Source organism: Somniosus microcephalus, chromosome 7 (assembly GCF_052327205.1).
Source record: "Somniosus microcephalus isolate GS21.2 chromosome 7, FLI_Smic_1.0, whole genome shotgun sequence".
Taxonomy (NCBI): Eukaryota; Metazoa; Chordata; class Chondrichthyes; order Squaliformes; family Somniosidae; genus Somniosus; species Somniosus microcephalus.
In genome coordinates, this window is record NC_140993.1 from 260,500,567 (window position 1) to 260,644,745 (window position 144,179).

At 48.5% G+C, this 144,179-nt stretch overlaps 2 protein-coding genes across 6 annotated transcripts; both read left to right on the forward strand.

The window, feature by feature from the left end:
* The first annotated feature begins 1,970 nt into the window (after window positions 1-1,970).
* anxa13l (annexin A13, like) lies at window positions 1,971-68,213 on the forward strand. Of its 2 annotated transcripts, none has more exons than XR_015079098.1 (11): window positions 1,971-2,076; window positions 13,774-13,849; window positions 37,535-37,629; window positions 38,834-39,004; window positions 43,983-44,016; window positions 47,186-47,265; window positions 49,586-49,654; window positions 49,740-49,841; window positions 52,602-52,699; window positions 56,157-56,269; window positions 59,329-59,418. XR_015079098.1 is itself a non-coding variant. In XM_085993661.1 (11 exons), exons 1-11 carry the CDS (start codon window positions 2,062-2,064, stop codon window positions 59,446-59,448), a joined length of 951 nt encoding a protein of 316 aa, XP_085849787.1. In that variant the 5' UTR covers window positions 1,971-2,061; the 3' UTR covers window positions 59,449-68,213. The 2 variants fall into 2 exon arrangements, 1 of the variants encoding a protein (XP_085849787.1); XM_085993661.1 differs by having other exon boundaries at window positions 52,602-52,677; window positions 59,329-68,213.
* A 23,898-nt stretch (window positions 68,214-92,111) lies between these two features.
* klhl38a (kelch-like family member 38a) lies at window positions 92,112-119,874 on the forward strand. 4 transcript variants are annotated; one of them, XM_085993662.1, is made up of 5 exons: window positions 92,124-92,442; window positions 96,448-97,813; window positions 107,916-108,021; window positions 109,768-110,053; window positions 119,389-119,874. In XM_085993662.1, exons 2-5 carry the CDS (start codon window positions 96,449-96,451, stop codon window positions 119,474-119,476), a joined length of 1,845 nt encoding a protein of 614 aa, XP_085849788.1. In that variant the 5' UTR covers window positions 92,124-92,442; window position 96,448; the 3' UTR covers window positions 119,477-119,874. The 4 variants fall into 4 exon arrangements, with proteins under 4 accessions (XP_085849791.1, XP_085849788.1, XP_085849790.1 ...); XM_085993663.1 differs by lacking the exon at window positions 92,124-92,442 and adding an exon at window positions 93,920-95,903; XM_085993665.1 differs by lacking the exons at window positions 109,768-110,053; window positions 119,389-119,874 and adding an exon at window positions 101,394-101,460 and having other exon boundaries at window positions 92,112-92,442; window positions 107,916-108,005.
* Window positions 119,875-144,179: the final 24,305 nt, after the last annotated feature.

The following is a 144,179-nucleotide window of genomic DNA, read 5'->3' on the forward strand; positions in this document are numbered from 1 at the left end:
CAAGCTCCCACAAACAGCAATGTGATGATGACCAAATACTCTGTTTTAATGATGTTGGTTGAGGGATAAATATTGTCCAGGACACCGAGGAGAACTCCCCTGCTCTTCTTCAAAATATTGCTGTGGGATCTTTTACATCCACCCAAGAGGGCAGATGGGGCCTTGGTTTAACATCTCATTCAAAAAGCGGCACCTCTGACAGTGCAGCACTCCCTCAGTACTGCACTGGAGTATCAGCCCAGATTTTGTGCTCAAGTCTCTGGAGTGGGACTTGAACCTACGACTTTTTGACTCAGAGTCAAGAATGCTACCCACTGACAATGTAAGCAATTAGAATTGATTCAAGGTCCTATGTGCATCATTGGACCTGGTTTTCATAGATTAACGAGGCTCCTGCCTAGTGGAAGACCAAAGGAAAAATGGCAGCAGCGTGGGAACATGGCTGTAAGTTGACCACTTCGCTATGGCCCCATTTTTGCAGGACAATGGAAATTAAAATCCTCCCTTTACCGAAGGTAAGTACATGAGCAATACCTCAGCTGTTGCAGTCGACAGATCATTTTTCTCCATTCATTTTTGCGATGTGGGCGTCGCTGGCAAGGCCAGCATTTATTACCCAACTGTAGTTGGCCTTGAGAAGGTGATGGAGGGCCTTCTTCTGATAGGAATGCTAGCTAGACCACTTCAGAGTAACAGTTAAGAGTCAGCCACATCGGAGTGGGCAGCATGGTGGCATGGTGGTTAGCACTGTTGCCTCACAGCGCCAGGGACCCGGGTTCGAATCCGGCCTCGGGTGACTGTCTGTGTGGAGTTTGCACATTCTCCCCGTGTTTGCGTGGGTTTCCTCCGGGTGCTCCGGTTTCCTCCCACAGTCCAAAGATGTGCGGGTTAGGATGATTGGCTATGATAAATTGACCCTTAGTGTTAGGGGGATTAAATACGTGGGGTTACGGGGATAGGGTGGGATATGTGTTGGTGTTGGGTGTAGGGGTTACGGGGATCGGGTGGGATATGTGTCGGTGCAGGCTCGATGGGCCGAAATGGCCTCTATCTGCACTGTGGGGTTTCTGTGGTTTCTGGGCCTGGATTCATAGGTAGGCCAGACCGGGTAAGAACAGCATGTTTCCTTCCCAATGGTGAACCAGTTATGTTTTACGACAATCTGATAGCTTCATGATTTTTTTTGTACTGAATTCAAATTCTCAAACTGCCATGGTGAGATTTGAACACACATTCTCTGGATTTTTAGTCCAGGCCTCTGGATTACTAGCCCAGTAACATACCCAACAGCAGCAATAATTGGCATTTATACTGCGCCTGTAACATAGTAAAACGTCCCAAGGCCCTTCACAGGAGCGTTATCAGACAAAATTTGACACCGAGCCACATATTGGGACAGGTGACCAAAAGCTTGGTCAAAAAGGTAGGTTTTAAGGATCGTCTTAATGGAGAAGAGAGAGGTAGAGAGGCGGAGAGGTTTAGGGAGGGACTTCCAGAGCTTGCGACCTAAGCAGTTGAAGGCACGGCCGCCAATGATGGAGCGATGGATATCAGGGATGCGCAAGAGGCCAGAATTGGAGGAATGTAAAGATCTTGACGGGTTGCAGGGCTGGCAGAGGTTACAGAGATAGCAAGGGGCGAGGCCATGGAGAGATTTGAAAACAAGGATGAGAATTTTAAAATTGAGGCATTGTCAGACCAGAAGCCAATGTAGGTCAGTGAGCACAGGGGTGATGGTTGAAAGGGACTTATTGCACTATGCTATTGTACCCTGTTAAACATAACAGCCCAGGTAATGATTGTGTTGCCCATGCTCTTTATTTACTTTTGAAAGCCAGACTGAATAATCGGAACTCTGTCTCTATGTGCCTGGGCATCTCGAAGTCAAGGTAATGTATCAGGTATTACTTATTAACCTTTTACCGCTGGATCCCAACCCTTTGCAGTGAAGTCACGCCCAATCAGCACACATATGGATTTTATTGCTCCCCGTATAAATGTTGCTCCACAAATATCTTACAGTTGTCTGAGTTTCGGGAAAGGATACAAAGCTGAAGCAAAATGGGCAACACTCATGTAAGTAATTATGCCAATCGGCCCTCTGCAAAACTCATTCAAACTGTATGCCACATCTGAACTCCCTGACTCTTAAATTTACCCAGCTGGTTGTCTGCCAAACAGCAGAAAGCAGTTCAAGCGAACTTGTAAATTATTTTTTTAAAGTTTCATGTAATAATTGGTGAAAATAAATTCCTTGCGTTGATTTAAAATATTTTGTTGGTCTTTCATCATGTTTATAATTTAAAGGAGCAACATGTTTGGAATGACTTGAAAGAGGAGTGGGTCAATATAAAGATTGATACGCAGAGTGTAATGCTGTCCTATACTGTAAACTTTCTAAAGGAGATTTGCCTTTTCAGCCTTGTTTTCAAATCCCTCCACAGCCTCGCTTCTCCCTATCTCTGTAACCTCCACCAGCCCTACGACCCTCCGAGCTCTCTGCGCTCCTCCAATTCTGGCCTCTTGTGCATCTCCGATTTCCAGCACCAGACCATTGGTGGCAGTGCCTTCAGCTGCCTGGGCCTTAAGCTCTGGAATTCCCTGCCTAAACCTCTCCGCCTCTCTCTCCTCCTTTAAGACGCTCATTAAAACCTCCCTCTTTGACCAAGCTTTTGGTCACCCGTCCTAATGTCTCCTTATGTGGCTCGGTGTCAACTTTTGTTTGATAACACTCCTGTGAAGCGCCTTGGAACGTTGTACTATGTAAACGGCACTATATAAATGCAAGTTGTTGTTCTTGTATCGTAACTTTAGTCAAACATACATGAAAAAAAATGAACTATTCCTTTGGGTTTTTTTTATTCGCTTATGGGATGTGGGCGTCGCTGGCAAGGCCAGCATTTATTATTTATTGCCCATCCCTAGCTGCCCTTGAGAAGGTGGTGGTGAGCCGTCTTCTTGAACCGTTGCAGTCCGTGTGGTGAAGGTACTCCCACAGTGCTGTTAGGTAGGGAGTTCCAGGATTTTGACCCAGCGACGATGAAGGATCAGCGATATATTTCTAAGTCAGGATGGTGTGTGACTTGGAGGTGAACTTGGAGGTGGTGGTGTTCCCATGCGCCTGCTGCCCTTGTCCTTCTAGGTGGAAGAAGTCGTGGGTTTGGGAGGTGCTGCCGAAGAAGCCTTGGTGAGTTGCTGCAGTGCATCTTGTAGATGGTACACACTGCAGCCACGGTACGCCGGTGGTGGAGGGAGTGAATGTTTAAGGTGGTGGATGGGGTGCCAATCAAGCGGGCTGCCTTGTCTTGGATGGTGTCGAGCTTCTTGAGTGTTGTTGGAGCTGCACTCATCCAGGCAGGTGGAGAGTATTCCATCACACTTCTGACTCGTGCCTTGTAGATGGTAGAAAGACTTTGGGGAGTCAGGAGGTGAGACACTCGCTGCAGGATACCTAGCCTCTGACCTGCTCTTGTAGCCACATTAAGGCAATGGGATGGAATAGACTATCTCATAAGTACCTTCATGTAGATATTTGACCTAAAAAACAAGATTAGAAGTTCACATTCAGCAAACAATCTGATTCTAAACTTATAGGCCTAGAAATTCAGTGGGCTGCGCCACCAGTTTGCGCCCAAAGAGGGCACTCAGTGGCTTTAGCGCCACTGGCCACACCTACCGCGATATTTAGCGGGGCGCTAATGGCGGCGTTAGCCTGTAGCGCTGCGCCGCCACCGATGACGTCATCGGTGTGCGCAGCGCCCCGCTCCCGCCCCGATGACCATATTTGGTCGCGCCCGCCTCTTTAACGCCGGTCGCAACTAGCGACCGGTTCACAGGGGCCTACCTGTGGCGGTAGTGGCGCTAGTTAAGGTGGAGGTGCGGGCGGCCGCTTTTTCGTCGGCCGCCTGCCAGCACCTCCATCCCCGGCCTCCTAAACACCCCCCACCCACCCCGTGGCATTGCCGGCTGTTTCCCGAGAGCCCGGCACTTCTCCTTGGTGCCGGGCTCATTTGCCGGCACTCGCGAGCGGGGCTCGCGCTGTTGCAGGCACCTCCCCCTTAACAGTGGGAGGAAGGCCTGCAGTACCGCTGCGTGCCGTGCCGCAGCGTGTGGCGCTGCAGCCCTTAGCACGCCGATATTCAGGGTGAGCGCCCCAAGCGGGGCGCGGGAAGCCTCGAGTAGCGGCCCGCTTCCATTTGGGGCACAGAAACTGAATATCCGGATGGCGCAAGTGGCTCCGCTCGCAGCGGTAATTCCGGCACCCAGGCGAGCTTGGCGCCCCAAATGGCGCCCAACTGAATTTTTAGCCCATAGAATCATAGAATCATACAGCACAGAAGGAGGCCATTCAGCCCATCGTGCTTGTGCTGACTCTTTGAAAGAGCTCTCCAATTAGTGCCACTCCCCCCTGCTCTTTCTTCATAGTCCTGCAATTTTGTCCTTTTTTAAACAGCGATCTAATTCCCTTTTGAAGTCATTATTAAATGTCTGAGTGTACAGTGGGAATGGGCTTTTAACAGGAATGTGTGTTCAGTGTTCTGTAAAAATACAATGGTTAATAGATTCACTTCACATCCGCACACATGACTTCAAGCCCGGCCATCGATCGACACTTCGGCCCACGTTGTAGAATATGTGATGACTCTGGGCTAATGTAGCACTTCCAGTGGTGAAGTTCCAATAAGAGGTCCTCATTTTGAGGTTTCAGTCTCTCGTGACGCTTAAATTCACCTCAGTCCACTGGATAAATTAGCAGGATAGGAACATTCAGCCCCTCAAGCCTGCTCTGCCATTCAGTTAGATCATGGCTGATGTGTACCTGAAGTCCATTTACCTATCTTAGCTCCATATCCCTCGATACCCTTACCCAACAAAAAGTCTATCAATCTAAGAACATAAGAAATAGGAGCAGGAGTAGACCATTCAGCCCCTCGAGCCTGTTCCGCCATTCAGTAAGATTGTGGCTGATCTTCTACCTCAACTCCACTTTCCCGCCCAATCCCCATATCCCTTGATTCCCTTAGTGTCCAAAAATCCATCGATCTCGGTCTTGAAAATACTCAACGACTGAGATCGCACTGATCTCAGTCCCATTCTCATCCAAGCTGCTAGACTCAGCGTTTCGCAATAGCCGTGTGATCTATCTCAGACCGCAGAAAGAACTGGTCTACTCAAACAAGAAGTGCATCGGATAACGAGCCAGTGATAGACTGAGGCAGTATTTCTAGTTTGATATGAGCTACCGTAAGACCAATAACAGAAGAAATGGCTTTTTAGCTATTTGGTACAGATAAAATCCCAGCCTGAACTCCAACAGCCCATATGTTGGAAGATATTGGTTCTGAACAATATTATCAGTCAATATTGGAAATTACAGCACCTGAGTCAGCCAGGTCAGTGTGTTTCTTCGACGTGTTTGACACTGTATGGTACCATAGCATAAAAGCAGCTTTACAACCTAATTACAGAAGGCTCTCACAAAATATTTATCAATCAGCATGGGAAATGTTGTAAAATAATAAAAATAAGGAGTTGCCCGAGCTGTTCAATGGTTAAAGGTTGTGTACGCAAGTTCCTTGATTAGAATGCTACTTCACCTTGGAAACTGTGACATCATCGATACAGTCAGGTTTAAAGTGAACGTCCAATTATTCGTAACTCTTTCTGTACTGTGCAAAATTCCGGTCTCCATTATATTAAAAGGATATGGAGGCACTGGAGAAGGCACAAGCAAGATTTACAAGGGTATTAAGGGATATGGGGCAAACCGTATATATGGAGTTAGGTCACAGATCAGCCACAATCTCATTGAATGGCGGAACAAGCTCGAGGGGGTGAAATGGCCTAGTCCTGTTCCTATACCCATCAGGAAAGACTAACCAGACCGGGGCTCTTTTCTCAAGAAAACAGAAGGCTGAGGGGTGAACTGATCGAGGTCTTTAAGATTATGAAAGGGTTCAATAGGGTAAACGTAGAGAAGATGTTTCCACTTGTGGGGGAGACCAGAACTAGGGGCCATAAATATAAGATAGTCACCAATAAATGCAATAGGGAGTTCAGGAGAAACTTCTTTACCCAGAGAGTGGTGAGAATGTAGAACAAGGCGTGCTTGAGGCGAATAGCATAGATGCATTTAAGGGGAAGCTAGATAAGTACATGAGGGAACAACGAACTGAAGGTTGTGCTAGTAGGGTTAGACGTAGTAGGGGTGGGAGGAGGCTCGTGTGGAGCATGGGCCAGTTGGGCCAAACGGCCTCTTTCTGTGCTGTAACTTTTATGTAAAAAATTAGTTGTTCGATTTTTTGATATTTTTCAATTATTTTCATTTGAACTGTAATTGCCATTATAGTAAGGGGGAGGAGAAAGGGGAATGATCTGGAGGTGTTACTCTGTCGAACAGTTTGAAGGAGCTGAATTATTATCAGAAGATACCGTCATTTACCCAGGGAGTTTCTGCGCATTCTTCATTTGAAGTTAATTGAGTTTCCTCACACTCAGTATGTCCTTCAAACCTGATGATGCCAACTACGCTCCTTGTTTAAACAAATATATATTGGTGGAAATGGATAGAAAAGGAAATACAAAAGGAATCGTAGTTTGTTGATCTTGGTTTTTAACGGATTTGGTGGCACCTCTCTTTCATTCAAAAAAGTTTTCTGGAGACTCCCTGCTTTATCACGAAATGTACCACCAAAATAGTTCTACTACCAAAACCTGCAGAGGCGATTTTACCAGAATGGTATCAAGGATGAAGGACTTCAGTGATGTGGAGAGACTAAAGAAACTAAAATAACAACAGAAAATGCTGGAAATACTCAGCAGGCCAGGCAGCATCCGTGGAGAGAGAAACAGAGTTAACGTTTCAGGTCTGGGACCCTTCATCAGAACTGGAAAAAGCTGGAGATTAACAGATATTAAGCAGGTGCAGAGACAGGGGGGGGTGGTTAGGAGGGGAGGAAGAAATAGAAAGAACATCCTGTACTTTTGTAAGAGGCAGGAAAGATAAAATGTTGCAAATGGGAATGGCAAAAATCATACTGCATGAAAAATGGGGGCAGGGATAATTATCTGAAATTGTTGAACTCAATGTTGAGTCCAGCAGACTGCAAAGTGCCCAATCGAAAGATGAGGTGCTGTTCCTCGAGCTTACGTTGAGCTTCATTGGAACAATGCAATAGCCCGAGGACAGAGAGATCAGAGTGGGAGTGAAGCGGTGAATTAAAGTGACAGGCGACCGGAAGCTCAGGGTCACCCGTACGGACTGAACGGAGGTGTTCCGCAAAGCGGTCAAACTAGGTTTATTCTCCTTAGAGCAGAGATGGTTATGGGGAGCTTTAATAGAGGTGTTCCAAATTATATGGGGTTTTGCAAGGCAGGTGGATGGAGTTTGGATACAGATCACCCATGATCTTATTGAATGGCGGAACAGGCTCGAGGGGCTGAATGGCCTACTCCTGTTCCTGTGAAACTATTTCCACTGGCAGGAGGGTCGGTAAGCAGAGGACACAGATCTAAGATAATTGACAGGCTATTAAACCTATTAGCTCTTTCTTGTACTAATAGTTTGAATACTTCACAGACCAGCCTTGTTGTTGTCCGCTCCACACTCTAGGAACTTTTATATTGCAGCCGGATCTTGGGAGAGTGAGGTAACTGCACAGTTCTCCCACATTTAGTTGTGAATATTGCAGCTTGTCTTTCTGTGAACTGGCTGCACTGTGGGCTTCGCTATTCCGCATAAGTATGGGCTGGTCTTTTTGCAATGATGTTGCTTCATGTTACAGGAAACTCTCGTTTAAACAGCACCTAAATATCCGGAATTCTCTATTAACCGGCAAAATTCTTACTCCGAAAACACCTCAATAACCGGAAATGTTGCCCAGTCTGAGTCTCCCGCGGTGGCCGAGTTAGTCAGTGGGGGTAGTTCTCCAAACTGCCACTACTCGGCTTCTTGGCGCTGTCGGAAGTCCGAACACCTCAATAACAGGAGTCTGACTCTCCCGCGCTGCCGGGAGCACCCAATTACTGTATACTGCGCATTTCTTGATTTTTTTATTTTTGTTTGTTAAAAATAGCCTCGGTAGATAACCCTCTCCGTCATCCGGAATTTTTAATCAACCGGCACCATCCCGGTCCTGTCGGTGCCGGATACCAGAGAGTTTCCTGTATCACCATAGAGAGAGCATCACTGCATGGGCGATGATGCCACAGTATTGTGTCATTACATGACTACCAAAACATGCTGCTCGCGCCAGGATGGTGCATTTATGGCAAAAGCAAAATACTGCGGATGCTGGGAATCTGAAATAAAAACAGAAAGTGATGGAAATACGCAGCAGGTCAGGCAGCATCTGTGGAGAGAGTGAGAAACGGAGTTAACGGCTGCGATTTTCCCTACCTCGGCGAGCGACGTCGGTGGCGGGTCTCGGCCCCGCTGCTGGCTCCATCCCAGCCTCTGACATGACCTTCCTCTGATTGGGCTTGCTAAACTCCGCCTAGTGAGTTTTCCGACCAATTGAAGGAAGCGGGTCTGATGACTTCATTTATGATGCATCATCAGCCAGTTTCCTTAAAGGGACGATGTGCAAATTTACTTTGACAGTTGTGTTGTCAGTGTTCTACAGCATTGAGGTGCTGCAAACACTGACAAACACTGCACAGAGGTGCACAGCTGCACCCAGGCTCTCCCATGACTCCCTCCATATGGTTATGGAGGGAGTCACAGCACACTGGGAGGTTCTCTTCCCTTCCAATGGGCAGAAGAGACCTCCCCAGGACACCAACGCAGCCTGGTTGCACATTGCACAGGAGGACACAAGCAGAGATGTCGTTAGGAGGACCAGGCTGCAGTGGCACAAACCTTTCAATAATCTCAGTAGATCTCAAAACGTTACTGCTAAGCCACACTCAACCTCATCCTGTTGTGCCACTCATCACATCCCCATCACTCTGCCTTCCCTACCCTACTCCTGCACATCCTTACTCACACCAACTTACCTTGCACCTCCACCCATCCCTCTCTATTTACATTATCACTTCCCCATCTCACTAGCCACCCCTCACACTCATCCGCATCCTAGTGCAATCATACGAACTAACAAAACATTTCTGGCCTAGAAATTCAGTGGGCCTTGCGCCCACTTAGCGCCTAAAGAGGTCTTTTGCGCCGGCGGGGTGGTAGCGCGGAAATTGAGTGCAGCGGTATTGGCGGCGGTAGCCGTTAGCGCTGCGCCGGGACCGATGACGTCATCGGTGTGCGCGGTGGCCCGTAACGCCCCGAAACCGCGCCGATCCCCATATTTATTTGCGCCCGCCTCCTCCGAAGCGGGCGCAAACAGCGAACAGAAAACGGGGCCGTCCTGCTGCCATAGTGGGGCGCTTTAAAGCTGAAGGTGCGGCCGACCGCACCTCCTTCCCCGGCCTCCTCCACCCCCCCCCCCCCCCGCGGCATTGCCGGCTGGTTTCCGTGGAGCCCGGCACTTCTCCGTTGTGCCGGGCTCTTTTGCCGGCACTCGCGATCGGGGCTCTGGCCGTTGCAGGCACCTCCCCCTTAAGAGAAGGAGGAGGCCTGCAGTACCGCAGCCTGCCGCACCGCATCGGGTGGCGCTGCGGCAACTAGCGCGCCGATATTCAGTTGCAGCGCCCCGAACGGAGACGGGCACACCCTGGTATAGCGCCCGCTTCCGAATTGTGGCGCAGAAGACGAATATACGGCGTGCGCTAATGCCTCCCCGCCCAGCGCTAACTTTTGGGCGCGAGCGAGCTGCCCGCGCCCAAGTGAATTTCTAGGCCTTCTGTGTTTTAGCCAGTGTTCAGGTGAAGTTTCTGTTAATGTGCTGTTAAACATTGAAACTTTTATTTTTAATTTGCTTTCTTGGACAGATTTGTGTGTTCCTTTGGAAGTGGCTTAATGAGTTGCAGTGAATGGTGAGACATAACGGTACCCCTCGCTGTAAGGATTTAGGGGGCTTCTTTAAACTGGTTTAAAGTAATTTTCCCGGTCTTACAGCCTTTGCCTGCACATCAGACCAATTCCAATAAAACTAATTTTAAAACAGCGGTTTCGAATCGCTACCCCACCTTCCAGTTCTGACTGCAGGGCTTATAATTATTGATATTAAAACAGACACGTAGTTTGGATGAGAGAAAAAAATCAAGTTTTATTAACTAAAAGAAACTATAATCAAAATATCAAACTATCCCACGCACACAGTAATTACAGTAAAATTGCTTAAAATGGGGTAAGGCAGACGGCAAAAACGAGGGGTAAGTGACTACAATGTTGGTTAAACAATCTTAGTAATATCCCCTTAAATTACCATCCCCCAAACTCCTGCTAGGTTGCCTTGTTGAGGAGACAGAAACTCTGCTCACCTGTGGTCCAGCGAAGTAAGAGAGAGAGCTAGCTTCCAGCCGCTATCTTTATACCTGGTGCGGCCCCTGCCTTTCTGCCTTGCAAGGGTCCAATACACAAGAGAAAGCTGTGATAGGCTAACTCAAAGTGGTTAGACTGGATTAATGTGTCTTCCGGAGCTTCCTGGGCTGAAACAAAAGGGAGATACAACTGCTCTATTGTCCAGTACTGGGTGATTTAAAACCCATTCAAATCTTAACGTTTCCCATTCAAGATACAAAAAGTCTCTTCTGCAGTTTAGACGTATCCACTCGATATACAAACAAATGCTAATAGCATTCAGTTGCTTTGTAAACAAAGCAATGTCCTTTGTCTTCATTGAACCTTACTCCCAGACACAGAAAGCTGCATTCCAAACCTCTTTTGTCTCGGCCATGTGGTGTCCGCCATTTTTATCCCTGGAAATTTAAAAGCACATCTCCCAGGGATACTTTAATCAAAAAAATGAATCTTCAGAACTGTAAATTATTGCGAATTCTTACATCGCAATGGTGATGAGTGTGAAAGGAATGGCTTGGGCATTGTAGGGATGCTTTATGGTGTTGGTGTGGGGTGGTGCCTACCTGGCACATCATGTGGCAGCCAGGGTGTACAGCATCAAGTGAAGTAAATCTGGCCATGGTGAGGCCATCCCTGGCGTCCTGGGCAGCAATGTGGTTGGGTGCTGATGCCCTGTGTCCTGTGCAGCATCAGTTGATCGTGAAGAAGGTTGGTTTGGTTGTTGGTGCTGCTGGTGTGTCTGAGGACCAAGATGAGAGAGTATAAAGTGCACCCATGCTGCTGGAATAGATGGCAGGTGAAGTAGAGATGACAGAAGTGATCTGTCAATGGTGGGAGAGGTAATGAGGTCAGACTGCACGGAGACTTGTGTAAAGACTTGCTGCATCCTGAATCTGTAGTGGAAATGCAGTTTAGAGATGCTAGTGCTTAAGGGAACATTTTTCAATCAGCTGGTAGCTTTGAGTTGACAATTGAAGCTGTCAACTCATCAGCTGATTCAATGGCCACTGACCTCCTGCCTCAGCTTCACTGACGAGGTCTAGGCATAGCGGGAAACCGGTGAGAGATCTGTGAAAGTTAAAACGTTGGGGGAAACAAAGCATTGTTAAGTGGCTGTAAACAAGCCACTAGTGATTTGAATTGGGTTCCCCGCCGCTGCCTATCGGGTCTGCTCAGCGCTGACAGACCCGACATCGGGAAATGCAGGTGTGCATGTTTGGACAGCGGGTTCCCGACCCTCTGTCAATCAGTTTAAATTTCACAGCTAACCCGCAACCAATCAGGTCCGCTGAGCGCCGGCAAAATCGCGGCCAACGTTTCAGGTTGACGACCTTTCATCAGGGCCTGATAAAGACCTGAAGGACATGGGAACACCTGCCTAGTAAAGAGTTTGCCTAAAGGGGATGGAGAGGAATTTTCCAGATTTTTTCCTTAATTGGCCTAGGTTTTTATCTTTTTTTTGTCTGCCCCGGGAGATTATATGGGGGGAAAATTCAGTATCGCCCCGTTTGGGGCGTGATTATCAGCCGTGCGCAAAGTTTAGCGCCTGGCGCTAATTATCACCTCCGACTGCAAACTTGGCTTCTATCGCCCCTGGATGTGATTGGAGCGCTAAATCAAGTGCTACACATCTGTCTTAAGGCGCTAATGCCGAGGAGCGAGGCGCTACCTCAGAGCGCTGGTGAAGCTCATGTGATGTCAGTCAGCAATGGAACACAAACACAATGGCGCCGGCCAGTTCTTAAAGGGGAGGGTCGATCTTGCTCTCCATCCACACCCTGCTCATTGCAGCCTTGAATCTCGGCCTGGAGAGACCTGCTGGAAAGAACAATGGAGAGGCCCAGGGAAAGAGCTCAGAGTGCAGCCCCCACAGTCTCTTCTAAATCGATACAAGGAAGGGCAAATCAAAATGAACCTGCAAAGTGCTGCTCAGTACCCAAAACTCCTTCACACAGCGTTGAATCTCTCCAGAAGTCTCTCTCTCTCTCAGAATGCGTGGTGCAAAAATGTCACCAACAAAAAAAAGGCAGGAAGCGGTCGCCTTTAAATAGCGCTCCCCCAGTCCCTTCCTGACTGCAAAACACTCCCCTCAACCTGTTGTTGCTAGTGGCAGGTGGTAAGGCAGGGGGCGCCACTCAATATCCGGTCCGGGGCATTGCACACTCGACTGACGTCACGATCTGCCGGTGCAGGAGATCGTGGCGGTAATGTTTAGCATCGCCGCAAAATGTCTAGTTAATTTTGTGCTTGGCACAAACATCGCTGCGCACGGGCGCTAGTTGCTTTGCACCTCATTAGTGCCCTCTTAAGGCGCTAACAGGAGGCGCAAACCAACTGAATTTTTCCCCCTATGAGTCGCGTGGAGTGTGTGTTTGTATTGTGATGTACTCGGCATCACAACTATATGGGACAACAGCAACAACAACTTGCATTTATATAGCACCTTTAACGTACTACAAATGTCCCAAGGCGCTTCAGAGGAGCGTTATCAAACAAGATTTGACACCGAGTCACATAAAGCAATATCAGGACAGGTGACCAAAAGCTTGGCCAAAGAATCACAGAAACCCCACAGTGCAGATAGAGGCCATTTCGGCCCATCGAGCCTGCACCGACACATATCCCACCCGATCCCCGTAACCCCTACACCAACACATATCCCACCCTATCCCTGTAACCCCACGTATTTAATCCCCCTAACACTAAGGGTCAATTTATCATAGCCAATCAACCTAACCCGCACATCTTTGGACTGTGGGAGGAAACCGGAGCACCCGGAGAAAACCCACGCAAACACGGGGAGAATGTGCAAACTCCACACAGACAGTTGCCCGAGGCCGGATTCGAACCCGGGTCTCTGGCGCTGTGAGGCAACAGTGCTAACCACTATGCCACCGTGCTGCCCAAAGAAGTAAGTATTAAGGAGCGTCAAAAGAGGAGGGAGAGGCGACGAGGCGGAGAGGTTTAGGGAGGGAATTCCAGAGATTAGGGCTGAGGCTGAAGGGACAGCTGCCAACGGTGGAACAACGAAAATCGGGGAAGTGTAAGAGGCCAGAATTGGAGGAGCGCCAATATCTAGGAGGGTTTAGGGCTGGAGGAGGTTCCAGAGATAGGGAGAGAGGGCAAGGTCATGGAGGGATTTGAAAACAAGGATGAGAATTTTAAAATCGAGGTGTTGCTGGACCGGGAGCCAATGTAGATGAGTGAGCACAGAGGTGATGGGTGAAAGAGACTTGTGTGAGATAGGATACGGGCGGCGGAGTTTGGGATGATTTAAAGTGGTCCGCCATTATTATACCATGCTTTGTGTATATTAAGCACTGCGTATGAATATTAATCATTTATATTTTATTTTCCAGACAAGTATTCGATATAATGTGCATTTCAGTGAAGAGGAAGATGCCAAGAGGATAAAAAAGGCTTGTAAAGGAGCAGGTAATCAAATATTTCTATCTGGACATTAAGTTTTCATTTGAATTGAACTGACATCTAACGTTTTGTGATCATGTACAGTTATGATAGAATAAAAGGCACAAGAGTTTAACTGTGGAATGTCTTGCTTGTAGTTCGACTGGGAATTAATGAAGCATTTGGAGCTGGGAGTCATCTGATAGGGTGACAGGGTTTTTCTGATTCCATGAAAAGAAAGAACAAACTTGCACGGACGACCTTCCACGACCTCAGGACATCCCAAAGCGCTTCACAGCCAATGAAGTACTTTTTGAAGTGCGGTCAATACAAAGTGTTTTATTGAAGGGAAACGTGGCAGGCAGACAACTCTCTCTAGCACTCGGGCTTAATTTTGCTGGGGAGCACTGCAGTTTCACACCACCAGTGCGGTGCTGCTGTCATATGGAGAGCAACTAACTGTGTGGCTCTGGGTTACACTTCATTGGCTTATATACTATGGTGATGATGACAATGAGAGATGACATGTTTCAATCCTAGCCAAACAGGACAAAGGATGCCCAATAAAACAGCTCCGCTGCCTAGCAACACCATTTGGGTTGCATTGTCTAACTAGCAAACAGCACCAAATGCGTACGTGAATCATAGAATCATAGAATAGTACAGCACAGAAGGAGGCCATTCGGCCCATTGAGCCTGCGCCGGCTCTTTCGAAGAGTAATCCAGTTAGTCCCACTTTCCCCCACTCTTTCCCCATGTCCCTGCAATTTTTTCTCTTTCAAGTATTTATCCAATTCCCTTTTGAAGGCTACTATTGAATCTGTTTCCACCACCCTATCAGGCAGTGCATTCCAAATCCTAACAAAGAAACATAGAAGATAGGAGCAGGAGTAGGCCATTCGGCCCCTCGAGCCCACTCCGCCATTTAAATGAGATCATGGCTGATCATCCAAATTCAGTACCCTGTCCCTGCCTTCTCCCCATATCCCTTGATCCCTTTAGCCTCAAGAAATATATCCAACTCCTTCTTGAATATATTTAATGAATTGGCCTCAACTGCCCTCTGTGGCAGAAAATTCCACAGGTTCAGCACTCTCTGGGTGAAGAAATTCCTCCTCATCTCTGTCCTAAATGGCTTACCCCTTATCCTTAGACTGTGACCCCTGGTTCTGGACTCCCCCGCCATCGGGAACATCCTTCCTGCATCTAGTCTGTCTAGTCCTGTTAGAATTTTATAAGTTTCAATGAGATCCCCTCTCATTCTTCTAAACTCTAGCGAATATAAGCCTAATCGACCCAATCTCTCCTCATACGTCATTCCTGCCATCCCAGGTATCAGTCTGGTGACCAATCATTGCATAATTTTTTTCCCTCGTGTCGTCTTTTGTTCTTTTGCCAATCACCTTAAATCTGTGCCCTCTGGTTCTCGACCCTGCAGCCACTGGAAACAGTTTCTCTTTATTTACTCTATCTAAACCCTTCATAATTTTAAACACAATTTGTGAAACCGTGTAGGGTATCTGCACTTTATTGTTATGAAAATGATTAGTACACTTCCTTCTCCCTCCTGGCAGATAAGCTACTCGTCCGATATTAATGTACCAGACAAAAAGTCATCGTAAAACCTATTGCGACACATCTAATAGGTAGCTCTTGCTTCATATTTTATTTTTTAAAAGCAGGTTGAAGATTTTTAAAGGCATAGACCACGATTGTTGGTTCATAATAGCTCAGTAGAAGCCATTCAGGGGAGAAATGAGGACTCCTGTTAACATTTTAATTTAGGTATGAGCTCTGGAATTCCCTGCCTAAACCTCTCCGCCTCTCTACCTCTCCCTCCTCCTTTAAGATGCTCCTTAAAACCTACCTCTTTGACCAAGGTTTTGGTCATCTGCCCAAATATCTCCTTATAGGTGACTTGGTGTCAAATTTTGCTTGATAGGAAGGTTCTCCTGAATTCCCGATTGGATTTATTAGTGACTGTCTTATATTTATGACCCCTAGTTCAGGTCTCACCCGCAAGTGGAAACATCTTCTCTGCAACTACCCTATCCAACTCCTTCATAATCTTCAAGATCTCTATCAGCTCACCCATAGCCTTTTTTCTAGAGAAACCCCACCAATAATATACCAACCGACAAATACCCACAGACCTCAATCCATTTTTCTTTTATTCATTCATGGGATCTGGGCGTCGCTGGCAAGGCCAGCATTTATTGCCCATCCCAAGTTGCCCTTGAGAAGGTGGCGGTGAGCCTTCTTCTTGAACCGCTGCAGTCCGTGTGGTGAAGGTGCTCCCATAGTGCTGTTAGGGCGGGAGTTCCAGGATTTTGACCCAGCGACGATGAAGGATCGGCGATATACTTCCAGGTCAGGATGGTGTGTGACTTGGAGGGGAATTTGGAGGTGGTGGTGTTCCCATGCACCTGCTGCACTTGTCCTTCTAGGTGGTAGATGTTAAGTCCGTGAATGATTGAGACACGGACCAGCAGGAGTGAACAAAATAAGTCTTTACTGGTGGAAGTCGATAGTGAAACTAAACAAACAGAGGCTCTCTAGCGCCTTTTATACAGGGGTGGTCACTGCCGGTACTGCAGTCTGAGACCAGTTATTCTCTTAAAGGTACATACACAACAATTCCTCCCCTTTTAGATAAACAGTACATAACATTCATTTAACAACTAAATGATAACTAATTACAATCACAATTACTGTTGCTAGATACATTGGTTAAGTTTAAGCAATTATAAGTTCAGTCTTTGAGGAGGCTTCCTGATTCTGTCTGGGTAACGCCTCTTTGGGGTGTCAGGTTCTTCTGGCAATGTTGAGTCGGAATCAATGTAGTTGTTTGGTTCATCTGCTTCCAATATTACCGGTTCTGCAGTAGCTGCAATTGGAACGTCGATTTCATTACCAGGTGTATCAGATCGTGGCGTGGAGTTGACGTTTTCCAGTGACTCTAGAATCTGGTCAGCATGGCGTCTTACAATGCTCTCCCCAACGTCCACGGTATACATGAGAGGTCCTTGTCATGTACAAATCGTTCCTGGCTGCCATTTCTCAGTGCGGTAGTCCCGGGCCAAAACTGGTTGACCTATCTTAAAACTCCTGGTCGGCCTTTCATTCATATTCTGAAACTGCCTGTTCTCCACATCTCTTCGGACGTTTGGCTTAACCAAATCCAAGCGGCATCGTAGTCTTCGATTGAAGAACATCATGGCTGGAGTTTGGTTGGTAACCGCATGTGTCGCATTTCGGTAGGCAAACAAGAAGTTGTCCACCTTGTGTTGTAGGGGTATATCTTCATTACACATTGCCTTGATAGCCTTCTTGAATGTTTGGACAAACCTCTCGGCCAATCCATTAGTGGCTGGATGATATGGGGCAGATGTGTAATGCTTAACACCATTGTTCTTTAAGAACCTCCGGAACTCTTCAGACACAAACTGTGGTCCATTGTCAGAGCAAATCTGTTCAGGCAGCCCATTCCTGGCGAATATGGTTTGTAAAACTGTGATCGTTTTTTCTGTGGTGGTTGAGGACATTTTTATTACCTCTGGCCACTTTGAATGTGCATCCACCGCAATTAAAAACATCGAGTCCATGAAGGGACCAGCAAAATCAATGTGCACCCTTTGCCATGGAGGTGAGGGCCACTCCCATGGATGCAGAGGAGCTTGTGGTGGGGCGTTTTGGACCTTCTGGCATCCTGCACAGCTCTTGGTCATCTCTTCGATTTCTCTATCGATTCCCGGCCACCACACAAACGCTCTGGCGAAGCTCTTCATTTTTACCCCACCCAGATGACCCTCATGAAGCTCATTGAGCACTCTATCCATCAACTTAGGTGGAATTACTACTCTGGATCCACACATCAAGGTTCCTCTGCACACTGACAGCTGTTCTCTTCTCGGCGAGAATGCTGGCAGCAGTGGTTCGCCATGTGCTGGCCATCCCTTCACCGTTAAATCATAGACCCGTGATAGTGTCGGGTCATTCCGTGTTTCCTTTTCTATATTTGCATTCGTCACGGAGACATTCGACTATGGTCGAGTGGAATAACTCCATTGGATCCACTGCAAGGTCTTCTTCTTCCACCGTCGGCAACGGTAGACGTGACAATCCATCAGCATTTCCATGCTGTTTAGTTCCTTTGTACTCGATGTCATATTGGTGTGCCCCTAGGAAAAGGGACCATCTCTGCAGCCGTTGTGCTGTCATTATCGGTACGCCCTTCTGAGGGTTGAAAATGGAGACAAGAGGTTGATGATCGGTTAGTAGAGTAAATTTTTGACCGTGCAGATAGTGATTGAACTTCTTCACCCCCCACACTAGGCTGAGGGCCTCTCTGTCAATCTGGGCGTAGTTACACTCGGCAGAAGTTAACGAACGTGACGCAAAAGCTATCGGCCTCTCCAAACCATCAAGGAATTTATGTGACAGTACCGCCCCAATGCCGTAGGGAGACGCATCACACGCCAGCCTGATTGGCAGTGCTGGGTTGTAGTGAGCCAATACTTCCTTTGAAGTGATTATGTCCTTACTCTTCTGAAAAGCACGCTTACAATCATCGCTCCATTTCCATGCTACCCCCGTTCGTAGCAGGGCGTTCAGTGGGTGCAGAATTGTCGACAAATTCGGCAAAAACTTATGATAGTAATTCAGCAACCCGAGGAATGACCTCAGTTGCGACACATTTTCAGGCACTGGGGCCTTAACAACCGCTTCAATTTTGTCAGGGGACTTATGTAACCCCTCTTCATCAATCACGTGGCCAAAATACGATATCTGTTTCTTAAAAAATTCGCACTTGGGGCGGTTGGCTCGCAGCCCATGTTCCCTGATGCACTATCAATTGCTACAAAAGACTGGAGATTGAGAAAGTAATAAACAGGCTTTTATTACCAAAGAACAGAGCATGCCTCTTGTGGTTGCCTGGTATCCAAAAGGGCCGGAGGTTTCTGAGCAGCGACCTTTATACCCAGTCATGAGGGTGGAGCCACGGGCGGAGTCAGCTGAGGCATGCACAGACAAGTACAACAATATGCAAGAGTGAACAACAGTACTAACAGTGAACAACAGTACTAACAACAGTGGTGAACAACAATACTAACAACAGTGGTTTACCACATTCACCCCTTGTTTAGAATTGAGTCCGGCGGGGTGAAGTGCACTAAAAATTCGTGTACTGAAGTCTATCAGGAGGCCTTGTAAGCCGTCCTGAGCGTCGCAGCAGCGGCGGTGATGGTGCAGCATCCAACGGTGAACCCGGTGTCTCGTTCAGAGGAGGTGTAGCAGGTGGCAGACCCTGGGGCTGCTGCATGCCGTCTACAGGGGTCAGAGCATGGGTAATGGGAGGTAGCGATGGTGGTCTCTCAGAGGCACCCGAAGGTGCGAGGTCTCGTGCGGGGACTGTGTCCTGGGGGTAGGCAGGAGTAGCGGTGGGTGGCGAAGAGGGTGTTTCAGGAGCACCTGCAGGTGCGAGGTCTCGAATGGAGACTGTGTCCTCCCGCCCGTCCGGTTACACCACGTAAGCATACTGCGGGTTGGCGTGGAGGAGGCTCACCCTCTCGACCAGGGGGTCCGCCTTATGGGTCCTCACATGCTTCCGCAGTAGGACGGGACCTGGAGAAGTCAGCCATGTTGGTAGCGAAATCCCCGACGTGGACTTCCTGGGGAAGGAGAACATTCTCTCGTGAGGAATGGCATTGGTGGGTGTACAGAGCAGCGACCGAATGGAATGGAGCGCCGCAGGGAGGACCTCCTGCCAGCGGGAGGTCGGAAGGCCCTTAGATTTTAAGTTTAAAAGGACTGCCTTCCAGACTGTCACATTCTCCCTTTCCACCTGGCCGTTACCCCGGGGGTTGTAGCTGGTGGTCCTGCTTGTAGCAATGCCTCTCGCGAGCAGGTACTGCCGAAGTTCGTCGCTCATAAAAGATGAGCCCCAGTCGCTATGGATATAGCTAGGGAAACCGAACAAGGCGAAGAGGTCATTCAGACATTTAATGACCGTGGTACTGGTCATGTCCGAGCAAGGGATGGCAAACGGGAAACGGGAGTACTCATCAATTATATTGAGGAAGTACACATTGCGGTCAGAGGAGGGGAGGGGCCCTTTAAAATCGATGCTCAGCCGCTCGAAGGGGCGCGTGGCTTTGATCAGGCTCGCTCTGTCTGGCCTATAAAAATGTGGCTTGCACTCGGCACAGATCTGGCAGTTCCTGGTCATGGTCCTGACCTCCTCGATGGAGTAGGGCAGGTTACGGGATTTGATAAAATGGAAGAACCTGGTGACCCCCGGGTGGCAGAGGTCATTGTGGAGGGTCTGTAGTCTATCAACCTGCGCGTTGGCGCACGTACCACATGATAGGGCATCTGGGGGCTCATTGAGTTTCCCGGGCCAGTACAAGATATCGTAATTGTAGGTGGAGAGTTCGATTTTCCACCTTAAGATCTTGTCATTCTTGATTTTGCCCCGCTGCTTATTATGAAACATAAAAGCCACTGAACGCTGGTCAGTGAGCAGGGTAAATCGTTTTCCGGCCAGGTAATGCCGCCAATGTCGCACGGCTTCCACAATGGCCTGGGCCTCCTTTTCGACAGAGGAGTGTCGAATCTCGGGGCCCTGGAGGGTCCTTGAGAAAAAGGCCACGGGTCTCCCCGCCTGGTTAAGGGTTGCAGCTAGGGCAAAGTCGGATGCGTCGCTCTCCACTTGAAAAGGGAGGGACTCATCCACAGCGTGCATTGTGGCCTTCGCAATGTCTCCTTTTATGAGAGTGAAGGCTGCACAGGCCTCTGCTGTCAGGGGGAAGGAGGCGGACTTGATGAGGGGTCGGGCTTTATCCGCATAGTTGGGCACCCACTGAGCATAGTAAGAGAAAAACCCCAGGCATCTCTTCAGTGCTTTCTGGCAGTGGGGGAGGGGGAGCTCCATAAGGGGGCGCATTCTATCGGGGTCTGGGCCGATGACTCCGTTCTCCACTACGCAGCCAAGAATAGCGAGGCGCGTAGTACGAAACATACATTTGTCTTTGTTGTATGTGAGATTCAGCCGCTGGGCCGTCCGGAGGAATTTCTCTAGATTAACGTCATGGTCCTGCTGGTCGTGGCCGCAGATGGTGACGTTGTCTAGATATGGGAAAGTGGCCTGGAGCGCGTTCTGGTCAACCATCCGGTCCATCTCCCGTTGGAAGACAGAAACTCCGTTGGTGACGCCGAAGGGAACTCTGAGAAAGTGATAGAGCCGACCGTCAGCTTCAAAAGCTGTGTACTGGCGGTCCTCAGCCCTGATGGGGAGCTGGTGGTATGCCGACTTCAGATCAATCGTCGAGAACACCCGGTATTGTGCTATCTGATTGACCATGTCAGATATGCGGGGGAGTGGATATGCATCCAGCTGGGTGTAGCGGTTGATCGTCTGGCTGTAGTCAATAACTAGGCGCTGTTTGCCGCCAGCCTTCACCACCACCACTTGTGCTCGCCATGGGCTATTGCTGCTCTCGATAATCCCTTCCTTCAGGAGTCTCGCTACCTCGGATTTAATGAAACCCCTATCCCCGGCACTGTAACGCCTACTTTTGGTAGCGATGGGCTTACAGTCGCGGGTGAGGTTAGCGAACAAGGAGGGGGGGGAGACTTTAAGGGTGGAGAGGCTGCAAATGGCGCGCGGCGGGCGATTTAAAAACTGCTGGCTGCAGACTGTGAGAGGGGGGAGGGGTCCGCCATACGCTAAAGTGACACTCTTAAGGTGGCACTGAAAATCCAACCCCAGTAGGACGGCAGCGCAGAGATGGGGCAGGACCAGAAGTTTAAAATTTTTGTATTCAGTACCCCGCACTGAAAGAGTCACCATACAGTAGCCACCGACGTCCGCTGACTGGGCTTTGGAAGCCATAGAGATGCGATGACGCGTCGGCAGGACCGGGAGAGAGTAACTGCGCACCGTGTCGGGGTGTATAAAACTCTCCGTGCTCCCGCTGTCAAAAAGGCAGGTAGTGGCGCGGCCGTTTACCGTAATGTCCATCATGGACCTGGACAGTTGATGCGGGAGAGATTGATCCAGCGTCACGGAAGCCAGCGTATGTTCAAGCGTGTCGATGCAGTCGTCCGATGAGGCGGTGGTGGAGTCCGGGTCCCCCGTAACCGAAGTCGGAGGCGTCCAAGATGGCGGACAAAATGGCGGCGCCCACGGTCCCGATCCCCACGCGGCTGGGGGAGCCCAAGATGGCGGACAAGATGGCTGCGCCCACGGTTCGCACGCAGCGCTGCTGGCGTTAGCGGTCTTCCCTTTGCAGGCGTTAACGTAGTGACCTTTCTTCCCGCAGCCGGAGCAGGTAGCATTCTTCGCGGGGCAGCGTGCTCTAGGGTGTTTAGCTTGGCCACAAAAATAGCATTTTTGTGCCTTGGACATCGCTGCAGCAGTCGGAGGTGGCGGTCCCATGGCCCAAGATTGCGGCGTCCACGGCGCGGGGCGATGAGGGGAGAAAGCGTCCATATTTCTGTGGGCCGCGTCGAGCGAGAGCGCGAGGGACACTGCCTTTGTCAGGTCTATTTCACCCTTCTCCAGCAGCCTCTGCCGGGAGTAGTCGGACCTTAGACCCGCAACGAAAGCGTCTCGTATCAGTCCCTCCGCATGTGCCGCGGCCGATACTTCCTTGCAGTCGCAGCCGCGTCCGAGTACCCGCAGTGCCCGTAGGAAGGCTTCCACCGATTCCCCGGGCTGCTGTCTGCGAGATCTTAAAAGGTGCCTGGCATAGACCGTGTTAACCGGGCGTGCATACTGCCCTTTCAGTAGGTCGATAGCCGCCGCGTAGGTCGTCGCATCTTGGATTAAAGTATAGACTTGGTGGCTCACCTTCGAGGCCAGGATTTTCAGTTTATTTTCATCAAGAGTCACGGTCGAGGCTTCCAGATACGCCTCAAAGCAACGCAGCCATTGTGCGAATTTAGTCGACGAACCCGCTTCTTGGGGGTCTAGGTCCAGGCATGTTGGTCTGAGGGCTCGCAGCAGCGCCTGCTGCTCAGCGTTTTGCGCCATCGGTTGATCAGCATCCGCAGCCAACATTTAACTTTGGTAATAAAATTGATGCACTATCAATTGCTACAGAAGACTGGAGATTGAGAAAGTAATAAACAGGCTTTTATTACCAAAGAACAGAGCATGCCTCTTGTGGTTGCCTGGTATCCAAAAGGGCTGGAGGCTTCTGAGCAGCGACCTTTATACCCAGCCATGAGGGTGGAGCCAGGGGCGGAGTCAGCTGAGGCATGCACAGACAAGTACAACAATATGCAAGAGTGAACAACAGTACTAACAGTGAACAACAGTACTAACAACAGTGGTGAACAACAATACTAACAACAGTGGTTTACCACATTCCCGTAGTCTAGTGAGCACCTGTTCTAGGTTGTTAAGGTGTTCACTGTCATCTTCACCTGTTACAAGGATGTCGTCCAAGTAACACTCAGTCCCCGGAATCCCTTGCAGGACTTGTTCCATCGCTCTTTGCCATATCGCCGGAGCCGATGCTACTCCGAATACCAATCGATGATACTGGTAAAGACCTTTGTGAGTGTTTATCGTGAGATACTTCCTAGAGGACTCTTCAACCTCCATCTGCAAATATGCTTGTGCTAGGTCAATTTTTGTAAAACGTTTCCCTCCAGACAGTGAGGCGAAGATGTCTTCTATCCTTGGAAGAGGATATTGTACTGTGTGAAGGACAGGGTTCACCGTCACCTTGAAATCCCCACAGATGCGAATCTTCCTTGGCTCTCCGGACTTATTGCTTAACGTTTTCTTCATGACAGGAACGATGGGTGTCGCCCACTCGCTCCAGTCGACCTTAGACAACACGCCCGCCTTCTCCAGATTCTCCAGCTCTGCCTCGACGGCTGGGCGAATTGCATATGGTACCGGTCTCGCTTTGAAAAACTTGGGAACTGCATTCTCTTCTATTTTTATCGAGGCGGTTACGCCTTTAAGCGTGCCCAGTTCTTGTTGAAATACCTCTTTGGCGTTAGCTAAGATTGTTGACAATCGTCCAGGAGTGACGTCTTCATCTTTTTTACCGTCCACCGTCAGTGCATGAATGGAATGCCAATCTAAGTTTATCTTCCTGATCCATTCCCATCCCAATAACGGTGATCCACCATTTGGCAGTATGTAGAGATACAATTTCCGTATTTTCTTGCCATTGTATTCGACAGGCACCCTTATTTTTCCTCTGGGGTATACTTTTTGCCCCGTATACGTCGTCAAGACGATGGATGTCTCTCTCAAGTGTATATGTGAAAATAGCCGCTCGTAGTCTCGTCGATTCATGACGGTTAGCGCTGATCCTGTATCCAATTCCATTTTAACTTGGGACCCTGCTATCGTGAGAGTGACCCAAATGGTTCGGTGATCCTCTTTTGCGATTACATTGTGAAGTTTGAGACAGCTTAGTCTCCTGTTTCCGGATTCACTATCGCTCATCTGGTCTTCGGAACTACTGTCTGTCATCTTTTGTACTTTCTTGTACGGTTCCTTAGTAGCCTTTTTGTTGTCGCTGGTCTTCTTCCCAGACCTACAAACTCGTGCAATGTGTCCAATCTTCCCGCATTGTCTGCATATTTTGTCTTTGGACCAGCAGTCTTTCTGGTCATGGTTAGTTCTGCTGCAGCGATAACATTTTGCAAATCCCCGTGTCATTTCGTGGGTGCCGTATTCCTGTGGTTTTTGTTGAATATCTGCAGCTCCCCTGGCTGCTGCTTCATACGATACTGCCACGCTGAAAGCCTTATCTAGCGTCAGCTCTTTTTCTGAGAGTAACTTCTTCTGTGTTCCTTCACTCAGGAGTCCACAGACAAATTTGTCCCGTAGGGTATCTGCCAGTCCTGCTCCGAACTGGCAGTGCTTTGATAGCTTGCGTAGTTCCGTAAGATACTCAGCATTGCTCTCATCTTTGTGCTGAGTTCTCCTGTGGAATTTAAATCTTTCTGCTATCAACAGCGGTGCAGGGTTTAAGTGTTCCTGTAGGACAGCAACAATTTCGTTAAAACTCTTCGCCTTCGGTTTGGCTGGAGTAATCAGGTCCCGCAATAGGCCGTACGTTCTGGCGCCCATTAAGTTTAGCAATATCGATGCCTTTTTCCCCTCCGCTATATCGTTTGCCTCAAAATATACCTCGACTCTTTCCACATACGTGGTCCAGTCCTCTAATGTATTATCAAAAGCAGTGATACAGCCAGTCTTCAGCATCTTGCAAATCTAAAATGGCGCCTCCCGCGCTTTGCCTTCTTCCCCGATTTAACAAAATGGCGCCTCCCGCGCTTTGCCTTCTTCCCCGCTGTTGTTAGCGCTGCTTTCCACGGTTTCTTGCGCGTATTCTTTTTCTTTTATTATTTTCCCGTCGTGGAGCGGACCCTCTGGGACACTTCCCTCCCTCTTCTTAGGTCCGAACGCTGCCCGGCTTCGAAACACCGGCCGCGCCCTGTGTGCTCCACCCTCTCTCTCTCTCTCTTTGCTTCCCGACTCGCTGCCCGGCCCCGTTGAAAAGCCACCCGAACGAGCTTCAGCCCGCCACAGCCCAGGAAGGATCAGAGCACTACCTGCCACCAGCCCGATTAGCTGGGAAACCACGGACCGAGGAACCCAGCCTGGCTCTGGACAGTCTCTCCTGCAAATTTTTAAACCGATGATTGACGGCCGACGCCCGTTTCTCGAGTTTCAATGGACTCTATTTTTTTTTCTTTCTGGCTCCGACCTTCAACAACGTCGTCGGAGGTGCTGCCGAGTTGCAGATAAGTTCGTTTCTTACTCGTCGCCAGTGTTAAGTCCGTGAATGATTGAGACACGGACCAGCAGGAGTGAACAAAATAAGTCTTTACTGGTGGAAGTCGATAGTGAAACTAAACAAACAGAGGCTCTCTAGCGCCTTTTATACAGGGGTGGTCACTGCCGGTACTGCAGTCTGAGACCAGTTATTCTCTTAAAGGTACATACACAACAGTAGAGGTCACAGGTTTGGGAGGTGCTGCCGAAGAAGCCTTGGCGAGTTGCTGCAGTGCATCTTGTAGATGGTACACACTGCAGCCACGGTATGCTGGTGGTGGAGGGAGTGAATGTTTAAGGTGGTGGATGGGGTACCAATCAAGCGGGCTGCTTTGTCTTGGATGGTGTCGAGCTTCTTGAGTGTTGTTGGAGCTGCACTCATCCAGACAAGTGGAGAGTATTCCATCACACTCCTGACTTGTGCCTTGTAGATGTTGGAAAGGCTTTGGGGAGTCAGAAGGTGAGACACTCCCCGCAGAATACCCAGCCTCTGACCTGCTCTTGTTGCCACAGTATTTACGTGGCTGGTCCAGTTAAGTTTCTAGTTAATGGCGACCCCCAGGATGTTGATGGTGGGGGATTTGGTGATGGTAATGCTGTTGAATGTCAAGGGGTGGTGGTTAGACTCTCACTTGTTGGAGATAGTCATTGCCTGGCACTTGTGTGGCGCGAATGTTACCTGCCACTTATCAGCCCAAGCCTGGATGTCTTCCAGGTCTTGTTGCATGTGGGCATGGACTGCTTCATTATCTGAGGAGTTGCGATTGGCACTGAACACTGTGCAGTCATCAGCAAACATCCCCACTTCTGACCTTATGATGGAGGGAAGGTCATTGATGAAGCAGCTGAAGATGGTTGAGCCGAGGACACTGCCCTGAGAAACTCCTGCAGCGATGTCCTGGGGCTGTGATGATTGACCTCCAACCATCACAACCATCTTCCTTTGTGCTAGGTATGACTCCAACCAGTGGAGAGTTTTCCTCCTGATTCCCATTGACTTCAGTTTTATTAGGGCTCCTTGATGCCACACTCGGTGAAATGCTGCCTTGATGTCAACAGCAGTCACTCTCACCTCACCTCTGGAATTCAGCTCTTTTGTCCATGTTTGGACCAAGGCTGTAATGAGGTCTGGAGCCGAGTGGTCTTGGCGGAATGCAAACTGGGCACCAGTGAGCAGGTTATTGGTGAGTAAGTGCCACTTGATAGCACTGTCAACAACACCTTCCATCACTTTGCTGATGATTGAGAGTAGACTGATGGGGCGGTAATTGGCCAGATTGGATTTGTCCTGCTTTTTGTGGACAGGACATACCTGGGCAGTTTTCCACATTGTTGGATAGATGCCAGTGTTATAGCTATACTGGAACAGCTTGGCTAAAGGCTATCTGGAGCACAAGTCTTCAGCACGAGATGTTGTCGGGGCCCACAGCCTTTGCTGTATCCAGTGCGCTCAGCCTTTTCTTAATATCATGTGGAGTGAATCGAATTGGCTGAAGACTGGCTTCTGTGGTGGTGGGGACCTCAGGAGGAGGCCGATATGGATCATCCACTCGGCACTTCTGGCTGAAGATGATTGCAAACATTTCAGCTTTGTCTTTTACACTCATGTGCTGGGCTCCACCATCATTGAGGGTAGGGATATTCATGGAGCCACCTCCTCCCATTAGTTGTTTAATGGTCCACCACCATTCACGACTGGATGTAGCAGGAATACAGAGCTTTGATCTGATCTGTTGATTGTGGGTTGGTACCCTGGCTTGATGGTAATGGTAGAGTGAGGGATATGCCAGGCCATGAGGTTACAGATTGTGGTGGAGTACAATTCTGCTGCTGCTGATGTATCAGAGCGCCTCATGGATGCCCAGTTTTGAGCTGCTAGATCTGTTTCGTTTAGCACAGTGGTAGTGCCATACAATACGATGGAGGGTGTAAGAACATAAGAAATAGGAGCAGGAGTAGGCCATTCGGCCCTTCAAGCCTGCTCCGCCATTCAATGAGATCATGGCTGATCTTCTGCCTCAACTCCATTCACCGGCCCTATCGCCATATCCCTTGATGCCCTTACTAGTCAGAAATCTATCGACTTCTGTTTTGAATATACCCAATGACTGAGCCTCCACAGCCCTCTGGGGTAGAGAATTCCAAAGATTCACCACCCTCTGTATGAAGAAATTTCTTCTCCTCTCAGTCCTGAATGGCCTACCCTTTATCCTGAGGCTGTGGCCCATGGTTCTTGACTCCCCAGCCAAGGGAAACATTCTCCCAGCATCCACCCTATCAAGCCCTGTAATAATTTTGTATGCTTCAATGAGATCACCTCTCATTGTTCTGAATTCAGGAGAATACCGGCCTAGTTTACTCAATCTCTTCTCATACGATAGTCCCGCCATCCCAGGAATCAATCTCGTGAACCTTCGTTGCACTCCCTCTGTGGCAAGTACTGTATATCCTTCCTTAGGTAAGGAGACCAAAATTGTACACAGTACTCCAGGTGTGGTCTCAACAAGGCCCTATATAATTGGAGTAAGACTTCTTTACTCCTGTACTCAAATCCTCTTGTAATGAAGGCCAGCAGACCATTTGCCTTCCTAATGGCTTGCTGCACCTGCACATTCACTTTCAGGGACTCATGTACAAGGACACCCAGGTCCCTTTGAGCTTCTGCATTCCCCAATCTTTCACCATTTAGGAAATACTCTGCCTTTCTGTTTTTTCTACCAAAGTGGATAACTTCACATTTATCCACATTATATTCCATCTGCCATGTTCTCGCCCGGTCACAGAGCCTGTCGAGATCCCCTTGAAGCCTCTTCACATCCTCTTCGCAACTGACACTGCCACCTAGCTTTGTATCATCAGCAAATTTGGAAATGTTACATTTATTCCCCTCATCGAAATCATTGATATAGATTGTGAATGCCCTCAATGTGAAGACGGGACTTTGTCTCCACAATGACTGTGCGGTGGTCACTGTTACAATACTGTCCTGGACAGATGCCTCTGCGACAGGTAGATTGGTGAGGATGAGGTCAAGCAGGTTTTTCCCTTGTGTTGGTTCTCTCACCACCTGCCGCAGGCCCAGACTGGCAGCTATGTCCTTCAGGGCTCGGCCAGTTCAGTCAGTAGTGGTGCTACCGAACCACTCTTGGTGATGGACATTGAAGTTACCCACCATTCTGTGCCCTTGCGACTCTCAGTGCTACTTCCAAGTGGTGTTCAACATGAAGGAGTACTGATTCATCAGCTGAGGGAGGGCGGTAGGTGGTAATCAGCAGGAGGTTTCCTTGCCCATGCTTGACCTGAAGCCACGAGACTTCATGGGGTCCGGAGTCAATGTTGAGGACTCCCAGGGCCACTGTGTCACCACCCCTGGTGGGTCTGTCCTGCCGGTGACAGTGATGGTGATGGAGGAGTCTGGGACATTGGCTGAAAGGTATGATTCTGTGAGTATGACTATGTCAGGCTGTTGCTTGACTAGTCTGTGGAACAGCTCTCCCAATTTTGGCACAAGTCCCCTGATGTTTGTGGTGTATGTAACCTGTTCCACCTTAAGAGAACTTAAGCCTGTTCCACCTTAAGAGATGTACTACTTTCTCTGGCTGCTGTATACGTAATACCGGTGGTGACCACCGGTATATAAGTACTGTGTAGTGATATTGTATTTAGTATAGTCCTGACCTCCAACTAGTAAAGACCTGTTGAACTTTATTCTTGTAGTCTGTGTCAATAATTAATCTTAATACAACTGGAACACACAGACTTAACAATGTTGGTGAGGAGGACTTTGCAGGGTCGACTGGACTGGGTGTGCCGTTGTCGTGTCCGGTGCCGAGGTCGATGCCGGGTGGTCCGTCCGGTTTTATTCTTATTGTTTTTCGTAGCGGTTTTTTACAACTGAGTGGCTTGCTAGGCCATTTCAGAGGGCAGTTAAGAGTCAACCACATTGCTGTGGGTCTGGTGTCCCATATAGGCCAGACCAGGTAAGGGCAGCAGATTTCCTTCCCTAAAGAACATTAGTGAACCAGATGGGTTTTTATGACAGTTTCATGGTCACCATTACTGATACTATAGCTTTTTATTCCAGATTTATTTAATTAACTGAATTTAATTTCCTCAGCTGCCCTGAACTCATGTCTCCGATCATTCATCCAGGCCTCTGGATTATTAGCCCAGTAACATAACTACTATGCTACCGTTCCCAGTATTCAAGCTGCCGTGTTATATTTCTGGCCTCCCCTTTACAGCACACATTGCGCACTCAAAACAAAAATCTATAATGTTGATCCTGCAATGTCACCGGCCATTGAAAGCAAATTACAATCTGTACAGCCAGTTCACCCAATTGTTCAGGGTGAGCAATGCTCACTGTACATTCCAACATTTTCAACGGCAAACCTCTGCCGCTCAGTAGAACAATGAAAGGACCAGTAAAAAGTTGCAGGAAGTGAACTGGCTCATAAATATATTTTCATCTTTGCTACCTAATCAAGGCTCAATGGTTAGCCCGTGAGTCGAATGTCGTGGGTTCGACTCTTACTCCAGAGACTTGTGCACATAATCTAAACTGATACTCCCGTACAGCACTGAGGGAGTTAGAAAGTTCCCTTTCTAACGGGAACTGACCAAAACCCCAAGACGGTAAAAGTGGCAGCGTTCGGGGGAATATTGGCAATAAGGTCCGCCACTGCTGCCACGGTGGGCGCGCACGCTGGGATATGTTTGTTTAGAATGCGATCGTCTATAGTCATGCACCATGAGTCAGCTGGTTTCCTCGCCGGCCAGATAGGGGAATTAACCTCAGTGGCAATAGAAACATAGAAACATAGAAAAATAGGAGCAGGAGTCGGCCATTCGGCCCTTCGAGCCTGCTCCGCCATTCAATATGATCACGGCTGATCCTCTATCTCAATACCATATTCCCGCTCTCTCCCCATACCCCTCGATGCCTTTTGTGTCTAGAAATCTATCTATCTCCTTCTTAAATATATTCAGTATTGGGGCCCAAAACCCCTTGTTCAACCAGGGAATTAACCGTTTGCTCAAGGTGGGCATTAGCCACCGCGGGGTAGGGATATTGCTTTTGTGGCTTCGACATTGGCTGTCCGTCGATGCAAACTTCTACACCGGTCATTCTCCTACAGTCATACTTATGACGTGCAAAAACGTTCTGATGTTTCTTAACTATTCCCCTCAATGTCTCAGGGGCGTTAGCACTCAGCTGTTCTAGGTGGTATACAGTGAACGGGTGTAACGCACACATTCAGGGGCAATGATCATGACAGCGTCCAGACTCCCTGCACCTCCTGCCCCTGCCCAAACACAATTATTTTTTTAAATCTATAATCGGCTGATGGTGAAGCATCCAGTCAGACCCGAGTACCCCACGGTTCCCATGCTCCCATCTCATTAATGAACAGGTGTGGACCGATTGCGACTGTTAAAGGTTTGGATACTGCCCCAGTCCTTTCCTGGATCGTGAATCCTGAGAGATTATAAGGTTCTCCCGATGAGTGGGGTGAGTTAAGAGGGTCGCTATGGAGGACAACTGCCCGGGAGGCTCCGGTGTCCACCAAATAATCTCCCTCCCCGCCCACGACCTTTAATTTCACCCAGGGGCGACCCCACCCGTCGCAGGTGATCGGGATCAGATACTCGGGCTGGGCGCGGCCACGTCATTGCGGGGCAGACCCTGGGGGTCCACTTGTCATTCCCCTTGCGGCGTGTACGGGGTCGCTGGGGTTTGAGATTCTGGAGGGCGCACGTCAGTTGAAGCAGCGCGGCCTGCAGCTCATCTTTGCCTGAGGACTGGTCTTTAGAATCCGGCGGGGGCCGCGCTTTCCTGCATTCCTTTGTGAAATGTCCTCTCCTCCCACAATGATAGCACAGCCCTGTCTGCGGTTTGGAGGGGGTTTTTCCCCTCTTTGTCTCCATTCCTTTTTTGGGATCTGAAACCAAGACTGATCAGTCTCTCCTCCCGGGTGATTCTCGAACAGCTTGCCAGACTTGGGTTCTGGCGCTCGGTCGGTATTATGGAGGAGGGTGAGTCTCCGTATGTTACCCTCATTGTCTGGGTCAAACCAATGAAGTGCCTTGACTTGGATGGAGGGAAGGCACTGACTGATCAGTGTCCGGAGCCAGTGGTTTGGAGGCCCATCCTGTAGTTGGTTGGCGGGCTGCCACCCCTCCCTGGGCTCGTAAATAGGAAGGCCAAAGTCGATCAGCGAAAGCTTGTGGGTGTTCCCCTGGCTTTTGTCGGGTCTGGGAACATTCCAGGAAGGGGTTCCCTCCTGACATGCCGACAGCTTTCAGGATCGCCGCCTTCAAGCCGGCGGTAGTCCCCCAACCTAGTTTCAGGTCCTGTCCCAGCCTCCCCCCATATATCCCCGGATTGGGAGTAAATAACAACAATTTCCAATTTTCTTCCTCGTCCAGGCCATGAATGCTGGCAAATTGCACGGCTATTAAGAAGGTGGGTGTTCAGGCGATTGGCTGTGGCTGATAGATGGCAATTTCGTAGCAAGTTCCTGTATTTGGCCAGTAGTGTGGGGAATCAAAAAGGTACTTGCAAGTACTGGTTCATCACCCTCATTCTGACCCGGGGGAATATTTCTGTTGCACAATTGGCAACTTCGGGCTCGCCTGAGGGCCACAGGGGTTTAAATGGAGGAGGGCGAATCTCGGTACATTGGATCCCATCATCGGGTCCTTGTACCTCTGTCTCGTCCTGCTCTATGGCCGGGGTCATTAGACAGACAATCCCTCATTGGGCACAAAACGCCTATTAATTTCTTGTTGACGCTGACTGTGACAAGTAGGCTCAATCTGCTATAAAAACAGAAAATGCTGGAAACACTCAGCAGGTCAGGCAGCATCTGTGGAGAGAGAAACAGAGTTAATGTTTCAGGTCGATGACCCTTCGTCAGAACTGGAAAAAGTTGGAGATGGAACAGGTTTTTAAGCAAGTGTAGGGGCAGGGAGAGGGGGAGGGGAGGAAAGAACAAAAGGGAAGGTCTGTGATAGGCTGGAAGGCAGGAGCGATTAAGAGACAAAAAGGATGATGGTGCAGGGCAAAAGGAGATGGTAATGGGACAAGTTAAGAAACAAAAGATGGCTCTGGATGAAGTGTAAATGGCGATAGCAGAATGAAAGACAGCTGCCATGTGAGAGGGAGAAAACAATGGAAAAAAAAGATAGGGCCGAGGTCTGAAATTGTTGAACTTGATGTTGAGTCCAGAAGACTGTAAAGTGCCTAATCGAAAAATGAGGGGCTGTTCCTCAAGCTTATGTTGAGCTTCACTTTGCTGCTGTGTCTTAAAACTCTATAAGCTGCTTTCATATCCTCACACCCCTGTTCCGCCGTCTCACATTTCTGCTCCCATTCATCTCTTTCCTGTGTTCGTTGCTGTAATTTATCCTTCACATTAGTTAGAGAACGCTGTAGAAACTGCTTTACACACTTAAAAGTCTTCCTGCATATGTAACTTCTCCCCCCACCTTTTGTAGCTCTTTCATTAACCTTTCTACCACTGCTTCTTGATTACTCAACTGTTCCTCCGACCGTGCGATCTGCCCATCTTGTTGGGTGTTCTCCCCTTGTTTGTTTGCAATTTCGTGATCCATGGCCAAAAGCCAAACCACCCGTTCAGATTTTTCTTTTTTGGCCGAACTTTCCGACCACTCAAACGCTCAGTCCTTCGGACTGGGCGCTATCAAAATGGATTTCATCCATTCTTCCTTAGGGTTTACCTTTCCCAGACAATACTGGCACATTTGCTCATGGCCCGGTGTGGGCCTCTTACTCTTCCTCTTACCGCTTAAGCCCGACATTCTGTATAATAGTCTAACCTCAGAGTCCTGCCGCGGTCGCCAAATCTGTAGGCAAAAAGGAACGTGCCTTTACCCTACGTTACAGTGTTTGTGACTCCGGGAATTACAGATACATACACACAATGTCGGATTAACTGTTGACACTTTTGTTAGTCTAACTCAAGTTAGATAAACACAGTTATAGCACAACATACACAAAGTAAATACCTTAAGGGTTCCCGTTTATGCTACCCAGACTCAAGTGCTGGTCAGGCTTACCTTGCCTTGGGTGCCTTAGCTTGGTGACCAAACCAAGGACTCGTTCTTGACTGCAGTGCCGAGATCTCTCACTACCCTCGGATTTATGTCCTGAATTATCGTGGCTGCAACCAGATGGTCAATTGTGTGCTAATCTCACTTGATCAGTTTAGTCAGTGGGCCTAATGACTGGAGACTCACTTGATCAGTTCAGTCTAGCAACAGTTTCCCAATTTAACATAGAGGCCATCTTACATGTGTGAAGACCGGTAGATTGGTGAGGACGAGGTCAAGTAGGTTTTTCCCCTCATGTTGGTTCTCTCACCACCTGCCGCAGGCCCAGTCTGGCAGCTATGTCCTTCAGGACTCAGCCAGCTCGGTCAGTAGTTGTGCTACCGAGCCACTCTTGGTGATGGACATTGAAGTCCCCCACCCAGAATACTGGGCAAGTTGAACTCGCAGTGCACTCATACAGGCCGTCAATGCTGTTTTTGCATTACCCACCCATACAGACCTGTCCCCTAAGAAAACGGAAAGTCACAGTCACGACATATTACTTACTATAAGTTAGGTTTAAAAAGAGGTTTGAAATGGACGAACACAAATTAAAAGACTTGAATGTGTTCTGAGTGAATAAGGCTTTAATTATCAAAATATAAGGATTCATTTGATACTGAAACACTTATTTACTTCCATATGTTTCAAACTGACAAGAATACTTCCATATGTTGTTACAGCCACGCCGCAACTAGACTTTCACATTCTGGATCAAATTACACATTGCAGACAAATTGTTGGGTGGGTCTTGTCCTCCAAAGGGACCAATCAGAAATCTGGTGTTGCAAATAAACACACCCTTATTTTATTGACTGTCTGTGGGAGCTTGCTGTGTGCAAATTGACAACAATGTTTCCAACATGACAACAGTGACTACACTTCAAAAGTACTTAATTGGCTGTAAAGCGCTTTGGGATGTGCTGAGGTTGTGAAAAGTGCTATATAAATGCAAGTCTTTCTTTTCTTTAAAGGAAACAAGTGCCAAACCTCTTTGAACATTAGCAGATAGTTAACACATCCTCAATATAAAAGCACAATAGTATTAATTGTGACACAACATCAAGACACTTTGGCAAAGAAACTGCAGTTGTGTTTTGCTTAATGAACTACAAAAAGCCAGCAATAGTGCATGTAGATAATGCAGATTATTACCAATATGTTGTCATACATTATAAAAGATGTAATAGCAGAGCACTTGGAAAACAGTGACAGGATCGGACAAAGTCAACATGGATTTACAAAAGGTAAATTGTGCTTGACTAATCTACTGGAATTTTTTGAGGATGTAACTGATAAAATAGATAAGGGAGAACCAGTGGATGTGGTGCATTTGGACTTTCAGAAGGCTTTCGATAAGGTCCCGCATAAGAGATTAGCGTGTAAAGTTAAGGCACATGGGATTGGGGGCAAGGTACTGACTTGGATAGAGAACTGGCTGGCAGACAGAAAGCAAAGAGTTGGAATAAACGGGTCTTTTTCCGAGTGGCAGGCAGTGACTAGTGGGGTACCGCAGGGATCGGTCCTTGGACCCCAGCTATTCACAATATATATTAATGATCTAGATGAGGGAACTAGATGTAATATCTCCAAGTTTGCAGACGACACAAAGCTGGGTGGGCGTGTGTGCTGTGAGGAGGATGCCGAGAAACTCCAGGTTGATTTGGACAGGTTGGGTGATTGGGCAGAAGCATGGCAGATGCAATATAACGTGGATAAATGCGAGGTTATCCACTTTGGTGTCAAAAACAGGAAGGCAGATTATTATCTGAATGGCAATAGATTGGGAGAAGGGGAAGTGCAACGAGACCTGGGTGTCCTTGTGCACCAGTTGCTGAAGGTAAGCATGCAGGTGCAGCAGGCGGTTAAGAAGGCAAATGGTACGTTGGCCTTTGTGGCGAGGGGGTTTGAGTACAGGAACAAGGATGTCTTGCTGCAGTTGTACAGGGCCTTGGTCAGACCACATCTTGAGTATTGTGTGCAGTTTTGGTCGCCTTATCTGAGGAAGGATGTTCTTGCCATGGAGGGAGTGCAGCGAAGATTCACCAGGCTGATACCTGGGATGGCAGGAATGACGTATGAGGAGAGATTGGGTCGACTGGGCTTATACTCGCTGGAGTTTAGAAGAATGAGAGGGGATCTCATTGAAACTTATAAAATTCTAACAGGACTGGACAGACTGGATGCAGGAAGGATGTTCCCGATGGCCAGGGAGTTCAGAACCAGGGGTCACAGTCTAAGGATAAGGGGTAAGCCATTTAGGACAGAGATGAGGAGGAATTTCTTCACCCAGAGAGTGGTGAACCTGTGGAATTCTGTACCACAGAAGGTAGTAGAGGCCAATTCATTAAATATATTCAAGAAGGAGTTGGATATATTTCTTAAGGCTAAAGGGATCAAGGGATATGGGGAGAAAGCAGGGACAGGGTACTGAATTTGGATGATCATCCATGATCTCATTGAATGGCGGAGCAGGCTCGAGGGGCCGAATGGCCTACTCCTGCTCCTATCTTCTATGTTTCTATATCTTTCTAAGCCGTGCAAAAATGTTTTTTTTATAAATGTACATAATCCATGACTACCAATATGTAAACTCATTTACCTGCATCAAGTGCTGAAGTTTATCAAAATCATGAGGCTATCAAGCTAATCCTTTAACCATAGTTGCAGTATTACTGTTCCTGGGTATTTTTCGTTGGGCCAAGTCTTAAATTGAAATACACTTTTTTCCCCTTCTTCAGTCAATTCCTACAATACCTGGAACCCTGAGAACACTTTTTATTAAAGTTTAAAAAGAATACTTCTGGGTTCCCTTCTGGCCCTGCTACCTCCTGCCAGGTGTCAGTATTGAGTTTGGCACCGTGTGGGGAGAATAGCTTCAGCCAATTCTTAAAACATACGTTTATTTTTATTTTTAAAGTATTTTTTGCGCAGTGATCAGTGCAGGGCCTCAGACAGGTTGGAAGTTGAATGCTTTATTTGTAAAGCCAAAAGGCATTGTGATTAGAAACATAGGAAGAGGAGGAGGCCATTCAGCCCCTCGAGCCTGTTCTACCATTCAGTTAGGTCATGGCTGATCTGCATCTTAACACCATCTACCCGCCTTGGTTCCGTAATCCTTAATACTCTTACTTAACATAAATCTAATAATCTCAGTTTTGAAATTTTCAATTGACCCTCAGCCTCAACAGCTTCTGGGGGGAGAGAGTTCCAGGTTTCCACTACCCTTTGTGTGAAGAAGTGCTTCCTGACATCACCCCTGAACGGCCTGGCTCTAATTTCAAGGTTATGCTCCTGGATTCCCCTACCAGAGGAAATAGTTTCTCTCTCTCTACCCTATCAACTTAAGGGCAGCACGGTGACATAGTGGTTAGCACTGTTGCCTCACAGCGCCAGGGACCCGGGTTTGAATCCGGCCTCGGGTGACTGTGTGGAGTTTGCACATTCTCCCCGTGTTTGCGTGGGTTTCCTCCGGGTGCTCCGGCTTCCTCCCACAGTCCAAAGATGTGTGGGTTAGGTTGATTGGCTATGATAAATTGACCCTTAGTGTTAGGGGGATTAAATACGTGGGGTTACGGGGATAGGGTGGGATGTGTGTCGGTGCAGGCTCGATGGGCCGAAATGGCCTCTATCTGCATTGTGGGGTTTCTGTGATTCTGTGAACTCCTTTAATCATCTTAAACACTTCAATTAGATCACCCCTTAATCTTAGTTCTGTGACGCTACTTACGATTGATGTTACTATTTATCTTATCTACATGATTTCCTATTGCATTTTGCAGGAACAGATGAAGCCGCTATTATTAAAATCCTAGCAAGTCGCTCAGCAGAACAGAGGCAGAAGATAAAAGCGAAATACAGGGCTCTGTACGGCAAAGTAAGTACAGTTCGCAGCAAGGCTCAGATGAAATTTAACACATCAGGTAGAGAGAAAACAAATACTGAAACCAGGACTTGTGTTTCCATTTCCTCCATGAGATCACGTTTTCTACAGTGCAATTTCACGTTACTGTGCCCTCCTGTTGTGAATGTTTTGTACCCGAGTCACAAGTGTCACCCAAATCTGAAACAGTCTAAACAGGATTTCTTCGCAAACTTGAAATAAATACTAAAAAAAAATGTTTATTTGTCTCATTCACATTTGTTCAAACGGATATCCACTGTTCAGCCCTCTTCAGATCCTCTTCATGTACTTGCCATTTTTTCCATTTTCAAATACTTGCTGTGAGGATGCTATATTCCTGATAAAGAAGACATCAACCTTAGCTCAGTGGGTAGCTCTCTCGCCTCTGAGTCAGAAGGTCATAGGTTCAGGTCCCCACTCCAGAGACTTGAGCACAAAACCCAGGCTGACACTTCCAGCGCAGTACTGAGTGAGTGCGGCATTGTCAGAGGTGCCGTCTTACGGATGAGATGTTAAACCGAGGCCCCGCCTGCCCTCTCAAGTGGACGTAAAAGAACCCATGGCACTATTTCGAAGAAGAGCAGGGGAGTTCTCCCCGGTGTCCTGGCCAATATTCATCCTTCAATCAACTTCACTTGCTGTCTGTGGGAGCTTGCTGTGTGCAAATTGATTGCCGCATTTCCTACATTACAAAAGTGACTACACTTCAAAAGTACTTCTTTGGCTGTAAAGTCCTTTGGAACGTCCTGAGGTCGTGAAAGGCGCTATGGAAATGCAAGTCTTGCTTTATTTCTTTCCCTCCCTCCCCGCGGTAGTAATTCAACGAGGGGTGGTTATTACAGCTCCTAACTTGCCTCGGATACCTAACTAGAGGACTGTCAAGGAAAGAAAGTGGAGGGTTAGTAGGCGGAGTCACGCGGGTGGGCGGAAGTCGTGCCCTGCCGCTAATCTGCCAACCGGAGGAAGAAATCTGGCCACTTGTATCATCAACTTGCCCGTTTTCCCATGGAGGGGGGTCCAAGAGCATGTCTTCTAGCCGGCCACCGGCCCATAGACGACGGGTATGCGGGGGAGACTGGGAAGTAAATAAAGTGATTTAATAGCCTCAAAAAAAAAAGGAAAGTAGGAAAAACATGGTGTAATATCTTGGTTGCTTCTTTTCTTCCCTTTTCTGTAGGATATGGAAAAGATGCTTAAAGGTGACCTCAGCGGGTGCTTCGAAAAGACAATACTGGCCATGCTAGACCGCCCCTGCGAATTTGATGCTAAGTTGCTCAGGGAGGCAGTGAAAGGAGCCGGAACTCATGAAGATGTCCTTATTGAGATTCTCTGCACACGAGCTAATTCAGTATGTTTCACTTTAAACAATATTTTTTATATTATGAATATATTGCGACTCCCTTAAAAGAACACTGCCTTCATTAAAAAAAAATGTGTTTAGGACGGGTGAAGAGCTGGAACATAGAATCATACAGCACAGAAGGAGGCCATTTGACCCATGATGTCTGTGCCAGCTCTTTGAAAGAGCTACCCAATTAGTCCCACTCCCCCTGCTCTTTCCCCGTTGCCCTGCAATTTTTCCTTTTCAAGTATTTATCCAATTCCCCTTTTGAAAGTTACTGTTGAATCTGCTTCCATTGCCCTTTCAGGCAGCGCATTCCAGAACAACTCGCTGCGTAAAGAAAAAACTCCTGGATTTTTTTCCAATTATCTTAAATCGGTGTCCTCTGGTTACCAACCCTCCTGCCAGTGGAAGCGGTTTCTCCTTATTTACTCTGTCAAAACCCTTCATAATTTTGAACAGCTCAATGTAATCTCTTAACCTTCTCTGTTCTAAGGAGAACAATCCCAGCTTCTCCACATAACTGAAGTCCCTCATCCCTGGTACCATTCCAGTAAAATAATAGCAAAATACTGCAATGAAAGAGGCCGAGGACAGAGAGATCAGAGTGGGAGTGAAGTGGAGAATTAAAGTGACAGGCGACCGGAAGCTCAGGGTCACCCTTACGGACTGAACGGAGGTGTTCCGCAAATTCTCCACTTCACTCCCACTCTGATCTCTCTGTCCTCGGCCTAATACATTGTTCTAGTGAAGCTCAACGTAAGCTCGAGGAACAGCACCTCATCTTTCGATTGGGTACTTTACAGTCTGCCAGACTCAACATTGAGTTCAACAATTTCAGACTATAATCCCGGCCCCCATTTTTCATGCAGTATGATTTTGCCATTCCCATTTGCAACATTTTCACAGCATGTTCCTTCAATTCCTTCCTCCCCTCCTAAACCCCTCGTCCCCCGCACCCCCCCCCCCTCCGTCTCTGCACCTGCTTAATATCTGTTACATTTCCAGCTTTTTCCAGTTCTGATGAAGGGTCCCAGACCTGAAACGTTAACTCTGTTTCTCTCTCCACGGATGCTGCCTGGCCTGCTGAGTATTTCCAGCATTTTCTGTTGTTATTTCACCATTTCAGTAAATCTCCTCTGCACCCTCTCCAAGGCCTTGACATCCTTCCTAAAGTGTGGTGCCCAGAATTGGACACAATACTCCAGCTGGAGCCAATTTAGTAATTTATAACGGTTTAGCATAACTTCCTTGCTTCAACATATCATTTTTATCACTAGTTATTGACTAGTCACTGTTGTAATGTAGGAAATGCAGCAGCCAATTTGCGCACAGCAAGCTCCCACAAACAGCAGCGTGGTACTGGCCAGATAATCTGATTTAGTGATGTTGATTGAGGGACGAATATTGGCCCAGGACACCGGGGATAACTCTCCTGCTCTTCTTCGAAATAGTGCCATGGGATCTTTTACACCCACTCTGAGAGAGCAGGCGGGGCCTCGGTTTAACGTCTCGTCCGTACGACGGCACCTCCGGCAGTGCGGCACTCCCTCAGCACTGTAGTGTCAGGTTAAATTTTTTGTGCTCGAGTCTCATGGGGTGGGGTTTGAACCCACGACCTCCTGACTCAGAGTCGAGAGTGGTACCTGCTGAACCACAGCTGAACGAAAGTGCGTGTGGATATTTTGTGCATTAAGGGTGTTATATAAATGCAAGTGGTTGCATTTAGTCTCAATAGAGCTGAGTTGCTAAACCAATGGGAATGAGGGGGGAGGATTGTACCCACATTGCATATATTGCAACAACAGAGATCATGGAATTGACCCAAAGTATCCAGACTCCTCATTTCACCACCCGCTTTGAATTTTAAAAAATTGTAGATACTTTTTCATGAGAACAGTATCCCTTTAAACTGAACTCAAAATGTCTCCAACACAGGCTAAAATATAATCCGATTGACATCTCCTTCTATTCCTTTCTCCCTCGTGTGTTTATCTAGCTTCCCCTTAAAGGCATCTGTGCTATTCGCCTCAGCCACTCCCTGTGGCTGCGAGTTCCTCATTCTCACCACATATAGAACTTTACTTTGGAAATAATTTGCTTTGAATAAGAGTTGCAAGCAAATTCTTTTTTGCATTCCTATCTCCTTTCCCCCCCTTTTTGTGCTTATCAAGGTGGCGGATGCTGGTGCTGAGGCACGGAATACTTCAGCATTTCCAGATTAGGTATAGCACAGCCCAAAGCACACAGCACAGCACAATCAGGCATAGCATACAAGGCTATGGACCAAGTGCTGGATGGGCCGAAGGGCCTCTTTCTGTGCTGTATAACTCTATGACTCGATGACTCTATGAGGTGCAGAGGAGTGCTCCCTCTATACTGCCCCAATAACACACACCCCTCCCACAACTTCAGAGCCTGCCCAAACTCACAGAACCCTTATAGTGAGCAGGCTGAAGACAGGGCTGCTGAGTGGCATTTCTGTTGGTGTTAGATCAACTCCATAGATGGCTGTCCTCCAGTACCTCATCAAGTGGCTGTTCTTCCTAAAGAAAAGAAAGAAAGACTTGCATTTATATAGCACCTTTCACAACCTCAGCACATCCCAAAGCGCTTTGCAGTCAATGAAGCACTTTTGAAGTGTAGTCACTGCTGTAATTTAGGAAACGCAGCAGCCAATTTGCGCACAGCAAGGTCCCACAAACGGCAATGCCATAATGACCAGATCATCTGTTCTAGTGATGCTGGTTGAGGGATAAATATAGGCCAGGACAAATAAAGGCATTATTTATTACACCTATTGGGGTCATTTTCTGAGTACACGCGCCGTGCCTGTGAATTGGCACTCTGCGGTGGTGCTGAGGCAAGATTCCCGCTGCCAGAGTGTAACTGGGAAGATTTGCCTCGTCATGAACACATAACACCATGCAGGTCAGACACCACCTTCATTGGTGGAGTGCGGGAGATTTTCTAGGTGGTATGTAGCAAAAAGAATGCGTTTATGATTTTCCTGTGCCTAACACACGGAGAAAATCTTCCTTCTAAAAGAGTAAACCGCATTGGACATAACACACACAGGCATCGTCATCAGGAGTAAAACACAGAAAATGCTGGAAATGCTCAGCAGGTCAGACAGCATCTGTGGAGAGAGAAAGAGAGTTAACATTTCAGGTCTATGAACGCTCATCAGAACTTCACACATCTTCATCACTTTGCTGAAAACCTCTGTTCAGTCTGCAAGCTTCCAGTCTCTTGCCTCTTTAATTCTCCATCCCACTCCCACTCTGACCTCTCTGTTCTCGGCCTCCTGGACTGTTCTAATGAAGCTCATTGCAAGCTCGAGGAACAGCACCTCATCTTTAGATTAGGCACATTACAGCCTTCCGGACTCAACATTGAGTTTCACAACATTAGATCTTTAACCATTTTCTCTTGGACATTCTCTAACCTCCTCTGGACCCACCTTTTGTTTCTATACAGAAAGCAAGATCTTGTGAATGCTGAAAATCTGAAATAAAAACAGAATACGCTGGAAATACTCAGCAGGTCAGGCAGCACCTGTGGAGAGGGAATCAGGGTAGATGCTGAGAGGTTGTTTCCCCTGGCTGGAGAGTCTAGAACTAGGGGACACAGTCTCAAGGTTAACGGGTCGGCCATTTAAGACTGAGGTGGTGGAATTTCTTCACTCAGAGGGTTGTGAATCTCTGGAATTCTCTGCCCCCAGAGGGCTGTGGATGCTGTATCATTGAGTATATTCAAAGCTGAGATAGAGTTTTGGACTCTAAGGGGAATCAAGGGATATGGGGATCGGGCAAGAAAGTGGAGTTGAGGTAGAAAATCAGCCATAATCTTATTGAATGGTGAAGCAGGCTCAAGGGGCCTCAGTTATACAGGGCCTTGGTGAGACCACACCTGGAGTACTGTGTGCAGTTTTGGTCTGCTTACCTAAGAAAGGATATACTTGCCATAGAGGGAGTGCAGCAAAGGTTCACCAGACTGATTCCTGGGATGGCAGGACTGTCGTATGAGGAGAGATTGGGTTGACTAGGCCTGTATTCACTAGAGTTTAGAAGAATGAGAGGGGATTTCATTGAAATGTATAAAATTCTGACAGGGCTAGACGGACTGGATGCAGGGAGGATGTTTCCCCTGGCTGGGGGGGGGTCTAGAACGAGGGGTCACAGTCCCAGGATACGGGGTAGGACATTTAGGACTGAGATGAGGAGAAATTTCTTCACTCAGAGGGTGGTGAACCTATGGAATTCTCTACCACAGAAGGCTGTGGAGGCCAAGTCACTGAATATATTTAAGAAGGAGATAGATAGATTTCTAGACACAAAAGGCATCAAGGGGTATGGGGAGAGAGCGGGAATATGGTATTGAGATAGAGGATCAGCCATGATCATATTGAATGGCGGAGCAGGCTCGAGGGGCCAAATGGCCTACTCCTGCTCCTAATTCTTATGTCGTTATGTTAACGTTTCAGGTCGATGACCTTTCACCTTTTGTTTTTTTACTTGTCTCATTATCGCCCTCTTTTGCCTGCCACCACCGTCCCTTTTGTCATTTAATCACTCCTGCCCTCCACCCTATCACAGACCTTCCCTTTTGTTTTTTCCCTGCAGCCGCCCACCCCGCCACCACCTTTTCCCTGTCTCTGTATTTGCTTGAAAGCTCATCATCTCTAACTTCTTCCCAGTTCTCATGAAAGGACGTCAACCTGAAATGTTAACTGTTTCTCTCTCCACGGAAGCGGGCAGATGGAGTTCAGGTACAGATCAGCCATGATCTCGTTGAATGGCGGAACAGGCTCGAGGGGCTGAATGGCCTCCCCCCTGTTCCTATGTTCCTAGGTGCTGCCTGACCTGCTGAGTGTTTCCAGCATTTCCTGTCTTTATTTCATCAATCATGTGCTCTGTATTTGACTAAACAAAGCCTCTTATCAGCTGATGTAGACATTTAATCAATATAATTTGTTTTTCAGCAAATTAAGGCCATAAAAGGAGCATACAAGCAAAGTAAGTGCTACTGTTCTTTTTAAAAAAAAGTAATCAACTTATATTTAAGAAATTAGAATGAATTATTTGTCATTTTGTTACAATTTTATCAAGGCAAAAATTTCAAATTTTGTTCACTTTTCTCTTGCAGTTTACAGGGGAAGGAACCAATGGTCTTTTTATTATGGGGGTGTATTTAATGGCTTCTAATTATTCCATCTCCCCTGCCTCCCCCCGCACACACTTGTAGCTGTATCAGAGGTGATTGGCAGATTTTGTCTAGATTCTCGCCATTTCCAGTGCTAAGGCCGTCTGTGTCTTTCAGATTGAAGAGAGATTGGGTCGATTGGGCTTATATTCGCTAGAGTTTAGATGAATGAGAGAGGATCTCATTGAAACTTATAAAATTCTAACAGGACTAGACAGACTAGATGCAGGAAGGATGTTCCCGATGGCCGAGGAGTCCAGAACCAGGGGTCACAGTCTAAAGATAAGGGGTAGGCCATTTAGGACTGAGATGAGGAGGAATTTCTTCACCCAGAGAGTGGTGAACCTGTGGAATTCTCTACCACAGAAGACAGTTGAGGCCAATTCATTAAATATATTCAAGAAGGAGTTAGATATATGATGCGCCATCAATTACTCAAAAGACTGAGGTTGAGCGAGTAACAATCAGGCTTTTATTAACTAAAGAATGAAGGTCTTGTCTCGAGTGGTCGACCCGTCCAGAATACTAAGGGACTGGGAGGTAGTCACTTATATACCTGGAATAGTGGGAGGAGTCAGCCGAGGCATGTCCAGACCTGTACCTAGTGGAATACACATACAGACACAGACAGGTTATAACAGTGGTTTACCACAATATATTTCTTAAGGCTAAAGGGATTAAGGGATATGGTGAGAAAGCAGGGACAGGGTACTGGATTTGGATGATCAGCCATGATCGCATTGAATGGCGGAGCAGGCTCGAGGGGCCGAATGGCCTACTCCTATCTTCTATGTTTCTATGTTTCTATTGCAGTTATACTGCACAAGGGGAAGGCGGTTCAAATGGCTCTACGGTTCATGTCATTAATGGGGAGAGACAATTTATTCTGGTACTCCCACTGTATGCCCCGACCCCAAAGTTTCTGCCATGTCCCTACTTTTGGAATTCCCACTATGCCCCAGACTCTAAGGGGGGTGAAACCGATCTTGGGCAAAAGCACAAAATGGGTATTTTACACCGCAGACCAATGTTCTTTTCCCCTGATCTTCAACAAGAGCAATTCCGCCCCCTAAAATTTCCGCCGTGTCCCTGATTTTGAGGTTGGGAGCAGCGTCAGATGATGACAGGAAGATAGAAACAGGAGTAGGCCATTTAGCCCCCCGAGCCTGTTCCATCATTCAATGAGATCATGGCTAATCTGTGACCATACCCGCCTTTGCCCCATATCACTTAATGCCTTTGGTTAACAAAAATCTATCAATCTCAGATTTAAAATTAACAATTGACCTCCACCATCAATCGCCGTTTGCGGAAGAGAGTTCCAAACTTCTACCACCCTTTGTGTGTGTGTAGAAATATTTCCTAATTTCACTGCTGAAAGGTCTGGCTCTAATTTTTAGACTATGCCCCCTAGTCCTAGACTCCCCAACCAGCGGAAATAGTTTCTCTCTATCTACCCTATCTGTTCCCCTTAATATCTTGAAAACTTTGATCAAATCACCCCTTAACCTTCTAAATTCCAGGGAATACAACACTAATTTGTGTAATCTCTCCTTGTAATTTAACCCATGGGAGTCCAGGTATCATTCTGGTAAACCTACGCTGCACTCCCTCCAAGGCCAATCTATCCTTCCTAAGGTGTGGTGCCCAGAACTGCTCCCAGTGCTCCAGGTGTGGCCTAACCAGGGCTTTGTACAGCTGCAGCATAACTTCTACCCCCTTGTATTCTAGTCCTCTAGATATAAAGGCCAGCATTCCATTAGCCTTTTTGATGATGATGGTCATGATCTTGAGCTCTTGCACCATTGTTCTGCTGCGCATCTAACCTCTGGGAACCTAGAGATACACTGCACCAAGAGATTTCCACTTCATGTGAAAGTCTCAATTGTCTGGGGTTTCACTTAACTATCTTCAGTATGCTACAGAATCGTGTAACTGTTCGCACCCCACTGTTATGCTGCCACGTTAGTGTTGCTGCGAAGCAGAAACCACTTTGCTGAAATGTTAAAGTTGATCTATTAATGTGTCCAAATATTCTCGGCATTGGGTGCAAGTGCTTGCAATTCTTCGACAGGCCTCCAGGTGGAGTGTGTTGGTTGAGGGATAAATACTGGCCAGGACACCTCTGTGAGGGGAGAACTCCCGTGCTCTTCTTCAAAATAGTGTCGTGGGATCTTTTACCTGAGAGAGCAGACAGGGCCTCGGTTTAACGTCTCATCCGAAAGACGGTCATTAAAACCTATCTCTTAGACCAAGCTTTTGGTCACCTCTTCTAATATCCCTTTATGTGACACAAAAGCAAAATACTGCGGATGCTGGAAATCTGAAATAAAAACAGAAAATGCTGGAAATACTCAGCAGGTCAGGCAGCATCTGCGGAGAGAGAGAAACAGAGTTAACGTTTCGGGTCGATGACCTTTCGTCAGAACTGGAAAAAGTTAGAAATTTAACTGGTTTTAAGCAAGTACAGTACAGAGGCAGGGAGAGGGGGGAGGGGAGGAAAGAACAAAAGGGAAGGTCTGTGATAGGGTGGAAGGCAGAAGTGATTAAATGACAAAAGGGATGATGTTGCAAGGCAAAAGGGGGTGGTAATGGGACAAGAAACAAAAGATGGGTCGAGAGGAGGTGTAAATGGGAATAGCAGAATCATCAGCAACAGCTGCTGTCCGAAAAAATGGGGGCCGAGGTTATGATCTGAAATTGTTGAACTCAATGTTGAATCCGGAAGGCTGTAAAGTACCTAATCGAAAGATGAGGTGCTGTTCCTCGAGCTTCCATTGAGCTTCATTAGAACCGTGTAGGAGGCCAAGGACAGAGTGGTCAGAGTGGGATTGTGGCGGAGAATTAAAATGACAGGCGACCATCCGGGTCACGTTTGCAGACTGAACAGAACTGTTCCGCAAAGTGATCGCCCAATCTGCGTTTTGTATCGCATTTAGCATCAATGCCCATGGTAAAGCTCTCCCCTTTGTTCTGGTGCAGTGTTTCCATGTGATCTGGTGACTGATGTACAAAGTGACACCAGCGGTACGCTAAGGAAATTGCTGGTCTCGTTGCTTGAGGTGAGTAATAAGAACACTTTCAACTCTTACTGGCTTGCCAAAAAAATATTAAAAATGCTTCAAGCCATGAACACTACTTGTTCCTTTCAGTGTGCCCGTTGGAAAAAACACTTGATAAATGAATCCCCAACTAACAGGATAGTGTATAAAATCAAACAACCATGCCTTTATTAAAATAATACTCCATTTTAATGATCATGTAGAACCTCGTTGTAAAAATGTATAGAATCATAGAATGATATAGCACAGAAGGAGGCCATTCGACCCATCATCCGGATCTTTGAAAGAATCACAGAATCACAGAATCCCCACAGTGCAGATAGAGGCCATTTCGGCCCATCGAGCCTGCACCGACACATATCCCACCCTATCCCCGTAACCCCACGTATTTAATCCCCTAACACTAAAGGTCAATTTATCATAGCCAAATCAACCTAACCCGCACATCTTTGGACTGTGGGAGGAAACTGGAGCACCCGGAGGAAACCCACGCAAACACAGGGAGAATGTGCAAACTCCACACAGACAGTTGCCCGAGGCCAGATTTGAACCCGGGTCCCTGGCGCTGTGAGGCAACAGTGCTAACCACTATGCCACCGTGCCCCCCTAAGAACGATCCAATTAGTCCCACTCCCCCTGCTCTTTCCCCGTAGCACAGCAAATGTTTTCCCTTCAAGTATTTATCCAATTCTCTTTTTGAAAGTTATTATTGAATCTGCTTCCAACGCCCTTTCAGGCAGCGCCTTCCAGAACATAACAACATGTTGTGTGAAATAAATTTCCTCATCTCCCCTCTGGTTCCTTTGCCAATAGTATAAAAAGAAAAAAGAAACCGCAGAGGCTGGAAACCTTGAATAAAAACAGAAAGTGTTGGAAATGCAAAAACAGGTTGCTCAGCATCTGAAAGGGAAAAGACAGGTTAAGGTTTCCGGTGTAAGATTGTCAATAGAACTGAGCACAGTTAGTACGGAGAGGCCTCTTTTATAGGGCTGAACAGGAGTCGTCAGGACATTTCCAAGAAAACGGTGCCAAGCGATGTAAACAGCACATAGGGACGAAGAGTTCAAATCTACTTAAAAGTTTCAAATGCTTGTTTTCAAATCCCTGCATGGCCTCGCCCCTCCCTATCTCTGTAATCTCCTCCAGCCCGATAACTCTGAGATCTCTGCGCTCCTCCAATTCTGGCCTCCTGAGCATCCCAGATTTTAATCGCTCCACCATTGGCAGCCGTGCCTTCAGCTGCCTAAGGCCCTAAGCTCTGGAATTCCCCCCCCCCCCTAAACCTCTCCGCTTCTCTACCCCCCACTCTCCTCCTTTAAGACACTCCTTAAAACCTACCCCTTTGACCAGGTCATCTGCCCTAAGATCTCCTTATGTGGCTCGGTTTGGCAACACTTCTGTGCAGCGCCTTGGGATGTTTTACTATGTTAAAGGCGCTGTATAGATACACGTTGTTGTTGTTTCACCAAAAGTATCAGACGGGACATGGGAGTGGGGGGTGGAACGGGGGGAGGGTTGGTGGGGGGGGCAGAGGGTGGAAGGGGGGGGTGGGGGATTGGAAATGCAGACATTTGTTAGATAGACATTAGAAAGAAAGAGGAGGGAAACAGACATGAGTCCAAAATGTGGAATGTGAATAATATTTGGAGAATCCAGCAGGAAAATAAGGGATACGGTTAAAACTTGAAGTTGTTGAAGTCAATGTTCAGACTAGAGGCCTTGTGATGACACAGGAAGAAGATGAGGTACTGCTCCCGAAACTTGGGTTGAGTTTGGTTGGACAGTGTGCCTCCCTATGATATTATCAGTAACACACCATATGGAAAAACACAAGTATAAGTTTAAATTCTATTACTCTGGGAATATGGTGTGTTGAGTTCCAACTTGATACACTGTCATGTTTAGTTACAAGCACAAACATCTCATCACAAAAAAAAAACAGTTTTAACCCACTTCCCGAAATAAATGAGTTGAATTTTAATCCCTCCCCGGTGTCCTGGCCAATATTTATCCCTTAACTAACATCACTGAAACAGATTATCTGGTCATTATCTCACTGTTGTTTGTGGGAGCTTGCTGTGCGCAAATTGGAAGCCGTGTTTCCTACATTACAACAGTGACCACACTTCAAAAAGTACTTCATCGGATGTGAAGCGCTTTTGGACGTCCTGGGGTGGTGAAAGGCGCTACATAAATGTAAATCCTTCTTCTTTCAACCCAACCCAACCCAACCACAGAGAAAAGTCACACTGTCCATTTAGAACGTAAACTAAATGTAGCAAAAAGCTGTCTAACATTGTTGGTAATTGTGTAAATACAGGCCGACCGAGATGAGGGGTTCGAAATCAGTGAAAACCTGGCTGAACGAGATGCTAAAGAACTGTATGAGGTAATTAAAACCATCCAAACAAGTTATGAATGATAAGCCGTTATTAGCAATCACTTCCTAATCAAAAACTGATTGATATTCACAGGCTGGAGAAAATCGCTGGGGTACAGATGAACTGGCATTTAATACCGTTTTAACCAAAAGAAACTGTATGCAGTTAAGGGCTACTTTCAAAGCCTATGAAATAGTAAGTCTGACTTGTGTCGTTGCATGACATTTTCCCTTTGCTTATTATTAAAATTGTGGGGTGAGTTTAGGACAAGGGGGCACAACCTTAAAATCAGAGCCAGGCCATTCAGGAGAGAAGTTAGGATACATTTCTTCACCCAAAGGGTGGCAGAAGTGTAGAACTCTCTCCCACATAAAGCAGTAGATGCCAGCTCAATTAATCATTTTTAAATCTGCAATCGATAGATTTTTGCGAGACATGGGTATGAAAGGATATGGAGCTGAGGCAGGCGGATGGAGTTAAGATGCAGATCAGCCGTGATCTCATTGAATGGCGGAACAGGCTCAAGGGGCTGATTGGCCTCCTCCTGTTCCTATGTTCCTATAATTGGCTTTACTTTCTTGTAACTGAGATGTGCTTCTCTTGCACAGGCATTTTGTACTCAACAGTTAGTCCAGTTGGAAAAGTCCATTGCTATCTTGATTTTTGAACTGCTGCACGCAAAAAAAAACAAAACCCAGAAATATTATCCATTGTTTGACTCCAATGACTGTTGCATAAATTTGCTACTTGGTGCTTATTGAGCCATACACACACCAGCGAGGTCCCAGGTCCTGATCCCCAATCTGTGCGGAGCTAGCTGATCTCAGCACTGGGAGCACTTCAATTGCCCTCTACGTTATGAAAGGGGAATAAATCTTGCACCGTTCCCTCTACAATATCATTACTCAGTGAGCCCTGCTGGAATATGTGCTTGTGGCCCATGGGTGAGGACCTGGGATTGGGCTAAGATGTGAGGGTCCCCCCTATGGTGAAGCAGCCAGCTCACTGCCTGGGCTCACGCTTGAAGAGTCGTCCCTTGGCCGAGGTACAGAAACCTAGAACCTTGAACTGTACCCCAGTGTTAGTCCGGACCTACAGGACCCTTGCATGGTTCCCCAGTCATTGATTTGTCCAGACAAGGGTTTCATTTTTCAGCAGCAGCATTTAGGCATGGATCCAAAAATAGAATAACCAGCACATTTTAACCAGCAGTGGTACAGGTTGTCCATACTTGGGGATTGATACTTGAACAGGAAAAGTTTGCAGGGCTATGGGGAAAAAGGAAGGGAGTGGGACTAATTGGATAGCGTGTCATCCATGGCTCAGTTGGTAGCACTCTTAATTCTGAGATAGAAGGTCATGCGTTCAAATCCCACTCCAGAGACTTAAGATATACAGAGGAGCTTCATCACGAGATATTTCCAGGTTTTCCCCTCTTTACATTGCTATCATAAAATGGATTGGTGCAATACATCAACACTAGGTATTTGCGCATGTGGTAACATATGTAACTTCTCCTCCCTGTGTGATCTCACAGTAGAATCTTACAGCACAGAAGGAGGCCATAAGAACATAATAAGAAAGAGGAGCAGGAATAGGCCACTTGGCCCCTCGAGCCTGCTCCGCCATTCAATAAGATCATGGCTGATCTTGGGCTCAAAGCCACTTCCCCGCCCGCTCCCCATAACCCTTCACTCCCTTATCTTGCAAAAATCTGTCTATCTCCACCTTAAATGTATTTAATGACCCAGCCTCCACAGCTCTCTGGGGCAGAGAATTCCACAGATTTACGACCCTCTGAGAGAAGAAATTCCTCCTCATCTCAGTTCTAAATGGGCGACCCTTTATTCTGAGACTGTGCCCCCGAGTTCTAGATTTCTCCACGAGGGGAAACATCCTCTCTGCATCTACCTTGTCGAGCCCCCTCAGTATCTTATATATTTCGATAAGATCACCTTTCATTCTTCTAAATTCCAATGAGTATAGGCCCAACCTGCTCAACCTTTCTTCATGAGTCAAGCCCCTCATCTCCGGAACTAACCTCGTGAATTCAGCCCATCATGACTGTACTAGCACTTTGGAAGAAAAAGGAAAGAAAGACTTGCATTTCTGCAGCACCTTTCATGACCTCGGGACGTCCCAAAATGCTTCACAGCCAATTAACTACATTTTGAAGTGTTGTCACTGTTGCAATGTAAGAAACGCGGCAGACAATTTGCGCACAGCAAGCTCCCACAAACAGCAATGTGATAATGACCAGATCATCTGTTTTAGTGATGTTGGTTGAGGGATAAATATTGGCCCCAGGACACCGGGGAGAACTCCCCTGCTCTTCTTCGAAATAGTGGCATGGGATCTTTTACGTCCACCTGAGATGGCTGACGGGTCCTCGGTTTAACGTCTCATCCGAATGGCGGCACCTCCGACAGTGCAGCACTCCCTCAGTACAGGAAACTTTTTATCCGGCACGGACGGGACCGACGTGGTGCCGGTTCATCAAAAATTCCGGTTAACCGAACGCTATAGTAAAAGATACGGAGAGCTGAGAGCTCCGTATAAAGCAACAAACCCTGTTGCTTAGCAACAGCTTCAGAACAATGGCCACAAGTTGCAAGCGTCTCTGTAGCTTAGCAACAGCTGCAGCCACACCCTTGCACAGCAACACATGGAGGAAAGCAAGTAATAAAAGTTACCTGAACCTACTCCTGAATTTTGCCGGTTAACCGAGATGTCTGGTTATTTAGGTGCTGGTAAATCGAAAGTTTCCTGTACTGCATTGGGAGTGTCGGCCTAGATTTTGTGCTCAAGTCCCTGGAGTGGGGCTTGAACCCACTACCTTCTACCTCAGAGGCGAGTGCGCTACCAACTGAGCCACAGCTGACACCCTAGTAATAGCTACTCACGGATTATTTGGAATAATAGGGACTGTAACTATACTTTCTCTTATTTACACAGCTCCATGGCACAGCCATTGAGGAAGTGGTCAAACGAGAAGCCTCGGGCGATGTGAAGAAGGCCTATCTGACAATCGGTAAAGTATTGAGTATTCGTTGGTAAATAATTTGGACATTTTCAATTCAAACGTGATGTGTGAAATTAGTTTTATTTTATTTTCACCTTAAAAAAGTTAAAAAATTATGGGGTGCATTGTCCACATTGGGCATCACAGCCTCAGATATCAGTGCCCAGTAATGCAGGGCATCAACACCTAATGCACAGTAGCGCTGCAGGTGGGCTATTCAGCCCCTCGCGTCTGTTCCGCCATTCAATTAGATCGCGGTTGATCTCTATCTTAACTCCATCTACCTGCCTTGGCTCCCTAACCCTTAACACCCTTTGCCTAACAAAAATCTATCAAGCTCATTATTATTGCTTGGTTCTGTTATGCTGATCATTGTCGTTTGAGCACCTAAGAAAATGGCCAAATTACGGCAACACCAGGTAAGTTTAAGGGTCATCTGATACGGTCATGACTCTCCTCAGGATTTCAGAATTATTTATTCTTTTTACTGTTTCAATAGCAGACAAATGGTTAGAGAATGTAGTCTGAAGTACCAGAATTATTTAGACCTCACTAGTCAATCCTTCACGACGTTGCACTTGGGAAGCCAAGACCAAGTGCAATCTACAGATGCAATTCGGTCGCCATTTTTAAGGCAATCGTGCCAACACTGGATGGAGGGTGAGCTGACACAGGAAGCGGAGGTAGCTGCTCCACACTTACTGGCAATTGCGGGACAAGTTTACAGAGGTGCTTTCCATTACAAATGGTGACAAAAGGATGCTATAATAAAAAGATACAGAGGCGCTGGAGAAGGTGCAAAAAAGATTTACAAGCATGATACTAGGACTGAGAGGCGACAACTACAGGTACACTATCCCTTATCCGAAAGCCTTGGGACCAGCTGAGTTTCGGTTTTCGGAATTTTTCGGATTTCAGAAGGTATTATTATAAGACTGGGAAATTTGTATTTAATATAAATTTTAAAAGTTCAGGCTACCTCTTACGACTGTTCCGTGTCTCATTCCCCTTCCTGCTTCTCTGGAAAGCCGGATATCGGCTGACTCCTACTAAGCTGGCCCGCAAATCAGGTCGGGGGTCGGTCGGGGGGGGGGGGTCGGGTCGGCGGGGGTCGGGTTCGGCGGGGGTCAGGGGTCGGGTCGGGGGGGGAGAAAAGAATATCGGACGGGCCGCGGTTCGGGTCGGGTTGGGTCGGGTGGGGGGGAGAAAAGAATATCGGACGGGTCGGGTCGGGTGGGGGGGGAGAAAAGAATATCGGACGGGCCGCGGTTCGGTTCGGTTCGGGTCGGGTCGGGAGGAGAAAAGAATATCGGACGGGCCGCTGTATTGTTGGGTTCACTCTCCCGGTACCTCCTTCACACTGCCTGGCTCGGCCTGCAATCTCCTACCCAGGAGGGAACTCTGTGACCCTCTGCCCTGCTCAGCGTAAGTCGTGCGCCATTCTGGTCATGTCGTGTGCACGACTTACGCTGAACGAAAAAACTTTCGGTTTTTAGAGGTTTTCGGTTTTCGGAAGTTCGGATAAAGGATAGTCTACCTGTATCAGGAAAGACTGCACAGGCTGGGACGCTTTTCTCTAGAAACAAGAAGGCTGAAGGGTGAACTGACAGACGTCTTTTAAAATTATGATGGGGTTCGAATAGGGTAGACGTAGAGAAGATGTTTCCACTTGTGGGGGAGACCAGAACTAGGGGCCAGAAATATAAGACAGTCACTAATAAATCCAATAAGGAACTCACGAGAAGCTTCTTTACCCAGAGAGTGGTGAGAATGTGGAACTCGCTACCACAGGGAGTGGTTGAGGCGAATAGTATAGATGCATTTAAGGGGAAGCTAGATAAGCACATGAGGGAGAAAGGAATAGAAGGATATGCTGATAGGGTGAGATGAAGAGAGGTGGGAGGAGGCTCGTGTGGAGCATAAACACCGGCATGGACCAGTTGGGCCGAATGGACTGTTTCTGTGCTGTACATTTTATGTGATTCTGTGTAAAATATCAGGGGGGTTGTAAAACCAGTGCTCCACCCGATCCTTTGAGTTTCCCACCTGTGAGTTTACTGGATCATTCACTGCTGGAACAATGATTAGGTGAAGATTCTGGGAAGTTGTTGGACTCTGTGGCTCTGTGGGTAGCACTCTCGCCTCTGAGTCAGAAAGCTGTGGGTTCAAGCTCCACTCCAGAGAGCTGCACTGTCGGATGTGTCGTCTTTCATGTGAGACGATAAACCGAGGCCCTGTCTGCCTGTCAGGTGGACATAAAAGATTCCACGGGACTATTTCAAAGAAGAGCAGGGGAGTTCTCCCCGGTGTCCTGGCCAATATTTATCTCTCAACCAACATCACATTGCTATTTGTGGGAGCTTGCTGTGCGCAAATTGGCTGTCGCATTTCCTACATTACAACAGGTGACTCCACTTCAAAAGTAATTCATTGGCTGTAAAGTGCTTTGGGACGTCCTGAGGTCGTGAAAGACGCTGTAGAAATGCAGTTCTTTCTTTTCTTTTCCTTCTCCAATTTCAGATCCTCACGAATATCAGTGGGAGGGTTAGGAGGGAATCAAGATACAGTACAGACAAAGGGGGTGATTTTGCCAATGGGGAGCTTTTGGAGGCGGGACTCCCACTTGTCGGGTTTCAGTCCCGCCTCCATCAACTTCTGGCCAACCCACGCTATTTTCCCTTGATTGACATTGTTAAGCCCGCCCAGTGGGCTTAGTAGGCCGATTAAGGGAAAGCTGGTTACAGAGAATGTCAGCATATGACGTTTCATTTTGACAGATGAATTGTCATCGTTTGACAGCTCTGTGAAGCTGTCAAACACTGGCATTCTCTGTAGTTTGATGAGTTCTTGAATTCAAGAGCTCATCAAACCTCTTTCTTTAGCAGAAATTAGATGGTTGTTGCATTGGAGAATGCAACGGCCATCTGGCATCTCTGCCGCGGAGGTGCGAGACTCTCCGCATACCCACCGATTGAAGCTTGCAGGAAGAAACAAAGGTAAGTAAATTTTTTCTATCACTTTCCACTAACCTCACATACTCACCACTCCACACTTGCACCCATCACTTACCTTCACAGCGCACTTTTTCACCCCTCCGACCCCCGCAGACCCACTGCTCGCCTCGGTGACCCTGGCGGGGTTCGCAGCCTTCGTGAAGCCCGCACTTGTGTGGGTAAAATGGGGATAATCCTCTTATCTGCCTGTTAACTACCTGTTAAGAGGCAGATAAGTGGCTGTAATCCCCGTCACACCTCCAAGGAGACGGGACCCGGTGCGAGTCGGCTACCCGCCTCCTGGGAAGATGGCACGGGGGCGGGTTGGGGGCGGGATGGGCACCCGCCCCCAGATTCTGCCATTTTCCCGGCAGTCCTGCCTCCAAACCCGCCTCCCCAGGGCTGGCAAGATCGCGCCCAATGTCATCAGAGAAGCTATTTTAAATATGAGCTGATGAATCCATAACTCAGTATTGTCCTATTTTCATCCACCAGTTCAATGTACCAAGGATTGCCAAGCATATTTTGTGGAGGTGTTACATGAGGCGATGAAAGGCGCAGGAACCAACGAGGACACGCTGATTCGCGTTATCGTATCCCGCTCAGAGGTAACATGGAAAAATAACTCGGCTTTTTCTCTGATTTCCCAGCAGCAATGTGAAATACGTATGAGAAATGGTTTCACTGATCTGTTTACAACAATCTAATCACTGTGTTAAAATGCGAATCGTTACCCAGTTAAATCAGAGTCAGCGGGAAAAAGACCGTCGGCAATCCATGTGCAGATGGTAAAAAAAATAATGAGTTAACCTCCGTTTCTTGAATATTAACGCTTTGACCCTGAGCTTCCGATCTCTTGCCATTTTAATTCTCCGTCTCTCTGCCACTCTGACCTCTCTGTCCTCGGTCTCCTGCACTGTTCCAATGAAGCTTAACAAAAGCTCGAGCACCTCATCTTTCGATTAGGCACTTCACAGCCTTCCGGACTCAACATCAAGTTCAACAATTTCAGATCGTAACCTCTGCCCCCATTTTTTCGGACAGCAGATGCTGGTAATGATTCTGTTGTTGCCATTTACACCTCCTCTAGACCCATATTTTGTTTCTTTACTTGTGCCATTACCGCCCCCTTTTGCCTCGCACCGTCATCCCTTTAGTCATTTAATCTCTCCTGCCTTCCACCCTATCACAGACCGTCCCTTTTGTTCTTTTCTCCTCCCCGCCCCCTTTCCCTGCCCCTGCACTTGCTTAAAACCTGTTACATCTCTAACATTTTCCAGTTCTGACGAAAGGTCATTGACCTGAAACGTTAACTCTGTTTCTCTCTTCACAGATGCTGCCTGACCTGCTGAGTATTTCCAGCATTTCCTGTTTATATTTCAGATAATGTTCCTGCTGTGCTGGCTGAATTTTTGATTAATCTATGACGTATATCTATATATATAAATACATGAGAAACAGAAACAAGCTCCAATTCCCTACTCGATAATTCTTGCAACATTTAACTCGCTTTGATAGTTTGCTTCTGGTTAGGTACATGGGGCAGCGGTGAGGGATGCTGTGGGATACAATGGGGGCAATTTTGCCAGCCCTGGGGAGGCAGGTATGGAGGCGGGAAAATAGCAGATTTTGGGGGCGGGTGCCCAACCGACTCCCAACCCACCTCCATGCCATCTTTCCAGGAGGCGGGTTGCCGTCCCACGCTGGGTCCTGTCTCCTTGGAGGCGGGAAGGGATTAAAGCCTATTAATTGCCTGATAACAGGTAGTTAACAGGCAGAAAATAGGATTATCCTCTTTTTTGCCCTCACAAGTGCGGGCTTCCCGATGGCTCCAAAACCCGCCAGCTCAGCGAGGCGAGTACTGGGTCTGCGGGGGTCGGTGGGGTGCAAAAGTGTGGTGTGAAGGTAAGTGATGGGTGCAAGAGTGTAGAGGTGAGTATCTGAGGTGAGTGCAAAGTGTTTTTAAAAGTGTACTTACCTTTGTTTCTTCCTACAGGCTTCAGTCTGTCTATGTGGAGAGTCTCGGACCTCCGTGTTGCAGATGAGAGATGACCGTTGCATTCTCAGATGCAACAACCATCTAATTTCTGTAAAAGAAAGAAGGTTGATGAGGTCTTAATTCAAGACCTCATCAAACTGCTGAGAATGTCACCGTTTGACAGCTTCACAGAGCTGTCAAACGATGACAATTCATCTGTCAAAAGTTTTTGACAGATGAAACGTCATACGTTGACATTCTCTACAAGCGGCTTTCCCTTGATTGGCCTGCTAAGCACGCTGGGCCAATCAGGGGAAAATAGCGTGGGTTGGCCACAAATCGATGGAGGCGGATGAAAACACGACAAGCAGCAGCCCCACCTCCAACGTGCCCCCATTCACAAAATCGCCCCCATGATTTCACTTGCTCGCTGATCGCTGGTGAAATATGGTCACTGCCATGATTGAGATACGGTTTATCTGCCATGGGAAACCCACCACATATTCTCTTTAAACCTACATGTTAGGTAAGTAATTGCAACTAAAAAAAAAAGACTTGTAAATATTAATGATTTTTACGTGTGGATGATGGAAGTATCAAGTTCTGGATATTCACGCAATCTTCCCAAACTATAGCCAGATCTTGCTGGAAAAATAACGGTGTGTTAACGACGCACGCCATTATTAATGCACAAATCGGCCAGCAAGCTCACAGGATTAAGAGATATGCCGTGAGTTGCAAATCTCCAGAACTTGTTGGTCGATTTACGCCGTTCCGCAGTTTGCTTCGCACAAACGGTATCTCACCCTTAGCCTCCCCGTTATTTTTAAGAACTTGCTTGAATTGCACATTAATTGCCCATTAAACTCGCCACAGAAAGTTAGGGCTGGTAATTAAGAGCGTAAGTACCTTTATAAAACGACATGATAATTGTTAATGCAATGCCAATCAACCTCTCTGGTCCAGAAAGGGAACAATTTAAACTGTTCAGTCTCATTCCTGCTGGTAGGAACATAGGGACAGGAGGAGACCATTCAGCCCCTCGAGCCTGTTTCGCCATTCAATGAGCTCATGGCTGATCTGCGATCTAACTCTATATACCCGCCTTTGGCCTATATCCCTTAGTACCTTTGGTTAACAAAAAGCTATCAATCTCCGATTTAAAATTAACAATTGATCTAGCAGGTAATAAATTCTTCTTAGAGATTTTTAAAATTTAAAATTTAAAATGTAATTTTTTTTTCTTACTTTTCCTTTCTGTCTCTTTTTTCTCTCTCTCAACCCAATCTTTCTTTCCCTCTCTGTACCTGATTTGACTCTAATTCACTCTATTCCCTTCTCCGTCATTCCTCTGTTTCTTTCTCAATCCTTAAATCTCATTGGTTAAGGAGATAGGCTGTTGGTCCCGTCGGTCACCGAGGTCCCAGGTGCCTCCGTTGCCCTCGCCGCCACGTTATCAGCTCGCATTCCCTGCAAGTCACAGCGTAAAGTATCTTTGAGCCGAAGGAATGAGGGCAAAGCCTAAGTAACAGCGAACACTGCGAGATGCCCCACTCCAGCAAGATCTGGCCTATTTTTTTCTCCTGTGACAAGAGGCGATACAGCTTCTATACAGACGACAGTTCATGATGCTGATGCCTTAGGATCGCTCGCTATAAAAAAGCTGAACTTAATTTCTTCTTCAAACAGGTTGATCTTCCATCCATTAAGGAGAGGTATCAGGGGATGTACAAGATGCCTCTGGCGGAGGCAGTCAAATCTGAGACTTCCGGCGATATCCAGAAAGTTCTGCTGGCCTTGATAAAATAGGCATTTGAACCTGGGACGTTTTTCTAATCAACGTGCTTCAGGATCCTATGTTCAGTGAGATGCAGTGTACAAACCCATGTTGGTTATAAGATTTGACTGGTACATCAGTACAATACCATCATAAATTATTGCTTTTAAAAAAAAATTGTACAATTATTTCTTTTTTTTTTTAAATGGACCATTTTGGATAAATACTTGAAGGGATAAAATTTGCATGGGCTATAGGGAAGGAGCAGAGAAGTGGGACTAGTTGGATAGCTCTACCAAAGAGCCGGCACAGGCACGATGGGCCAAATGGCCTCCTCCTGTGCTGTATTATTCTATGATTAGGACAAATGCACATGGATCCAAAATGCTTTCCATCTTATTAGTATTGGCTGTAATATTTTACATAGGATAAACAGCACAGAAACAGGCCTTTCGGCCCAACCAGTCCATGCCGGTGTTTATGCTCCACTCGAGCCTCCTCCCGTCTTTCCTCATCTAAATCTATCACCATAACCCTCTATTCCCGTCTCCCTCATATGCTTGTCTATCCTCCCCTTAAATGCATCGATACTATTCGCTTCAACCACTCCCTGTGGTAGCGAGTTCCACATTCTCACCACTCTTTGGGTAAAGAAGTTTCTTCTGAATTCCCTATTGGATTTCTTGGTGACTATCTTATATTGATGGCCTCTAGTTATGCTCTTCCCCACAAGTGGAAACATTCTCTCTGTATCCACTCTATCAAAACCTTTCATAATTTTAAAGACCCCTATTAGTCACCCCTCAGCATTCTTTTTTCAAGAGAAAAGAGACCCAGCCTGTTCATCCTTTCCTGATATGTATACCCTCGCATTTCTGGTATCATCCTTGTAAATCTTCTCTGCACCCTCTCCAGTGCTTCTATATCCTTTTTATAATATGGTGACCAGAACTGTACGCAGTACTCTAAGTGTGGTCTAACCAAGGTTCGATACAGGTTTAGTATAACTTCCCTACTTTTCAATTCTATACCTCTAGAAATAAACCCTAATGCTTGGTTTGCTTTTTTTTATGGCCTTTCTAACCTGCGTCGCAACTTTTAGTGATTTGTGTATTTGTACTCCTAGATCCCTTTGTTCATCTACCCCACCTAGACTCGCACCCTCCAAGTGATAAGTGACCTCCCTATTCTTCCTCCCAAAATGTAATACCTCACATTTGTCTGTGTTGAACTTCATTTGCCAATTATATGCCCATTCTGCAAGTTTATTAATGTCCTCCTGTAACTTGTTGCAGTCCTCCTCAGTATTGACTGTCCCCTCCAATTTGGATACTGTGTTTTTGATTCCTAAGTCTAAATCGTTAACATAAATTGTGAACTTCAGTGGTCCCAGCACTGATCCTTGTGGAACACCACTACCCACCTTCTGCCACTGTGAATAGCTACCCTTTACCCCTACTCTCTGCTTTCTGTCCTGAAGCCTGCCAGCAATCCATTCTGCTACTTGTCCCCTGACTCCGCATTCTCTGACCTTGTTCATCAGTCTATTATGGGGTACCTTATCGAAGGCCTTTTGAAAATCCAGATAAATTACATCTACTGCATTACCCTTGTCTACTCTCTCTGTTACCTCTTCAAAAAATTCAATAAGGTTGGTTAAGCAAGACTTTCCCTTTTGAAATCCATGCTGACTATTCATTATTATATCTTTTGGTTTCTAGATGTTCTATTTTCTCCTTTAGTTTTCAATATTTCAAATCCAATTGTGCATATTTTCCAAAGAAATATGTACAATATTATACATCAAGGGAAAGCATAATGTTCAATACAATATTGGTTTCATAGGGCTAATTTACTGGAAATTCTGGAATTTGGAGGTGTACTTGGTTAGAAAACTCATTTCACCTCTAGGAGGGATTCAAAACCATCCCAAAATGATCAGATGGAAGCTACTTTCTGCCGTCCTTAAGGGTCCTATACAAAATGAGTCCTGGGCATTCAGACTAGATATGCGCTCAACACAGGCTCACAGCTTCACTGTGCTCACGATTTTCTTGCACAACTTGGCTACCTTACATCAAGAGGAGGCAAGGATGGTTGGTGCGGGAAATAGAAATGTCGCACTGGTGCAGTAGGAAAAGGAAAAGAAAGACTTGCATTTCTATAGCGCCTTTCACGACCACCGGACGCCCCAAAGCGCTTCACAGCCAGTGAAGTGTTGCCACTGTAGGAAATGTGGCAGCTAATTTGTGCACAGCAAGCTCCCACAAACAGCAATATGATAATGACCAGATAATCTGTTTTAGTGATGTTGATTGAGGGATAAATATTGGCCCCCAGGACAGAACTCCCCTGCTCTTCTTCGAAATACTGCCGCGGGATCTTTTATGTCCACCTGACAGAGCCTCGGTTTAACGTCTCATCTGAAAGACGGCACCTCTGACAGTGTAGCACTCCCTCAGTATTGCACTGGGAGGGTCAGCCTAGGTTTTTGTGCACAGGTCTCTAGAGTGGGACCTGAACCCACGACCTATTATGACTCAGAGGTGAGGGTGCTACCCACTTTTTAAAAAAATATATTATACTTTATTGAACATTAAGAACATTTACAACATCGTGATCATTACATTGTATGATACAAATCAACTCCACCGCTCTGCACAGCCATTCCGCCACCACATTTTAACATCAAAACCTGAAGTTTAATTTGTCACCTGTAACATATATTAATCGATTATACTTCAAAAATTGGTTGTAAAATACTGTCCTTAAATTCCTTTCTGAATAAAACATCCACAGAGCCTTATAATGATCTTTCAGCTTATATTTAAAATACTCTTTTAGATTGATTCTCCTCCCCTTAAAAAACAGAGCATTCCTTCTTTGCACAATCACGAATCTAGCTAAACTGAACATTAAATTAATTGCCGCTCCGCTAGACTCTGGCAGACTCTCCTGCAATCCCCATCTCAAAATTGAGTCCCACGGGATTCCCATTCTCGCTCTTCGGTCCTCACCCAGCTAAAAAGCTTCACACAACTGTCAAACATAGTACTTAAAGTCATTTAACTGCGGACATAACACCAGTAAATGGGACAGAGTCTCATCCCGTGTCCCACACATTGGGCAAGTTGCCGCCTCCACTCGTCCAATCTTGCACAAGACCGTCATGGTAAAAATCTGGTTATGAGCCAATTTGAAATCCAGTTCAATCCATTCTGGGCATTTAAAATTCATCCACACTCCCTTCCAAATCCTGTTGAAGTCCAGCTGTGGGTATATACTCTGCCAAAACTCCTGACCAGCAGGTGTCTTGAATCTCCATTCTCTGAATACCTCATAGAAATCTCGAGTATTACAGTTGTCAAATTGGACCAACTCTCCCCCTTTCTCCAGTACAAAGCTAGGAAAAGCAGGACGCATTTTACTTCTTTTGGAGATTTCTGCATTTATTTCTTCCATCCAATCCTGTGGCATTGCCCTCACAATCTTCTCATACATGATTTCTATTGCTTTTCCTTCTACCTCCTGATCCTCCTCCCACACCATGTCCCTCACTATCGCTTCCGGCAACCAACCTGGAATTACCTCGTATAATACATCTTTCACAGATATAATCCCAGCTTTTATAAAAGCTTGATTAAATAAAACCTCTCCTTCAATGTTGACCCACCTGTTCAAAAATAAGGGCTGTTCTAAAAATTCCTCAGCCCCCTTGGGCATAAACTGCACACTCTTTAAAAATTGGGCCCAAGTCTCTACAACCCCCTTATAAAATCTAGGGAGAAGTTTAATCGATTTCAAAAACATATTATTGTATTCCATATACAATATCCCCTGCCCTCCTATCCCACTTTGTTTTAAAAAATGCTCAAAACAACTCTTCCAAAAACTTGTATTTGACTTCTGAAGATATCTCTTCGCCCATTTGATTCTAAAGGATTTCTTCTTCAAATCAATATCTGGAAAATTGAGTCCTCCCTGATTTCTCCGTCCAATGATAGTATTTTATGCCACCAAGGCTGGTTTCCCTTCCCATAAAACCTCACACAACCCTCTCGGATGGACTTTTCCGCCCACTCAGGAATATCCTCCACCGTCAATAAGTACCATAGCTTAGATAGCAGGAGAGCAGACACCACTGTCGCTCTTCCTTGCACTTTCAACCACCTTCTTTCCCATCTTCCCAAAATCTTTTTAATTTTCATAACCTCCGGTTCCCAATTTAATCGATCCACTTCATCCCTGTCTTTCTTGCACCCCATATGCACCCCCAGAACTTCCAAAACCTCCACCACCTTAAAGGGACATACCCCCAACCATTCCCCCCTACCCCTCCCTGCAACCAGGCATTGGAACTTACTATAATTCACTCTGGCTCCTGAAGCTCTGCAATATTCCTCCACTAACTCCATAGCTTTCCTCACTGACTCCCCATTTCTCAATGTTAAGGTTGTGTCATCTGCATATTGGTGTATCACCGACACCAGCCCAGAACTGGGTACCACAATCCCAACTACACCTTGTTTCTTTCGCATCATGTAACCTAATGGTTCTGCTACCAATGTGTACAGCAATGGGGACAGGGGACAACCCTGTCTCACTGATCTCTGTATCGGAAAATACTTGGATAAAAAACCATTACATTTAACGCAGCTAAATATGTTTGAATAAAAAATCCTTATCCACTGAATGAAATTTTCCTTGAAATCAAATGCTTCCAAAACCTTCAATAAAAACTCATGAGAGACCCTATCAATGGCTTTCTCTTGATCTATCTTTAATACATAAGCCTCCCTCCCACTCTCTTCCATGAGCTCTATCGCATCTTGGATTGAGACCACAGAGTCTGCGATGTCCCGGCCTATGACTCCATAGGACTGAGAGGGCCAAACTATCTCTGGTAACACCTCCTTCAAACGATTTGCCATAACCCTCGCCAAGATCTTATAATCCACATTTAATAAGTGATTGGCCTCCAATTCTTCAGATCCCGTCTATCCCCTTTATTTTTATATAAGCTAAGCTTATGATACCTCTCCTCATAAATGGGGCCAGGCTTCCCTCAATTTTAATTTCCTTAAAAACTTCTAAGAGCAATGGACTTAAAATCTCGAAAAATTCTTTATAAAATTCTGCACTTAGTCCATCGGACCCTGGGCTTTCCCCCCCCTTCATTCCACTTATTGCTACTTTTATTTCCGCTAATCCTACTTCTTTGTCACACATGCTTCTCTCATCCTCCTTTAAACCCTCTTCAATAAAAGCACTAACCTTCTCCATCGCCAAATTGGAAATGTCTTCTTTTGTATATAACTCTTGATAAAAGCTGCTAGCCGCCTCTAAAATCTCCCCACTTTCATGAATGATCTTCTCCCCAACCTTCAACTCCTCAATTAATGATAATCTCTGTCGCAGCTTCTCTTGCTCTAGAAAATATCTAGTGCATCTTTCGCCCTCCAATGCATCTCTAGCCTTTGCACGGAGAATGGCCCCCTTGCATTTTTCAGCTTCCAATAATTCCCACTCTTCCTTTAGCACCCGGAACTTAGTCTCAGCTCCGTTATCCCCTCCGTCAACTGCTTTACAGACACCCGTAAACCTTTTGTTTATATTCTCTTCTCGATGCCGGTTAGCTGCCGCCCTCTTTTTCCCATAACGTACCGAAAAAACTTTTACCTCATATTTAAAATTGTCCCACCAAACTCTTCTTTCTTTCAAGAACAAATGTTCCTTCCGAGCATTCTTTATTATATTTATAATCCCTTCTTTATAAGCAATTTCTTTCAGGTATTGATTGTTTAAAATCCACACCCCTGAACCGATCTTAACTCTGTTGTTCCTAATTCTAAGAACCAAAGCCGAGTGATCACTAAAAAATAATTTTTTATAATAAATCTCCATCACCTCCGAACTTAACCCTTCCCACATTAACACAAAATCTATTCGGCTCTGTTTTAAAACATCACCCACCCAACCTGTTCTGGAGAACTCCCTTTTTATGGGGTTCCGGTCCCTCCATAAGTCTCTCAAATTTAAATTTGCCATCATTTTTACAATCATCCCTCTGGAGTTATCATCCTTAAAGGTCATCTGGGCTGAAATGTCCATCCGAGATAAAAATACTTTAAAATCCCCCACTATACAAGGATTTTCCACCTCTGCCGCTTCAGTGAATAACCCCCGAAAAAACTCGCGACGCTTGCAATGGTCATTCGGTGCATAGATATTAAAGAGATCACAATTAAATCCCTCCATTTTTACCCTTAGCCGTAAAAATCTCCCCTCAGTGTCCTTGTCCACCAAGGCAACATTCTCTTTTATGGACGGACTCACCAAAACAACCACCCCTCTATGGTTATTGTTTGCACAACTTGCAAACACCTCTCCCTTCCAAACCTTCTGAACTCTTTCTAGAATATCCTCATCCCAAAAGGTTTCTTGCAGACACAACAAGTCCAAACCTTTAAAACCCTGCAACAACTGCTGCAATTTCTTCTCACCCCTCAGTCCGTTCACATTAATCAAGACCAATGTAATCATGGCTCCAAAGAAGGGAAGTATGCCCGATAATCTCCCCATCATTTAATCTCTGGCTCTTCCCTCCTCTCATGCTCCTTCTCAACTTTTCAGGCAGCTGTTGCTTTTTCTTGCAGCCTCCGGCTCTTTTTCACCTCCTGTTTGACCCCTCCCTGCTGTTTCAGCCTCTTCCTTGCATTAAGTTTGGGCCCAAGAGCTGCCCTTTCTCCCTCCTTCTGCCCCTCACTAACCTTTCCCTTTCCACATGATGCCACCCCATCCCCGACTTCCATGTCTCTGTCCCCCTCTAATTCCTCACACTCAAGCTCTTCTGCAACCCCCTGTGCCTGCTCCCCGTCAGATACATAATCCTGCTCCCCATCAGATACTTCATCTCCCATAGGGAGTCTTCCTGCTATCGCAGTTTCTCCCACTGTGCCGCTCCCTTCGACCACATCTCCACCTCTGACCCTTGCACCTTGTTCCCTCACTCCATGGGACAATGGCGCACCTAAATTGTTCCCTTCTGACGTCTCTATCTCACCGATCCCATCCTGCTGTCCCTTTAAGGCTCCTGCCTCTTGCACCCTCTCCCCATCCTGCCCCCTCCCGTTCACCAAGATATCCGACTCCCCGCCTCTCCCCGGAGCACCCACATCCACCACACACCCCGCTCCCGCCTCCTCTCCCCCCGCAGACACCAGACTCCCCAGGGGGAGCCGAACTGCACTAAGGCTCGAGTCTGCACTCGACCCTCGCTGCCCGCTGCTGTCTTTGTTCCCCTCCACAGCACTCGGCGTGTTTTCCACCATCTCCATCCCGTTCTCCACTCCACCATCCTCTGCCTCTTCCTGTGCTCCTTTTTCCTTCATTTTACTGGCTGTGTCCTCCGACTGCACCGCTCCTCCGGCCGTTCCACACTCACCTCCTGCTCCTTCTCCCATCTCCTCATCACTCATATCGCTCCCTTCTGCCACACACTCACAGCGGGTGGGGCCTTTACGTCACACCCCACAGCTCTCCGCCTTGCAGCTCCGAGCAATGTGTCCCGACTCACCACAATTGTAACAATACAGGTCTGGACAGTTTCTTACGAGATGGTCATGCCCAAGACAATAATAGCACACCTTTACTTGGTTATCATGCAGCACACGAAAGTACTGCACTCCTTCCAGTGTCTTGAACTTCATACTGTACGGCAATGACCTCACCCCCTCAGGGAACTGCACCTTTACATACCGGGTTCCATCTGCTACCCGTGTTCCCGGATAATACCTCCTCTTTATTGCAGAACAGATTTTTATGTCCCATGACTCCAACTTCTTGCTTAGCACTTCGTCCTCAATGTAAACTGGCAAGTTTAAAAATGAAACCACCACCTCCTCTGAATATAGCAGAGTCACCTCCAAGAATTTCTCACCAACTTTCAGACTGAGTAACAATCTTTCCACCTCCTCACGGCCACTGACCGTCACCTCGAATCCCACATTTGGCTTCGGTCGGCAGGCAAAGCAGCTTCCCTCGCCACAGTCCTCATGAACCGCCTGGATAATATCCCAAGCTCGAATCTTCTTATCTTCACACTGCACCACCACCGTGTTTTCTTTACCAAACCTCCTGAGGTCCCGGCCCAAATCTTTGGGCCTTTTTTTTTCCTTTCCCACCACAGTTTCTTCCCGAATTAAATTCCTCTCGGGAACATTGTCCTCTGAGGGGCCCGGCACTCCGGACCCCTCAGCAGCCATCTGGCTGTTTTTGTGGGCTAAAAAGGCCCTAAAACCTGAAAACAAAACCCCAAAACCCACCACCAACTTTTTACAAAACTCCCTCCAACTCCCAGCTGCAATCAGGCAACCAGCAACACCTGGCTCACTCCTAGCCCCTCCCACCTAGACAGTGCTACCCACTGAGCCACTGGGTGACATTCTTTTGAGGCTGAGGTTAAGGTTGATTATAGGAGCAGAGTGAAGTGAGCTTTTTTCGGCATTTGGCCTGTTCTATAGCTGGCCTGGGAGTGCTTGATGCTGACCATGGCAGTCCAAAGTGTAAAAAGTATTCCATTCTTTCACCTTAATATGAAAAGTTCAGCCCCCCAAAAAATCCGACAAATCTGGGGGATTTTTTAAAGATTTGTTTGATTCATGGGTTCCCTAAATATGACGGTTATGATCCGTTGTTAACGTTTGATTCTCTTATACATGTACAATATAGTTTTCATTTCAACACAATTAGTCGACACTTAAAATGAAATCCACGCTAATAAACTATATATTATGTCTATCGTGTCAAAAGTATGCTTATTCAAACTAAGTCAGAGACTCTGTTCAACATCTTTGCAAGTCAGCAATTTATTGATATATCGTACATATAATGTACTTTATGTTCCTGGATCAAACTGTGAAATTAACCCTTCACCTGTCACTGCAGTTTTGAGCTACATGCAACTATTGAGTGGACCCGGTGAGTTGTCCCACCGCAGCTTACTTCATCGGGAATAGTCGTTTGATTCTATTTCCTCGTCTCAGCGTGACAATCACTTCCTCAAATCTTATCCTGGTCCAGTAATGTCGTGATATAAACATAGGTTGGACTTGTTTAATCCAAGGAGCAATCCATGCAAGGGCGGTCTAAATATTTATTCAAACTTCCTTCATAGAAATAACACATGGACCACATGAAGCAAAACATCGAGTCACAAGGTTTCCCCCTCTGCAAGAATTCCGCATCTGCAGTTTAGAAGAATGAAGGGTGATCTCACTGAAACATAAGATTGTGAGGGGGTTGGACAGGGTCAATGCTGAGAGGATGTTGTCCCTAGTAGGGGAATCTTGAATGAGGGGGTATAGTCTCAGAATAAGGGGTCACCCATTCAAGACGGAAATGAGGAGGAATTTCTTCTCTCGGAGAGTTATGAATCTTTGGAATTCTTTACCCTGGAGAGCTGTGGAAGCTGAGTCATTGAATATATTCAAGGCTGAGACAGACAGATCTTTGAGCAACAGGGGAGTCAAGGGTTATGGGGAACAGGCAGGAAAGTGGAGTTGAGGCCAAAATCGGATCAGCCATGATCTCATTGGAGGCTGTTTCCCCTGGCTGGAGAGTCTAGAACTAGGAGGCATAGGGCTAGATTTTTGGAGAGCCGTCAGGCGGGGTTTCAGGCGTGTGGGGGGGGGGGAAATCCCGACTTTGGGGGTCCCGACACCATCCCGCCTAAAACCCCGCCCCACGTAAGTTTCAGGGGCGGCGGGTACCTGCCCCGCACTGGGACCCGCCGAAACCAGGCGGGAAGGGATTAGTGCCAATTAACTGCCAGGCAGTTATTAGCCTAATCCCCATTTTGAGGGGTTTCGTGTGGGTTTCCCGACGGCGCCAAACCACGCCAGGTTAGAGCAGCGGGCCGTCGGGTTGAATGAGTTGGAGGGGTCGCGATGTTGGTGCTCAGGTGAGTGATGGGTGCATGAGTGTAAAGGTAAGTGTGTTTGGTGTGTCTAAAGTGTGTAAAGAACTTTTACTTACCTTTACTTACCTTAACAGCCTTTCTTCCTGCAGCCGTCGGGAGCGCATCACTCACCCAGCACTTAAAGCTGAATGGCTGCAATCTGTCAAAAGTGACAGCCTTCAGCTTTTAGTGTTGCTGAGATTTCTAAATGAGTCTGCGCAGAAGGACTCATCTTAGAAATCAGACTGTCAGTGTTTGACAGCTTCAAACAGCTGTAAAACACTGATATTTCATCTGTCAGAAATCTTGACAGATGAAATTTCAGTCTGTGACGTCACGTGTTGCCGGGTGGCCCTTAATTGGCCTGCTGAGCCCGCTGGGCGGACTCAACAAGGTCAATCAAGGGAAAATCGCGCGGATTGGCCGGATGACGAAGTAGGCGGGTCAGAAACCCGAAAGGGGAAGTCCCGCCTTCTTCCCGACAGGTTCGACAAAATCGACCCCATAGTCTCAGGATAAGGGGTCGGCCATTTAGGGCTGAGATGAGGAGAAATTTCTTCACTCAAAGGGTTGTGAATCTTTGTAACTCTCTGCCCCCAGAGGGTTGTGGACGTTCAGTCGTTGAGTAAATTCAAGGCTGAGATCGATAGATTTTTGGACTCTAGGGGAATCAAGAGATATGGAGATCGGGCGGGAAAGCGGAGTTGAGCTAGAAGATCAGCCATGATCTTATTGAATGGCGGAGCAGGCTCGAGGGGTTGTATGGCCTATTCCTGCTCTTATTTCTTATGTTCTTATGCATTTTATATTCTGTCATCTCCATGACAGGGGAAGGGGGCATTCAAGAAGGGAGGGTGAAAAAATACAAAAGAACTTTTCACTCTGTGACTATTTCCAGCATTCCACCAGTCCGCCATTTTGAGAATGAAAATTAGTTCAAAGAAAACAACGCCTTTATTTTCTGGGTACAGCAGTTAATGTGATACATAGGAAGATAGGAACAGGAGGAGGCCATTCAGCCCCTTGAGCCTGTTCCGCCATTCAATCAGATCATGGCTGATCTGCAGTCACGCCTAAACCCGAAACACAAGCAAGTTCCTAAACTACAAATAATTTTAAAATAATTGACGGTGCAGTGTGACTGCCACTCCAAGGATGACAGCCTGTAGTTATAGTATGAAAATTCCAGGACCCATGGAAGAGGCTGCCGGCTCGAGCGGTGGACTCCGAGTCGCTGAAGGCGCTATACAAATGCAAACTGCTGTTGTGATGCCGCGTCGCCACCCCTACTGCATTGACCCAGGGATCCCCTGGGGTTCCATCCCACTGGACAGATCTAGGCAAAGCCATTCCAGGCAAATGGGGCCCTTCTGACCTCATTTTCCTGCTGATTGGTGCCCACCTGGAGGTGAGTGTGGTAAACCACTGTTGTTAGTATTGTTGTTCACCACTGTTGTTAGTACTGTTGTTCACTGTTAGTACTGTTGTCCACTCTTGCATATTGTTGTACTTGTCTGTGCATGCCTCAGCTGACTCCGCCCCTGGCTCCACCCTCATGGCTGGGTATAAAGGTCGCTGCTCAGAAGCCTCCGGCCCTTTTGGATACCAGGCAACCACAAAAGGCATGCTCTGTTCTTTGGTAATAAAAGCCTGTTTATTACTTTCTCAATCTCCAGTCTTTTGTAGCAATTGATAGTGCATCAATTTTATTACCAAAGTTAAATGTTGGCTGCGGATGCTGATCAACCGATGGTGCAAAATGCTGAGCAGCAGGCGCTGCTGCGAGCCCTCAGACCAACATGCCTGGACCTAGACCCCCAAGAAGCGGGTTCGTCGACTAAATTCGCACAATGGCTGCGTTGCTTTGAGGCATATCTGGAAGCCTCGACCGTGACTCTTGATGAAAATAAACTGAAAATCCTGGCCTCGAAGGTGAGCCACCAAGTCTATACTTTAATCCAAGATGCGACGACCTATGCGGCGGCTATCGACCTACTGAAAGGGCAGTATGCACGCCCGGTTAACACGGTCTATGCCAGGCACCTTTTAAGATCTCGCAGACAGCAGCCCGGGGAATCGGTGGAAGCCTTCCTACGGGCACTGCGGGTACTCGGACGCGGCTGCGACTGCAAGGAAGTATCGGCCGCGGCACATGCGGAGGGACTGATACGAGACGCTTTCGTTGCGGGTCTAAGGTCCGACTACTCCCGGCAGAGGCTGCTGGAGAAGGGTGAAATAGACCTGACAAAGGCAGTGTCCCTCGCGCTCTCGCTCGACGCGGCCCACAGAAATATGGACGCTTTCTCCCCTCATCGCCCCGCGCCGTGGACGCCGCAATCTTGGGCCATGGGACCGCCACCTCCGACTGCTGCAGCGATGTCCAAGGCACAAAAATGCTATTTTTGTGGCCAAGCTAAACACCCTAGAGCACGCTGCCCCGCGAAGAATGCTACCTGCTCCGGCTGCGGGAAGAAAGGTCACTACGTTAGCGCCTGCAAAGGGAAGACCGCTAACGCCAGCAGCGCTGCGTGCGAACCGTGGGCGCAGCCATCTTGTCTGCCATCTTGGGCTCCCCCAGCCGCGTGGGGATCGGGACCATGGGCGCCGCCATTTTGTCCGCCATCTTGGACGCCTCCGACTTCGGTTACGGGGGACCCGGACTCCACCACCGCCTCATCGGACGACCGCATCGACACGCTTGAACATACGCTGGCTTCCGTGACGCTGGATCAATCTCTCCCGCATCAACTGTCCAGGTCCATGATGGACATTACGGTAAACGGCCGCGCCACTACCTGCCTTTTTGACAGCGGGAGCACGGAGAGTTTTATACACCCCGACACGGTGCGCAGTTACTCTCTCCCGGTCCTGCCGACGCGTCATCGCATCTCTATGGCTTCCAAAGCCCAGTCAGCGGACGTCGGTGGCTACTGTATGGTGACTTTTTCAGTGCAGGGTACTGAATACAAAAATTTTAAACTTCTGGTCCTGCCCCATCTCTGCGCTGCCGTCCTACTGGGGTTGGATTTTCAGTGCCACCTTAAGAGTGTCACTTTAGCGTATGGTGGACCCCTCCCCCCTCTCACAGTCTGCAGCCAGCAGTTTTTAAATCGCCCGCCGCGCGCCATTTGCAGCCTCTCCACCCTTAAAGTCTCCCCCCCCTCCTTGTTCGCTAACCTCACCCGCGACTGTAAGCCCATCGCTACCAAAAGTAGGCGTTACAGTGCCGGGGATAGGGGTTTCATTAAATCCGAGGTAGCGAGACTCCTGAAGGAAGGGATTATCGAGAGCAGCAATAGCCCATGGCGAGCACAAGTGGTGGTGGTGAAGGCTGGCGGCAAACAGCGCCTAGTTATTGACTACAGCCAGACGATCAACCGCTACACCCAGCTGGATGCATATCCACTCCCCCGCATATCTGACATGGTCAATCAGATAGCACAATACCGGGTGTTCTCGACGATTGATCTGAAGTCGGCATACCACCAGCTCCCCATCAGGGCTGAGGACCGCCAGTACACAGCTTTTGAAGCTGACGGTCGGCTCTATCACTTTCTCAGAGTTCCCTTCGGCGTCACCAACGGAGTTTCTGTCTTCCAACGGGAGATGGACCGGATGGTTTACCAGAACGCGCTCCAGGCCACTTTCCCATATCTAGACAACGTCACCATCTGCGGCCACGACCAGCAGGACCACGACGTTAATCTAGAGAAATTCCTCCGGACGGCCCAGCGGCTGAATCTCACATATAACAAAGACAAATGTATGTTTCGTACTACGCGCCTCGCTATTCTTGGCTGCGTAGTGGAGAACGGAGTCATCGGCCCAGACCCCGATAGAATGCGCCCCCTTATGGAGCTCCCCCTCCCCCACTGCCAGAAAGCACTGAAGAGATGCCTGGGGTTTTTCTCTTACTATGCTCAGTGGGTGCCCAACTATGCGGATCAAGCCCGACCCCTCATCAAGTCCGCCTCCTTCCCCCTGACAGCAGAGGCCTGTGCAGCCTTCACTCTCATAAAAGGAGACATTGCGAAGGCCACAATGCACGCTGTGGATGAGTCCCTCCCTTTTCAAGTGGAGAGCGACGCATCCGACTTTGCCCTAGCTGCAACCCTTAACCAGGCGGGGAGACCCGTGGCCTTTTTCTCAAGGACCCTCCAGGGCCCCGAGATTCGACACTCCTCTGTCGAAAAGGAGGCCCAGGCCATTGTGGAAGCCGTGCGACATTGGCGGCATTACCTGGCCGGAAAACGATTTACCCTGCTCACTGACCAGCGTTCAGTGGCTTTTATGTTTCATAATAAGCAGCGGGGCAAAATCAAGAATGACAAGATCTTAAGGTGGAGAATCGAACTCTCCACCTACAATTACGATATCTTGTACCGGCCCGGGAAACTCAATGAGCCCCCAGATGCCCTATCACGTGGTACGTGCGCCAACGCGCAGGTTGATAGACTACAGACCCTCCACAATGACCTCTGCCACCCGGGGGTCACCAGGTTCTTCCATTTTATCAAATCCCGTAACCTGCCCTACTCCATCGAGGAGGTCAGGACCATGACCAGGAACTGCCAGATCTGTGCTGAGTGCAAGCCGCATTTTTATAGGCCAGACAGAGCGAGCCTGATCAAAGCCACGCGCCCCTTCGAGCGGCTGAGCATCGATTTTAAAGGGCCCCTCCCCTCCTCTGACCGCAATGTGTACTTCCTCAATATAATTGATGAGTACTCCCGTTTCCCGTTTGCCATCCCTTGCTCGGACATGACCAGTACCACGGTCATTAAATGTCTGAATGACCTCTTCGCCTTGTTCGGTTTCCCTAGCTATATCCATAGCGACAGGGGCTCATCTTTTATGAGCGACGAACTTCGGCAGTACCTGCTCGCGAGAGGCATTGCTACAAGCAGGACCACCAGCTACAACCCCCGGGGTAACGGCCAGGTGGAAAGGGAGAATGCGACAGTCTGGAAGGCAGTCCTTTTAAACTTAAAATCTAAGGGCCTTCCGACCTCCCGCTGGCAGGAGGTCCTCCCTGCGGCGCTCCATTCCATTCGGTCGCTGCTCTGTACACCCACCAATGCCACTCCTCACGAGAGAATGTTCTCCTTCCCCAGGAAGTCCACGTCGGGGATTTCGCTACCAACATGGCTGACTTCTCCAGGTCCCGTCCTACTGCGGAAGCACGTGAGGACCCATAAGGCAGACCCCCTGGTCGAGAGGGTGAGCCTCCTCCACGCCAACCCGCAGTATGCTTACGTGGTGTACCTGGATGGGCGGGAGGACACAGTCTCCATTCGAGACCTCGCACCTGCAGGTGCTCCTGAAACACCCTCTTCGCCACCCACCGCTACTCCTGCCTACCCCCAGGACACAGTCCCCGCACGAGACCTCGCACCTTCGGGTGCCTCTGAGAGACCACCATCGCTACCTCCCATTACCCATGCTCTGACCCCTGTAGACGGCATGCAGCAGCCCCAGGGTCCGCCACCTGCTACACCTCCTCTGAACGAGACACCGGGTTCACCGTTGGATGCTGCACCATCACCGCCGCTGCTGCGACGCTCAGGACGGCTTACAAGGCCTCCTGATAGACTTCAGTACACGAATTTTTAGTGCACTTCACCCTGCCGGACTCAATTCTAAACAAGGGGTGAATGTGGTAAACCACTGTTGTTAGTATTGTTGTTCACCACTGTTGTTAGTACTGTTGTTCACTGTTAGTACTGTTGTTCACTCTTGCATATTGTTGTACTTGTCTGTGCATGCCTCAGCTGACTCCGCCCCTGGCTCCACCCTCATGGCTGGGTATAAAGGTCGCTGCTCAGAAGCCTCCGGCCCTTTTGGATACCAGGCAACCACAAGAGGCATGCTCTGTTCTTTGGTAATAAAAGCCTGTTTATTACTTTCTCAATCTCCAGTCTTTTGTAGCAATTGATAGTGCATCAGTGAGGCCAGAAGAAAGGGCCTCAGCACCTTGCACGCAGCCACCCCCGCTTCCCCTCAGATCGGAGGAGCTGAGAGGAGGACGTGGCAAAGGCCAGGGAGGAGCCAAAAGACAAGCGCCTTTTTTTTTTCAGCTACTCCACCCCCACCCCCCCCACCCAAGAGGATCTGCAATGTTGGGGACCTTTGGGCTACTGTTATTGGCTAATAGCTAGAAGGCCCTGCTGTAACAACAACAACTTGTATTTATATAGCACCTTTAATATAGTTAAACGTCCCAAGGTGCTTCACAAGAGTTTTATCCAACAAAAATTTGACACCGAGCCACATAAGAAAATATTAAGGCAAATGCTTGGTCAATGATGTTAAGTCTGTGAATTATTTAGTTAATTAAGACACAGACTAATGAGTAACAATAAAAACAGGTCTTTACTGGTTGGAGGTAGGGACTATACTGAATACAAGATTACTGCACAGTGCTTATATACCGGTGTGTTCACCCCCGGTATTACGTCTACAGCAGCCTGAGAAAGTAGTACATCTCTTAAGGTGGAACAGGCTTAAGCTCTCTTAAGGTGGAACAGGTTACATACACAACACTCCTCCCTTCTTAGCTTTATAGTCATCCCCCCATTTAACATAACGTAATAACATATATACATATATAACTTCATGTTTAACGTAACATATCACAGATTCAGTCTCTGCGGAAAACAGTTCACAGATTCAATCTCTGTGGTGTAGTTGGTTCACGTTACTCATTCAATTGTCCTTTCATGGATTTAACAGCTTGAACTTCCGAACTGATTTGGCTCCGTTCGGAGGGACCACGTGTGTGATCTGGTAGAGGTGATAATGGTTCAGATGGGTCATCTTCTGTTTTTACTTTTCCTTTTCTGCTTCTTGGAGACTCTCTGGGCTCCATTGTCACCTGCCACAGCTGCCAGCTGCATGCGCAGTTCCTCCTTCTCTTCCTCCTGTTTCCGTCGTAGAGCCAGCTTCTCCCGATGTTCCGTAGACTTTTGGTGCTCCTCCATGATTTCTGCACTTTGGGAGTCGAAGTTACAAGCTGGGCAGGACAGGACATCGTAATATTCGGTGTCGTCCACCAGGTCATGGTAATATTCGGTGTCGTCCTGAGCTAGACCAGTGAGAGGGTCGTCTATTTCCTCCATACCCAGCTGGACGTTAGCCAGCTCTTGTTCCAAATCCAGACATCTTTCCTGAAGAGACTTCTTCATGTGTACCTCTGCATCCAGCTTTTTCTGGGCTTTCAGCAAGTCGTTTACTAGTGACCTCATTTGTGATTTTAATACTTCAACTTCCTTTGGAGATTGATTGATCGGACTATGCAATCCCTCTACCGGAGCAGCTGTTTCAGCGGTCTGTTGTTCTACATTGACGTGAGTCAGCGTACTTTTGGCATCCAATGGCTGCTCTGTTGCAGTCGTTTCAGTCTGTGTCGTCACATCAGCCATCTCAATGACTTTTGAGAGCTCCGAACCCTTTTCCTTTGAAGATCGCAGCTCGTGTTCAAGTTTTTCCCATTTCAGAGTCTTGTCCCTCAGCATATGAAGGAGTTGGCTGACCGTTAACTCTTCTGACACCAGATTATGGCACGCACCTTCAGAACCTGAATCAGCTTTGATTCATTCGGCCTCATCGCGCAGATGGTTGGTGTGCTCCTGCTCCATTTTCTCCATCAGTTGCTTCTGTTGCCTTTCCAGATTCACCCACTCTGTAACAAAGAACTTTTTTATTTCATTCATCTCTTGCTCAAAACGGCGAATTATTTGTTCTAATTGCTGTTGTAGTTTGAAATGGAGTTGAGTTCGAGCCCAGTGTCCCTCAAAAATGTGCATATCAGTAGACTTGACAGACTCAGAATTCTCTGTTAAACTATGTTGTTGTTGCTCAGTGGAATTCTGTGCTGAAACTTTGTCTTTTGCACATGGGTTGGTCTTACCATCATCAGTTCTAGAGTCTGGGCTGATTATCTGCACCGAGTTCTCACTCTTTATGGCTTTTAGCGAATGCCAGTCCATATTTATGTTTCTAAACCACTCCCGGCCTAGTAGTGGTGGACCTCCCTCCGGTAGCACATATAAGTCCATTATTTGACTTCCTTCGCCCTTGTTGGCCACTGCAACCTTTATTGTCCCGATGGGGTACACTCTCTGCCCCGTGTAGGTTGTCAATATAATCTCCGTATCCTGTAGGGGAATATGTTGGAATAACCTTCTGTAATCTTTCTTATTCATGACCGACAATGCCGATCCAGTGTCCAATTCCATTTTTACTTGGACTCCTTCTATCTGAAGAGTAACCCAAATTGTCTGGAGGTCTGCACCCTTACCAACGTTGAGTACCCTTAAGCTAGCCAGTTCAATACTGCTTAAGCCAGCCAGTTCATTACTGCTAGCGTCTGAATCGGACTCCTGTTCGGCCACCTTGTGTACCTTTGCGTATTTCCCTTGCGGTGACTTCTTGTTGCTGGTCTTCTTCCCTGACCTGCATACTCTAGCTATATGCCCAAGCTTACCACATGTTCTGCATTCTTGGTTTTTAAACCAACACTGGTTCTGATCATGCGTTGTCTTTCCACAACGATAACATTTAACAGAACTCACACCCAATTTGTGTGCACTGAGCTCCGGTGACCGTAGCTGCATTACTGCCGTGCCTCTCGCTGCGGCTTCGTGTGCTGCTGCCATAGTGACCGCCTTCTCAAGCGTCAGCTCATTCTCCTCGAGCAGTCGCTTTTGTGTATCCTGTTTAAATAAACCACACACAAATTTGTCTCATAGTGCATCTGTCAGTCCCGTTCCAAACTGGCAATATTTCGCTAATTTACGCAATTCCAGCAAATATTCAGCATTGCTTTCATGCTGTAGCTGCCTTCTGTCGTAAAATTTAAATCGTTCAGCTAGCATCAGCGGCGTGGGGTTTAGATGATCTTTCAGGACAGTAACAATCTCATCGAACGTCTTATCCGCCGGTTCATCTGGTGATAACAGGTGTTTCAATTGCCCGTATGTCTTCGCACCCATTAAATTTAATAATGTTAGAGCTTTATCTTGGTCACGAATTTTATTGGCCTTACAATAATTTTTTACTCTTTCAACATATATGGCCCAATCTTTGAGGTCACTATCAAAGGTGCTAATATTCCCGTGTTTAGGCATTGTAGATTTGCAATTTCTCAGATTTTCTTTTCTTTACTTGTTATCAAAGATGGCGGCTTTCCGCTCTTGCCGTCGTCCTCCGCCCACAAAATGGCGGTTTTCCCGCGCTTGGCGGTCTTCACCTGTCCCCCGACGCTGTCTGTAAGCCCGAGTGCGGCCCTTATCTTTTATGCGATCGCTGATCGCGAAGCGGCTCCCGACCGAAGCGGCTCTCGGCCCTTATCTGGAGTGCGATCGCTGGCTTGAAACGCCTCCCGCTCGAAGCGGCTCTCGCGCCCTTATCGCAGATGCGATCGATTTGAAAGCGGCCCGGCCCTTATCTGCCGATCGCTATCGCCCTGTACCTCTGTCTTCCCCAGCCCTGTCTTCTACTCCGGTTCACAAGCTGATGGAGGCTTCAGGGTCCTAATGCCTGTCGCTTCCAGTGGGGTGGTGAGTGGTGAGGTTTGAAACCTCTCTTCAACCGCCGTGGAATAACTGCCGCAGGGTAAGAACCTGACTCGTCGCCAGTGTTAAGTCTGTGAATTATTTAGTTAATTAAGACACAGACTAATGAGTAACAATAAAAACAGGTCTTTACTGGTTGGAGGTAGGGACTATACTGAATACAAGATTACTGCACAGTGCTTATATACCGGTGTGTTCACCCCCGGTATTACGTCTACAGCAGCCTGAGAAAGTAGTACATCTCTTAAGGTGGAACAGGCTTAAGCTCTCTTAAGGTGGAACAGGTTACATACACAACAAATGAGGAAGGTTTTAAGAAGCATCTAAAAGGAGGAAAGAGAGGTGGAGAGGCGGAGAGGTTTAGGGAGGGAATTCCAGAGCTTAGGGCCTAGGCAGCTGAAGGCACGGCCGCCAATGGTGGAGCGATGAAAATCAGTGATGCTCAAGAGGCCAGAATTGGAGGAGCGCAGAGATCTTGGAGGGTTTTAGGGCTGGAGGAGATTAAAGAGACAGGGAGGGGCGAGGCCATGGAGGGTAAAAACTCAGGCCATGATTTTTGCTATCGATGCAGCTTGGGGGCGGGACAGCTGCCTTCCGGGTTCCAGTCCCGCCCCCAACGACATCAGACGCACAGATGCGATTTTGCCTCATTTGGCCTTGTTAAGCCCGCCCTGCGGGCTTGCCGGCCAATTAAGAGGAAGCCGGTGTCAGATGACGCCAGTTGATGATGCGTCATCTGCCAGTTTTCTTAAAGGGGCCATGCACCATTTTTTTTGACAGCTGATTTTTCAGTGTTTGGCAGCATTGAGATGCTGCAAACACTGATAATCACTGTACAAAGGTGAGTCCTTGCACCCAGGCTCTCCAGTGACTCCCTCCTTAGGCTAGAACAGATGGCAGCTGCAGGTGAGGTTACAGAAGCGATTTGTCACTGGTGAGAGAGGTTCTCCCAATGAGGTGGGACTACACATACAAATCAAAACTTGTTACCTACATAAAAGTCTAAATGCATTAAATATGATTTTCCCAACATTTTCTTACCTCTGAAACTCACCAGTGTACCATTGGATCCTTCGCACCACTTCTGCAGCTGTCATCAATGCAGAAACATTACAGTAGACCCACAGCATGCCACACTTACCTGGTGTGGTGTCCGGACGTCAGGAAGCCCACAGTAGACCTGTCAAAATTGCAAAAATCCTCTTAACTTCTTATTAACAACCTGTTAACAAGCAGTTAAGTGGCTATAATCCTCTTCCCGCCGCTAGGTGTTGGGTCCACGCGCAAATCGGGGACCCGACACCTGGGAAGATTGTTTGGAGGTGGGAACCCGCTGTCAATCTTTGCGATTTTGCCGGATGTCCCACCTCCAAACCCGCCCCCTGACGCCGGCATAATTCCGGCCTCAATGTTGGGTATTCCCACCTGAGAGGGACCTCCCATAGGATCAACAGAGTTTGCCTTCAACTGGTGGAAGTGAGGCCTACCTGGTCAGGTATTCTTTAAAAATTATTTTAAAGTGGGCCCCTTACTCAGGGTCAGCATCAAGCACTCACAGGTCAAGTCTAGCATGGTCCAGATGAAGAACAAAGCTCCTTTTGCTCTGTTCCAGTTTTTTTTAATTCATTCACCGGATATGGCATCGCCGGCAAGGCCAGCATTTATTGCCCATCCCTAATTGCCCTTGAGAAGGTGGTGGTGAATGGCTGCAGTCTGTGTGGTGACGGTGCTCCCACGGTGCTGTTAGGGAGGGAGTTCCAGGATTTTGACCCAACGACGATGAAGGATCGGCGATATACGTCCAAGTCAGGATGGTGTGTGACTTGGAGGGGAACTTGGAGGTGGTGGTGTTCCCATGCGCCTGATGCCCTTGTCCTTCTAGGTGGAAGAGGTTGCGGGTTTGGGAGGTGCTGACGAAGAAGCCTCAGAGAGTACTGTACTTTAATCCCAAGCCACCTACTGCAATAGTCTAACCTTTTGCACTTCTCACACCAAGCATCCTGCAGCCACTATAACTGAGATCGCCAATTTAGGGGCTGCAATTCCCCAGGGGGTGCAGCAGTAACTCAAGTACATTTTCCCTGACATATTCCACCTTTCTGACTTTCTCAGGTTTTCCAAGGTCTCTTTGTCACTAAAGGCACTTTTAGACTTCATAAGAGTGGGTAACGGCAGATTTGAGGTATTCCCTCCATTGTGTGCACCCCATTGTGTAAACAACCTGACATTAGGAAAACATCACAGAAATGCAAACATGTTGTTCTACAATTGTGTCATTGACTTAATGTGATGTGATAATCAACGGCTAACCTGTTTTTTTTAGTGATGTTGGTTGAGGGATAAATATTGGCCAGGACACCGGGGACAGCTTCCCTGCTCTTCTTCGAAATAGTGCCATGGGATCTTTTACGTCCACCTGGGAGGGCAGACGGGGCCTCGGTTTAACGTCTCATCCGAAAGACGGCACCTCCGGCAGTGCAGCACTCCCTCAGTACTGGCACTCTGAGCGTCAGCCTAGATTATGTGCTCAAGTCCCTGAAGTGGGACTTAAACCCCCGACCTTCTGACTCAGAAGTGAGAGTGATACCACGACTGATACAATGGACAACATGTGGAATACACAAAGGGTATTTAAAAAGGACACAAAATAGGCATATAACCTAAAAGTGTGTACAGTTGAGTGGGAAAGGAGAGAATCATTGCCTTTAATTCAGTAAACACAATGTGGTAAACCACTGTTTGTATTCCTGTTTGTCCTGTTTGTATTCCACTGTGTACATGCCTGGACATGCCTCGGCTGACTCCTCCCACAGGTCCTAGTATAAAGGTGACTGCTCCCCAGCCCTTGGTATCATGGACCGGTCGACCACGCGAGGCAGACCTCCATTCTGTTGTTAATAAAAGCCTTTGGTTACTCTTCTAACTCTCAGTCTTTTATGAGTAATTGATAGCGCATCAATTTTATTAACAACATTTTTATAATGGAGAAGATCCTCACACCAGCATGCCTGGACTTAGATCATCGGGAGGCGGACTCATCCACCAAGTTTACTCACTGGCTTAAGTGTTTCGATAAATTCCTGACCGCCTCCGAAGCAATCAAATCGGACGAGGACAAACTGGATGTCCTGACCTCCAAAGTGAACCACCGAGTGTACTCGGTCATCCAAGACGCGACCTCGTACGCGGACGCTATCAAGCTCCTCAAGGACCAGTACACGCGCCCAGTGAACGAAGTGTACGCCAGGCACCTCCTGGGGAGTCGTAAACAACAACCTGGGGAATCGACCGTGGAATACCTTCAGGCACTGTCTGTGCTTGGCCGGGCCTGTGGTTGTAAGGATGTAAAGGCCGCCGTGTACACAGAGGAACTTATCCGGGACGCTTTTGTAGCGGGCCACAGATCCAATTACACCCGACAGCGACTGTTGGAGCAGAGTAACCTCGACCTCAACAAGGCCTCTGAACTCGCACTATCGTTGGATGCAGCCTACCAGGGCATGGATGCCTACTCCTCTGCACCGTGGACGCCGCGGGGAATGACAGCCTGGGACACGGTAGGACCGCCTCATAGCGCCGTGCCACCCCAGCCACACCCCAACAACGGCCCAACTACCGCAGCAGTGTCCCAAGGCCAGACAGCAGTGCCCCAAGGCCAGAAATGCTACTTCTGTGGCCAGGCAAAACACCCCAGAGCGCGCTGCCCGGCGAAAAACGCGATCTGCTCGGGCTGCGGGAAGAAGGGACACTACGCTAGCGTCTGCAGGGCCAAAGCCACCCCGAACCCCAGCAGCGCCGCGTGTGGGCCATGCGGGCCGCCATCTTGGACCTCCCCGGCCATGTGCGAATCACCGGTACAGCAGCCATTTTGGACGCCTCCAGCCACATGGGGATCATGGACGCCGCCATCTTGGACGACAGTCGGGACGCAGCAGGCCCCCGACACCGCCTCATCTGATACCCGCAGCGACACACCGACCCCTACGCTGGCATCCGTTACACTGGACCAAGCGAGACCGCACCAACTGGCCAGTTCCACAATGGACATTAAGGTAAATGGTCACGATACAATCTGCCTTTTTGACTCTGGGAGCACGGAGAGCTTCATCCACCCCGACACGGTGCGGCGTTGCTCTCTCCCAGTCCTGCCTGCGCAACAGCGGATTTCTATGGCCGCCGAGTCCCAGTCGGCGGACATCGGCGGCTACTGCGTGGTGACACTCGTAGTAGACGGGACCGTGTACGATCATTTTAAACTTCTGGTCCTGCCTGACCTCTGCGCTGCCGTCCTGCTGGGGTTAGATTTTCAGTGCCACCTTAAAAGTGTTACGATGGCGTACGGTGGACCCCTACCCCCACTCACAGTCCGCAGCCAGCAGCTTCCAAACTGCCCGCCGCGCACCAGGTGCAACCTCTCCACACTCAGAGTCACCCCCCCCCAACTGTTTGCTAACCTCACCCCCGACTGTAAGCCCATCGCCACAAAGAGCAGGCGATACAGTGCCGGGGACAGGGTTTTCATTAAAACCGAAGTGGAGCGGCTCCTGAAAGAAGGGATTATTGAGGGCAGCACCAGCCCCTGGCGAGCCCAGGTTGTGGTCGTTAAGACCGGCGAGAAGCAGCGCCTGGTCATCGACTACAGCCAGACAATAAATCGCTACACCCTGCTGGACGCCTACCCACTCCCCCGTATAGCTGATATGGTCAACCAGATCGCGCAGTACCGCGTCTTCTCGACCATTGACCTGAAATCAGCGTACCACCAGCTCCCCATCCGCCCTGAGGACCGCCAGTACACTGCCTTTGAGGCAAACGGCCGCCTCTATCACTTCCTTAGGGTTCCCTTTGGCGTCACCAACGGGGTCTCCGTCTTCCAAAGGGAGATGGACCGGATGGTAGATCAAAATGCGTTGCAGGCCACTTTCCCATATCTGGACAATGTGACCATCTGCGGCCGTGACTTGCAGGACCATGACGCAAACCTCGAAAAATTCCTCCGCACCGCCCAACTCCTAAACCTGACATATAACAAGGAGAAGTGCATATTCCGCACAAACCGCCTCGCCATCCTTGGCTGTGTTGTGGAACACGGAGTCATCGGCCCCGACCCCGACCGGATGCGTCCCCTTATGGAACTTCCACTGCCCCACTGCCTCAAGGCCCTGAAGAGGTGCCTAGGGTTTTTCTCCTATTACGCCCAGTGGGTCCCCTACTATGCGGACAAGGCCTGTCCGCTGATCAAGTCCACCTCTTTTCCCTTGACGGCAGAGGCCCGCTTAGCCTTCCACCGTATCAAGGAGGACATTGCCAAAGCCACCATGCACGCAGTGGACGAATCCATCCCCTTCCAGGTGGAAAGCGACGCGTCTGACTTTGCCCTGGCCGCTACCCTCAATCAGGCGGGGAGACCCGTGGCCTTCTTTTCACGAACCCTCCAAGGCCCGGAGACCAGACACTCCGCTGTTGAGAAGGAGGCCCAGGCGATTGTGGAGGCTGTGCGTCATTGGAGGCACTACCTGGCCGGAAAACGATTTACCCTGCTCACTGACCAGCGTTCAGTTGCTTTTATGTTTAACAACAAGCAGAGGGGCAAAATCAAAAATGACAAGATCTTGAGGTGGAGAATCGAACTTTCCACCTACAACTACGAGATCTTGTACCGGCCCGGGAAGCTAAATGAACCCCCGGATGCGCTATCGCGTGGCACCTGCGCCAGCGCGCAGATCGATAGACTGCGGGCCCTCCACAATGACCTCTGCCACCCGGGGGTCACCAGGTTCTTCCACTTCATCAAGGCCCGCAACCTGCCTTACTCTATTGAGGAGGTCAGGACCATGACCAGGAACTGCCAAGTCTGCGCTGAGTGCAAACCGCACTTTTATAGACCAGACAGGGCCCACCTGATAAAAGCCACTCGCCCCTTCGAGCGCCTGAGCGTCGATTTTAAAGGGCCTCTCCCCTCCTCCGACCGCAATGTGTACTTCCTCAATATTATTGATGAGTACTCCCGTTCGCCTTCCCCTGCCCGGACATGACCAGTGCCACGGTCATTAAATGTCTGAACAACCTCTTCACCCTGTTCGGCTTCCCCAGCTATATCCATAGCGACCGGGGCTCATCGTTTATGAGCGACGAACTCCGTCAGTACCTGCTAACTAGGGGTATTGCCACAAGCAGGACCACCAGTTACAACCCCCGGGGGAACGGACAGGTGGAAAGAGAAAATGCGACAGTTTGGAAGGCCGTCCTGCTAGCCTTAAAGTCTAGGGGCCTTCCAACCTCCCGCTGGCAGGATGTGCTCCCCGATGCGCTCCACTCTATTCGGTCACTGCTCTGCACTGCCACTAACGCCACCCCTCATGAGAAAATGTTTGTCTTCCCAAGGAATTCCACATCGGGGACATCGCTACCGCCATGGCTGACGTCCCCAGGGCCGGTCCTACTGAGAAGACACGTGAGGACCCATAAAACGGACCCCCTGGTCGAGAGGGTCGACCTCCTCCACGCCAACCCCCAGTATGCTTACATCGCATACCCGGACGGGCGGGAGGACACAGTCTCCATAAGAGACCTTGCACCCTCGGGGGCCGCAGTAACCCACTACCCACTACCACCCCCCCCCACGATCCGATATCCAGCCCCAGCAGACGGCAGGCCTGGGCCCCACGACCCGCTCGACATCTACGAGGACGACACGCCTGTGCCACAGCCCACGCTGGACTCGACGCCATAAACTTCACTACCCCTGCCGTCGCCACGCAGATCACAGCGGCAGACAAGACCTCCGGAGAGACTCCAATACACTAACTTTTAATACACTTCACCCCGCCGGACTCAATTTTAAACAAGGGGTGAATGTGGTAAACCACTGTTTGTATTCCTGTTTGTCCTGTTTGTATTCCACTGTGTACATGCCTGGACATGCCTCGGCTGACTCCTCCCACAGGTCCTAGTATAAAGGTGACTGCTCCCCAGCCCTTAGTATCATGGACCGGTCGACCACGCGAGGCAGACCTCCATTCTGTTGTTAATAAAAGCCTTTGGTTACTCTTCTAACTCTCAGTCTTTTATGAGTAATTGATAGCGCATCACACAAGTGACATAGTATGGAGTGAGCTCCTAACCACAGTCTCACCGAATCTCCCTCTGCTGGAGGGAATGTATTGGATGACTTAATATATCCCATAATCACGAAATATAATCAGTCTGTTGATGCGAGCCAAAAGTTGTTGTTGATGAACACATTGTGAAATGGACTAGTGCCATAGTGCTCTTTTGCAGCCAATTGCTCTGTATGTGGGTCAACTGCAGTGCAGGTACAGAGCGACTGACGTTATTTTCCATGATGTCTCCTCTGCTATGCTTGGCCTCAGCCAAGGCGAACTGTTTCCTGGCACGGGGACCACACCAATAGGATCGGCACAATTTTCAACCAGCAAACAAACTGATCTTGCTCGAGAGTGACGTTATTAGAAAGTGAATTCGAAATACATCGATATTAATGGCGTCCTGAAAATAAACGTGATCTTACGAGAACAGATGATTTAACTTTTAGCCTCCTGCTTGTTATTTTCCAGCATTCACTGTTTTGGAAGTTTTCCAAACATGTAATGCTTCCATTGGAAGCTAAAGAGCAGAAATTCCACCAGTTACTTGTCATAATTCTCTAGCTGCTTCACCACCAGCTATGTTCTTATGTGATTTGCTACTCTCCCTGCAGCCCTTCGTCTCCCACACCATGAAGCTCCACTTCCCCCTTTCTCCCACCCCTCTAAATCACACCAACCTTCTGATATCCATCTAAACAATTCTCTGTGAACATCCAACGCTTAGCATTGTGAACCGGAGTAAAAAAAAAACAGGAACAGGCCATTCGGCCCAACTGGTCCATGCTCCACATGTTTATGCTCCGCACGAGCCTCCTCCCGCCCCCCCCCCCAACCCCATCTTCATCTCACCCCGTCAGCATATCCTTCGACAAACACAAAAAGCAAAATACTGCACATGCTGGAAATCTGAAATAAAAACAGAAAATGCTGGAAATACTCAGCAGGTCAGGCAGCATCTGTGGATGGAGAAACAGAGTCAACAGCCGCGATTTTGCCGGCGCTCAGAGGGTTGGTTCGGAGGCGGGTCTGCCGTCAAAATCAAAATGATTGACAGCGGGTTGGGAACCCGCTCCGAATCCGCCTCCATGTAATTTTCCAAAGTGTCGGGTCTGCAATTTCAGAACAAACTCGACACCAAGCGGCGGGGGAGGCATTTAAGATAGTTAAATGCTTGTTAAATGCTTCTTAACTACTATTTTGCCAGCCTATTTCTATCTTACCACTTTTTTAACGGGGTTCACGTCATTCAGAGATCTCGTCAGGTAAGTAGGTCGGGTTCTCTATGTCTCACCATTGCTATAAATAGGTGACTGCTGCAAAAGTGGTATGAAAGCTACCATTTCACAGCTGTTCACTTTCCAATGTCAGAAGCTTGAGCCTTCAGGACTTGGAAGACACTTTTGAGCTTTATGCAGTTTGGAAATGTTTGGAGTAAACTCTCTATCCACTGTTACCTCCTTGGAGCAAGCTCTCTCACCACTGACAGATCGCTTCTGCCATCTCAACTTCAGCTGCCATCTATTCCAGCAACATCGGTGCCCTTGAAAAAATCTCACCTTGATCCTCTGAATACCTCCACGATCAGCCCCAGCACCAACATCACCAACAACAACACCAACCTTCTCCGCAATCACCTGATGCTGCACAGGACACAGGGCATTAGCACCCAACAGCATTGCTGCCTGGGAGGCCAGGGATGGCATCACCATGGCCAGATTTACTTCACTTGACGCTGTACACTCTGGCTGCCACATGATGCGCCAGGTTAACACCAGCACCATAAAGCATCCCTACAATGTCCAAGCCATTCCTTTCAACTCATCAGAATTGGGGGGTTGGCGGGGGCTGGGGGGGGGGGGGAAGTTATGTCTCAACAGTCACTGGAACTCACTAAGACACTTCTAAAGGTGAGCACAGATCTGTCCAATAAGGTAAAGTGTTGAAAATATAGATTTCAGTGTTTAACAACACATTAACAGAAACTTCACATGAACATTGGCTAAACCACCCAAATGCCTACCCTTGTGTGTTGTTAGTTCGTATGCTTGTAGTAGGTTGAGGGTGAGTGTGAGGGGTGGCTAGTGACATGGGGATGTGATAATGTAGATAGAGAGGGATGGGTAGAGGTGCAAGGTACGTTGGTGTGAGTAAGGATGTGCAGGAGTAGGGTAGGGAAGGCAGAGTGATGGGGATGTGATGAGTGGCACAGCAGGATGAGGTTGGGTGTGGCTTGGCAGTAACGTTTCGTGATCTACTGAGATCATTGAAAGGTTTGCACCACTGCAGCCTGGTCCTCCTGATGACATCCCTGCTTGTGCCCTCCTGTGCAATGTGCAACCAGGCTGTGTTGGTCTCCTGGGGAGGTCTCTTCCGCCCAGGGGAAGGGAACAGAACCTCCCTGCGTGCTGTGACTCCCTCCATAAGCATATGGAGGGAGTCATGGGAGAGCCTGGGTGCAGTCGTGCACCTTTGTGCAGTGCTTGTCAGTGTTTGTAGCACCTCAATGCTGTAGAACACGGACAGCAGAACTGTCAAGATCAATTTGGACATGGCCCCTTTAAGGAAACCGGCTGATGACGCGTCATCAAATGATGTCACCAGACCCGCTTCCTATTAATTGGCCGGGAACCTCGCAGGGCGGGCTTAACAAGCCCTATTAATGTAAAATCACTTGGAGAGTGCCGGCTGCAGTAGGGAGCGGGCTGGGACCACGACACCAACCCCGGCCGCCCCAGACCCACCTCGGTCGGTGAAATCATGGCCAACATTTCAGGTCGATGGCCTTTCATCTGAACTGGAAAAAGTTCGAGATGTAACTGGTTTTAAGCAAGTGCAGGGGCAGGGAGAGGTGGGGAGGAGGGGAGGAAAGAACAAAAGGGAAGGCCTGTGATAGGGTGGAAGGCAGGAGAGATTACATTTTCCTTTGTATAATCAGACCTTTTGTCATTTAATTCTTATGGGATTTATTAGTGACTGAGTGTAACGTATCCAAGTTTGCTGACGATACAAAGTAAGCTGTAAGGAGAACGGAAAAAAGGCTGCAGAGAGATACAGACAGGTTGACTGAGTGGGCAAGAACATGGCAATTGGAATACAATGTGGGGAAGTGTGAAGTTATCCACTTTGGTAGGAAAAACAAAAAAGCAGAATATTTTTTGAACAGTGAGAGACTGGGAAATGTTTGCATTCAGAGGGACCTGGGTGTCCTTGTACATGAATCACAGAAAGTTAACATGCAGGTACAGCAAGCAATTAGGAAAGCAAATGGTATGTTAGCTTTTGTTACAAAGGGATTAGAGTGTAAGAGTAAAGAAGTCTTACTACAATTATACAGGGCATTGGTGAGGCCACACCTGGAGTACTGTGTACAGTTCTGGTCTCCTTACCTAAGGAAAGACATACTTGCCTTAGAGGGAGTGCAACGAAGGTTCACCAGACTGGTTCCTGGGATGAGGGAGTTGCCCTATAAGGAGAGATTGAGTAGACTAGGCCTATATTCTCTAGAGTTTAGAAGAATGAGAGGTGATCTAATTGAAACATATAAAATTCTTAAGGGGTTTGACAGGGTTAATGCTGGGAAAATGTTTCCCCTGGCTGGGGAGTCTAGAACACGGGGTCACAGTCTCAGAATAAGGGGTGGGCCATTTAGGACTGAGATGAGGAGAAATTTCTTTACTCAGAGGGTTGTGAATCTTTGGAATTCTCTACCCCAGAGGGCTGTGGAGGCTCAGTCGTTGAGTATATTCAAGACAGAGGTCGATAGATTTTGGGGATAGTGCGGGAAGGCGGAGTTGAGGTAGAAGATCAGCGATAATCTCGTTAAATGGCGGAGCAGGCTCGAGGGGCCAAATGGCCTACTCCTGCTCCTATTTCTTATGTTCTCATGTCTTCTATTTGTGACTCCCTAGTCTTGGACTCCCCAACAAGTGGAAACATCTTTTCTGCGAATTATGAAAGCAGTTACACATTGTTTTCGCTGACATTTAAAAAAATTCTTTTCAACTTCACATCTTGTTTCAAATGTCCAAATTTCTGTGAGAACAATTAAAATATAACGTGGAGCGTATCTTAATGACTCTTTCAGCCTGCGGGAAATTTAATTCACAGCACGCATAATTCAGAAATGAAAGCCAAAGCCAAGTTTTTACAATGCAGACATTTGGCAGCGTTTTGATATATTTTAAATGCATTTCTCTGTATCTCATTATGGGCTAGACATCAACATTATCAACACAGCAACCAGAGCTGACTGTGCTCAGTTGAATATTTATAACTAAAATATAAGGCAAGCTGCATATTGCCAAAAAATTTCATGAGTAAATATTATCAAAAAGATTAACATTTTTCCAGAGACATTGGGCAGGGTTTTCATCGGGCCGTGGAGGCGGGATTGGAGGCGTGTGGGGGGTTAAAATCTCGAAATCAGGGGGCACGAACCCATCCCACCCCCAACCCGCCTCCATGCCAGTTTCAAAGGAGGCGGACCCGACCTGTGCTGGGAGCCGCCTCCCCGAGGCAGGAAGGGGATTAGTGCCAATTAACTGCCTGTTAACAGGTAAACAGGCAGTTTTTAGCCTAATCCCTATTTTTATTGCTGAAGTGTGGGATTCCAGACGGCTCCAAACCACACCAAGTTAGCAAGGCGGGCCGTCGGGCTGAAGGACTTGGAGGGTTCGAGATGTCCGGTGTTCATGTGAGTGATGGGTGCATGAGTGCAGAGGTAAGTGTGTTTGGTGTGTGTAACCTGTTTAAAGAAGTTTTACTTACCTTTACAGCCTTCCTTCCTTTAGGTCTCGGGAGTCCCTCATCTCACCGGCACAGAAAGCAGAACGGCCGCGAGCTGTCAAAAGTTGCAGCATTCTGCTTTCTGTTCTGGAGAGATTTCTAACTGAGTCTGTGGAGAAGGACACAAGTTAGAAGTCAGATTGTCAGTGTTTGACAGCTTCACAGAGCTGTCAAATGCTGATGTTTCATCTGTCAAAAGCGCTTGACAGATGAAATGTCAATCCCTGATGTCACCTGTAACCGGGTGTCCCTTAATTGGCCTGCTGAGCCCGCTGGGTGGGCTCAACAAGGTCAATCAAGGGAAAATCGCGTGGGTTGGCTACAAATTGATGGAGGCGGGACTACAACCCAAAAAGTGGGAGTCCCGCCTCCATCACGTCCCCATTGACAAAATCCAGCCCATAGAGTACAAAAGCAAGGAAGTTATGATGAACCTTTAGAAAACACTGCTTCGGCCCCAACTGGAGTATTGTGTCCAATTCTGGGCACCGCACTTTAGGAAGGATGTGAAGGTATTCGAGAAGGTGCAGAAAAGATTTACAAGAATGGGTCCAGGGATGAAGAATTACAGTTACATGGATAGACTGGAGAAGCCAGGGTTGTTCTCCTTAGAGCAGAGAAGATTGAGAGGAGATTTGATAGAGGTGTTCAAAATCATGAGGGGCCTAGACAGAGTAGATAGAGGGAAACTGTTTCCATTGGAGGACACAGATTTAAGGTGATTGTCCAAAGATCCAAAGGCGACATGAGGAAAAACTTTTTTACACAGCGAGTGTTTATGATCTGGAATGCACTGCCTGAAAAGGTGGTGGAGGCAGATTCAATCATGGCTTTCAAAAGGGAATTGGATAAGTACCTGAAGGGAAAAAAATTGCAGGGCTACGGGAAAAGGATGGGGAAGTGGGACTGGCTGAAGTGCTCTTGCAGAGAGCCGGCACGGGCTCGATGGGCCGAACGGCCTCCTACTGTGCTGTAACTATTCTATGATTCTATGATTCTAAAGCAACATAACACATCAACAACAGGTCATAGTTTTAATGTTCAAAATGGAAACTGTAGCTTGGGGAGATTATTCCAGGCTTAGCAACAGTCAGCATCTGGGAATCTGTTTCTATTGGATGTGCCGCTCGCTTAAAGTAGGTGAAGGTGCATCTTGATGTCCATCTCTGCCTGTACACAGAGCCAAAAACAAGACCCCCCACGAGACGGCATCAACATGTTACATGGCTTAACTTATCCTCATTGAAAACAAGCAAGTGAAAAGTCACATGTTGCCATGAGCTGAAACTGCACACTGCCCTATTAATAGTCATGGAATGTAGACTATGTTTTCTGCCTGAGCGCTCAGCTAAATACAAGTATCAAAGGAAGGCTTGCCTGCTTATTAACAAAATCTGGAAAACAGATAATCAGAAAAATTCACTGCCACTGCTAAACGGAGGTGCTTCGCTTTCCCTTGCTGTGCGTTGAGTGCGCGCATCGCTGGCAGAAGGTGTCAGGTCAGAAAAGAAGGAATAAAGAGGAAAGTTCAGCACAGTACAGGAGGCTGTGCTCTGGACCTCGCAAGCACAGGAAGATATACCATTCAGTTCCATTCAGGTAGTTGAATAATCCGTTAGAAATGTTTGGCAAGTGCCTAACCATTGAAGTACTGGGCCGTGGCTTTCCCCTAACTTGTAGTCTGCATGTGCCTGTCACTTGCTTTTAGCAAGTTAAAAAAAATAATGATTTACTGATGTTATACTTTGAATAGAATTCTTTGGTGTAGTCAGTAAAATGTCTTGTGTGGATTTCATGTGTAATTGCTCCTTGTATGTGTGATGTTTGCATGTAGCATCCATTACTTTATATCACAGAAATCATTGGTGGTTTGATAGAATGTCTATCCTACAAAATTCTGGCCTCACATTTCCTTGTTTTTTTTTGGTGCACTGCGGGTGTTGCCAGGAGGAGTTGGGGGAGGGGGGTGGGGGCAGAAACTGGGACACGTTTACACAGTGTTACTGCCCAGTGTGGGATGTGCCAACATTCCACGGGCGGGTCTTGTGTCTTGCCCTCTTTGCTGCCGATAGCATACAAAGAAGCGGTACTGGCGCGAACGCTGGCAGAATTCCGGCAGAATTCCTGAGTGTTGTGCCCTTGGTGCTCATGGCATATGTACCGTATGCCAAGCGTCAGAAACGGGCTCAGATTTGACAAGGTCGGTCCTCTTGGTCAACAAACCGGCGGCAAAGCTGTCACTTGCCTTGAGGAGAACGGCCTTCGTGTCATCTGAAAGCTTCTTCGGATTGACCTACTGGTGCTTGAACCCAGGAGCTAGGTTCTAATTTCTCCCCTCCCCCCACTCATGGGCACAGAGGCCGCAGAAGATGGTGAAGTTGAGGGGAGGGCTGCGAATATGTGTAGGAGAGTTCGTATGGATGGAGAGGTTTAGAGAGGACATGGGGATGTAAGTTTGGAGATGAATGGGCGAGGGGAGCTGAGGTGGAGTTTAAAATCACCTCAAAGTGTGGCATCTGAAAGGCCTCAATTCTCAAAAGTGTCAGGTGCCTGTTGGTACTCACCCGTAGGCCCGATGGAAGTGCAGGTTTCCTGCATGCACTGCGCATGCGCGGGAAACCGGCACTTCCGTTCCTCTGAACGAAGGGGTACAGAGGACGAACGCGTGCGCAGGAGAGGCTGCGCATGTGCATCGAACTTCGGTCTTTTTTATAGGTTTTCCCGGGAACGTAAGCCTGCAGAATTTAGAAATGTAAAAAGCAGGCGTAAGGCTTGCTTTTTACAAGGTAAGTGGTGAATTAATTAAAATTAAAACATTTTTTCCACAGGTTTATTATTTTAAAATACTTTAAAGAAAGGTAAGTTTATTTTTAGTCCCGTTAGAAAATGTAATTAATTTTTTCAAAAATTTAAATTATTGTTTAAAATAGTTATTTCATGTAATTTATAGTTTATTTAAAAAATGTGATGTTTTTTAAAAATTTATTTGAAGATTTAGTGCTATTTTGGGGCCGTAGTATTTATGTCTTGACAGCACTTCCTGTCAGACTTATGAATGGAGCATTCCCTGCTCCGATTGGCTCCCCATGGCCCACGTGATCCCAGGGGACGCATTGAACTAACTGCGCCCCTGGGATACGCAAGCACTGCGCGCCGGCAGCTGGACCAGGCCCCGGATCGGAATTCCACGGGGGCCCACAGCTCAACGGCCGGCGCGCAAGGTAATTGCAGGTCGGGGGCTTACACCCGCGGGAAGCCCCTGACCTGAATTTCTGGGCCATAATCTGTTGCTAACCATACTGAGTGCTTCACCATTGGATATTTGAGCCAATCAAAAATCCATTCCATTCATTGGACAAATGGAAAAGCTTCCAATTCAGCAACTCAGAAGTACTAAAATCCACCCAATCAAATATTTCAGTATTATTTACACAAAGCAATCTGGAACCAGCAAGGACTACAAAACCAGCCAATCGAGACGTTCAATTTCTTCCTACTGTTCTTGATGGCTGTTATCCTTCTTCTCTGAGGCCATCGTACGCAGCTAGAATTAACGCAGGGCAGGGGTGGGTTTTCCGTCTCAGCCGTATCTGCTCCGACGATGCCACCTTCCACACCAGTGCTTCCGACATGTCTTCCTTTTTCCTCAACCGAGGATTCCCCTCTACCGTGGTTAACACGGCCCTCGACCATGTCCGTTCTATCTCCCGCACTTCTGCTCTCACCCCTGCCCCTCCCTCCCGGAACCACGATAGGGTTCCCCTTGTCCTCACCTTTCACCCCACCAGCCTCCACATTCAATGGATCATCCTCCGCCATTTCCGCCACCCCCAACGTGATCCCACCACCAAATGCATCTTCCCCTCCCCTTTCAGCATTCCGTAGGGACCGCTCCCTCCGAGACACCCTAGTCCACTCCTCTATCACCTCCAGCACCCCTTCCCCTTCACCCGGCACCTTCCTGTGCAAGCGCAGGAGATGCAACACCTGCCCATATACCTGCCCCCTTCCCACTGTCCAGGGCCCCAAACACCCCTTCCAGGTGAAACAGCGATTTACTTGTACTTCTTGCAATCTAGTATACTGTATTCGCTGCTCACGATGTGGTCTCCTCTACATTGGGGAGACCAATCGCGGATTGGGTGACCGCTTTGCGGAACACCTCCGTTCAGTCCGTAAGGGTGACCCCGAGCTTCCAGTCGCCTGTCGCTTTAATTCACCGCCCCATTCCCACTCGGACCTCACCGTCCTTGGCCTCTTGTATTGTTCCACGGAAGCTCAACGTAAACTCGAGGAACAGCACCTCATCTTCCGATTAGGCACTTTGCAGCCTTCCGGACTCAATATCGAGTTCAACAATTTCAGATCATAACCTCGGCCCCCATTATATTTTTATATTTTTTATCCACACTTTTGGTTTGTGCCTTTTCCTTTTTTCTCTCTCCCACATGGCAGCTGTCTCTCACTCTGCCAGCGCATTTCACACTTCATCTAGAGCCATTGTCTGTTTCTTTACCTGTCCTATTACCATCTTGTCTCACCTTGAATATCTCTTAATGTCTCTTCTTTCATCCCCTCCCCCATTTCCCAGCCCCCAAACTGCCTTTTAATCTGTTTCATTTCCTGCCTTTCTCAGTTCTGTAGAAGGGTTTCGACCTGAAACATTGACTCTATTTCTCTCTCCACGGATGTTGCCTGGCCTGCTGAGTTTTTCCAGCGTCTTCTGTTGTTATTTCGGATTTCCAGCATCCGCAGTATTTTGCTATCGTGGATTTTCCTCATTGTTTCTGGCGCATTTACCGTGCAGGAACGGCGTGGGAAATATTTTTTCAGCGAGGAAATTCTAGCGCAAACTGTTTTCGCCTCATTTTTGTCACTAACTACTTCTTCCCCCCCGAGTTTCCGCGACTTCCTGCGATCGACCCGCCGAGTCACCACTGAGGTGATGAGTATGCTGGGTGGACCACCATCGCGTCGAGTCTGGCAGCAGGACTATGGCAAACAACATAAATCACGCTCCAAGTCCAGGACTATCTGAACAGGAGGCCCACCTCTAGAATGTAAGAAATATTGGATATCTGACAGTGGATTACTGGTAGTGCATAGGATCATAGAATCTGACAGCACAGAAGGAGCCCATTTGGCCCATCGTGTCTCTTTGAAAGAGCTATCCAATTAGTCCCAAACACGCTACTCTTTCCCCATAGCCCTGAAAATGTTTTCCCGTTCAAGTATCTATCCAATTCCCTTTTGAAAGTTACTACTGAATCTGCATTCACCACCTTTTCGGACAATGCTTTCCAAATCGCAACAACTTGCTACGTAAAATTTATTCTCCTCATCTCACCAATGGCTCTTTTGCCAATTACCTTAAAAAAAAGTTATACAATCCCAGGGTTCAGGTAACAAGCCGAGCCACTATCGAGGTCTGTGATATAATTTAAACTCTTTATAATCCACTTCTAACCATGAACAACCCATATCCATGAACTCGGAATTAGTATGGGATCAATTACAGAATGTTTATGTTATTTGCATGTTTAATTTTCCTATTCTTCCTGAACCACACACAAACGAATGTTAATAAAACCTTCTGTTTTCCAGCATGGATGAAGGTGGTCACGATACTGTTCTCCACAACTGTTTTCATTTTAAAGAAAGGGACCTGTCTTATCAATTATTAAAACAGCTTAATATTCTACGACACGAAGAGACATTGACTGATGTAATTCTTTGCGCTGGGGACAAAGAAGTCCCTTGTCACCGAAATGTACTGGCATCAAGTAGCCCTTATTTCAGGGCCATGTTTTGTGACAACTTCAAAGAAAGCTTCCTTACACGGGTACATTTGTTGGGGATCCATGGGGACATTCTGACTCAGATTGTGGATTATGTCTATACAGGAGAGATTACCATAAACACCGCAAACGTTTTCTCTTTGATGGAAGCTGCTGGTATTTACCAGTACCCCAAAGTGCTTGAGGCTTGCTCACTGTACTTGCAAAATCAGTTGACTGTTGAAAACTGCCTCAGCATGGCAAGACTGGCACAAATATTCAGCTGTGAAAGCTTGCAGAAACAGGCTAAGGCAATGGCACTGGCACATTTCCTGGAGGTAGCATCATCTGAGGACCTGAAGGAGCTCTCCTCCACTGAACTTGCAGACTACCTTGGAGATGATGAACTGTGTGCTGATGAAGAGGAAGTTTTCGACACACTGACAACTTGGATCAGCCACGACCCAAAGGCCAGACAGAAACATATGCATGAGCTCCTCAAGAAGGTTCGGCTCCAATATGTCCATCCCACCTACCTCTTTCACTTTATAGCCAACAATCCCTTTGTTCAGTCATCACCTGTTTGCAAAAGCATCTTGGAGTCAGCCAGTCGGTTGTTGTTTTCTTTGAGCCCTTCAAACACCCCTGATATCAAGCCCATGTGGCACGTTCCACGCAGATATGCTTCCCAGGAGTTCCTTGTCATTATCGGAGGTAGGAAGGGTAACCAACAGACAACAAGGGAGGTGTTACTATATGACACAAGGAGTCAGCAGTGGCTGGGTCTTTCCAAGCTTCCTGTGCACCTCTACAAAGCTTCTTCAGTGTGCTTACACAGTAATATATACATCCTTGGAGGACTGATCATTGAAAATAAGAAGACCATCATCAGTGCAAGTGTGTATAGCTTTTCCCTGAAAATGAACTGTTGGAGGTCTGAAGAAGATATGTTGGTGCCATGTTACTCTCACCAGACCATAGCACACATGAACTATATTTTCTCCCTGGGAGGAGTTGGGCCAAATCAAGAGATACTAAATACACTGCACAGATATGACAGCATTTTCAGCATCTGGGAAGTGATGGCACCCATGCCCGTTGCCGTGCTACACCCGGCTATTGCCGCCAAAAACCAAAGACTCTATGTTTTCGGCGGAGAAGACAGCGTGCAGAACGCTGTTCGCCTGATACAGGTATAGCCATCAGGACCATTCTCCACTAATCTCTTGTGCTCAAAGACGGGGGGGGCGGAGGAAAGGGGGGGTGAAATTGGACAATGTCAGCTTTTGCCCACCATAACACAAGCTGGTGATGTTTGTAGAGCTGGAATAAATCAACTAGAAGCATCATCGAGAAGTTTTCTGGAAAAAAATGTCGCTCCTTCAGACAGCCGCAGAACCACACAACTTACAACACGGGACGCCATTTGGCACATCGCACCTTTGTAGCTGTTAGTTCTTCAATAGGTGCTCGCTGCTCTAACCTCACGTCCATGCCCTATCTCTGTACCTTTTGCTATGCTTTTTTTTTGGGATCCAATTACCTTTTAAGTTATACAGGAAACCCTCAGCCGGTCAGGAAGCATCTGTGGAGGGGGCAAAAAAGGTTAATGTTTCAGGTTGATGACCTTTCGAAGCTCATCGACCTGAAACGTTAACTCTGTTTCTCTCTCCACAGATGCTGCCTGATCTGCTGAGTGTTTCCAGCATTTTCTACTTTTATTCCAGATTCCCAGCATCCGCAGTATTTTGCTTTTGTTTTACCTTTCAAATTATGTTACGTCGGCAGTTTCTAGTAAACCACTCCATTTTCCAATAACCTTCCAGGAGAAAAATATTCTTCCAACTGCCCTCTTCATTCCTCTAATAATCTTCAATTTATGCCCCCGTGTTACTGATCTGCCAACCAGCAGAAATAATCTTTCACTATTTACCCCATCAAAACCTTTCATACGTTAAAAAACCTCTATTATACCTTCCTTTAATCTGGTCTATTGGGGGAAAACTGTAATTTTAACTCTCTTCAAAACGATAACTTTTCATTCCTGGTATCATTCTCGTAATCAGAACTGTGCACAATATTGCAGCCATAGCCTCATCAATGTCATGTACAAAATCAACATCACTTCCTTGACTATTGAATCACGGTAAATCTCCCGGATAAATTCCAAGAATCCATCCTTGTTTTGACAGCAACCCAGTCTTATCCCAATGTACCTTAGGATAGTTAAATCCCCCATTATCAATAGTGCAAACCACTTTAAGTTGCCTACATATCTTAACCTCAATGGGGCAGTAATTCCGGTCCCAACACGTGAGTACGGACGGTGTACTCACGCGTGGGCCCGTTGGAAGTGCCGGATTTCAGCATGCACAGCGCATGCGCGGGAAACCGGCATTTCCTCTCCATCGAACTAAGGGGTTAAGAGGTCCAACGCGTGCGCGCAGGACTCTGCGCGCACGTGTTGAACTTCCTTCGTTTTGACAGGTTTGCACGTGTGCAAGGGCCTGGACTTTTTAGAAATGAAAAAAGGAGGCGTAAGGAGTGGATTCTTGAAGGTAAGTGGTCTATTATTTAAAATTATTACATTTTTTCCACAGCTTCATTGTTTTTAAGGACTTTACAGTAAGGTAAGTTTATTTTTAGACCCGATTTCGTAAAAAATTATTTTTTTCAAAAATGTTATTAATTGTTTTAAATAGTTTTTTAAAGTTATTTATAGTTTATTTAATTATTGGGATGTTTTTTAAAATTTTTATTAAAGTTAAACTAGTCTTTTGGGCGCCCGTACTTTTCATGAGTTTGACAGTCTTTACTATCAAACTCATGAATGAGCTTCCCCTCCCCTGATTGGCTGCAGAGTGCTCACCTGATCCCAGCCGGCACATCGCACTAACTACGCCGCTGGATCAGGTAAGCACATCGCGCCGACATCTGAACCGGGCCAGTGACAGGAAATGCAAGCAGGCCCGGGCTTCAGATGTCAGCGCGCAGGGTGAGTGCAGATCGGGGGCTTGCACGCGCGGCAAGCACCCGATCCTAATTCCTGGCCCAATATCTTTGCCACTATTTGATGGTTCATAATGTACTTCCAGTACGGTAACAGATTCCTTATTATTTCTTACCTTATCAGGGCTAGACAGACTGGATGCAGGGAGGATGTTTCCCCTGGCTGGGGGGGGGGGGTCTAGAACGAGGGGTCACAGTCTCAGGATACGGGGTAGGACATTTAGGACTGAGATGAGGAGAAATTTCTTCACTCAGAGGGTGGTGAACCTGTGGAATTCTCTACCACAGAAGGCTGTGGAGGCCAAGTCACTGAATATATTTAAGAAGGAGATAGATAGCTTTCTAGACACAAAAGGCATCAAGGGGTATGGGGAGAGAGCGGAAATATGATATTGAGATAGAGGATCAGCCATGATCATATTGAATGGCGGAGCAGGCTCGAAGGGCAAAATGGCCCACTCCTGCTCCTATGTTTCTATGTTTCTATGTTTTATGTTTCTAACATAGACAAACTCCGCCTGTACACCACCATCAACTAACACTTTCCTTTCCATGGTTGTTAATGGTGTCCTTAATTAATAAGGTCACTCCTACTATCATTTCTTTCCTTCTTTAACTCTCTTAAAAGTTTTATAGCCAGGAATATTTAGTTCTCAATCTCACCCCAGCTGAAGCCGAGTTTCCGTCAAGGCTACATCCAAAGTAGTGCCTCTTCTTCCCCAACTTTGGCATATTTGCGGATTAAAAAACTGCAACCCATTCATGTTCTTCCGCCCAGGCTTCCTTTATATTTTACAAAAGCAAAACACTGCGGATGCTGGAGATCCAGTTCTGACGAAGGGTCATCGACCTGAAACGTTTACTCTGTTTCTCTCTCCACAGATGCTGCCTGACCTGCTGAGTATTTCCAGCATTTTCTGTTTTAATTCCTTTTTATTTTTTCTTATTCTTTCCTGCACTATCCTTTCCCCAATCCTATCTGCCTTAAGAAAGAACTTGCATTTATATAGCGCCTTTCACCACCTCTGGACGTCCCAAAGCACTTTACAGCCAATGAAATACTTTTGAAGTGTAGTCACTGTTGTAATGTAGGAAATGTAAGATATATAATAATGTATAATATTCCTCTCCATACCCCCATCCCCGTACTTCCTATTTTAGACTGCTTTGCCCCTTCACTATATTTAAACTTAATCCCCCATACACAACATTTGGTTCTCCCCGTCATAATAATTAAAATTCTTCCTCACTGCTCTATTTCCCCTCACTGCAAGGATATTGGTACCAGTCCACCCATCTCCCCTGTGCTCGCTAACCTACATTGGCTCCCGGTTAAGCAACGCCTTGATTTAAAAATTCTTATCCTTGTATTCAAATCCCTCCATGGCCTCAGCGCTCCCTATCTCTGTAACCTCCTCCAGCACTCCAACCCTCTGAGATATCTATGCTCCTTCAATTCTGGCCTCTTGAGCATCCCTGATTTTCATCGCTCCACCATTGGTGGCTGTGCCTTCAGCTGCCTAGGCCCTAAGCTCTGGAATTCCCTCCCTAAACCTCTCTGTCTCTCTACCTCTCTCTCCTCCTTTAAGGCGTTCCTTAAAATCTACCTCTTTGACCAAGCTTTTGGTCATCTGCCGTAATAACTCCTTATGTGGCTCGGTGTCAAAGTTTGTTTGATAACGCTTCTCTGAAGCACCTTGGGATGTTTTACTACGTTAAAGGCACTATATAAATACAAGTTGTTGGTGTTGTTGTTACGTTTAGGTGAAGCCCATTCCATTTGAAGAGCTCCCCGTGCTTCAGGAACTGTCCCAGCGTCCTCCTCCGCTAAGTAAGTCTGCCAATATCGTAGGGTTGAGTGGGTTTAAGTCACAAATGGGAAACACTTAGGGAGAAACTTGCTTAGCCAAGTTGTTTACAACAGCATTTATTCCATATCTTATGTTTGCTTAAAACAAGATTCTTAATTATAGTTTTGATTTATTGGAAGTCACTGTGGCAGAAAATTCTGGCAATTTGTCACCTCACCAGTCAATAATAATGCTAATCAGACTGCACAGAGTATAAATATCAAGAAGGTTCATCCAAGGTCAGGTTTTATGAGGCTGAAATTGCTCAATTAATCACAGTTTTAGGGATTAATGTAAGACTGCCAGCAACAATTTGAAAAAAAAAGCCTTAATTGAGATGGGGCCTACTGGGTCAGGCTGATTTGGCCTGAATTAAATACTCGTTTCCAGGAGTAAGGGTCTGTGTCGGGAACAAACAGCATTAGCAGCCCCCATGCTCTTAACATTTGTGGACTATGAAGATTAGTCTGCACAATGCACATGTTATTTAATCAAGCTACAAATGTTTTGACAAATTACATTAAACTTAACATAGGTTCATGAAAACCAGACCATGAGACAACCAGCATTAACGCACTCGGTAAATAATGTACTCATAAATAGCTGAGGTAAAATATTCAACTGCTGCATCTCTCTTTGTGATGCCACTGATAAATCCACAACAAAGACTTTGTTACGAGATTGTGATTGGCAGGCAGCTCCATAAAACATTCAGGAAATAATTTATTCGGCTTTGAATTAAGTAGCATAAATTGCAGGATATTGGAGTAATAGTTCATGACAACAGAATTGCACTCACCCTGCCCCCTGCCCCCCCGCCCCCGACCCCAACCCAACCCCCGCCTTCACTTCATGTGCGATTTGGTGAAAAAAAATTGCAGACGTTTAAGTGGCATGTTATCAGGGATCCGAATGACGTGACAGCTTTCCTGCATTTACACTGGCCCAGTAGCAAGGTCCAGCCATAAAAACGGAGCGCAGGCTATCTGCAGCTAGCATTCCTACAGTGTACTTCACAGAATCCTACAGTGCAGAAGGAGGCCATTCGGCCCATCGTGCCCCTTTGAAAGAGCTATCCAATTAGTCCCAAACACGCTACTCTTCCCCCATAGCCCTTGCAAATCTTTCCTTTTCAGGTATTTATCCAATTTCCTTTTGAAAGTTACTGTTGAATCTGCTTCCTTTCCACCACCCTTTCAGGCAGTGCATTCCAGATCACAACAACTCGCTGCGTAAAAACAAAAAATTCTCCTCATCTCCCCCTCTGGTTCTTTTGCCGATTATCTGAAATCTGTGTCCTCTGGTTACCGACCCTCCTGTCAGTGGAAACAGTTTCTCCCTACTTGCTCTATTAAATCCCTTCATAATTTTGAACATTTCTATTAAATCCCCCCTTAACCTTCTCTGTTCTAACCTTCCCAGCTTCTGTAGTCTCTCCGCATAACTAAAGTCCTTCACCCCTGGCACCATTCTAGTAAATCTCCTCTGCACCCTCGCCAAGGCCTTGACATACTTCCTAAAGTGTAGTGTCCAGAATTGGACACAATACTCCAGCTGAGGCCTCATCAGTGATTTATAAAGATTTTCCATAACTTCCTTGCTTTTACATAGAATGACATTGGGGGAGAAATTCGGTATTGCCCCGTTTGGGGTGCCAAATTTTGAAATCGTGAAAAATAAGTGCCAGGCGCTAATGAGTCTGAGGTTTCCCTAAATTGGCTGTTAGCGATCCTGGAAAGAGCTGGAACGCTAAATCAAGCGCTAATGACCTAAGCAGGGTGACGTAAGAAAACTACTAAGCACTTGGTCTGAATATAAAACAAGGCTTTAATCAACTGTTTCACAACCATGAGTTCTAGTTACATCACTAGTTCCTGGTTACAAAAACGTCCTGAGCAAGCTGGGCCCACGCCCGAGTATTTATACTTTCCCGGGACGGCGCCACCAGCAGGCCACCCAGTGTTATACCATGAGTCATTTCTACATGAATGGTAAGATTCATGACACAGGGCGCTACAGAGGCGCTACCAGCAGAGCGATAATGAATTTCAGGTGGTATGCAGTCGGGAATGATCCTTCACACTGGCCCCTTCCAGCTCTTAAAGGGGAGGTTGTATCATTGTGCAGGTTCTCATTATCAGCATTGCTGGCTGTGAAGGTGACCTGCAAGGAACTCAGTCCCCTGATCGTGATGGCTGATCCCACTCCCAGGGAGAGAGCTCGTCGTTTCACAGACGAGGCATCGGTCGTGGGAGTGGAGTGAAGGAGGGCAGTGCTGTTCCCGGACACTGGAAGGAGGCCATCGCCCCAGGTCTTCAGGGCAATGTGGAGGGACGTGGCCCAGGGGGCCTCGGCCAGTAGTGTGGTGGAACGCAGCCTGACGCAGGGCCGCAAGAAATTCAACGACCTCACTCGGGTGGTCAGGGAGAGTCCATGCTTCAACAGCTCCTACATACCAGCATCTGAACCTCAGTCTGTGCACACTGCACAAACCACCACACCACCACCACTCACCCGCCAATCATCTGTGCCTACTCAAACTCACATCCACATCTCACACCTTGCCTACAATCACAGCTATTCAACTATGGCAGGCATATCTCCCAAACACATAGCTGGACTCTGACTCACACACATTTGTTTCTCTTGCAGGTCAAGATGGTCCACAATAGGAGGGAGCAGCAGAGAACAGGCGGGAGTGATGCGCAGCTCCAATAGCTTTCAGACCTGGAGGAGCGAGTGCTGCGACTCATTGGGCAGCAAGCGACAACGTCGACCCCCTTGTGGACAACAACGGTACCTTCATCCCCTCGCCTTCTCTCATCTCACTTCCCCCTCACACCACAAGCCTTTCCCACTTTCCAGCTCATTATACTGTCTGCATTCCTTGCTCCAGTCCTGCCCCCATTCCCTCACCTTAACGTGAGTCTTGTGCCTTTATGCTTTCAGAAAATCAGCAACCAGATGACCAGCCTGTCCATCAGCCTCCCACTGAGAGTGAGGAAGGAGAAGAGGAGAAGGAGCAAAGCACCGCGTCACTGCATCTCTCACCCGCAGGCACCACCTCAGATACAGGCACTATGCGATCTTTAGAGGCAAGTTTAATAGAAGTGTCTGCACTGGGTGATGCACCGGGGACGAGTGGGCTGCAGTAAGGCCAGGGGGAAAGGATAGCTTGGGAGGCAGGTCTCCGGAGGGTGAGTTCACGCTCGAGTTCTGCTGCGCAGGACTCAGATGAGGACCTCGATGGGGAGGCATTCACAAGAAGGGTGATGGGCATGCACACTGAGATGATAGGTGCAATGGCAAGGGTGCCCGAGAGCCTGTCGGCAATGGTAAGGAGCGTGGAGGAGTCCGCCTCCAACATTGCACAGAGCTCTGCACACACCATGGAGGCCATCCTTGGCAGTCTGCAAAGGATGGTGGACTCCCTGAGAGACCGTGGGGACCCAGACCTCATGACGCGTGTGTGGCAGCTTCCATTGCAGCACAGGCGGAAGCCACGCAACGTCTTAGTGCTGTAATGCAGTCAATGGTTGATGCCATCCAGTCTCAGACTGCTCTCATGCAGTCTCAGCTTGATGCCACGAAAGCTCTGACAGCTGCCATTGTCGCTGGGACCAGCACAGTCCACTGAGGGTCTCACAGTGTCGCATCAGATTGGTGGGGATGCTGAGGTGCTGCCCCAGGGGAGTGCCAGTGGGTCAGTGGAGCAGGAACCTGCTGTCCTCTCTCAGGATGACACCATTCCTGCTCCCAGCATTGCCACTCCGCCATTGCCCTTGTCGCTGCTTGTCATTCAGCCAGCCCAGACTGCTGCCGCCCATCCCGAGGTGGCGTAGTCTACAGCCAGGCCTTCCAGGCCCAGAGCTGGTCTAGGGCGTCTTGCAAGGCCATCTGTAGTTTCTGGGACCGACACTCAGCGGCCTTCCACCAGCCCTGCTGCAGCCACTGGGGAGACAATACGTAGGAGTACTACATTAGGCAAAGGCACGGTAAAGACGGCAAGTAAGGGTTTGCACAAAGGTGATTAGTTAATATTGTTGCTGTATATATGTGATTGCTGAATTTGGATAAATTTCTTATTGGAATGTTGCAGAAATAGTGATGTGTCTCATTTCAACTTTGGGGTGTGGTATGGAATGAGAAATTGATGGAATGATGGGGACTGGGTGAACAACCGGGAAGTGGCCTCGAATTCATTGGAACCGCAGTCTGATGAGGTGGTCATGGACTGTCCTTCCACAAGGCCGATGGAGTGGCTGGATCCTCCGTCGCTGCTCCTGTTCCTCCTCCTCCTGCTCCTCCTTGCCCTCGTCCTCCTCCTCCTCTCCTCCCTCTTCCTCCTCCTGAGGTGGTACGGCTAAGCCTGGTGGCAATGGCTGCAACCTCATGATGGCCAAGTTGTGGAGCATGCAGCAGACAACGATGAAAAGGGGCGCCTGCTCAGCCAAGTACTGGAGAGCTCCTCCCGAACGGTCAAGGCAGCGGAACCGTTGCTTTAGCACTCCGATAGTCTGTTCAATGATATTCCTGGTGGCAGCATGTCTCTCATTGTATGAGTGTTGGGCACGAGTGCTGGGGTTGCGGAGGGGAGTCAGGAGCCAGGTAGAGAGCGGATAGCCCTTGTCCCCCAGCAGCCACCCGCTAGCTTGATGTGGTGGCTGGAAGAGCGCTGGCATACCGGTCTGCCGCAGGATGAAGGCATCGTGGCTGCTGCCAGGATAGCGGGCATTGACGGTGGGGATGCGCTGTGTGTGGTCGCACACCAACTGCACATTAAGTGAGTGGTAGCGTTCGCGCTTACGGAATACCTCAGGATTGATATGAGGAACCCGCAAAGCGACGTGGGTGCAGTCAATGGCGCCCTGCACTGTGGGGAAGCCCACTATCCTGGCAAAGCCACATACATGCTCGTCCTGCTTCTCTCTGGTCACGGGGAAGGAAATGTAGCCCCTTTTCCTGGTGTAAAGAGCATCTGTGACCTCCCGGATGCAGCAATGGACGGCGAACTGCGAGATGTTCACTATATCTCCTGTTGCACATTGGAAGGATCCGCTGGCGTAGAAATTGAGGGTGACGGTGACCTTGACTGCCACTGAGAGAGCTGTGGTGGTCCTGATGTGAGGCTCGAGGTCTGGCTGCAGGAGGTGGCAGAGCTCTGTGACCATGTCCTTGGTGAAGTGAGTCTTCTAAGACACTGCTCCTCAGTGAGATTGATGTAGGAGAAGTGCTGCCGGAATACCCTGGGAGGGTAAAGCCTCCTGTTGAGAGCCCTGTTGGCCCTCCTCTCTCTGGCCACATTTTGCAATCTTTCTCTCTGCCTCCGCTGCCTCTGACGGTGACGCTGGAGTGCGAGGTCCAGTGCCAGCATAGCCCCCATTTAAATGATGGAAATGTTGCATTACCAAATGTAGCCCAAATTAAAGTGATAAATTTTTCTCAGCCAGAATACTCCTTCAAGTTGAGAACGCTCAAATGGCTCAAAACGCCCGCTTGCTTTTGTTAAACTGACAAGGCGGCATTCATTGCCAACAAAAACCCCCCAGAAGTTGACGCCTTTATATCGCGCTCCTCCAGCGCTCGTCCGACTGCGTTCCGCCTCCTCTACCTGTCGTTGCTGACGGCAGGCGCTCAGGCAGGGGGCGAGAGTGAATTTCAGAGCCAGGGTGCTGTCGGGGCGCTGCGCACCCGGATGACATCACGATCTCCAGCCACAGGAAAATGTGGCGTTCGTGGTTACCGCCGCCACAAACCTCCATTTCAATTTTGCGGGCGTCGGTACTATCACCGCACCCGCTCGCAACGCCGGTAACACCCCATTAGCGCCCCCCAGAGGCGTTAACGGGATGCGCTAAGGTGCCCAATTTCTTCCCCATAGAATCTACAGCACAAAAACAGGCCATTTGGCCCAACTGGTCCGTGCCGGTATTTATGTTTCACACGAGCCTCCTCCCACCCATCTTCATCTCACCCTATCAGTATATTCTTCTATTCCTTTCTCCCTCATGTGTTTATCTAACTTCCCCTTAAATGTATCGATGCTATTTGCCTCAACCACTCCCTGTGGTAACGAGTGCCACATTCTCACCACTCTCTGGGTAAAGAAGTTTCTCCTGAATTCCCTATTGGATTAATTAGTGACTGTCTTATATTTATGGCCCCTAGTTCTGGTCTCCCCCACAAGTGGAAACATCTTCTCTATGTCTATCCTATCGAACCCCTTCATAAGCTTAAAGACCTCTATCAGGTCACCCCTCAGCCTTCTCTTTTCTAGAGAAAAGAGCCCCCGCCTGTTCAACCTTTCCTGATAGTTCAGCAGCAAATATTTTCACAAGCATTAAAGTCAAAACACCAGCAAGGTTGGGTCCAAAGAGTTTGAATTATTTTTTTTTACATTACTTTGTAAGTGCTTTAATACTCCATTATTATTTAGGTTTACAACATACCTAGGAACATGTGGTTCAGAATGGAGACGAGGATGGTTAAAAACATCTGTGCACCTGCAGCTGTGATCGGTGACAAGATTATTATCATTGGAGGTAAGATGGAACAGATGCAATGAGACGGCATGGAGGATTGGCTTTAAAAAACACACATTGGCCCAGAATTTGTCGGAGTGGGGCATCTCTCGGCGAGCCCCGTTAGTTAAGACTTCTTCCCTCACCCTTCAGCTCAAAAATACTTTGCGGCGTGACTTGCTGGGAGTGTGAGCTGATAACGGGGCGGCGAGGGCAACGGGGGCATCTGGGACCTCGGTGAATGGCGGCACCAACAGGTCTATCTCCTTAACCAATGAGATTTAAGGATTGAGGAAGGAAATTGGGCGAATTCGAGTCAGATCAGCTACAGGAAGAGAAATAAAGAGTGGATTAACAGAGAGAGAAGAAAGAGACAGAAAAGAAAAGTAAGAAAAAAATTAAATTTAAATTTAAAAACCTCTTGAAACAATTTACTACCTGCAGGAATGAGACTCCACAGTTTGAGTGGCATTGTAGGAACATAAATCTCCTCACTAACAGGGTCTTTACGTCGTTAAGTAGCAGCCCGAACTTGCTGCGGCAGGTTTAATTTGTCGTTTCGGCGCAAATCCAGCAATTTCCTGAAACTCACGGGGAGGTTGAGGGCGAAATCCCATTTTCACGAGGCGAACGGCGGAGCAGCGCCCAGCAACTTTGCGCACAGGTGGACGTGAAGATCCCACGGCACTATTTCGAAGAAGAACTCTCCCCGGTGTCCTGGGGCCAATATTTATCGCTCAGCCAACAGCACTAAAACAGATTATCTGATCATTGGCTCAGAAATTCGGGTCGGGGGCTTCCCGCGGGCGCTAGCCTCCGACCTGCAATTGCCTAGCGCGCCAGCCGTTGAGCTGTGGGCCCGCGTGGGATTCCGATCCTGGGCCTGCTCCAACTGCCGGCGCGCAGTGCTTGCGTGTCCCAGGGGTGCAGTTAGTTCGAAGCGTCCCCTGGGATCACGTGGGCCATGGAGAGCCAATCATAGCAGGGAATCTCTGTTCATAGATTTGACAGGAAGGCCTGTCAAATTTATGAATAGAGTTCAGCCCCAAAACATAACTAAAACTTCAAATAATTTTTTTTTTAAATCACATTTTAAAAATAACTATAAATGATATAAAATAACTATTTTAAACAATAATTTAAATTTTTGAAAAAATTAATTACAGTTTCTAACGGGGCTAAAAATAAACTTACCTTTCTTTAAGGTATTTAAAAATAATAAACCTGTGGAAAAAATGTTTTAATTTTACTTAATTCACCACTTACCTTGTTAAAAGCAGGCCTTGCGACTGCTTTTTAAAAGCGTAACTGCTGGAGACTTACCCTCCCGGAAAAACCTGCAAAAAAAAACGAAGTTCCAGGCGTACGCGCTGCCTCTCCGGCGCACGCGTTTGACCTGTGAACCCCTTCCTTTAAGGGAACGGAATATCCGGTTTCCCGCGCATGCGCATTGCATGCACGAAACCGGCACTTTCGTTGGGCCTACGCATGAGTACCCAGCGCGTACTCACCCGTGGGGACCCGAAGTTCTGACCCAGTATCTCATTGCTGCTTGTGGGATCTTGCTGTGTGCAAATTGGCTGCCGCGTTTCCCACATTACAACAGCGACTACACTTCAAAAAAAGTAATCCATTGGCTGTAAAGCACTTTGGGACATCCTGAGGTTATGAAAGGTGCATGTTCTTTCTTAATATCTTAATCAAAAACGTTACAGTTCAAAGCACTATTGCTTTGGGTTTTTTTTTATTTGATTTTTATTCCCTCAGGATACACCAGAAGAGTGATTGCCTTTGACACAAAGTCAAACCAATTTGTAAAATGTGCTGATATGAAAGAGAGGAGGATGCATCATGGAGCTACGATTATAAACAACAAAGTCTATGTTACTGGGGGGCGATACGTCACCTCCAGCAACAGCATTGAAGACAGTGATGCATTTGATTGTTATGACCCGGTGACAGACAGCTGGATATCTAAAGGAACTCTGCCACACAAACTGTTTGACCATGGCTGCCTAACACTGCATAGCATTTCCTACAAGACCCGCACACTGTAAGTATTATAACAGAGTGACATAGTAACGGGTGCGGGCAGGGGAAGACCTTCGATCCATCTAGCCCATCTATGCATAGTATTTCCTTGTTGCCTGGCTTAATAACCCTGAATCCCATCTGTTTACAAGGACCTGTCTAGTTCCTCCTGAAACCCATTTCAATTCTTGTTCCACCAACCATGCCAGCAATTTAATCCACATAATTAGTTAAAAAAAAGGTTTCTCCTGCACTTTCTAGTTGTTTTGCTAATAATTTTTAAATATGACACCTTGTGCTTAAAATCTGTACACGACAGAAAAGCTTACTTGAATCTAATGGGGTAGAAATTTGTCTTGGGTGTTCGAGCAAAACGGGCATTGTCTCATCGCCCGATACTCAGTCCCGTTGACATCAATATTGGGCTGGGCCTATAACAGGCGGTCTATTCACTCCCGCCTAAGACGAATTTCTGCCTCAGTGTCCCTAAACTTTTCATAATTTTAAGCACTTCTGTTGCATACCCTCTCAGTCTTTTGTTTTCAAGAGAGAAAAGACCAGGGTTGTCACCCTTTCCTCATACACCATTGCCTTAAGTTCTGCGATCAACCTTCTCTCCAACCCCCTCCAATAACTGGATATCCTTTTTGTAATAGGCTGCCCGCAATATTCCAGATGTGATCTCACCAGGGTCAAATACAGTTTAAAAATGAAACTCTCGAGATTTATCTGCCCTATCCCTGCTATGCATCCAAACATTGTGTTTGCTTTTTCTTTTAACAGCTTGGGAACATTGTGCTGATGGTTTTAGTGACCTGTCCACTAACTCCCCAAGATCGCACTATTGCTCTGATACCTCAAGAACATTCCCATTTAACACATCAACCTTCCCTCCACCAAATCTCATAACCTTACATTTTCCTGAGCTCTGGAATTCCCTCCCTAAAGCTCCCGGCCTCTCTCCCTCTCTCTTCTCCTGCCAGACGCTCCTTAAAACCCGATCTGTCCTGATATCTCCTTATGAGACTTGGTGCCAAATTTTTTTTGTTTGATAACGCTCCTGTGAAGCGCCTCGGGACTTTTTAATTACATTAAAGGCACTATAGAAATGCAAGTCATTGTTGTTGTACTAAATTGCATCTGCCAATTCTGTGCCCGCCGATTGAGTTCATCCAGCTCCGTTTGAATTTGCGCGCACTGATATTCATCATTTTCCACTGCTCCCAAGATGGTGTCGTCTGCAAATTTGGACACTTTGCCCACCAAGGATAAATTGATCTTTCCCGTTGGGGGTTGGGGGGTGCGGTGAGGGGACTGTGGGGGGATGGGGAGGTGGTGGGGGACAAGTTAACCCCAATTATGTAAACGAGGCTCGAAGACCAATTCCTGCTGAACCTCAGGCCTCTCGAGCCCGCAACCCGAAACAGGTCGAGACAAAAATCTACCCCATGGTCATCCTGTTTCTGAAGTCCATAAACAGGAACAGAAAATCAAGCTCCAAACTCAAATGCAGTAGTTGATGGTAATACAGTCCCCACCGCTTATAGCAGGGAGTGTTCGTTCGAGCGAGATTTACCCACTAAGTTATAAAATCGCACCGTTCCAAAGTAATTTAGCTGTGTGTGAAATGCTTTGACCTTTTGACCTGATGGGCTGCTATGTCAATGCAGTTGTTCTTTTTAACTGATTAATTAAAAATGGGTTTGCAATCTGCCTTACCTCTTTGTCCAGCTTTAAGAGTTTGTAGATGTTGTTATTGCTGTCATAACAAAATGTCTGTTTAGATGATTGTTTGAAAAGAAAAATCATGAAATGTATTTCTCTTGGTGAAAATAATGTGGCGAGCATGACCTCATGCAGCAAGACTTGGACAATGTTCAGGCTTGGGCTGATATGTGGCAAGTAACATTCGTGCCACACAAGTGCCAGGTAATGACCGTCTCCAACAAGTGAGAATCTAACCACCACCCCTTGACATTCAACGGCATTACCATTGCCGGAATCCCCATCATCAACACCCTGGGGGTCACCATTGACCAGAAACTTAACTGGACCAGCCACATAAATACTGTGGCTACAAGAGCAGGTCAGAGGCTGGGCATTCTGCGGTGAGTGTCTCACCTCCTGACTCCCATCATGATTTTCCACCATCTACAAGGCACAAGTCAGGAGTGTGATGGAATACTCTGCACTTGCCTGGATGAGTGCAGCTCCAACAACATTCAAGAAGATTGACACCATCCAGGACAAAGCAGCCCGCTTGATTGGCACCCCATGCACCACCTTAAACATTCACTCCCTCCACTGCCAGCGTACCGTGGCTGCAGTGTGTACCATCTACAAGATGCACTGCAGCAACTTGCCAAGGTTTCTTCGTCAGCACCTCCCAAACCCGCAACCTCTTCCACCTAGAAGGACAAGGGCAGCAGGCGCATGGGAACACCATCACCTCCAAGTTCCCCTCCAAGTCACACATCATCCTGACCTGGAAATATATCGCCATTCCTTTATCGTCGCTGGGTCAAAATCCTGGAACTACCAACCAATGTTCCCTGTGAGCTGCACTTTGTTCTGCCCAGCCTGTCCCTTTAAATTTCTGCGCATGCGCGGTATTCACAATGGAATAGTCGGTGAGCGGCCTGCGCGGGACCTTCCCCATTACTGCGCGGCCGCGCAGTTTAGAGGGAACATTGCTCCCTCTCTAACAGCACTATGGGAGCACCTTTCACCACACGGACTGCAGCGGTTCAAGAAGGCGGCTCACCACCACCTTCTCAAGGGGCAACTAGGGATGGGCAATAAATGCCAGCCTTGCTAGCGACGCCTACATCCTGGGAATGAATTTTTTTTAAATATTAGCTGACTAAATGATGATTTGACAATTTGATATTTATACTTGAATCTATAGCAACTTTCTTTCAGGGATACTTCTCATTTTTATTGAAAAGATGTATCGAATTTTCACTCTAATTACCGTTTGCATTTATTTTGTTACATTTTACATAATTTTGGCATTTTTAAAAAATCTTGTATACAAACCAGAGTTTGGACACTAAGAAGAATGTAGAAAATAAATGTCACTGTATACAAATCTGTCTTACTTTCAGGAGTCTGGTGATGATAAAGTTTATTTGTTGAATTTATATTTCTATCTCGTTTGCTACCATTAAATACTACTGACTGAGCTGAACTGACATTCCAAAATCACTCAAATTGGGAAAGATTTAGGTTAATTTGATAATGCCATTTATTACAGAGTATTTTACAGCACAGAAACAGGCCATTCGGCCCAACTGGTCCATGCCGGTGTTTAGGCTCCACACCAGCCTCCTCCCACCCTACATCATCTCACCCTATCACCAAATCCTTCTATTCCTTTCTCCCTCATGTGTTTATCCAGCTTCCCCTTAAATGCTTCTATGCTATTTGCCTCAACCACTCCCTGTGGTAGCGAGTTCCACTCTCTGGATAAAGAAGTTTCTCCTGAATTCCCGATTGGATTTATTGGTGTCTGTCTTATATTTATGGCCCCTAGTTTTGGTCTCCCCCACAAATGAAAACAAATCTTCTCTACATCTACCCTATCAAACCCTTTCATAATTTTAAAGAACTCTGTTAGGTCAGCCCTCCGCCTTCTCTCTTCTACAGAAAGAGCTGCACGATAGGGTTCCCCTTGTCCTCGCCTTTCACCCCACCAACCTCCACATTCAACGGATCATCCTCCGCCATTTCCGCCACCTCCAGCACAATGCCACCACCAAACACTCTTCCAGCCTTCCGAAGGGACCGCTCCCTCCCGACGCCCTGGTCCACTCCTCAATCACCCACAACACCCCCTCCCCTTCCCACGGCACCTTCCCGTGCAAACGCAGGAGATGCAACACCTGCCCTTTTCACCTCCTCCCTTCCCACCGTCCAGGGCCCCAAACACTTCATCCAGGTGAAAAAGCAACTTACTTGTACTTCTTTCAATTTAGTATACTGTATCCGCTGCTCACGATGCAGTCTCCTCTACACTGGGGAGACCACCAAATTGGCATGTTCCTTAAAAAAAATTCCAGCCTATGTCCAAAAGCACAGTGTCCTTAGGAACATAGGAACAGGAGGAGGCCATTCAGCCCCTTGGGCCTGCTTCTCCATTCAATCAGATCATGGCTGATCTGCATCTTTTCCCGCTTTTGCTCCATATCCCTCGATACCCTTACCCAACAAAAATCTATTTATCTCAGTCTTGAAAGCTCCAATTGACTCCCAGCACCCACAGCCTTTTAGGGGAGAGAGTTCCAAATTTCTACTACCCTTTGTGTGAAGAAGTGCTTTCTGGTTTGACTCTTGAATGACCTAGCTCTAAATTTAAGATTATGGTCTGGATTTTAATTACCAAGATGCGTTGGAGGTGGGACTGCTACCTTCTGGGTTCTAGTCCCGCTCCCAGTGATGTCCGACACACAGACGCTATTTTCCCCTGATTGGCCTTGTTAAGCCCCGCCCTGGGGGCTTGCTGGCCAATTAAAGGAAAGCCGGTGTCAGATGATGTCAGTTGATGACGCTTCATCTGCCGGTTTTCTTAAAGGGACATGAAGCATTTATTTTTGACAGATGATTTGACAGTGATTGACAGCATTGAGGTGCTGTCAAACACTGACAATCACTGTACACAGGTGAGCCCTTTCACCCAGGCTCTCCGGTGACTCTCTCCTTAGGATGAAACAGATGGCAGCTGCAGGTGAGGGTACAGAAGCGATCTGTCACTTCTCCCAATGAGGTGAGGCCACACAAACACTTCAAAGCTTGTCACCTACAGGGAAATCTAAACACATTCAAAATGACTTTCTCAACATTTCCTTACTTCTGATACTCACCAGTGTCCCATTGCATCCTTCACACCCCTTCTGCAGCTGTCATCTGTACACCAACATAACAACAGACCCACAGCACGCCTCACTTACCCTGGCGGGGTTCCCCGACGTCGGGAAGCCCGCAGCAGAAGTCTCAAAATGGGAAAAAGCCTCTTAACTGCCTGTTAACTACCTGTTAACAGACAGTTAAGTGGCTATAATCCTCTTCCCGCCGCTAGGTGTCGGGTTCCTGCACAAATCGGGGACCCGACTCCTGGGAAGATTGGTTGGAGGCGGGTTGGTAGTGGGTTTGAGACCCGCTCACATTCTTTTTGACTTTCCCAGCAGTCCCGCCTCCAAACCTGCCTCCTCAGGGCTGGTGAAATCAATCCCTATGTCTCCTTGTTCTTGATTCCCCCACGCCAGTGGAAATAGTTTCTCTGTATTTACCCTATGAAATCCTTTTAACGTCTTAAACCCTTTGATCAAATCGCCCCTCAATCTCCTATAATCAAAGGAATAGAAGCCAAGTCTATGCAAACTGCCCTCATAATTTACCCTTTTAGCTCCAGTATTATTCTGTTAAATCTGCGCTAACCCACCTCCAAGGCCAATATATCCTTTCTGAGCTGTGGTGCCCAAAACCGAATGCGGTGCTCCAGATGGGGTCTGACCAAGGCTCTGTACAACTGAAGCATCACTTCCACCTCCTTGTTCTCCAACTCCAACCCTTGAGATAAAGGACAACCTCCCATTTGCCTTTTTGACTGTTTCTCTGTATGTACACTGTCACTTTCTCCATTGCACATTTGGGGCAGATTTTCTCTGTTCGTTCTTTGTATTTGCGTTTGTGATTTCACTGCAAATGATAGGAAATCACTCCTTCCCATATGTTTGGAGCTGTAACAAGAAAATGTGGGTTTTGTTAGAATTATGCGTCTCTTTCTGATTTGCCTGGCTGAGCGAATTTGAGGCACAGCTTCTGATGACTTGAATTGAGGCGGGGACATCCCCAGTTTCCGTAAGCCTAAAGGCCCATTGTATATGGAGTTAGGTCACAGATCAGCCATGATCTCATTGAATGGAAGAACAGGCTTGAGAGGCTAAATGGCCTACACCTGTTCCTATGTTTCCTCCTGATATTTATAGGCTAATTGGTCTAAGAGGAGAGAGCGAGGGGGGAAATGTTTGTATCTGACTCTTGTCAAAATAGGGTGGTTTGTACATCTATTAGAATTAGATCTTCTGGTTCCATTTCCGGATTATCTAAACTTGCAACTTTCAAAGTTGAATCCCAAAGGAAAGGGAACCTGCTGTTGATTAATGAGATCTGTGTGTTCATTTCATAACTATCTGGGTATTTATAACCATCAGACGAAGGCAGCGGCCGTGACAGCTGATCAGCTTGCTGACATCTCTCAGTTGACAAACCAAATTATTTTTAGCAAGAGACACAACAGCATCATGTGAGAAGAGGACAGGAGCTGAGGCAAAAGTCATGGCACAGAAGGAGGCCATTCGGCCCATCGTGCCTGGGCTGGCTCTTTGAAAGAGTGATCCAATTAGTCCCACTACCCCCCGGCTCTTTCCCCGTAGCCCTGTAAATGTTTTCCTTTTCAAGTACATATGTCATACCAAAAAAGAAATTGAATTGAGATTGCTGTTTTTCAGATTGGCTGTGTGATTTCAAAGATGGAGTTCAATGGTCCTAAGGGAGGACATTTTTATTACTTTTATAATTGTAATCAGAATCCCCCTTGACCCATCCAGTTATTTTCAAACTGCTTCAGGAATGGATGCTGTTTCAGTTGAAGTAGACCCTTTGGTATAATACGTCCAATCTTCCAATTATTAAGCCGAATGAGGGCAAGCAACCAACACATTCCTGCTCTAATTGTTGTTCCTGTTGACTTGCTGAGTGTAATAGTGCTGTCCGAGGCTCTCCGAATCTCTCTGAAACGTTGCAGGACTTACAGTCAGGGGTTACCAACTCTCCAGGATTGGTCTGGTGTCTCCAGGAATTGAGAACATAAGAAACAGGAGCAGGAGCAGGCCATTCGGTCCCTCGAACCTGCTCCGCCATTCAATGAGATCATGGCTGATCTGATTTTAGCCTCAGCTCCACTTTCCTGCCCGCTCCCCATAACCCTTGACTCTCCTGTTGCTCAAAAATCTGTCTGTCTCAGCCTTGAATATATTCAATGACTCAGCTTCCACAGCTCTCCGAGGTAAAGAATTCCAAAGATTCACGACCCTCCGAGAGAAGAAATTCCTCCTCATCACCCCTTATTCTGAGACTATGCCCCCTCGGTCTAGATTCCCCCACGAGGGGAAACATCCTCTCAGCATCTACCCTGACCAACCCCCTCAGAATCTTATATGTTTCAATAAGATCACCTCCCATTCTTCTAAACTCCAATGAGTATAGGCCCAACCTGGTCAACCTTTCCTCATAAGACAACCCTTACATCCCAGGAATCAACCTAGTGAACCTTCTCTGAACTGCCTCCAATGCAAGTATATCCCTCCTTAAATAAGGGGACCAAAACTGTACGCAGTACTCCAGGTGTGGTCTCACCAGCGCCCTGTACAGTTGTAACAGGACCTCCCTACTTTTATACTCCATACCCCTTGAAATAAAGGCCAACATTCCATTTGCCTTCCTAATTACTTGCTGCACCTGCATGTTAACGTTTTGTGTTTCATGTACGAGGACACCCAAATCCCTCTGTATCGCCGCATTCTGTAGTTTTTCTCCATTTAAATAATATTTTTCTTTTCTATTCTTCCTACCAAAGTGGATAACTTCACATTTTCCCACATTACTCCATCTGCCAAATTCTTGCCCACTCACTTAACCTATCTATATCCCTTTGCAGACTCTTTGGGCTGGATTTTCATTCAGGAGCGGGCTCAGCAGGCCAATTGAGGACCACCCGGCAACAGGTGACGTCACAGACTGAAATTTCATCTGTCAAGAGCTTTTGACAGATGAAATATCAGCGTTTCACAGCTGTTTGAAGCTGTCAAACACTGACAGTCTTACTTCTAACCCGAGTCCTTCTCCACAGACTCAGTTAGAAATCTCTCCTGCACAGAAAGCTGAAGGCTGTCACTTTTGACAGTTCGCAGCCATTCTGCTTTCTGTGCCGGTGAGATGAGGGACTCCCGAGACCTAAAGGAAGGAAGGCTGAAAAGGTAAGAAAAGGTCATTTAAACTTCTTTAAACACTTTAGACACACCAAACACACTTACCTTTGCACTCATGCACACATCACTCACCTGAACGCCAATATCTCGACCCCTCCAAGCCCTTCAACCCGATGGTCCGCCTCCTCTAACTTGGCATGGTTTGGAGCCGTCGGGAATCCCACACTTCAGCATTAAAAATAGGGATTAGGCTAAAAACTGCCTGTTAACTACCTGTTAACAGGCAGTTAATTGGCACTAATCCCTTCCCGCCTCGGGTAGGCAGGTCCCAGTGCGGGGCGGGTACCCGCCTCCTTTGAAACTGGCATGGAGGCGGGTTGGGAGCGGGATGGGGTCGGGACCCCTGATTTCGGGATTTTAACCCCCCACACGCCTCCAATCCCAATTTCACGGCCCAATGAAAATCCAGCCCTTTATGTCCTCCTCACAACTTGCTTTCCCACCTATCTTTGCATTGTCTGCAAATTTGGCTACAATACACTCGCTTCCTTCATCCAAATCATTAATATAGATTGAAAATAGTTGGAGCCCCAGCAGTGATCCCTGTGGCACCCCACTAGTTACAGATTGCCAACCTGAAAATGACCCATTTATCCCGACTCTCTGTTTCCTGTTAGTTAGCCAATCCTCTATCCAATCTAATATATTACCCCCAACACCATGAGCTCTTATCTTATGCAGTAACCTTTTATGTGGCATCTTGTCGAATGCCTTTTGAAAATCCAAATACACTACATCTACTGGTTCCCCTTTATCCACCCTGCTCATTACCTCCTCAAAGAGCTCTAATAGATTTGTCAAACACGATTTCCCTTTCATAAAACCATGTTGACTCTGTTTGATTGTATTATGATTTTCTAAATGCCCTGCTACTACTTCCTTAATAATGGATTTGAGCATTTTGCCAATGACAGATATTAAGCTTACTCTATAGTTTACTGCTTTCTGTCTCCCTCCTTTTTTAATAAGGGCGTTACATTTGCGGTTTTACAATCCGCTGGGACTTTTCCAGAGTCAAGGGAATTTTGGAAGATTACAGCCAATGCATCCACTATCTCTGTAGCCATTTCTTTTAAGACCCTAGGATGCAGGCCATCAGGTCCAGGGGACTTGTCAGCCTTTAGACCCATAAGTTTGCCTAGCACTTTTTCTCTAGTGATAGTGATTGTTTTAAGTTCCTCCCTCCCTTTTGCCCCTTGATTTTCTACTATTACTGGAATGTTTTTAGTGTCCTCTACTGTGAAGAGAGATACAAAATATTTGTTCAATGCCTCTGCCATTTCCTTGTTTCCCATTATTATTTCTCCAGTCTTATCCTCAGTCCAAGTTCCGCACCCATGAGGACGGCCTCAACCGGGATCTTGGGTTCATGTCACGCTACATGTAACCCCACCTGACGTAGGGTCATCCAGACTCGAGTCGTCGTTGGCTTGTTCTCTCCACACAGATGCGGCCGGACCTGCTGTGATTTCCAGCAAAAAAAATGTTTTTTGTCTTTTTTTGTTTTTCATACAGACCCCAGCATCTGCAACATTTGACCCCTTGTGACCCCACCTCATTGTTCTTTGATGTAATGTTTTCCTGACTGACCTGTTTGGACACCATTCACACCTTTGATTGCTGTGATTATCTCTCTGCTGAGGTGTGATAAATGGCAGTTAGAAAGATTACCTTTAAACATCTGACATTATTCTCTGACTATATAAGCTGTGTTTTTATGCATCTCTCCACTTCACCTGACGAAGGAGCAGCGCTCCGAAAGCTTGTGATTTCAAATAAAGCTGTTGGACTATAACCTGGTGTTGTGTGACTTCTTACATTCATCCTCTAAGGGACCAACGTTTACTTTAGCTACTCTCTTCCTTTTTATATACTTGTAGAAGCTCTTACTGTCAATTTTTATATTTCTTGTTAGTTTACTCTCATACGCTATTTTCTCCCACTTTATTTTTTTTTAGTCATCCTTTGCTGGTTTCTAAAATGTTCCCAATATTCTGGCCTACCCCTAATCTTTGCAACATTGTATGCCTTTTTCTTTCAATTTGATACCCTCCTTAACTTCCTTGGGTAGCCGTGGTTGGTTCATCCTTCTCTTCGAGTCTTTCTTTCTCACTGAAAGAATTGAAAATTAATCTCCAGGACACTCGCTGCGGGCAACACCCTGGTGAAAAATCATAGGGGCATAAAAAAATTCTGCGTTTTCTTTTCATTATCTTTGAACACTTCTCTTCATTAGTTATAAAAAAATATCGGAGATTGGGGGGTAAAAGGCTGTGTGACTGACAGTCAAGCATCGTCCAATCGGGTAACGAAGAGTCTGTTCGCTTTCCGATTGGCCGTGGGAAGGCGGGGCGCCGCAGGGATGGACGTGTTAGATTGTGTAGACTAGGCCTATACTCACTGGAGTTTAGAAGAACGAGAGGTGATCTCATTGAAACATATAAGATTCTGAGAGGGCTTGACAGGGTAGATGCAGGGAGGATGTTTCCCCTGGCTGGGGAGTCTAGAACCAGGGGTCACAGTCTCAGAACAAGGGGCCAGCCACTGAGGGCTGAGATGAGGAGAAATTTCTTCACTCAGAGGGTGGTGAATCTTTGGAATTCTCTACCCCAGAGGGCTGTGGAGGCTCAGAGTCATTGAGTATATTCAAGGCTGAGGCTCTAAGGGAATCAAGGAATATGGGGATTGGGCAGGAAAGAGGAGTTGAGGTCAAAGATCAGCCATGATCTTACTGAATGGCAGAGCAGGCTTGCGGGTCTGTATGGTCAACTCCTGCTCCTATTTCTTCTGTTCTTTCTCGTGCTCTTCTGTGTTGGGCGACCAATGGCGGGATTGTGGGGGTGGGTGCAGTTGGAGGCAGGAGGTCATGTGATCAAACCTCTCATGATCCAGTGATCTCTGTTGGAAAGTGAGGGTAAGATCGGGCTGCGTCGTGCAGACATTCATTGACAAGGCCCACAGGTAAAGGATAGGCAAGGTAGCAGGGAGCTGACAGTGCTTGTGGAACAACACTCCAGCATTTCAGAAAAGGAGGAACTAACAGAAGTAAATAATAAAAAAGATACATCACTGCCTACTAAGTATGCCATCAGTCCACACAATAACATTAAAAAGAAAGAAGGACTTGTACTTCTATCGCACTTTTCACGACCTTCGGACGTCCCAAAGCGCTTTGCAGCCAATGAAGTACTTTTGAAATGCAGTCACTGTTGTAATGTAGAACTTCATAGAATTAATCTTCTGGAGTCCGTGCGGGCGCGATTGGAGGCAGGTTGGGTGGGAAATTTGAAAAAAGTCGGAGCGGGTCAGGAACCCACTGTCATGAATCTTATCATTCATGAAGAAATGACTCATGAAATAACACTGGGCGGCCAGCTGGTGGCGCCGTCCAAGGAGTATAAATACTCGGGCGTGGGTCCAGCTTGCCCAGGACGTTTTTGTAACCAGGAACTAGTGATGTAACTAGAAACTCATGGTTGTGAAACAGTTGATTAAAGCCTTGTTTTATACTCAAACCAAGTGCTCAGTAGTCTTTTTACATCACCCACCGTCATCCCGCCCCCACCTGCCTTTCCTTCGGGCGCGTTTGCCGGTGCAGCAGCAACCCGACTGGCAGAGGCGGGTGACCTAATCGTAATCATTATAAGCTTGTTGTCAGACACTTAAGAGCCTTTGTCCCCCTACATTTCAAATTTCCCTGCATGGCCCCAGGATTCACACAGCTCAGGAACCACGTCTGTCAACCTGAGGTGGGAGTTGAGTGGCCATTGCTCCAGCTGATTACTTGACAGCATCAAATGTACTATAAAAGCTCCGACCTCACAGCTGATCACTTTCCTCAGGCAGAAGCTGTTGTTGACTACATTGCCAGCACAGATTTAACTTTCTGCAGGCTGCAAGTGTTTCCAGCAAAGTCTCCATCCAGTGTCACCTCATTGGAAGAACCTCTCTCACCACTGACAGGTCGCTTATGTCAACTCTACCTGGCTTGCCATCTATTCCATCAGCATGGGTGCCATTTATGCTGTCTCACCTTGGTCCACAGAATCAGATCACGATGAGCCCCTACACCAGCAGCACCAGGCACACCAGCAGCACCAACTAACAACACTACCAATCTTCTCCGCAACCACCTGATGCTACACAGGACAGAGGACATCAGCACCCGAGCACATTGCTCTCCGGGAGGCCAGGGATGGCCTCACCATGTCCATATTTACTTAACTTTATGCTGTATACCCATATGTCTGCCACACGCTGCTGGTACCACCCCACAGCAACACCATAAAGGATCCTGAGAATGACCAGGCCATTCCTTTCACACTGACCACCATTGCTGGAAGTTCCATCATGTCTCACTAGTCACTGCAACCACTTCCAAAGGTGCACACAAATGTGTCCAAGACGGGAAAGTGGTGAAAATAAAGATTTTAATGGTTGACAGTACATTAACAGAAACTTACCATTAACATTGACTAAAACACCCAAGTGCGTACCCTTGTCAATCGACTTGTGTGTCATCTTTCTCTTCCACGTGCTTCTACGAGGTGCTACCCTTGTGGCTTCAGCAGAGGTAGAGGCAGCCTGCTCACTTTCCTGCTGCGACTGTGTAGACACTTTTGGTGGATGTCCTCTGGGTTTTGGAGCCTGTGATGGCCCCGCCAATATCTGCTCCTCATGCGACTGTGCAGGGGCAGACTCGGCCATCGCGATCCGAGGAGGCATCTGGAGCTCTGACTGAGGGGCAATGGAGGAGAAGTGTGAGCGCTTTGAGAGGAGCCCACACTTCCCTCTCCCCTCTCACCATCATCCCTCTCATGGGCCACCCGCACTTCCCTGCGAGCAAGGAGCTGGCGAGCACTCTGCTGCACAGCAGTGGGGCCATGAGGACTCATGTCTATGCTGACATCCCTCCTAGACAGGTCTATGAGCCTCTGCCATCTATGCTCCATAGATACCATGTGCTGATGTGAGTGGCACATTAGCTGCTCCATGCAGGTGGCCATCCTATCCATGGAAGAGCCTACAGTCACCATCGCCTGTGACACGGTGGTGCACATGTTGGAGATGGACTCCTCCATTCTCTGAACATTTGCAGACATCGTGGTCACAAACCTGTCAGAGCCTCCTGCACTTCTTCCTGCACCTCCAGGATCACCCTCTTTCTGGGTGGCCCCCGAGCCTCAGCGTCTGCATGCAGCTGAACAGAGCTGGGAGCGCCCTGCGCCCTCTGACGAGGAGTCTCCACTGCTGTCCCTGTCTCCACCATCTGCTCTTGCTCACTTGTGACTTGTGACGGATCCGGTGACAACACTATCTCATGTGGGGCCCACCGAGGTGTGTGTCTCTGCACTGGTGCTGGGTGTGCTCATGTCTGGTGAAGCTGTGCCTGCAGAGGCTGGAGGCTCCTCTGAAGAGTTGTCTTGCTCTTCCTCCTGGGAAAGTATGGGGGGGGGGTGCTCTTGATGGACCTGTGGGAGAGTAAAGAGATGAATTAGATATGCCATATGAAGAATGGGTGCATATACCATTATGCACATGATGACCATTCAGTGGCTGATGACATCAGTCCCCATATGAGTGACTGCTGTACACCATGTAGCTGTATGATATGTAATTCTGTCACCAGGTTGCTGAGATGTCCCCCTCTCTCCGTCTCCCACCTCCAGCTGCTCAGCCACTCCTGAGACTTCCAACGCAGCCTCATCTGCTGTTGTGAGGGTCGCAAATGATGGAGGCCCATCTCCAGTTCTCTCCCTTTCCCTCTTTTTGCGGGCTCTCTTCTCCTGCAAGGAGGGAAGGAAGAGAAAGTTGAGTGAGAGTGATAGAATGAGTGTAAGGAATGGATGGGTTACATCTTTAGAGAGAGACTATGATGGATTGGGGTGGCAATGCCAAGCGGGCTCCTTGCAAGTTGTTAGTTGGTATGATGGCATTAGGATGAGGCTTAGTGTGAGGGGTGGCTAGCAGGATGGGGATGTGATAATGTAGATAGAGAGAGAGGGATGGGTGGATGTGCAAGGTATGTTGGTGTGAGTAAAGATGTGAAGGAGTAGGGTTGGGAAGGCAGAGTGATGGGGATGTGATGAGAGGCACAGCAGGATGAAGTTGAGTGTGTCTTTGTACTCACCTTTCCAGATCTAATGAGATCATTGAAATGTTTGCGGCACTGTACCCAGGTCATCCTGACCACATCCCTGCTGTTGACCTCCTCTGCAATTTGAAGCCAGACTTTTTTTGTCTCCTAGGGAGGTCTCTTCCGCCCATTGGAAGGGAAAAGGACCTCCCTGCGTGCTCTGACTCCCTTCATAAGGATATGGAGGGAGTCATCGGAGAACCTGGGTGCAGCCCTTCGCCTCTGTACAGCCATCTCTCCAATTGTTTGGAGCAATGAAAACCTCCAGTGTGCTGCCTGCACACTCCTAGATGAACCTTCAAATGCAATGTGGCCATGGCGCCTTTAAATATACCAGCTGAAAAAGCTTCATGGATGACGCCATCAGACCCGCACCATTTAATTGGGCTGGGTAACGCTCAGGGTGGGCTTAATAGGCCCCATTATCGCAAAGTCGTTTTCTACAGCGGGATGGAAGCAGCAACAGGGTCGCGAACCGTCACGCCGACCGCCCACACCCAACCTGCCCAGGTACAGAAAATTCAGGCCATAGAACTTTACAGCACAGAGAAAGGCCATTCGGCCCAACTGGTCCATGCCGGTGTTTATGCTCCACATGAGTCTCCTCCCACTCTATTTCATCTCACCCTATCAGCATAGCCTTCGATTTCTTTACGAATAAAAATTGAATACACTGGTCCAGAAATCTGATCAGGCTCTAGGTAAAACTGGTGGTGGGCAGGGTCGCGAGACAGGACTGTAGAAAGTGGGGTGACGCTCTGGTTCTGCCGTGATTCCGCCCCATGGGGGTAACGCTCTGTTAGGGCTGTCCCGACCGTCTGCTGTAATTTCGACTGAAAAGCTGTGGAAATCGCAGGAAAACAGTGCAAGTGTGTGTCAGCCGTGGCTCGGTGGGTAGCACTCTCGTCTCTGAGTCAGAAGGTCGTGGGTTCAAATACCGACTTGAACACAAAAATCCAGGCTGACACTCCCAGTGTAGTACCGAGGGAGTGCTGCACAGTCGGAGGTGCCGTCTTTCAGATGAGACGTTAAACCGAGGCCCCCTGTCTGCCCTCTCAGGTGGACGTAAAAGATCCCATGCCTACTATTTCAAAGAAGAACAGGAGAGTGGTGTCCTGGACAATATTTATGCCTCAAATAAGCAGCTTATCTGGTCATCATCACATTGCTGTCTGTGGGAGCTTGCTGTGTGCAAATTGGCTGCCGCGTTTCCTACATTAGAGCAATGACAACACTTCAAAAGTGCTTAATAGGCTGTAATGTGCTTTGGGACGTCCTGCGGTTGTTTTACCAGAGTTTCTGTGACACTACAGTGGACAATTATAGAAATCAACCACTTTTCCACGCAGTTTTGTTTTGCAGTTTTACATTGTACCATTGTTATATTTGTACGCCATTTCTTCCAACTTCCTCCCCTTGCCCCTTCACCTCAATTGTTGTCCCCATAACCGGTGTTGAGCATTTTTTTTTTTGTCTTAGCTTTTTTCATTTTCTTTCATTTAATTTTATTTTTGACTTTTCCTGTTTCTTTTTCCACCTCATCTATTTCTTACTCTGCTTGCTTCCTCCAGGCCTTGATGTGGTGACAGTGACATCTTTGGTCAATGGCAGAGCTGCAGCAGAAGATAGTAACTCACCGAGCCACACACTCGAGTCTAGAATCGGTGTCCTCTTTAGGTCTCTACTTTGGTCGGCTCTCCCGCTGTGAAGAACTTCTGGGAAAATTAGATTTTTTTTTCCACCGTTGCATTCCAATCCTTTGTCCTTCTTGTCTTTCAGAAGGAGAGGTAGCCTCTCTGCAGAGAGGGGTGTCATCCTGAAAAAGAAAATCTGATCATCGATAAAGAGTTTGACCTGAATAGTGATAGGAAGATTTGTGTAATGAAAGTCACATATCCAATTTGACAATAGAGTCATAGGCCTAGAAATTCAGCTGTTTGCGCCAGCCGTTAGCGCCAGATTTCCGGCGCTATCCACTTAGCGCCCGGGCACCGCCGGATCTGCGCCTACGCCGAAATTCAGCTGGGCTTTAGCGCCGGCGCAAAGTGTTAGCGCCCGCTCAGCTGCGCGCGTATCTTATGACGTCATTCCGTCGAGCAACGCCGTTTGTGCGCCCCAAACCGGAAATTCAGTGGCGCCCGGCCGATGTGGCCGTGGCGCTGCTAAGAACTGTGAAATGGAACTCAACAGAGGCCCTGTGGGATTCGGGGAGCGCTAATTAAAGGGCACATCCACTCACCCATAAAAGCCAGCCATTTCGCTGCAATGACTTGACTGGTTTGGATTTCTGCACAGAGAGCAAGGCACAGAGATTACTGATTTCGGACACCATAGGAGAGGTATTTTTGGCTTCTAGCCAGTGCTTTGACATTTGCATCCTTGTGATTTTGCTGTTTGGAACTTTGTAATGGGGGCTGCATGGGGGGCCAACCCTCAGTTCCTACATTTTGTGCGAAGGGCTCGCAGACGCTTTGAGAGAGGGCCAGGCATGCCTAGACGCAGAGGGGCCATTAGGCGTCGCCAACGTAGGCCTTACCCAGTCAGGCAATACCGGGAGCAGGTCTCATATCTCACCATGACTGCGGCGCATTGTGTTAAGAGGCTGCGCTTCAGAAGGGAGGTGGTTGAAGAGATCTGCCAGCTGCTTCATGCAGATTTGCAGCCACAGCTCATGTCCAGGGCGTCTCTCTCGGTGGAAGTGAAGGTCACGGTGGCTCTCAGCTTTTATGCAAGCGGCTCCTTCCAAGCCGTTGCTGGGGACATCGCAAACATCTCCCAGTTCGCCGCGCATCGCTGCATCCGACAGGTCACCGAAGCACTTTTCGCGAGGAGGCACCAATTCATCTCCTTCCCCATGACCCAACACAAGCAGGAGCAGCGTGCATTCGGATTTGCCAGGATCGCGGCCTTCCCCATGGTGCAGGGCGCCATTGACTGCATGCATGTGGCTATGCGGGCACCTATCCACAATGCCGAGCAATACCGCAACCGGAAGGGCTACCATTCCCTAAATGTGCAGCTGGTGTGTGACCACAGGCAGCGCATCCTAGCTGTCAATGCCCGCTTCCCAGGAAGCAGCCACGATGCCTTTATCCTGCGCCAGACTACTGTGGCTGACATGTTCCAGGCACAGCCTCCACCAAGGGGATGGCTTATCGGGGACAAGGGCTACCCTTTGTGCAGATGGCTCATGACCCCGCTCCGTGCGCCCAGGACCCCAGCGGAGCTGGCATACAACGAAAGCCATCAAGCCACAAGGAACCTAATAGAGCAAACGATAGGCGTCCTCAAGCAACGGTTCCGTTGCCTGGATCGTTCGGGCGGGTCTCTTCAGTATTCGCCGGATAGAGTCTCCCAGTTCGTCGTGGTGTGCTGCATGCTCCACAACCTGGCTATCCGCAGGACTCAGGCACTGCCACCTGACATTGGGCCACCACCTCAGGAGGACGAGCAGGAGGACCCTGAGGAGGAGGAGCACCAGGCCAGGAGGGAGCGACAAGGTCCAAGGGCCGTCCGCCGGGGGCTTATTGCTCGACACTTCTAGGCCCCCTGTCAGGGAATGGCCTGGCCCACTGAACGCAGCCGCTTCGCAAGCCCTCAGCCGGTTAACCCAACAACCACTTGAAACATGACACCTGCACATGGTGAATAAATAAACATCTTTATTTCAAAAACTCAGGGCCCTTCCCACATGGAAGAGCAAAACAGAGAAGACCCCCAAAAAACAGTAACAAACTTCTGTCACTCCCAAAACCTGGGGAGGACTAACATAACATCACCATCCAAATGGCCTTCGTCACTGGCCTAACAAAAACAAGCCCCCCCCACAACACAAAGACCCCCATAAAACCAAACCACATAATGCCCCCCAGAACAGAAGCCCCCGCATCACCCAAACCCTCGCTCAACACACTCTATTCGGTGTGGCGAGAGGGCGAGTCTGTCGACAGCCGTCTTTTGCCCCGGCCCGTCCTGCTGCTGCGCCTCAAGCTGGGCCGTGAGGCTGTGGCGAGGCTGGGGGAAGGATCCTCAGGGCGACAAGGCGTCTCGCCAGATGCCCTTGGGGGTCGGCCTACACGAGGGCGGGCCCGGGAGGGGCCGGCTGGTGGCTGCTGCAGCTGTGGGTGGCCCTCTTCACTGGCTGCAGTAGCTCCTTGCACCCTGGCTGGGGGAGTCGCAGGCTCGCCTGCACCAATGGGGACAAGGTGGGTGATGCCAGGCGCGCGCTGGTCGCCAGACACACGTGCACTCGGCCGGCCTGGCCGGGGAGCAAGCGCGCCAAACTGTTGGTCGCCAGACCGGTGTGCGGCAGCAGGGCGGCGGCTGGCCTGGCGACGCCTCCGCGCCAGTGCGAGGGTGGCAGAAGTCAGTGCCCCAACTGCGCCGGCATGTCCCCGCATCTGCAGTGCCATTGTCTGCACAGCACCTCTCAGCTGGCGACTGGCGTGCTGCGCTGCCTCGAGTTGTTCGACCCCCCTCTCATGCGCTGCCACAAGGAGCTCCACCCCCCTGGCGTGCGCTGCTGCGAATAGCTCTAGGCCCCTGGCCTGGGATTGGCCGAAAGCCACCACACTTTGAGCGAGGCTTTCGATGGCGTGAGGCATCTGTGCCACCACCTCCATGATTTCGACGTGCCGGCGCTCCGACGCCGCCGACATCTCGTCCAGGAGGCGCACCTCCTGGGCGACGTCCGAGTCCGGACTGGAGGGCGCCTTCACCCTCTGGCCAGAAGGCTGGCGTGCCGCCGGAGCGTTGCCGCGTGCGGCCACGCCACTGGGACCAGGTTCTGCCCTCCCCTCCACCGCCTCCCCGCTCTGGGCAGAAGGCTGGTGTGCCGCCGGAGCCTTGCCGCGTGCGTCCATGCCACTGGGACCAGGTTCGGGGCTCCCCTCCCCCGCCTCCCCCTGGCTCTCCGGCACGCCAGACGTCTCCCCTTCATTGCCATCTCCTGGAGCGGAGGAGGGTTCCCCCGAGGTGGCGCCTTCCTGCTGCTCCTCGACGTCCTCCTCCTCCGAGGGCCTGGCTGTGTGGGCTTCAGGGAGCACCTCCTCCTCACCAGCTGAAAGCAGGAAGGCACAAGTGTAGCTTTAGAGTGAGGACAGGCCGACAGCGAGGGAGGCCGCACTGGTGCATTATGCGCATTTTTCGGCCAGTGAGGAAGGATGTAGATCTGATGCGCGAGGGCAAGGAGAGAGGTGCACCCGGTCCTGTCCTTACCAGTGGGTTCCAGTATAGGGTCGGCGTCGCCGAGCGCCACAGGCCCAATCACTGGGTGACGCAGCAGTCGGGCCACCCTCTCTTCCAGAGCCGTTAGCTCCTGGTAATCGCGAGGGCCTCCACCAGTGACACGCAGGCTCCTGGCGTTCCTCGCCAGCTTGGCCTGCAAGAGAAAGGAGGGCGTCTAAGTACAGTGTGGTGCCCCGTTGCTGTGTGTGAGGCCTCCCATGGTGGAATAGCTTGCACAGTGTGGTGCCCTGTAGCTGTGTGTGAGGCCTCCCATGGTGGAATAGCTTGCACAGTGTGGTGCCCTGTTGCTGTGTGTGAGGCCTCCCATGGTGGAATAGCTTGCACAGTGTGGTGCCCTGTTGCTGTGTGTGAGGCCTCCCATGGTGGAATAGCTTGCACAGTGTGGTGCCCTGTTGCTGTGTGTGAGGCCTCCCATGGTGGAATAGCTTGCACAGTGTGGTGCCCTGTTGCTGTGTGTGAGGCCTCCCATGGTGGAATAGCTTGCACAGTGTGGTGCCCTGTTGCTGTGTGTGAGGCCTCCCATGGTGGAATAGCTTGCACAGTGTGGTGCCCTGTTGCTGTGTGTGAGGCCTCCCATGGTGGAATAGCTTGCACAGTGTGGTGCCCTGTTGCTGTGTGTGAGGCCTCCCATGGTGGAATAGCTTGCACAGTGTGGTGCCCTGTAGCTGTGTGTGAGGCCTCCCATGGTGGAATAGCTTGCACAGTGTGGTAAGTGCAGAAAGAGCTATTGATTAACATGCAAGTGCCATTGCAGCAGCAGCAGGGCTGGGCATTAGACCTTGGATGTCCCTTTGGCCCTAATGGGAGGTGCACATGCAAGGATGAGGGGGACATTGGAAAGGGTACTCACCTTGACCAGCCGACATAGGTCATTGTATTTCTTGCGGCACTGGTCCGCACTCCTGGGAACATCGGAGTTGGAGGAGACCCTCCGGGCAATTTTGGTCCACGCCTCCCTGAACTGGCTCCTGGGAGCCTTCCTGCCACTAGCCGGGCACACGACCCGTCTTCTTTTGCGCACCCCATGAAGGAGCACACCCAGCACATGCTCAGAGAACCGCTGGGCTCTTTCACGGGCCCTCTCCATGACCTCCAGGCATTGATATGGCACACAACCAGTCCTGAGGCCTAGTTGCAGGGCTACAGCATGCAGGGCGTGGCTGCAGTCAAAGTTGACCCTTCCCCCTTTAAGAGCTGGCCGGCGTCAGGGTGTCTGCTGACACTCACCACATGATCGCACCTGCGCTGCGCCCAGAATCGGCGTTATCAGGCTGCATCGCCGGATTAGCGCCTGAACACAGGGTTCCAACGCCTTTTGCAGCGCTCGGCCAAAAAGTTGGCCAAATCTACTGAATTTCGGCGAGCTCGCCTGCACTTTCCGGCGGCCGCTAAATTTGACGAGCGCCCGACTTTAGCGCCGCAATAGCGTCCGAACTGAATTTCTAGGCCATAGGCCTAGAAATTCAGCTGTTTGCGCCAGCCGTTAGCGCCAGATTTCCGGCGCTATCCACTTAGCGCCCGGGCACCGCCGGATCTGCGCCTACGCCGAAATTCAGCTGGCGCAAAGTGTTAGCGCCCGCTCAGCTGCGCGCGCACCTTATGACGTCATTCCGTCATGCAACGCCGTTTGTGCGCCCCAAACCGGAAATTCAGTGGCGCCCGGCCGATGTGGCCGTGGCGCTGCTAAGAACTGTGAAATGGAACTCAACAGAGGCCCTGTGGGATTCGGGGAGCGCTAATTAAAGGGCACATCCACTCACCCATAAAAGCCAGCCATTTCGCTGCAATGACTTGACTGGTTTGGATTTCTGCACAGAGAGCAAGGCACAGAGATTACTGATTTCGGACACCATAGGAGAGGTATTTTTGGCTTCTAGCCAGTGCTTTGGCATTTGCATCCTTGTGATTTTGCTGTTTGGAACTTTGTAATGGGGGCTGCATGGGGGGCCAACCCTCAGTTCCTACATTTTGTGCGAAGGGCTCGCAGACGCTTTGAGAGAGGGCCAGGCATGCCTAGACGCAGAGGGGCCATTAGGCGTCGCCAACGTAGGCCTTACCCAGTCAGGCAATACCGGGAGCAGGTCTCATATCTCACCATGACTGCGGCGCATTGTGTTAAGAGGCTGCGCTTCAGAAGGGAGGTGGTTGAAGAGATCTGCCAGCTGCTTCATGCAGATTTGCAGCCACAGCTCATGTCCAGGGCGTCTCTCTCGGTGGAAGTGAAGGTCACGGTGGCTCTCAGCTTTTATGCAAGCGGCTCCTTCCAAGCCGCTGCTGGGGACATCGCGAACATCTCCCAGTTCGCCGCGCATCGCTGCATCCGACAGGTCACCGAAGCACTTTTCGCGAGGAGGCACCAATTCATCTCCTTCCCCATGACCCAACACAAGCAGGAGCAGCGTGCATTCGGATTTGCCAGGATCGCGGCCTTCCCCATGGTGCAGGGCGCCATTGACTGCACGCATGTGGCTATGCGGGCACCTATCCACAATGCCGAGCAATACCGCAACCGGAAGGGCTACCATTCCCTAAATGTGCAGCTGGTGTGTGACCACAGGCAGCGCATCCTAGCTGTCAATGCCCGCTTCCCAGGAAGCAGCCACGATGCCTTTATCCTGCGCCAGACTACTGTGGCTGACATGTTCCAGGCACAGCCTCCACCAAGGGGATGGCTTATCGGGGACAAGGGCTACCCTTTGTGCAGATGGCTCATGGCCCCGCTCCGCGCGCCCAGGACCCCAGCGGAGCTGGCATACAACGAAAGCCATCAAGCCACAAGGAACCTAATAGAGCAAACGATAGGCGTCCTCAAGCAACGGTTCCGTTGCCTGGATCGTTCGGGCGGGTCTCTTCAGTATTCGCCGGATAGAGTCTCCCAGTTCGTCGTGGTGTGCTGCATGCTGCACAACCTGGCTATCCGCAGGACTCAGGCACTGCCACCTGACATTGGGCCACCACCTCAGGAGGACGAGCAGGAGGACCCTGAGGAGGAGGAGCACCAGGCCAGGAGGGAGCGACAAGGTCCAAGGGCCGTCCGCCGGGGGCTTATTGCTCGACACTTCTAGGCCCCCTGTCAGGGAATGGCCTGGCCCACTGAACGCAGCCGCTTCGCAAGCCCTCAGCCGGTTAACCCAACAACCACTTGAAACATGACACCTGCACATGGTGAATAAATAAACATCTTTATTTCAAAAACTCAGGGCCCTTCCCACATGGAAGAGCAAAACAGAGAAGACCCCCAAAAAACAGTAACAAACTTCTGTCACTCCCAAAACCTGGGGAGGACTAACATAACATCACCATCCAAATGGCCTTCGTCACTGGCCTAACAAAAACAAGCCCCCCCCACAACACAAAGACCCCCATAAAACCAAACCACATAATGCCCCCCAGAACAGAAGCCCCCGCATCACCCAAACCCTCGCTCAACACACTCTATTCGGTGTGGCGAGAGGGCGAGTCTGTCGACAGCCGTCTTTTGCCCCGGCCCGTCCTGCTGCTGCGCCTCAAGCTGGGCCGTGAGGCTGTGGCGAGGCTGGGGGAAGGATCCTCAGGGCGACAAGGCGTCTCGCCAGATGCCCTTGGGGGTCGGCCTACACGAGGGCGGGCCCGGGAGGGGCCGGCTGGTGGCTGCTGCAGCTGTGGGTGGCCCTCTTCACTGGCTGCAGTAGCTCCTTGCACCCTGGCTGGGGGAGTCGCAGGCTCGCCTGCACCAATGGGGACAAGGTGGGTGATGCCAGGCGCGCGCTGGTCGCCAGACACACGTGCACTCGGCCGGCCTGGCCGGGGAGCAAGCGCGCCAAACTGTTGGTCGCCAGACCGGTGTGCGGCAGCAGGGCGGCGGCTGGCCTGGCGACGCCTCCGCGCCAGTGCGAGGGTGGCAGAAGTCAGTGCCCCAACTGCGCCGGCATGTCCCCGCATCTGCAGTGCCATTGTCTGCACAGCACCTCTCAGCTGGCGACTGGCGTGCTGCGCTGCCTCGAGTTGTTCGACCCCCCTCTCATGCGCTGCCACAAGGAGCTCCACCCCCCTGGCGTGCGCTGCTGCGAATAGCTCTAGGCCCCTGGCCTGGGATTGGCCGAAAGCCACCACACTTTGAGCGAGGCTTTCGATGGCGTGAGGCATCTGTGCCACCACCTCCATGATTTCGACGTGCCGGCGCTCCGACGCCGCCGACATCTCGTCCAGGAGGCGCACCTCCTGGGCGACGTCCGAGTCCGGACTGGAGGGCGCCTTCACCCTCTGGCCAGAAGGCTGGCGTGCCGCCGGAGCGTTGCCGCGTGCGGCCACGCCACTGGGACCAGGTTCTGCCCTCCCCTCCACCGCCTCCCCGCTCTGGGCAGAAGGCTGGTGTGCCACCGGAGCCTTGCCGCGTGCGTCCATGCCACTGGGACCAGGTTCGGGGCTCCCCTCCCCCGCCTCCCCCTGGCTCTCCGGCACGCCAGACGTCTCCCCTTCATTGCCATCTCCTGGAGCGGAGGAGGGTTCCCCCGAGGTGGCGCCTTCCTGCTGCTCCTCGACGTCCTCCTCCTCCGAGGGCCTGGCTGTGTGGGCTTCAGGGAGCACCTCCTCCTCACCAGCTGAAAGCAGGAAGGCACAAGTGTAGCTTTAGAGTGAGGACAGGCCGACAGCGAGGGAGGCCGCACTGGTGCATTATGCGCATTTTTCGGCCAGTGAGGAAGGATGTAGATCTGATGCGCGAGGGCAAGGAGAGAGGTGCACCCGGTCCTGTCCTTACCAGTGGGTTCCAGTATAGGGTCGGCGTCGCCGAGCGCCACAGGCCCAATCACCGGGTGACGCAGCAGTCGGGCCACCCTCTCTTCCAGAGCCGTTAGCTCCTGGTAATCGCGAGGGCCTCCACCAGTGACACGCAGGCTCCTGGCATTCCTCGCCAGCTTGGCCTGCAAGAGAAAGGAGGGCATCTAAGTACAGTGTGGTGCCCCGTTGCTGTGTGTGAGGCCTCCCATGGTGGAATAGCTTGCACAGTGTGGTGCCCTGTTGCTGTGTGTGAGGCCTCCCATGGTGGAATAGCTTGCACAGTGTGGTGCCCTGTTGCTGTGTGTGAGGCCTCCCATGGTGGAATAGCTTGCACAGTGTGGTGCCCTGTAGCTGTGTGTGAGGCCTCCCATGGTGGAATAGCTTGCACAGTGTGGTAAGTGCAGAAAGAGCTATTGATTAACATGCAAGTGCCATTGCAGCGGCAGCAGGGCTGGGCATTAGACCTTGGATGTCCCTTTGGCCCTAATGGGAGGTGCACATGCAAGGATGAGGGGGACATTGGAAAGGGTACTCACCTTGACCAGCCGACATAGGTCATTGTATTTCTTGCGGCACTGGTCCGCACTCCTGGGAACATCGGAGTTGGAGGAGACCCTCCGGGCAATTTTGGTCCACGCCTCCCTGAACTGGCTCCTGGGAGCCTTCCTGCCACTAGCCGGGCACACGACCCGTCTTCTTTTGCGCACCCCATGAAGGAGCACACCCAGCACATGCTCAGAGAACCGCTGGGCTCTTTCACGGGCCCTCTCCATGACCTCCAGGCGTTGATATGGCACACAACCAGTCCTGAGGCCTAGTTGCAGGGCTGCAGCATGCAGGGCGTGGCTGCAGTCAAAGTTGACCCTTCCCCCTTTAAGAGCTGGCCGGCGTCAGGGTGTCTGCTGACACTCACCACATGATCGCACCTGCGCTGCGCCCGGAATCGGCGTTATCAGGCTGCATCGCCGGATTAGCGCCTGAACACAGGGTTCCAACGCCTTTTGCAGCGCTCGGCCAAAAAGTTGGCCAAATCTACTGAATTTCGGCGAGCTCACCTGCACTTTCCGGCGGCCACTAAATTTGACGAGCGCCCGACTTTAGCGCCGCAATAGCATCCGAACTGAATTTCTAGGCCATAGAGTCATAGGGCTGAAAATTCAGTCGGGTTAGCGCCCCATTTGAGGCGCTAGAGGGCCTAGCGCCGGAGTTATGGCCGGTTTGTAAATTCAGTGGGGCCCTGCCATCGGCGTTAGACCGGTTGCGCTGCGCCGGCACCGATGACGTCATCGGTGTGCGCAGCGTCCCGGTTGCCGTGGTGACGGGCCCCAACGCCGAAATTGAGTTGCGGCCGCCTCGCCCGTGGCAGCCGCAACTAACGATGTTTCAGCAGAGTCCTACGCGAGTTAGCGCCGGCGCATTAAGGTCGCGCGGCGGCCGGCCGCTTTCCCGCCGGCCGCCTGCCCGCACCTCCCTCCCCGGACTCCTCCACCGCCCCCCCCCCCGCGGAACAGATGCGTCTGGCCTGCGAGCCCGGCACTTCTCCGAGGTGCCGGGCTCATTTTTTTCAAGATTTCAACGGCCAGCGGGCGGGTGCAGGCAGCTCCTCCTTAACTGAAGGAGGAGGCCTGCACTTCCCCAGCCTGCCGCACCGCATTGGGTGCCGCAGCGCCGGAATTGCGCCGCAATGCGGCAGTCAGCGCCCATTTCGAGGCGCTGACACCCTCCTGTAGCGCCGGCAGCCGTTTGGGCGCGGCGCTACTGAATTTTTGGCGCGCGCAGGGGGACTTAGCGCCGGCGCTAAATTTCCGGCGCTAAAGCCCTGGCGCGGCGCCAACTGAATTTCTAGGCCATAGAGTCATAGGCCTAGAAATTGGGTTTTGGCTTAGCCAGGGCTTTAGCGCCGGAAGTTAGTGCCGGCGCTAAGTCCCCCTGCGCGCGCCAAAAATTCAGTAGCGCCGCGCCCAAACGGCTGCCGGCGCTACTGAAGGGTCTTAGCGCCTGGAAAAGGGCGCTAACTGCCGTTTAGCGCCGCAATTCCGGCGCTGCGTCACCCGATGCGGTGCGGCAGGCTGGGGAAGTGCAGGCCTCCTCCTTCCGTTAAGGAGGAGCTGCCTGCACCCGGCCGCGGCCCGCGCAAATCTGTTTAAAAATGAGCCCGGCACCTCGGACAAGTGCCGGGCTTGCATCTGTTCCGGGGGGGGGGGGGGAGAAGTCCGGGGAGGGAGCTGCGGGCAGGCGGCCGGCGGGAAAGCGTCCGGCTGCCGCGGGGCCTTTAATGCGCCGGCGCAAACACATGTTGGACTCTGTTGCCAGAGTCTTAGTTGCGGCTGCCACGGGCGAGGCGGCCGCAACTGAATTTCGGCGCTGGGGCCCGTCGGCATGGCAACCGGGACGCTGCGCACACCGATGACGTCATCGGTGCCGGCGCAGCGCTACCGGTGCAACGCCGCTTTAGGGCCCCAGGGAATTTTTCAACTGGCCATAACTCTGGCGCTAGTCCCTCTAGCGCCTCAAAAGCGGCGCTAAGGCTAGTGAATTTCTAGGCCATAGAGTTATACAGCACGGATAGAGGCCCTTCGGCCCATCGTGTCCGCGCCGGCCATCAAGCCCTGTCTAATCTAATCCCATATTCCAGCATTTGGTCCGTAGCCTTGTATGCTGTGGCATTTCAAGTGCTCATCCAAATGCCTCTTAAATGTTGTGAGGGTTCCTGCCTCCACAACCCTTTCAGGCAGTGAGTTCCAGACTCCAACCACCCTCTGGGTGAAAAAGTTCTTTCTCAAATCCCCTCTAAACCTCCCGCCCTTTACCTTGAATCTATGCCCCCTAGTTATTGACCCCTCTACTAAGGGAAAAAGCTCCTCAGCATCCATCCTATCTATGCCCCTCATAATTTTGTACACCTCAATCATGTCCCCCCTCAGCCTCCTCTGCTCCAAGGAAAACAAACCCAATCTGCCCAGTCTCTCTTCATAGCTGAAGCGCTCCAGCCCTGGTAACATCCTGGTGAACCTCCTCTGCACCCTCTCCAACGCGATCACATCCTTCCTGTAGTGTGGCGACCAGAACTGCACACAGTATTCCAGCTGTGGCCTAACCAGTGTTTTATACAGCTCCATCATAACCTCCTTGCTCTTATAGTCAATGCCTCGGCTAATGAAGGCAAGTATCCCATATGCCTTTTTTACCACCTTATCCACCTGTTCCGCCGCCTTCAGGGATCTGTGTACTTGCACACCCAGATCCCTCTGACCCTCCGTCTTGCCTAGGGTCTTACCATTCATTGTGTATTCCCTTGCCTTGTTAGTCCCCCCAAAGTGCATCACCTCGCACTTTTCCGGGTTAAATTCCATTTGCCACTGTTCCGCCCATCTGACCAACCCATCTATATTGTCCTGCAGACTGAGGCTACCCTCCTCGCTATTTACCACCCTACCAATTTTTGTATCATCCGCGAACTTACTGATCATACCTTTTACATTCATATCCAAGTCATTAATGTAGACCACAAACAGCAAGGGACCCAGCACCGATCCCTGTGGTACCCCACTGGCCACAGGCTTCCAGTCACAAAAACAACCTTCGACCATCACCCTCTGCCTTCTGCCACTAAGCCAGTTTTGTATCCAATGTGCCAAGGCACCCTGGATTCCATGGGCTCTTACCTTCTTGACCAGTCTCCTGTGCGGGACTTTATCGAAGGCCTTACTGAAATCCATGTATACCACATCCACTGCGTTACCCTCATCCACACACCTAGTCACCCCCTCAAAAAATTCAATCAAATTAGTCAGACATGATCTTCCCTTGACAAAGCCATGTTGACTATCCCTGATTAATCCTTGCCTCTCCAAGTGGAGACAAATTTTGTCCCTCAGAATTTTTTCCAATAATTTTCCTACCACTGATGTTAGGCTCACTGGCCTGTAGTTCCCCGGTTTTTCCCTACTTCCCTTCTTGAATAATGGTACTACATTAGCGGTTCTCCAGTCCTCTGGCACATCCCCTGTGGCCAGAGAGGTCCTGAATATATGTGTTAGAGCCCCCGCAATCTCTTCCTTTGCCTCACACAGCAGCCTGGGATACATTTCATCCGGGCCTGGGGATTTATCCATTTTTAGGCCTGCTAAAACCACCAATACCTCCTCCCTCTCGATGTTAATATGTTCGAGCATATCACAGTCCCCCCGCCCTATTTCTATGTCTACATCGTCCTTCTCCATAGTGAAAACAGATGCAAAAAATTCATTTAGAACCCCTCCTACATCTTCCGGCTCCACACACAGATTGCCACTTTTGTCCCTAATGGGCCCTATTTTTTCCCTAGTTATCCTCTTACCCTTAATATACTTATAAAACATCTTAGGATTTTCCTTTATTTTGCTCGCCAGTGTTATTTCATGGCCCCTCCTTGATCTCCTAATTTCTTTTTTAAGTATTCCCCTGCACTTTTTGTACTCCTCTAGGGCTACCTCCGTCTTTAGCCTTTTGTATCTGCCAAAAGCCCTCCTTTTTTTCCTAATCCATTCTCGTATATCCCCTGACATCCAAGGTTCCCTGTGGTTTTTGGAACCACCCTTGACCTTTACGGGAACATGTTGCCATTGTATGATCTCAATCTCCCTTCTGAAAGCCTCCCATTGCTCCGATGCGGATTTTCCTACAAGTAGCTGATCCCAGTCCATTTTGGCCAGATCCTGCCTTATCCTATTAAAATCGGCCTTCCCCCAATTTAGAACCTTTATTTCCGGCCCATCCATGTCCTTTTCCATGACCACCTTAAATCTTACCATATTATGGTCACTGTCACCAAAGTGCTCACCTACTAGCACTTTTTCCACTTGGCCAGCCACATTCCCTAGAATTAGGTCCAGTACCGCCCCCTCTCTTGTAGGACTTTCTACATGCTGGCTCAAAAAGCTCTCCTGGATGCACTTTAAGAATTCTACACCCTCTGAGCCTTTCACACTCTGACTATCCCAGTTAATATTGGGGAAGTTGAAATCCCCCATTATTATTACCCTATTATTTGCACATTTCTCTGAGATTTGCCTACATATCTGTTCCTCTATCTCCCCCTGACTGTTTGGAGGCCTATAGTACACTCCCAGCAAAGTGCTTGCCCCCTTTTTGTTTTTAAGCTCCACCCATATGGCCTCATTAGAGGAACCTGCTAATATATCATCCCTCCTTACTGCAGTAATTGACTCCTTAATTAATATTGCGACACCCCCTCCTCTTATACCTCCCCCTCTGTCTCGCCTGAAGATTCTGTACCCCGGAATATTGAGCTGCCAGTCTTGCCCCTCACTCAACCATGTCTCCGTGATAGCAACAATATCATACTCCCATGTGTTTATCAACACCTTCAGTTCATCCACCTTATTTGCAAGACTCCTTGCATTAAAATAGATGCCATCCAGCCTTGCCCTTATATATTTGCCCTGTCTACCAAGCTGACTTGTTTTTTTCTCTATAATTGGCAGCACATCACCCCCTATTTCAGCTCCCCTCTGTATCCCATCCCCCTGCCAAGTTAGTTTAAACCCCCCCCCAACAGTGCTAGCAAACCTCCCCGCAAGGATATTTGTCCCGCTCTGGTTCAGGTGCAACCCGTCCGACTTGTACAAGTCCCACCTTTCCCAGAAGCAGGCCCAGTGATCCAGGAAAGTAAAACCCTCCCCCCTACACCAACTCCTTAGCCACGCATTCATCTGCTCTATCCTCCCATTCCTATACTCACTAGCACGTGGCACTGGGAGTAATCCAGAGATTACAACCTTTGAGGTCCTGCTCTTTAATCTGTTACCTAGCTCCCTAAATTCTTGATGCAGGACCTCATCTCCCTTCCTTCCTATGTCGTTGGTCCCAATGTGGACCACGACCTCTGCCTGCTCACCCTTCCCCTTAAGAATGCCCTGCAGCCGCTCAGTGACATCCCTGACCCTGGCCCCAGGGAGGCAACAAACCATCCTGGAGTCACATTTGCGGCCACAGAAACGCCTATCTGTTCCCCTTACGATAGAATCCCCTACCACTATTGCTCTCCCACTCTTTTTCCTCCCTTCCTGAGCAGCAGAAGCTTCCCTGGTGCCAGGAATCTGGCTGCTGCTGCCTTCCCCTGGTAAGTCATCCCCCTCAACAGTATCCAACTTGGTATACTTGTTTGAAAGGGGGATGTCCGCAGGGGTTCCCTGCACTACCTGCCTGCCTTTGTTGCTCCACCTGATGGTCACCCCCTGTGCAGCCCTACCCTGAGGCGTGAACAACTCGCTAAACGTGCTATCCACGAGCCTCTCAGCATCGCACATGCTCCAAAATTCATCCACCCGCAGCTCAAGCGCCGTAATGCGGTCTACAAGTAGCTGCAGCTGGATGCATTTCCCGCACACATGGTCGTCAGGGACACTGGCAGCGTCCCTGACTTCCCACATGGAGCAAGAGGAGCAGAACACGGGTCTGAACTCTCCTGCCATGACTTACTCCTTTAATTAATTAAAAATTTTATTCAATACCCCAGTTACAGGTATACTCTAGGGCGCTTTATTTACCAACTGTCCCCACTACACCAGAGACCCTAGAAATTTAACACCACAGAAGTGAAGCTTGTATTGAAAAGAGAGAAATACTCACCAACCAATCACTTACCTGCTCCCTGGTGACGTCACACTCTGATTACTTTTTACCTCTCTCCCCGCTGCTGAGTTGGTGTGCCTCGCTGCTCTCCGGTTTTTATACCGGGCTCCGACTCACTGCTCCCGCTGGTCCCGACTGGTCTCGGGCCTCGCTGCTCTCCGGTTTTTATACCGGGCTCCGACTCACTGCTCCCGCTGGTCCCGACTGGTCAATACACTAGACATGCACAAAGGCTACTCTGAAAGGTATTCTTTCCCAAAATTCCTTGTGCAAAGGAAGAAAGACTTGCATTTATATCCCGTCTTTCACAACCTCAGGACATCCCAAAGCGCTTTACAGCCAATGGAGTACTTTTTGAAGTGTAGTCACTGTTGTAATGTAGGAAACGCGGCAGTCATAAGAACATAAGAAATAGGAGCAGGAGTAGGTCATTCAGCCCCTCGAGCCTGCTCCACCATTCAATAAGATCATGGCTGATTTGGTCTTGGCCTCAACTCCACTTCCCTGCCCGCTCCCCATAACCCTTAAATCCCTTATCGTTCAAAAATCTGTCTATTTCCACCTTGAATATATTCAATGACCCAGCCTCCGCGGCTCGCTGGGGTAGAGAATTCCAGAGATTCATGAGAGAAGAAATTCCTCCTCATCTCCGTTTTAAAAGGGTGCCCCCTTATTCTGAAACTATGCCCCCTAGTTCAAGATTCCCCCACGAGGGGAAACATCCTCTCGGCATCTACCTTGTCGAGTCCCCTCAGAATCTTATACGTTTCAATAAGATCACCTCTCATTCTTCTAAACTCCAATGAGTTTAGGCCCAATCTGCTCAACCTTTCTTCATAAGACAACCCCTTCATCTCAGGAATTAACCTCGTGAGCCTTCTCTGAACTGCCTCTAATCCAGTCAATTTGCGCTGAGATCAGACAGCACAAGATTGTTTGGCCCCCTCCCTTATGCACTACAACTGGGTCTGACTGGCATCTGGGCTCTTGGACTATCAGCTTGTCCAAGTCCAATTCTCTTTGGATGACCCAACTAATAGGTCTGGAGCTGCCTGGTTCTACAATGCCCTGGTGGTGCTGGTAGTGGTAGGGCAGAAAGTATAACTGAGGTCCATGCAGCCAATGCATTTCACTTGTTATCAGACCAGAAGCCTTCTGCTGTCATAACTCCCGTCAACTGAAGACAGCTCCACTCAATGGGAATGGTGGGAAAATGCCTTTCATTATTGTTTGCAGTCTCTGCATACATGTTCTCCCTCAGATTTGTCAACAACCACACTGTTTTTGTCGAGCATGAGAAAGTTAAAAATAAAAACATGAAAATGCTGGAAACACTCAGTAGGTCAGGCAGCATCTGTGGAGAGAGGGAAACAGGGTTCACGTTTCAGGCCGATGACCTTTCATCAGAACGGGATGAGAATGAGAAAGTTAACACTGGTTACCATTTCCAAAAGTATCAAAAAACATTATAGTGGCCGCACAGGTCATAGAATCATAGAATGGTTACAGCATGGAAGAAGGCCATTCGGCCCATCGAGCCCATGCCTGGTCCCTGCAAGAGCACTTCAGCTAGTCCCACTGCCAACTTCATTGCACCGAACAAGTGCTTTTGTTTACATCAGGAATACAAGCCAGGAATTGTCAATAATTCTTCATAAAATACAAGCAATTGCTAACCTAATCTCTTACAAGCAGTCAAGTCAAGCAACCAGCCTTAAAAATATATATTTAATAACTGCCATGCACCACATCCTGACAAGCAACAACATGATTTGTTGCGCAAGGCAAAACAGCTGGGGCACCATGTGATGTGCTGTAATACCACAGAGCATGATTAATCACCCACTCTGTAAGTACAGCAGTGGTAAATGACTATTTCCAGAAATAAGCGGAAGGTTTTGGTGTATTGAAGAGAACATTGTCAGGGTTGACAGCCACATTTTATGTCTGAATAGATAGGAGCTAGAGAAAATACAGAAACACTTGAAACAGAAAAAAGAAAGACTTGCAGTTATACAGCGCCTTTCACGGCCTCAGGACGTCCCAAAGCGTTTTACAGCCAATGAAGTACTTTTGAAGTCTAGTCGCTGTTGTAATGTAGGAAAAGCAACAGCCAGTTTGCGCACAGCAAGGTCCCACAAACAGCAATGCGATAATGACCAGATAATCTGTTTTTGTGATGTTGGTTGAGGTATAAACATTGGCCCAAGACACCGGGGAGAACTCAACTGCTCTTCTTCGAAATAGTACCGTGGGATCTTTTACGTCCACCTGAGAGAGCAGCCGCGGCCTCAGTTTAACATCTCATCCAAAAGACGGCACCTCCGACAGTGCAGCACTCCCTCAGCACTGCACTGGAGTGTCAGCCCAGATTTTTGTGCTCAAGTCTCTGGAGTGGGATTTGAACCCACGACCTTCTGACTCAAAAAGGCAAGAATGCTACCCACTGAGCCACAGGGCAGGTTCAATTATTATATTGTTAAAAAATCATCTCCTGAACTTCTAAAATAAACAATAAACCACATGGAGATAAAACTTTTAACACTTTATTCTTCCTGCCATCTCTATTTTCCCTATTCTATTTTTTCATTTGCTATCTATTTGTATTTTGTTCATTTTAAGCTTTTTCTCACCTCATCTTACCTATCATCCTAGCTTTCCTAATCTTTTTCTCACCTTAGAAAAATGGGCTTTAAACGCTATATTTACTTGTTTTTATCTTTCAATCCTCCTCTGTAAAAATATAAGAAATAGGAGCAGGAGTAGGTCATTCGGCCCTTTGAGCCTACTCCGCCATTCGATAAAATCATGGCTGATCTTTTACCTCAACTCCACCTTCCCGCACTATCTCCATATCACTTGATTCCTTTAGTGCCCAAAAATCTATCAGTTTTGAATATACTCAATGACTGAGCCTCCACAGCCCTCTGGGGTAGAGAATTCCAAAGATTCACCACCCTGTGAGTGAAGCAAGTTCTTCTCATCTCAGTCCTAAATGGCCGTCCCCTTATTCTGAGACTGTGACCCCTGGTTCTGGACTCCCCAGCCAGGGAAACATCCTCCCTGCATCTCCCCTGTCAAGCCCTGTAAGAATTTTGTATGTTTCAATGAGATCACCTCTCATTCTTCTAAACTCTAGAGAATATAGGCCTAGTCTACTCAATCTCTCCTCATAGGACAATCTCCCCATCCCAGGAACCAGTCTGGTGAACCTTTGTTGCACTCCCTCTATGGCAAATATATCCTTCCTTAGGTAAGGAGACCAAAACTGTACACAGTACTTTGGAAAGCCAACTCTAAGGGTTGGTTTTCAATCCAATCAA

Bases quoted from the DNA above. Each gene is read 5' to 3' on its own strand.
- anxa13l (XM_085993661.1), top strand. The intron at 49,842-52,601 runs GTAAGTCTGACT...TTATTTACACAG, and splicing joins CTTTCAAAGCCTATGAAATA to CTCCATGGCACAGCCATTGA. The intron at 52,678-56,156 runs GTAAAGTATTGA...TTCATCCACCAG, and splicing joins GAAGGCCTATCTGACAATCG to TTCAATGTACCAAGGATTGC.
- klhl38a (XM_085993662.1), top strand. From the start codon at position 96,449: ATGGATGAAGGTGGTCACGATACTGTTCTCCACAACTGTTTTCATTTT. The intron at 97,814-107,915 runs GTATAGCCATCA...ATTATTATTTAG, and splicing joins ACGCTGTTCGCCTGATACAG to GTTTACAACATACCTAGGAA. The intron at 108,022-109,767 runs GTAAGATGGAAC...TTATTCCCTCAG, and splicing joins CAAGATTATTATCATTGGAG to GATACACCAGAAGAGTGATT.